This window comes from Hermetia illucens, chromosome 2 (assembly GCF_905115235.1).
Source record: "Hermetia illucens chromosome 2, iHerIll2.2.curated.20191125, whole genome shotgun sequence".
NCBI classification, from domain to species: Eukaryota; Metazoa; Arthropoda; class Insecta; order Diptera; family Stratiomyidae; genus Hermetia; species Hermetia illucens.
This window is the reverse complement of record NC_051850.1, coordinates 152358109-152502287: the sequence shown is the minus strand read 5'-3', so window position 1 is coordinate 152502287 and position 144179 is coordinate 152358109. Positions and strand designations below refer to the sequence as shown.

Below are 144179 nucleotides of genomic sequence, written 5' to 3'. Positions count from 1 at the left end.
TGCCTCTACATTTTGATTTTTTTCCTTTAGTTGATCTTATGACTGCAAACGTAGGGTGCCCCCTACGTTCCTGGGACCGAGAAGAAGCGAAGTATTATAATTGACGCTGCTTGATTGAGTGGCTTAAAATTAACCAAATCTGGTGGCTCTTGAGTTTCTTTTCCAAGCAGCTATACCCCGCACTACAGAACTACAGCATATACGATCGTAAGTTGTTAGCTTCGTATCCCGGAGATAAATACTTCCGATATTCCCTCGAAGGGAGGTCGTTCGTGGTGCTCACAGACCATAAGCCACTCACCGCTACTTTGAAGCAGAAACCCGACAAAGCACCCCTAACGCCAACTTCGGCAACCGAGCTTTATTAGCCAGTTTACTTTCAACATGTAAAATGTGTCTGAGAAAGATAACGTAGTTGCTGACGCGTTGTCATGTGTTGCAAAGTTCATGATTTCTCCACCATTGAATTTCCGGCAATTGCGGAGGCACAGAAGGACGGCGCAATTCTTCTGAACCTAAGGACCAATTCCAAGTAAACATTTAGGGAGTTCCCATCTTTGGCACAAAGTCCAGAATATACTGCCAAACCTCAGACACGGGACGACCGACTTCTGCAAGGAAGTATTTCACGTCATTTACTATCTAGCGCAATTAGCAATCGAGTCAACGAATCGGTTCGTCACCGCAAAGTGCATGAACAAGAACATTAATTCTTGCGCCCAACAGTGCATCACATGCCAGAGGTGCAGGGCTACGAGATATGCGAGGAAAGGGGTAGGTGTATTCCCTCAGTCTACTAAGCGTTTCCCCACAATCCATCTCGATTTAATGGGCACTTTGGGAGATTCACGCCAATCACAACCATCGATAGTTGACACACGGTGACATGAGACGGTAAATTCGGAAGATATTTCTACATAATTTTGTGCTGAGGCTCTCTGTCGAGAGTGATTCCACGCTGCGTTGTGTCTGCAGTTATAATCACCGACTAGGGAATGCAGGTCGACTCCTATTTTTTCTTGGAGTAGGCAAGCTCTTCGGCTTCAATCGGCACCAGACAACCATGTACCACCCAATGGGATGCTTGAAAGGTGGTAGAGGACACTGGAGGCTATTATATTGGCCCAAGGAGACTTTTTTGGTTGCAAGTCATGCCACTCGTTCTACTTGCGCCCGCGATCCTGGCAACCTGGCAAAACTTGAGCTACCTTGTATTAGACATTAAATCGGGCCTAATACTACCTCATACTATCGGATTATTTGGTGTGCTCAAAGACATAGTGCGAAAGCTGAGGCCGCCACAAATGCCAACCACGCGAAAAACGTGGTAGACTAATTAGAACGGATGCCCCCCGGAGGCGCTAGAACCACCAGAAGAGGACCCTTCAAAGTTTTTAAGTAAGGCCTACTCCATTTTAGTGTAGATGTCTAATTTTGCTTTCCGAAAGAAAGCGCAGCCAGAAAGGTAGGCTTCAGACGCGTTCATTTTGAATTGCGGCAGACGAGCAGAGGGAGCATGGGTTCAGCTGAGGATGGGGTGTTGTGGCGGAGAGAGCAACTTCACAAACGCACGCAATTGTAAGTGAGTCGCTCATGAGTGCTAAAAACAACTTATGACAGCATAAACCGTTTTTCGAAGTTAGCGAAGATGGGAGTAAGAGAAAAAGTTCATTGTTAAATTTAACAATACCACCAACAAAATTATTATGAACAAGATACATATAAAAACTTGGAGAACTATGATAAATAATTCCACAGTGAGATTGTCAAGATTAGTGGCTTTCCCCCGTTTGATTGCGTTCGTGATAAAGACAATTTCGCTTCTGTTTGGAGGATCAATCCGTAATCACATGCTACGGTTGCAAAAGAGGCGAAACTTCATCGGATGCCTACGATTAATAATCATGGTGGAATGTTCGTTCCGCTTCTTGAGTTCATCATTGTGAATGAGAATCTAACCATAAGCGTCCTTGACCGGACCATTTAAAGGCTTGAGACCATCTACAGGTACTTTCCTGTTTTGGTATACGGAGGTGATCCGATTGTTACTTGCCCCAGTTTCTGACCCCCTGAGCAGCGCTATAAAAAATCCCCTCTTATCATGGCCCATTTTACCTTACAATCATTCAAATGGTCGTAGTTTCAAAGTTCGAAGCAATGGGGAGCTGTGGTTGAAGTTGTGAAGCTCAGTGAAGTACAAATCATGGTTACGAAAGGTTTATCTGGAGCTGAGGGAGGAAAGGGGGAAACGTTTCGAAGGCTGGAAGAGCTACATTATCAACACAGGGCTGATGATGGATACATCGTTGAACAAGGGTTAGGACAACGGGAATGTGGTTACAGGCTGTTTGTAACCGGTCGGTACCATTCATCCAGGTATAGGCATCTATTATCAAGGCGAGGGCGCTGGCCAAAGCCATGCACCAGAGAACATTGGGTTGGAGTGTATGTAGTGCATTATCCAAGGGAGAAGCCGCTGGGATCGGAAACTTAGTATTCACAATTTGATTGAATGAAAGCGTGGATGGTTGAGATCGGTGGTTATAGGAAGTATTTGAAGCGCTTTTGATTAAACGAATTTCCCGATTCTGAATGCAACGCCACATCCGAGGATTCAAAACAAGTAATATTCCATTGTCTCCGTACTATTGAAAGAAGAAGGAGAAGTTTTAGAAATACCCAAAAAGCGAAGCAAGTAGTTGGGGAAATACTGTTGTAAATATCACTGTAGTTTTATACATATAGCTATAACCTGGCGAAGTAGTGTCTCTTTGAGATTTTCTCATGCAAAAAAGACCACGCCACCTCATCATTCAATTTATTCCCCCGTTGGTTTTTAAGGTTTTGGCATGGCTGACAGAATCCTAACTGCTTATGATTCTTCGAAATCGCTGATCATAGGTCCAGACATACCTTGATCAAAAACTTTCTGAAATTTATCCTCAAAATTTAGGTTATTCACCAAAAGCCGGATTGTCCACGTTTGAGGTTCGATGCTTAAGGTTTCGTGTATATCTAAATCTTAGCGTTCTTCAAAAGATCAAATTAATTTTGTTTCGAAATCTTTACACAAACCCATCAACCTTAAAATCCCCCGCAAACCTTAATCTTATTTAATAATAATTATTCAGTTGTATACAAATTTCGAAACAAAACGATCGTTGACCTTGCTTTTTCTTATAATTCATTACAATTGTATGTACATTTTTATGCTAACAGACAATTAAATGTACTTTATTTAGCGCATCGGTACAAGTAACAAGATTTATTTATGCAATGAGGTGAAAATGTCGAATATGCATGCCAGCGAGTGAAGCCTGAGGCATTTTGCAGTTACTTGTGGTGTGGTACGGCCAATTGGAATATTAAATGATAAGGCAAAATTAATACCATTCAGCCTTAACTCAGCCTGAGCCAGTCCATTAGACAATTCCAGACTTTGAAAAGGGTACACACATCAAGGAAGATGCGGAAGATGCATGGAAGGGAGATTAAGTGAGCGGAGCCGTGATAGTCTACACGTGGAAAACTTTTTCAAAAAAGAGGGCCTGGGTGAATTTACGTTGTAGAGTTTCAAGACCGCGATAGTCACGGTAGTGGAAGGAGGACTAGACAAGACAGCATTATTCAGGGATATTTTTGATAAGGAAGTTTAAAACCTTAAGGAGGGGTTGATTGAGGTAAAGCCGGAGAAAAGTAGGATAAAATTAGACAATTTGTCGGTTTATAAATGGAGTTTCTTTGTTTTCTATAGTTCGTTTGAAGTAAAAATAATTGAAAGAAAAAGTTTGTGGTTTTACTATAGACTTATTGTGGTTGTTTAAAAGATGCGGACACATGTATCCTTCTTCAATACTTGTTTTGTCCTAGGCGCAAGATCTTTACTTATGTTCTCAAACCAACTAGCATAGCGGCATGCAAGCATATGTCGACGGACGGTGCTCGCACCATTTGCCACTTTCACATGTAATGAATAGATATCGCCTTGGGGTTAAAAAGTTAAAAGTCGACTCAAAGTAGTTCTCTGGTCACTTCACGTCCTGCAATTTATAACATCTCTAAATGCCTAGTTAACTTTTATATGTTATATAATCTTATGAAAAGGATACTTTTCACCCTGAATCTTTCAGACTAATTTGCCTAAAATCGTTGGTACTCAAAACGGTGGAGAAGGTTATAGGCAATTATATTAGAACTAACGTTCTAAAGCGTAATCCCTCGTAATCCCCTATATCAGCGTAACCACGCTTACCAGGCAGGACGGTCAACTGATACTGCTCTCTATCAGCGGACGGATGTACTACGGGATGCCATAGCAACAAAAGAAATAGCACAGTGTGCGTTTTTGGATATCGAACGAACATTCGACAACACATCGCACACAGAGATACAAGGTGCCCTGGCCCTGGATGGGCAAAATACTAGAACGTAGGCAAATAGAAGTACCAACAGGTACAAACTCCATTTTCATGAATACTACTCAAGGTTGTCCACAGGGCGGGGTATAATCGCCGCTTATGTGAACTATAGTAGGGGATGAACTCCGGGACGTGCTAACAAATATTGGAATACAGGTATAGGGTTACGCGGCCGACACTGTTTTAATCTGTAGGGGTAAATATGAGGATACCATATGTGATGAATCCATACTTGACTAAGGGCTACCAGTGCCTGGTGCAGGAAGGTGGGACTGCGGATCAATCCAGCCAAAACCAGTACCATTCACTAGTAGACGTAAGCTTGATCACCTGAGAATCATAAGGTTACATGACATGAATGTGAAACGAAAAACATTGGTCGATTATTTGGGAATTACGCTAGACCAAAAATTACTCTGGAAGACGCATGCGGAAAAACTTGTCGGAGAGCAAAAGAATGGGGTTGCAGCCCGAAGATACTACTTTGGATATACACTGCAATAGTAAGGCCAATGATTACCTATGGAATGGTAATCTGGGCAGAAAGAAATGAACTCAGCACACAAGTCAGGGAATTATACAAGCTCCAAAGACTGGCTTGTGTGTGTATCAGTGGGACAATGAGAACATGCTCAACCGCATCCCTGGAGGTCCTTCTGGGTTTAAACCCTCTCCATCTGCACATACAGATGCAGGCAAGGATGGCAATATTCAGGATGGCCGGGAGTATCAGTACGGCGAACCGAACCGAAGGACGATTAATATTCTTCCTAGGGGGTATCCCGAATTACTGACACCAAGGGATAACATGACAGCGTGGTACGACTTTGATAAGAAGGTTGAAACAAGTTGGAGTGACAACATACAACATACGGCTTAAACCAGCAACTGATTACTTGGTACACTCACAGCAGGAGGAGCGGGTGCCGGTGTCATCGGTCCAAGGAAAATGTACTTGGAGCCAATGGGTAAGCACACTAGCATATTCCAGGCGGAAATACATGCCATAGACAGATGTGCCTCCTTTAATCTCCAAGGGAACTGCAAAACATTGCTATTCTCGCCGACATCCAAGCAGCGATCAATGCTCTTAGGTCCAACCAGGTGAACTCTAAATTCGTATGGGAATGCCTTGAGAGACTGAATACACTCGACTCGTCCAACAAATTCTGGATACTCTGGCTTGCAGGTCATGTTGGGTTGGAAGGCAATGAGGGAGCGGACGAACTAGCCAAGAAGGGAGCAGGGACGCCTTTGTATTGGTCAGAACCCTTCCGTGGAATCGGAAACGGGTTCATGACTATAACATTAAAAATTGAAGGGGAACGGTTAAGGGAACTATACGGGGCGGGCCTACAAGGAATGGAGCAGTTCAGGGTGCTTATAGGGGGATACGAACCCAAGCGCATAAAGGATTGCTTAAACCTCACCATAAAGAACCTTTGAATCATAGTGAATCTAGAGATATCTATGGACACTGCCTGCAAGTTCTGTGCGGAGTATGATGAAACCTCTATACACGTTCTGGGATAGTGTCTGGCACTTGTCCAAGGTAGGTCGAGGCATCTCGAAGAACACTTAATACCAGATACAAAGTTGAAAGATCTGGAAGTAGGGAATATACTAAGATTCCTAAACGTTATAGATTTGCTTGCAATACTATGATTAATAGGTATACTATTACCAGTAAAGGGGGCACAATAATTCTTTATGGACACGATGCGACTTCCTCTTAACAGAATTTCGCGGAACATAATTATTTATTATATTCAATAAATAATTATTCAAGAATATCTGATATCATATGCTTCTATCTTCTTCAAGACAAAACTTATTTGTTTGGCACCTTAATTAACCATCTAATCAAAGCTTTTAATTCAGTCGGTCAAAGCTATCTTTACTCGGTCGACCTTCAGCTGATTCAAAAACTTACCCTAAAACAATACAAATATTTCTATCAAGGTTTACCTGAAAAATACACAAAAGTTCTAATATTCGTGATTATCTAAATTATATTGTAATATGCAATAATTCTAGGCTCACCCTGGACCAAATATTCCAAGGTCAGTGTCACATGATTATATGTATTAATTACTTAAACAATATTCAAAAGAGAAAGCTCGAGTTTCCAGAACAGTTTTTGGATGAATGCTAAATGATTTGTGTCATGATTCTGCCGCAATTACAAACGTTATCGTAGATCTATTTTCATAGGAAACTTCCATGGTAAATCCCTCAGAAACTACTATCAGATTTGGTAGTACAAAAAGAGAGTTCGCAGCAAAATGTGTACTGACCTCAATGGGATTAGCGAAATCGTCCGCATGTTGATTACCTAAAACTTGTAGTGATAACAAGCCAAAGATACTTTTCCAGGGAGTACTTTTGGATATATGGACGTATACATGCTTGGTATGGGTTTGTGTATGAAAAAATGTGTAAAAACCACTTAATCAAGTACTCATCGTTTACGGGTAAGATCGTATCATTTGCTTTTAGGGGAGCAGTACCAGATTTGGGTGCAGTACGCTGGCGATTTTACAATTTGGAATCAAAAATTTGTCGCCTTACTGAGGGAAGCGTGCGTTTTAGGGATTTCTTACTTCTCCAAGTTATTCAACGTTATAGTTTAATTCTAAAGTTGTGGCATAAGCACATAGGCATAGACAATGGTCGTATTTCGGGAATCAGTTGTTCCCTTTTTCAACGAAGAAGATTGCTTTCACTGCAGGAGGAAACCACTGATTCCTCAAATATGCAACTTGTTTGAATAAATTGAATTGTAGTCAAAGAAGGCAGAACCTTTGTTTTTCATTTGAAAATTTCGTTACCAAACCACTCAAAAAATGGCAAGTTTGGGGGTTTGGATGTTTGTTTTCATTTGTCCATTAGAATGGTTTTGAAGGTACACTAGTGACAATAGTCACAAAGGTTACAAATTATTTTTGCAGGAGCCAAAAAAGAGCGTTGAACTGAAATAACTTTTTTCAATGTTAAGAACTTCACAGATTTCAAGAATGGTTCGGGTAAAGATATAATAACTAAAAAGAAGGAAGATTTATTTCATCCTACAATTCTTACTAACTCCTCATTCTACCGTCCCCCACCAAGGCAGAAACTGAAGGATAAAGTTGCTGCCTTTCGATGGAGTTAAAGTGTTGCAATACCAAGGTGCAAGGAGGCACATGAGAATAGGTCCAGGGGAATGACTTAGAGCCAATGGATGATCAAAGAATTTTCAGATAAATTATAACGGAGGAAATGTAAGCAACCCTATCTGCCAATTGGGGTCGCACCTGATGGGAAATCTAGGAACTCCTCACAGGTCTATCTGTCTGTGTGTCACACGCATTCTTCTCGGAAGCGGTCATAGCAATTGACGCCAAAATTGGTGGAAAGGTAGAAACTGTGAACGCTCACGCATACAGTGAGCTATATCTTTCTACGTCGAATTTAAGGGGGGAGGGGATCCCCATACATGCGTACATTTTTTTTCACCAAATATAGTCATGTCAAACGAAAGGACCCGGTTAGTACTTTCCGAGCCGGTGTTAATTGGAAGGTTCGAAAGGAGGGGATTGCGAGTGGTCGAAATTTATTATTTCTTTCACGAACCCAATCTCATAGACTACCCAACCGGAGAATCATCATCAACGACGCAACAACCGGTATTCGGTCTAGGTCTGCCTTAATAAGGAACTCCAGACATCCCGGTTTCGCGCCGAGGTTCACCAATTCGATATCCCTAAAAGCTCGTCTTCTTTTTCTACCGTAAATATTGCCCTTATTGACTTTCCGGGCTAGATCATCCTCATCCATACGGATTAAGTGACCCGCCCGCCGTAACCGATTCAGCCGGATTTTATCCATAGCCTGACGATCATGGTATCGCTCATAGATTTCGCCGTTATGCAGGCTACGGAATCGTCCATTCTCATGTAAGGGGCCAAAAATTCTTCGGAGGATTCTCCTCTCGACCGGCCAATCGATGAATGTGCAAAAAAAAATCGAGAAGCTGCCACTATATGGTGCCTAGACTCCGAAATACCCTCCATATCGTTTTAATAAAGCTAATAATAGTATTTTACTGTAATTTTTCGTAATTGACTTCAAAACCCCCCTTAAATTCATCATCATCATCATCAACGGCGCAACAACCGGTATCCAGTCTAGGCCTGCCTTAATAAGGAACTCCAGACATCCCGGTTTTGCGCCGAGGTCCACCAATTCGATATCCCTAAAAGCTGTCTGGCGTCCTGGCCCACGCCATCGCTCCATCTTAGGCAGGGTCTGCCTCGTCTTCTTTTCCTACTATAGATATTGCCCTTATAGACTTTCCGGGTGGGATCATCTTCATCCATACGGATTAAGTGACCCGCCCACCGTAACCTATTGAGCCGGATTTTATCCACAACCGGACGGTCATGGTATCGCTCATAGATTTCGTCATTGTGTAGGCTACGGAGTCGTCCATCCTCATGTAGGGGGCCAAAAATTCTTCGGAGGATTCTTCTCTCGAACGCGGCCAAGAGTTCGCAATTTTTCTTGCTAAGAACCCAAGTTTCCGAGGAATACATGAGGACTGGCAAGATCATAGTCTTGTACAGTAAGAGCCTTGACCCTATGGTGAGACGTTTCGAGCGGAACAGTCTTTGTAAGCTGAAGTAGGCTCTGTTGGCTGACAACAACCGTGCGCGGATTTCATCATCGTAGTTGTTATCGGTTGTGATTTTCGACCCTAGATAGGAGAAATTGTCAACGGTCTCAAAGTTGTATTCCCCTATCCTTATTCTTGTTCGTGTTTGTGTTTGACCAGTGCGGTTTGATGTTGTTGCTTGATTCGTCTTCGGTGCTGACGTTGCCACCATGCATTTTGTCTTGCCTTCATTGATGTGCAGCCCAAGATCTCGCGCCGCCTGCTCGATCTGGATGAAGGCAGTTTGAACGTTTCGGGTGGTTCTTCCCATGATGTCGATATCGTCAGCATAGGCCAGTAGTTGGGTGGACTTGAAGAGGATCGTACCTCTTGCATTCACCTCAGCATCACGGATCACTTTCTCGAGGGCCAGGTTAAAGAGGACGCATGATAGCACATCCCCTTGTCGTAGACCGTTGTTGATGTCGAATGGTCTTGAGAGTGATCCTGCTGCTTTTATCTGGCCTCGCACATTGGTCAGGGTCAGCCTAGTCAGTCTTATTAATTTTGTCGGGATACCGAATTCTCTCATGGCCATGTACAGTTTTACCCTGGCTATACTATCATAGGCGGCTTTCAAGTCGATAAATAGATGGCGCAACTGTTGTCCATATTCCAACAGTTTTTCCATCGCCTGCCGCAGAGAGAAAATCTGATCTGTTGCTGATTTGCCTGGAGTGAAGCCTCTTTGATATGGGCCAATGATGTTCTGGGCGTATGGGGCTATCCGGCCTAGCAAGATAGTGGAGAATATCTTATAGATGGTACTCTGCAAAGTGATACCTCTATAATTGCTGCACTGTGTGATATCTCCCTTTTTATGTATGAGACAGATTATGCCTCGTTGCCAATCGTCAGGCATTGATTCGCTGTCCCATACCTTGAGCACAAGTTGATGAACCACTTGGTGTAACTGGTCGCCTCCATATTTAACTAATTCGGCTGTAATTCCATCGGCTCCTGGCGACTTATGGTTTTTTAGCCGATGAATTGCACGGACTGTTTCTCCTAAACTTGGTGGTGGCAGTATTTGTCCGTCGTCTTCAGTTGGCGGGACCTCCAACTCGCCGATGTTCTGGTTGTTCAGTAGCTCATCAAAGTACTCAACCCATCGCTCTAATATGCCCATTCTGTCGGAAATCAGATTTCCCTCTTTGTCTCGGCAGGATGAGTATCGAGGTGTATAAGGCTTCATCCTGCTGACTTGTTGGTAAAACTTCCGCGCCTGGTGCGGTTGCTCCCTGTACTTTTCTAGTTCACAGACTTGTTGGTTCTCCCAGGCTTTCTTTTTCTTGAAATAATAAAACTTGTTCTTTCTTTTTCGTTGGTGTGTGTATTTATTCTTGCAAATACCGATATTTCGGGAACCACTTGTTCCCTTCATCAGTGCAAACAAGTTGCAAAGAAACAACAAGTTTTATTATTTCAATTAATTAATCGTTGGAAACACCGCATAATTTCACTCTGATTCCTTTTTCTGTCTGTGAAGTCGCTTCTCCGCTCGACGAAGTTCGTGATAAGTCTCTGCGCGTGCCCGCGTTCTTTGAGAATGCAACATTACTCGGTATGCGGCATTCTTCCGTTCCGTTGCTAGCTTACATTCATCGTCAAACCAGCCGTTCCGACTCCTTTTGCGGCTGGGGCCAAGTATATTTGTGGCCGTATCCATGATAACGTTCTTCAGGTGGTTGTGAAGCTCATTAGTTGATGCTTCATCTCCAGGTCCTCTATTGACTGCGGTTATTGCGGCATCCATTTCCCTCTTATAGGTGTCGCGGAAAGTTGTGTTGTGGATGGCTTCAGTGTCCACTCTCACCTGATTGTCAGAAGGGATTCTAGGTGGTATTGTTATTCGAGCTCGGAGCACCATGCCAACGAGATAGTGATCCGAGTCTATATTGGCCCCCCTATATGTTCTGACATTCATCAAGGCTGAGAGGTGGCGGCGTTCGATCAACACGTGGTCAATTTGGTTGAAAGTGGTCCCGTCTGGAGAGGCCCACGTATGCTTGTGGACCGCTTTCCGCGCAAACCAGGTACTTCCAACAACCATTTCGTGTGACCCTGCTAATTGAATAGTCCGCAGTCCGTTATCATTTGTTTTTTCGTGTAAGCTATGGGAGCCAACGTATCGCCTGAATACGGGCTCCTTCCCTACTTGGTTGTTAAAATCCCCAAGTATGATTTTGATATCATATCTGGGACAGGCTTCGAGGGTTCTTTCTACTGCCTCGTAGAAGGTATCCTTCTCCGACTCTGCAGTCTCCTCTGTAGGGGCGTGAACGTTTATGAGGCTTATATTTCTAAACTTGCCTCGCAAACGCAGAGTGCATAGCCGTTCGCTTATACTTTCAAAGCCGATAACAGCAGGTTTCATTTTTTGGCTGACTAAGAAACCTACTCCGAGCACATGGTTCACTGGATGGCCGCTATAATATATGGTGTAGTGGCTCTTCTCCAGGAAACCGGTCCCTGTCCATCGCATCTCTTGCAACGCTGTTACATCAGCCCTATATTGGGACAGGGTATCGGCTAGCTGCTTATCAGCTTCATCTCTGTACAGGGAGCGCACGTTCCATGAGAAAATGCGCAAATCGTTGTTCCTTTGTCGTTGCCGGGTCCGTCGTTTTAATATCCGTCCTATCCGAGGCTCCTGTTGTGGCTTCGTAACAGGTTGTTTTCCGTGTAGGGTTGTCAGCCCTACCCAACCCCCAACCTGGAGGACCAGTTGGTACAATTTGTCCCGTTTTTAGGCGCGGGAGACTCGCCTTCATCCTTCTCCGTCTGCAGCTTTTCGTCAAGAAAGAGCTCCCAGCGGTCACCACGTGGAGGTGGAGATAGGGTTTGGTAGTAGAGCTTGTTGGTTCAGCAGGCATTTCCCAGGTTTTATGCTCCATCGTGGGTACCAATCCACGTTTCGCCCCGGGACCTATACTACCCTTTGACCACCAATTCATCATAGAATCATTAAATTTTTAGCATATAACATGATCCTACCAAGTTTGGGGGTTACTAACAAAGTTATGACAGGTCCAAGTTGCCGCTTGTGTTCAAGTTCAAGACTTCGAATGTCAGTATCACGTGAAAATGGATATTCTCACACTACTTGGTACTAATGGAACCAAATCACACTCAAATGGCTTTATAAAAGGAATGCACGTACCTGAAGCATTCCCCGACTTGTTTAATATCGACCTCGTCCCTACTACACATAATTAGGGTTTGTGGCAACGTACTTTGTACTATCCTCAGTAAAACAAAAATAAAATGCTGAGATCAGGGAAAGAGATAAGTAGAATATAGTTGGAGTTATTCCACTATGCTAAATCTTACCTGATCTCTCTTGATGACAGGTCCCGCGACAGGTCGATCAAGAAAATGGATACAATGTCGTTAGAAGCAAGATGAGTGGATTGAATCACAAGCCTCGAAAAATGCTAGTCGACGTGGCAGGACGTGTCTGTACGCTACATGTTGGCATCCTAACTGGATAGACCGAGAACTCGCAAGAGCCCTTCGGAAAAGGCGCACTGATAACTGCGCTCTGCAAAAAACCCGAAGGTCTGGTGCCGAAAGCTGCGACATAGAAAGCTAACGCGGTAAAAATGGCTTCATTTGATGGTTGGCTGATGAAACCTACCGTTATATCAGCTGATCGCACTATTCACTTCTTCATCGCGTACGGACAATGCAGGTCGACCTGGGGCCGAGAAAGATGCCTTCTGGCAACTTATCGATGAAAAGATTGGTAAGATTGGTTAATGGTCGTGTGGGTGAAAAAGCAGACGGTAGCAGGTGCTATGGGGAAAGGGGTTTGGAGCGCGCAATGAGGGTCGCGAGCGTATAATCGATTTTGCGTACACTCATGACCTTGTACTTATGAATACATGGTTCATCTAACGATTGTCTCATCTTCCTACATTTTATAGTGGGAACAGTAAAACGCAAATCGACTATATTCTCATAAGACGCCGACATTTTACCACCATCACTGATTGCATAGCCGTTCCCAATGAGATCATCACACCGCAACATCGGCCGTTGATTGTGTGAATTAAGCCACCAATAAGAGAGCGTGAGAAACGCACTAGCTTGCCACGAATTAAATGGGGGCGATTTCGTCACAAGAAAGAAGAAATGATCTCTGATATCTGATCTGATCTGATCTGATCTGATAATCGTATAGATTATCCACCATTACCAATGTGGAAGAATCGTGGAACCATATGGAAGACACGATCCACAAAGCGACCTCTGCAACCCTCGGAGTCACCAAACCGAGTAAGCGGAACATCAACCGTGATACTTGAGTTTGGAATGACGATGTTGAAATGAAAGTCCGTGAAAAGAAACGCCTTTATCGCAAATTTCTCGACGATAAAACACTGGCCAATTGGCAGATTTATAACAATGCCAACCGGGAAGCAAAGAAAGCAATCGCTGTCACCCGAGCGGACCATTACAAAAATCTTTACGATAAACTGGACACTCGGGATGGCGAGAGAAATTTGTATCGACTTGCCAAAAGCCGTAATGAACGCACGCAGGATATCGAACACTTCTGTTGCGTTAATGACAAGAACGGTACTTTACTTACCAACCGTCGAGCCGCAACGAATTGATCGCGAGAATACTTCGAGCTGATTTCAACTGAAGAATTTGCTCATCCTCCACTTCCACAATCATTGCGGCCATTTGGAGCAGTTCCACCTGTCAGCGCAAATGAAGTTGAGGAGGCAATAAAACGAATAAAATCGGGGAAAGCCACAGGACTAACGACATTGTATCTGAGCTCTGGAAAGTGAAGAGCTGGGACCCAACACTGTTGCTGGACGCACTGTCGAACAGGCGCAAAGCAGACTCGGCATATTGATGCGAGGGGTAAGGGTATGGATGACTACTCATGGTTTCAACCTTGCACTGGAAAAAACCGAAATAGTCACCCTGACTAAAAAGATAATTCGGACCCTGCGTTCCATATCGTTCGGCGAGTCGATAATCGAGTCAAAACCAGCGGTAAAGTACCTTGGGCTGACTCTTGACTCAAAGATGAGCTTTTTTAAGCAAATCAATGCAGCAGCAAACAAGGCTGCAGCTGGAGTTTCGGCGTTAAGTAGGCTAATGGCAAACATCGGGGGTCCTACGTCTAGCAGGCGACATCTCCTGATGAGTTCAAATCAGTCTGTCCTGCTCAACGGCAACGCACTCTAGACGAGCGGCAGCTCTCGTGGCAAAATGAAACTAGAGGCAGATGGACTACGCGGCAACTTAGGTGCGTGGCCGAATCGGAAGCATGGTGAGACTGACTATTTCCTTACCTAATTTTTAAGTGGGCATGGAAATTTTCATGTTTACTTGCACAAGATTGGAAAGACGCGATCTCCGGATTGTGTGTTATGTAATGGAGTTGTGGACGACGCTCACTACACCTTTTTTTTTGTGGAAAGTGGGATGGGGTGCGTCAGCAGCTCTATTTAAACACAGGAGATTTACAACATTGTCAAAGAGATACTGAGGAGTGCTGACAGGTGGAGCCATGTTGCCCATTATGTTCGGCCCTTGTCATTGCTAAGACGAAAGAGCTCGACCGGTGGAGGAGCCGGATGGCAGGGGGTTACTTGAACTGACAATTCCCTTCCTCTTCTCCCCTTCTGTTGGTCAAAGGAATTCCCTGACTTGAAGGCTCCGCAAGTCGGAAGAGTTCGAGGACTAGCCCGAAGTAATATGACAAACGGTTCCAGGCTAGCTCTCTGATGATGGCGTGGTGTTTAGTTGGTAGTCCGACGATGTACCGAGCCAGGAGTCCAACACTGTGTGCGTAAATGGATTCACCTACCCTACCTCAAAAAAAAGGGTGGAAAAGAGAAAATTTGCGCCTGGAGTAAAACTTTTGCGGGTTTCCCTGGAATTGATATAAATAACTTAACTTGATTTAAGTTTCTGCTGCAGGCTTCAAGATAAAACTTGGGGGGCAGGTGAAATCTCTTTCTTCCCGACGGGCTTGACTGTTAGTAGGGAAGAAAACGTGACGACCTCCTTCGTATTTAGTCACAGGAGAAAGCGTAAGGAAGTAGGAAGGGAGGTAGAGACCCTATTGGGAGGCCAAAAGTAAGTTGTAATTAATTAACGTTATTATGCAAACTAAGCGGTACCAACACTGAAGACCATTATTCGTTTCAATATTTTTATGTGATTGTTCCACTGCTTTTGACTTCAAAGTAGGAATTCAGTAGCTCCCAAAAATCTTGCAAAGGCATTCAGAGAAATCAAGCCTGAGCAGCAGCAATAAATTTCTAATATTTAAAGCTGAGTGGTTTCTCACCGTCTTCAATACTGAGTTATTAAAATTTTTCTAAAATTGGAACAGTAACAACGTAATTTTGCTTCAGTAGCCACACCTTCAATGAAAACTTATAGTGAAACGAATTCACTAATTTTTCGGTGCTGAAAATCATTGGGCATCTTCATTCGGAAGTTTTTGCCACACAATCTTGCAGATGGTTTGTTTGTGTCAAAAATTAGATGTTCTCAGTGCTTACTAAAATTCAAAAAATACCACAAACGCCTTGAAATTGTAACCATGGAAATTTTTTCACTCATTGGAATTCGTTGTCGAAAATAGGCCACTTTCATCTACCGCACTGGACATTCATAAACTCAGTCTGCAAACATTTATCAGATAAGATCAGGTAATGGTAGCTTCACTTCAAGCGGATACTCATCTGTGATCTTGTACCCAAAATAACTCGGATCATAGTTGTGCATGAAAAGCTACCGGCGACCAGTTGTCACGTTTTGTTGTTCTTTAGTAACCATAACAAGTGCACGTCCTCCGCTTAGTGAAGAATAGTCAGTTCAGTTTCCGTAATATTTGTTTTGAACTATATCAATGCTCCCATTGTGTTTACCGTCAAACACCATAGAAAGATCATTGCCTCCAGCTCTTAAGGCAATTTAATCTGGATCAAGCACTGCCTTCTATTGTGGACTGTGTGTTTCTTCTTAACGCGCTGCACTCAATCAAACCCTAATCAGTTATTTACTCAACGTCAACAGAGCAACAAGGAAATGGTTCTGGCTTCAAGTTTATGTTCGTCAGTAATGTGCATTCTCATCCCGTCAGTTTTCAATTCCAAAACATCAACAATACCAAATGTTCAGAGACCTCCGCTAGAATTCAATAAAAACGATCAACCTATCAGTACTGCCGCTAGCGTTGCAACGCCGGTGGAGGTTCTCCTAAAACAACTTGCTGCCACCAGCCAGAAAGTTAACGCTTTGCCTAATGGCGCCGCTTTAGATAATATCAGCGCTATATTGCAGCAGAGGCCGTCATGGTTTGTCGGATCAAGTCAACCATCAATTAAAATCTTTGGAGCAGGAACTGAATCAAGATTTCCGCCATTCTTGGAGTTCTTGGTGCAGCGCATTCAGTCGTTTTTCTCCGTTTATAGATATCAGGACACAAGCCGTCCCGGACCTGGTTCGTATATTCAAGATGTGGAATTTATTGAACCAACAAAAGTGACTGTGAATGAAGCGACATTCCCAAAGGAAGGTGGAGATGGTGCTATATTCTCAGAAAATGCTGGAGCAACTATTAATGATGATTACGATGACATATTTGAAAACGGTACTGGTGTTATTTCAATAGGTTCCGAACCTTAGTGTAAGTGAAGTTTTGTAATTGTGATAATTCAATAGTTCTGTACTAAATAAATCTAACGTTTATTGAACATTACATCGATTTTTGGGTTCTTGTTAGCTCCGAAATTTATCTGACGAAACTCTGGTATTTCTCGGATTTGCTTTACTGGTGCATGCAAATAAACGATTGACTGAAGACTTCTTCCATCAAAAAAAAAAGTTTTAATTGTGAAAAATTACTATGTATATGCAAGCTGATTCGGTTTGTCTATTCGTTACCAAATAGAATGCTATTAAAATCAAATTCTAAAATTTTCAAAGGTCGCAATTCTAATACATAAAACATTCTAATAAAATCACCTATAAATAACTTAATCGAATATCTGTTTGATACCTCTGACAACAAATCCTAATAAAATACTTATTAGACCTCCCAAACTAGGTTACTCGCTTAAGTCTTTCGTTTTCGCCTTCACGTCATTTGCATTTATAGTGTTTGTCAACGTTTGGCCATCTCTCCAGAGAAGGTGAAGATACATAACTGTTGCTTTTAACTTCTTATTTCATTTCTTGTTGATATTGTTTGTTTCGTTTTATTTTCCATTCTTTTCCAGGTGGTAATTTCCCCTAGCACTATGCAAAAGATGGCAATATTTCAGATATTTCTTGAGATGTATGGCAGAATTTAAAGCTTTTTTAATTGTATATCTTTTTTGACGTAAGTTTTGAATATACAATGTATAATACGTCAAAGTAAAAAGTCGGGTAAAATACATACAAGGTATGAAATTTCTTTGTGAAATTAAAATTTTTGGATTGGATGTACGCTTGAAATGAATGAAATGGTTTCCGTGTCTGCTTTCCACTTACTTTGTGCATTTAAATGCCCTGTGAGTTGGAGCTTAATAATACACTCAAAGTCTTCCCTATTTGTCGTAGGAGGCGACTAAAAGGGACAGAAATTTGTGAGCTAGCAATCTGCAAATTTTGAAACCGAAACGTCAGCAACAAATTGGATAGGGACTGACCTCACGGCAAAGACCTTCGGCTATAGAAAACGGACTTAGATTTCAAAAAAGTGAAGCGATGGCGGCTTTACGGTTTCTTACCAGGGCAGAGGCAAATCGTCAGCTGCTTCACCTCTGCCCTGGGAGCAGCGTGACCGTAGCGGCTCGCAGATGTTGAGTGCTCCTTGATATAATTCGTAGAACACGACATGACTACGAATTATATTGAGCGCAAATCCGCCTTATTGACCAGAGCTTGGCCAGAGCTGAAATATTCGTTTTAGGACTTAGATTTGTTTCTGGAATGAGCACACGCTCCTCGACAACGGACGCGAAGGTCCTCAGAATGCTCGTTGTCTCCAACTTGAGCGGGAATTCCAACGATTCTAGGCCTAAGCGAATTAAGATAGTGGGGCTCTGGAGAGAACTGCTCTCCCTTTTGTTACACTAATGGCAATATGCTTTTGAATTCTGGAAAGTCAAGTTGTAGTAGCTACTGCAAGGTTCTGTTCTGTTCTGATAAACATCTAACTGCAAGATTCCGGTCCAGGTTACGGGCCATTGCAATTGTGAAACGTTACGCACCAATGGAGAGTTCTGATATAGTAGAAGGACGTTTTCTATGAGCAACTAAATGCTGTTCAGGGGAGGCTTCCGAAAGGTGACATTTCGGTCGGGATGGGTGATCTCAATGACAAGGTGGGATTTGACAACACCTTACCCGGACATATGCTGGGGAAACACGGTTTTGGCGACCGTAACGATAATGGTGTAAGGTTCATGGATTTTTGCAACATCCTCCCTCTCGTTATTCGTGGCATATTATTTAAGTACAGAGCCCGGCATAAGGTCACTTGGCTGTTAACTGATCGGCATCATATAAACAATCAGACTGACCACTTCACGACCAGCAGTAAAAGTTTTCTGTTGAACGTGCGTAACAAGAGAGGTGCTGACATCGGATTCGAAAGGGATCACCATTTGATGGTCGCTTATGTTTGCGTGTTGCGTCCACCACTTCTAGCAGGTTTGGTGAGCTGCGAATCCCCCAAGCTGAACATCGACCCCTTGAATGATCCAGTTGACACTTGACAGTGAGAGATCTATCTTGTTAATTAGATGGAGTCAAACATGGACGAAGTTCTGAGTTCTAAGCCTGTACTCACGATTTGACAGGGCATTATCAATTTAGTCAATGGGATTGCTTTACTACGTTGAGGAGGAAGTGACATTCAAAGAATTTTTTCACACGTAGGTGCTCCCTAACAGATAAGAACCTTGTATAGGGTCAGTCTGCCTTTGATGCTCAAAATTACGTCCTTGATATGTTCCAACGCTATCAATCAATGTTTAATCTGCGACTCCTGAAAAACTCTGTTGCCACCTTCAAGGTTTCGAGAAAATACACTTTTTTTTTACTATAATGAAAATCAATAAGTGAAAATGCTACAACTAAAGGCTAACATTACTCGAAATGAATATTCTAGGTAAGTACATTTTCAGGCCCATTAAAAGCACCAGATCTGCCTTTGTCTCCCGGTTTTTCTTATAAGTGTCCCCTTTCCATGGTTTTACCGAGTGCACTTGAAATATGGGAGCTGGCGTTCCCCAATCAAAGGAAAAACTATCGTAATTCAGCCTGGTAGTGCTTTCAAGTGACGTTAGTCGATTTGGTTCTATAAAGTGATCATAATTATCAGATTGTGCTTAGTCTTCCGAAAGCAAACGTAACTCCAGTGTCAAATTATGACGTGACTTGCCTTCAACATAGATTGATATTTCTAATATAATAGGAATATGAGGAATAATTACCTCATGGCTAGAGCAATAGCGACATAAAGCCCATCTACACAATGGAAACAAGCTCCACTGTTACAATTACAAAAGTATCTCATCATTGGGTACTATCTACAAATTTGTGACAGAAATGGTTTATCTGATGCCGAGCCGACTCGCTTCTTCTGAAGAAGATACAATTGTCGATGCGGAAAAAATAATCCATGACTTGGAGTTAGCAGACAAAGAGGACCGTTTGAGAACTAATGGAACCTATGGTTTAAACTCGGCGCAATAAACCACTGAGAACACATTTGACTAGGGAAAAGCCTCCTTATTCACTTTTCTAGCCCTGAAATTGAAATACTTGGAGCTGAAAGGTAGATTTTTTATAAAAAAAATATGAATAAAGCCTGCGTACCTGTTTGGGTTCGGAAAGTGGGAGGCACTGTAAGGCAAAGTCAACGGTATTGTAAATGGTTGCTATTTACTCCTTGGTTGAATATAGCGCGTCAGCTACACACATGCGCCATCGGTCGTGGTTGCTTGAAATGCGGTTCAGCTCCCCCACGATCTCCAGAGATGCATGCACTCTTCCTCCATTGTTCTGCACCAAGTGCAATTGCGGCGCCCCACTCTTTGGCCATCTTGGGAGTGTGGCTTCCGTTGCATGGTATAGTCAGCAATACAATTGTCGCCTTTCTTTCACATGTGACCCAACCACTGCGACTTTCGGTCACATCGCCCACGGGTGACAGACCAGCGCGCTGACCAAGTTTATCATTTGTAATTGCATCTGGCCAGCGTACTGCGATGTTACGCCGAAGGTTCGAAGCCTCCGAATGACTTTTCATGTGCTACTCCTATATAGCAATACAAAAAAACACTAGCATAGAACAACCTCAAATTGATCTTGGTATTCAGATAACAGCGTTTCCGGAATTCAGACAAGGCAGCGAAAGCCGATCTAGCGCTGCTAGTGCGTCAGGCAGCATCGAGTTCAGTCCACCTTTGGCAGAAAGCACACCTCCTATAGAAACAAATACAAAGGGAGAGTTCAATGTCCCGGCAGATTGTGAACCTCGGGTTTGTTGGTGTTTATCTTTGGTCTAACTCTACTTGCTTTTCTTCTCAAATCCAAAGGTATTTGGTCACAGTCCACGTCATGATCACGGTCACGGTTACTGAAATGCTGTCCTGGGCCAAGTGCCCTTGGGACAACCGAATCGTCGGCCATTTTGGCAGAGTGGATTCCACTGCATGGTATAGCCTGCAATGCAATTGTCGCCCCTCCTTGATGTGTGTCCTATCCACTGCCACTTCAGTCCTCCTATCACATCGGATACTAGTGCCAAGCCTGTACACCGACCAAGTTCTTTGTTTGAGATATGTCAGGACAGCGTAATCCGATGATACGTCGCAGACAGGTATGGATGAAAGCTGGGAGCTTTTAAGTAACAGTGAAGTTCACTTTCCACGTGTTATTTCCAGATAGCAACACAGTAAGAAAACTAGCATAGAGCAATTCCAACTTAATCTTAGTGTTGAGACAACTGCATTTCCAGATTTTAGACAGGGCAGCGAAAGCTGATCTAGCGCGGTTAATGCGTCGAGCAACATCTAGTTAATGCCGATAGTGAGGTGCGTGTCAGATTGAGAACCTTGATTTTATTGGTGTCCAACTCTACTTGCTTCTCTTTCCAAATCCAGAGCCATTCGGTATCATCCGCGTAGTTGAGGTGTTTGAGGGAAGATGTCATCGTCCATTGAATTCCTGCAGGTCCTCCAAACAGGGCAGCATGAGGAATGTCACCGATAATATAAAGAAATAATATCGGTGATAGTATGCAACCCTGGTGCACTCTGCTTTGGCCCTCTCTGGTGAGACGGTTAAGCCCTGCGGGTTTACCCCGTTTCTTCTGATTGGAGGAACAATCCGTATCCGCATGTTACGGTGACTAGCCATTTCATCAACAAAAGAAGAAACCTCACCGGATGTAATACGGTTAAGGACTCTCATGTAGCGTTCTTTCCATCTCTTCAGTGGGTAAGAAGTCGACCGTTAACGTCCTTTATAGGAGGATCGAAAGATTTGCGACCACATGCAAGCTCTTTCGTGATGCGGTATACAGTTCTGATCTGCGATCTGGGGCATCTTCTGCTTTCATGACCAGCGCAATAGCCAATTCTTCTTTGCCACGATGTACACTACGCTGAACTTTTCGGGATTTCGCGCAGTATCGGAGTTCGAGCGCGTCACGCCCACCACCACACGCAGTGGTCAGTAGAGCCTCCAATCCCTTCCGTTCATCGATCTGCTTCCACGACTCTGCGGTAAGCCATATCTTGCCCTTTCAGGACGTGGCCAACGGCCTGTACGGCACCCGAGATAAGAAAATTTTTGATGGCGACGCAATGCTCATCGATATTCCCAGGCCCAGTAGATCTGCCGTTCGGTCAGCAAGATAGCTCTCCCACTGTCTAGCGACAGCTGGTTATATAATATAAGTGGTCTATATTGAACTTACGCATATCCAACAGATAACTCCTAAATCTACTGCTGACCTTAGAACATTACCATTATGATTGCCAAAATCGTGTTTCCCCATCACATGTCCGAGTAAAGTGATTGTCAGAGTCCATTTTTTAATTCCGATCACCAATTTTGATCACAATGTTAACTTTAGGAAGTCTCTTTTCAAATAAGTGTAATTACTCGTAGGAAACATAGTTCTCTACTATATTGTAAATTTTCGCTGGTGCATGGCCTTGTAAAATTGTGATCCTCCTTAACCTGGATCGGAATCTTGCTGTTACAAGTCTGTCAGAAATTGGTTCCTAGGTCAAGAGAGCGCACTTTGCAGTAACCATCAGTTGCAATCCGACACCGGTTTCGCGTCTGCTAACACTTGGTAAGAGGGAGTGAAGTATTTTCCAGAGTTGCACTATCTTACTTCGTTTGAGCCCAGAATATCCACTTTATATCGTTGGAATTCTCGTTCGAGTTGTAGAAAGTGAGCACTCTGCGGAGTCTCACTACCGTTGTCGAGAAGCATGCGTACAGTCCAGAAACTAATAATAATTCGTTTTCGATAGCCAATGATCTTTGGCGTGACATTAGCTCCAATCCGAGGCGCAGTTTGATGGCTGATGCAGGATTTCCCTACGAGGCCAAAGCTTTGTTTTTACATATCCTATCCTGATTACGGTGGATAGTACTTCCTTAGTCTCTCATAGTAGTCAGGATTTCTCCCCTCTTTTGCTTCTATATCTTTGTCTCCTGTCTTTTCGGCATAACTCACTTCCTGTTGCATCTCATTCGCCATCCATTTTCGCTGACCCTAAAATTCTCCCGGAGGCATGATTTTTAAAGGCATTAGCTTTTTACTTTCGGGCAGGGTACATCGTCTGCGTCTGTTTTGTCATGTTTTGAATACTGTGAACTGCTAACTTATTCGAAGTTGTAATCGTTTATTGTCGTTTTTGGTCTTCTCCTCATTTATTTGTAGGTCAGCTTCCTTCGCTATATCGCCAAACTTCACCGGAGTCTCCTTCACGCTTTCTTTCGATCGTGGCAGGATTTTCATATCATCCGCTTAGGGTGTGATTGGTAGTATGATTTGAACCATTTAGAATCAGTGGCATTATTGGTCGCCGGAGTTCCATGTTGCCATTTTACCAGTCTAATCTGGTGACTTGATAGGCAATAAACCCACTTTCTTCAACGTGGTCAGGGGAGAAGTCATCGACATCACGGTGGCATCCTCTGATATTACGGCTATTGTCAGAGAGTGCAGAGTATCAAACGATATCACATCCTCGGATCACAGGCGCATTAATTTCGTAATGGGCATGGATCTTCCTTCAACCACTCCTGAAGGGATTCAGAATCCGCGAAAGGCAGATTAGGCAACGTATAAAATAGAACTGAACGCCCCAATTGGTGAGAAAATAACCCAAATGGTCGCAACTAACATGAGAACTCAAGACGTCAAAGAAGAGTGAAAGACCATAGTGGAACGCGGGCTTGTCAAAACAGGGGAGAAAGACAAGAGTGTTCCTTAAACGTATCCTGAAGTATGACTTAAAGAGACCTGGAAAGCTCTATAGAAAAGTATAAGATTGGCTAAACGATGATTAGGGAGAAGCGAAGAGACTAACTTTTTTGAGGCAACCTCAAGGCTGAATCGGATCTTTCTCAAAGAAAATAGCCAGGAGCTGGATTAATGCACATCGAAGGTGCCTTCAGTTATGCCTCATTCACGGCAATTTGTGACGAGCTCTGACAACATGAAATCGAGCCATTGTTAATCAGTTGGATCCTTTACATGCCAAAGTGGAGAACAATCCACACACTTGTCGACAAGAAGTCTATTGACGCAAGATGTCTAAAGAGCTGGCAACAGGGAAGGCTTTTCTCTCCTCTGTCATAGCTCCAGGTAATGGACACCTGGCTATGGCTCCGGGAGGACACAAATGTCTTCGCATCAGCATTTGAGGATGATCTAATATGTGACCATTGGAATGCAACTCTGCATGTAATTTGCAGTTGGCACCTCCGCAACAGACACACGGTGAACGCTAGGAAAACAGAACTAGTTACGTTCTCTAGGAATGTCCGGTGGAGCAGCTAGACACTACCCGTGTTAGCTGGGGTGGAAATCTAGGTGGTACAAACAAACAAAATCAAGTATTTAGGAATACATCTCGATTCCTCTCGAAGCTATCCTAAATCTGCTCCCCATTCATGTAGAGGTTAAACGGAAGGCAGCGCACGGCGCATGTAGACTCGATACTATTGGTGCTTGGAAAGGCGTTCGTCTGGAAACTCCTTGACAAACATCAGTTTGCATTGATGCGGGCCGATCATATGCTTTCCAGACTCGTCTTAGAAAAGACATACTCTGTCATAATCACCAAGATAGATGAATGGCCGATAAAAGGCCACGAGTCTTTTGGGATTGCAGACCTAATAATCTTCACCGATAGGTCAGTCATGGAAGACGGATCGGGCGCAGGGGCATTCTTGGGTAATCCGATTTTTAAAATGCTCCGACATCTTGGAAAATTGACGACCATATTCCAGGCGCAGATATATCCGATTTCATTGGCACCATTCGAATTTGTTCCGACAGTTTGACAGTGTTCTCAGTACGAAACAGCAACAGCATATGAATCTAGTTGGTGTGGAGTTGCCAGAACAAGCTTTTAGCATCCAGCCATCTACTGCTAAGTCTACTTTGAAGGGTGTAATAGCAAGGATTCACGCAGTCGAGTAGAAAAGCTTGACTTCTTCCCGCCAGGCGAAAATGCTTGCGAAGGAACTCGGAGCCGCTGGAGAGTTATTTTTCTTCTCCCTTAGGAAGTGGGACATGAAAACCCTAATAAACTACCATATGGAAAAAGTTGGGGTGGTGGTTTCGGCTATATGCAGCCAATGTGAGGAGAAGAAAGAAACGGCTTTGCACTTTATATGCAGCTGTAACTCCGCCATGCTATTAACATAGTATGCTGGTCCCAAGCCCAGGTAAAGGAGGAGGGTTCGAGGCAACGTACTCTGTACTATCCTCAGTAAAACAAAAATGAAATGCTGAGATCAGGGAAAGGGATAAATAGAGTATAGTTGAAGTTATTCTACTATGCTAAATCCTACCTGATCTCTCTTGGTGACAGGCCCCGCGACAGGTCGACCAAGAAAATGCATACAATGTCGTTACAAACATGATGATCGGATTGAGTCACAAGCCTCGGAGAAATGCTAGGGCGTCCACCTCAGTCGACGTGGCAGGACGGGCCCCGGTCCTGTCGAGGAATGGGCAAGGGTTCTTGACGCATAGACGGCGTCAGGACGTAAGCAAGTTAGTCCGCACACAACGAACAAAACAAATACGTGTCTGCACGCTAAATGTTGGTACCCTAACTGGAAAGACGGAGGAACTCGCAAGAGCCCTTCGGAAAAGGTGCATTGATATCTGCGCTCTGCAAGAAACCCGATGGTCTGATGCCAAAAGCTGAGACATTGAATATCAGCTGATCGCACTATTCACTTCTTCACCGTGTATGCACCACAGACAGGTCGATCTGATGCCGAGAAAGATTCCTTCTGGCAACTTCTCGATGAAAAGACTTGTCACGTGCCTGCTGACGACTATATAATTGCCAACAACCTTAATGGTCATGTAGGTGAAAAGGCAGACGGTAACGGGTGCCATGGCGAAAGGGGTTCGGAGCGCGCAATGAGGGTGGCGAGCGTATAATCGATTTTGCGGACACCCATGACCTTGTACTTATGAATACATGGTTCATCAAACGATTGTCTTATCTTCCCACATTTTATAGTGGGAACAGTAAAACGCAAATCGATTATATTCTCATAAGACGCCAACATTTTATCACTGCCACTGATTGCAGAGTCGTTCCCTATGAGACCATCGCACCTCAACATCGGCCGTTGATTGCCGTCCTGCGAATTAAGCCACCGATTAAACAGCGTGAGGAACGCACTGGCCCGCGGCGCATTAAATGGTGCCGATTCGGTGAGAAGAAAGAAGAAACGATCTCACTCATACGATTGCCAACCATTACGAATGTGGAAGAATCGTGGAACAAAATGAAAGACACGATCCACAAAGCGGCCTCTGCAACCCTCGGGGTCACCAAGCCGGGTAAGCGGTACATCAACCGAGATACTTGGCTTTGGAATGACGATGTTGAAATGAAGGTCCGTGAAAAGAAACGCCTCTACCACAAATTTCTCGACGATAAAACGCCTGCTAATTGGAAAATTTATAAGAATGCCAACCGGGAAGCAAAGAAAGCGGTTGCTGTCACCCGAGCGAACCATTTCAAAAATCTTTACGATAAACTGGATACTCGGGATATCGGATATCGGATATCGAGCACTTCTGTTGCGTTAATGACAAGAACGGTACTTTGCTTGCCAACCGTCGAGCCGCAACGGATAGATGGCGAGAATACTTCGAGCAGATTTCAACTCAAGAATTTGCTCATCCTCCACTTCCACAATCATTGCCGACATTTGGAGCAGTTCCACCAGTCAGCGCGTTGGTGTTCATCAAGGAAGCGCCCTCTCACCACTCCTCTTTGTTCTTGTTATGGACACCGTCACGCGGGATATCCAACGTCCAGCGGCCTACACACTGCTTTATACAGATGATGTTTTCCTAGCATCTGATAGCAAAAATGATCTCGAGCAACTTGTCCAAAAACGGAATGATCGCCTCATGCAACACGGTCTCAGATTGAATATAAACAAAACTGAATTTTTGACAACCGATCCCCATGAAACAGGCACAATCACTGTCACTGGCAGTGATCTGCTCAGAACTGCGCGATTTAAATACCTCGGGTCGACGCTATCAGCCAATGGAGAACTGCATTATGAAATTGCTTGACGCATTAACGCAACCTGGATGAAGTGGCGTTCCACAACTGGTGTTCTTTGTGATCGACGTATCAACGAACGTTTCAAATCTAAAATCTACCGCAATGTCGTCAGTCCAGTCGCTCTCTATGGTTCTGAGTGTTGGCCGACCATAAAAGACAATGAACGGCGTCTTGCGGTAATGGAGACGAAGATGCTACGTTGGACTAGTGGCGTCACACGTTTAGATCACATCCGAAATGAGGATATCCGCGATTGTTATGGAGTTGTACCGATTGTGGAAAAGTTGCGAGAGAGGCGTCTTCGATGGTATGGTCACACAATTCGTGCAAACGACAATTCACTTGCCAAGATTGGTCTGAACATCGAAGTCGATGGTAAACCAAAACCAAAAGGCAGACCTAAGCAACGGTGGCTTGATACGCCAGATGGGGATTTGAAAGCCTCGAGATTGCACCCAGATCAGGCATTCGATGGAGCCAAATGGCGAAACCGATCACGACGAGCCGACCACGCTTGTGATTTTGGCTGAAGAAGAAAAAAAAAAAAATTCAGCTGTAAGGTTTCCTCAAATTTCAGATGAAGACACCTCGGCAAAGTTGTCTTCAACGAAGAATTTGAGCACTTTCAGCCTCTGGAGAATGTTCTCAAATTCGCAAAAGGCTGCGAACGCTGGAGGCGGGGAGCTTTACGGGAATAGTACTATGGCGCTAAGAATGGCGGCCTCACTAAACTCCCCCTCACTAAACTAAACTAGGGCCCCAGGGAGAAACCCGGATCGAGGGTCAATCCGCCGATATCATTGAAATATGTATCCAATTTCGGTAAAGTCCATATTTTGGACTCCCGGGAGGCCTCCCTGTCGTCCGACCTGGGTTTCACCTTAGTACCTAGTAATTTGAACTTGCCTCACTTTGACCATAAATAAATAAACAGGGAAGAGAGGAATCCAACAAGGAAATACTAACCTGAAATTGCGAACTATCTCAATAGATACCTGGAGAAGTTATTTGTTCAGCTCTCCAAAGGAAGACATTGGAGTGGGACAAATTTAAAGAACGATGTCCATTTTCAACTTTATTTTCATTTTCGTTAGTTACATATTTTGTGTTTTACATTTTATTTTTGAGTTGTTATCTTTTTATGATGAGGATGAGTTTGATTAAACTGTAAACCATACTAATTACCTTTAAGCATCATTTTATCTCTACGCCTTAATTCAGTGGGTTATTCCGTTGTTAAAATCAAATGCACATAAGCTTACATAAAATTATCTAAAATTAAAATAAATCTTAGTTGAATTTGGAAGAGCGTACATAGCAGCTGGATTGATCAATCTAGAGCCTTTCCATTGTTCAAGAGACAAAATATGGAAGTAGTTAATATGGTTTAACGCGATGATGAATGATGATGAAGATGAGTATTGTATACCTTGTGTTGTTTTTGTGTTTTTTTTTTTGAGTTTTTCATTTTCTTCACTCGTTCTTAAGTGTTGAGGTTAGTACATAATTTTGAAACTATTTGGTTAGTTGGCATAATCTCGCCGTTTTTTATTCACAGAAAGGATGTTTATAACTTCCATTGGATGCCCTAATTTTATTCCCATTCAAACTAAGTGGTAAATTCCCGAAACCGATAGTAGAAAAATCACAAAATTTCAGTCCATTGCGAAGTCGCCGAATTGAAGATTGAGCTCTTCTATTTTTCGGCGACTTGCTCCTTCTCCTTTTCAACGAGAGTTTTAGGTTGCTGTTGTTCCGAGTCGGGATCCTTGGCGTTTAATTCAGGCTCAGCCATTTTATCTTTAGCCATCTGTGATGCTTCGTCATTTTGAGGACTGTCTACTGATTTGGCTGCGGCTTGCGATGGGGTCTCATTATTTGAGGCAATTGCTTGTGAATCTGGGAATGATTGAAATGTTAATCTAGTGCTTAAAACTGAGAGGTCAAGTTTTGATGTCTTCCAATATTGAGACTACAATAATTTGAGGCTGTATTTGGACCTTTTTGTAAGATTATTTCTCAGCTACCTCACCTTCTTTAATCACTTTTTGCACCTGATTGCTATCAAAGCGGCTTGCAAATTCCAGAGCAACAGCGTCTGCCGCGAGTTTGGCTTGCTCAGACTGGGGCCGAATATCCTCAAGATCCTGTAAAGCCTTGGCGAAATTACGAGCGGCGTTGTCAGCTAGTAATTGTTGCTCTTGGCTAATTTGCTCGTTACTTTGAAGTGGCAATGGCAATGGCAGCGCTTCCGAGCTTTGTTCCATTTTAATTGGGCTCCTATCATTTTGGATGTTACTATCTGGGAGATCTGTAATGCTTCTGGCCTTGATTGCTTGGAGTGGTTGCAGGCTGAAAAGTGGATGGAGTGGATTTTGAAGTATGTCCACGTTACCGAAGAATTGTGGCCGTCCAGCTATGGTATAGAAACGACGTTCAGGCAAGGGGTATGTGGAAGCAGGTGTTTGTGGAATGATGCCCTGGGGGATTGTCTCAGCATCAGTGTTAATTTCTGGCATTTGTTGTTGGGCTTGCTGTTGAAGTCTAAATTTGCCTTCCTTTTCCTCATTCTGGTCGCTACTATCGCTATCGCCTTAAACGCAGAGTGTAATTGATAAATGAAAATTATTTTTTACGGTAAATAGCTTACCCCAAGGAAGTGGGAAAGGGATAATTTCTTGGAAAGTGCCTGCACCGGAAATAATTTGGTTGCAAATGGTGTCGAATTGCCGAGTAGCTGGTGATCCTATATAAAAGATAATTTCTAGTTTTATTAGTTGTTTATTATCGGCTATAATTTTCCAACTTCTGAATGCCCTTAACCTTCAGAAGTAGGTGAAACTATCCAAACAATCTAAACATCTAAACTAAAGTCTATGTGGATAAAACCAGATACTTCAGCTCAAGTTCATACCATGTGGTATAAGTGGTTGAATAACCGGTTGCTGCAATTTAAGTGCCGGCTGTAGTTGCAGTTGAGCTTCAGGAGTTAAAATTAAAAATTCGCTGAATGGTCGCAACTGTTTCATTTCAACTTGTTTAATGTTTGTTGAAGACATTTCTGCCGATGCTGCGGCTCCTTGTTCCGTAGGAGCACTGCAAGCCAGAGCGATACATCCGAATAAAATTATCGCCAACATCTGCAATGAACAATATAAAAAGAATAAAATTGGCAACGAAATATTACAAACGAAGAAATACCATATGTATGTAGTGAACAAATCGGTATAATAAAGTACCATGGTCTCTGCAAGCAGAGGGTAATGTATATGCAACACAGGAAACAATAACAAGAACAATTTCCTTTTACCTTGTGAACAAGGCGAATCAAAGAAAGAAGTAAACAATATTACAAAAAATAGTAGTAAGACTACCATAAGGTCCAGCAGACATCTCGAACCCTTTTACTCAGATTACATTCGATTGCATGCAATGAAAAAATTGCATCTAAAAAACTGGTTGTGGCCAACATAGTTGCATTCGTTGATTAGATGATGGCAGTGCAACGTCTCGGAAATGCACCCAAGCGAACTTCTTTTATATCTTGAGGGAAAAAGGAAAATGACAAATAAAGATACAATGATAGTGTTGGGTTCAGTGTAACTATATTCCATGACCGACGTAAAAGGTTTGCATTGAGATAGGTCAAGAGCGGACATAACTTCTTTTTTGTCTTCACTGTCAGGGTCGTTGAGCCTTGGTATGAGAACTGCATTCGAGCTGGAAGCTGTTTTAACGTTTAAATCGTCATGGAGGTAGCAATTTTTATGGTTTCGTGCATTCTGATCATTTGTTGGTTATATGAATTTAATTAAACGGAGACACGATTCAAAGACGGACAAGCCATTCTGTTGAACTGTGTAATCTTGTGTCAGAAAATTTGCATCATCTTTTTAATTCTTGCCTTTCAAAGTCTAATCTGACTTATTGCATCTTGGGTTGCTGATAAGTTTGAACCCTTCACTGATAACAAAAGAAAACCCTGGAGGGAGCTATTCTTAAGAGTTGAGTTGGTGGGTGGAAAAGGCGGTTGAAATGGGTTAGATTAATTTACAATGTAATGCTTGGCAGGCAAAATCGAATTGTCACCTACTCGTAACTGTCGAATAGTGCAAACAATGCTATATTCTCAGTTACCAACGGCGGAACGGTAAACCTCTCTTGCATTACCCTATTGTTGCAAAACCCTAAGACAAGCCTCATATTAATCACTTAAATTTTGGAATATACGATACTTGCACAGACCTCGAACACTAGATAGCCTCCTTAAGCAAGTCGTAGACTACATGCTCAATATTGTAGCAATACAGGAAACTATATTACTAAGGAGTGAGAACGTGGCCATGCAATCGTATACAATTTTTAAAAGTGGAAATTCTTCGAGAATAAGAGAGAGAAAGATCTGAAACCACTTGTTACCGATTTCAGATTTTATTTGGATCTCAAGCCATTTCTTGTCGACCTCAAACCCATCAAGGAAAGACTAGACGATCTGAATAGGGAGGAAGTTTTTGGAATGATGTTAAACATGGCTAGAAGATATCAACACTCAAACTGAAATGAGGAGGTGCACCGAGAACCTTGACAAGGCCGATAATGGCAATAGACAACGCCTCGTTGACTTCGTTTCTAAAGGATCTTCGCGCTTACTACATAGGCGCATACACAAAAGAACTATCAAATCTCCAAGTGGTCCATCTTACATTTTTTACTTATAAATGCGCCCCTAGAATCCTCGATGCGTGTGTATATCGTCCCTCGCGACTATCATCACTATCTAGTAAAAGCTAAGTCTCGGTGTCGTGTTGGGGATATCATGCTTCATAATATAGTTTATATTATCAAGAACGTGGTCAAAGGGTAGTATAGGTCCCAGGGCGAAACGTCGATTGGTACCGACGATGGAGCATAAAACCTGGGAAATGCCTGCTGAACCAACACCAGCAGCTCTACTACAAAACCCTATCTCCACCTCCACGTGGTAACCGCTGGGAGCTCTTTCTTAACGAAAAATTGCAGACGGAGAAGGATGAAAGCGGGTCTCCCGCGCCTAAAAACGGAACAAATGTACCAACTGGTCCTCCAGGTTGGGGGGTGGGTAGGGCTGACAACCCTACACGGAAAACAACTTGTTACGAAGCCAGAACAAGAGCCTCGGATTGGACGGATAACGCAACGACGAACCCGGCAACTGCAAAGGAATAACGACTTGCCCATTTTCTCATGGAACGTGCGCTCCCTGTACAGAGACGAAGTTCCTGAGCAGCTAGCCAATACCCTGTCCCAATATAGGTGTGATGTAAGAGCGTTACAGGAGATGCGTTGGACAGGGACCGGTTTCCTGGAGAAGAGACATTACACCATATATTATAGTGGCCATCCAGTAAACCATGTGCTTGGAGTAGGTTTCCTCGTCAGCCAAAAAATGAAACCCGCTTTTATCGGCTTTGAAAAAATAAACGAACGGCAATGCACTCTGCGTTTGCGAGACAAATTTAAATATATAAGCCTCATTAACGTTCCCGCCCCTACAAAGGAGACTGCAGAGGCGGAGAAGGATACCTTCTAAGAGGCAGTAGAACGAACCCTCGAAGCCTGTCCAAGATATAATATCAAAATCATACTAGGTACAGCTAAGTAGGGACAGAGCCCGTATTCAGGCGATACGTTGGTTCCCATAGTTTACATCAAAATACAAATGATAATGGACTGCGGATTATTCAATTAGCAGTGTCACACAAAATGGTTGTTGGGAGTACGTCGTTTGGGCGGAAAGCGGTCCACAAACAAATGTGGGCCTCTTCAGACGGCAACACGTTGAACCAAATTGACCACGTATTGATCGATCGCCGCCACCTCTCAGCCTTAATAAATGTCAGAACATATGGGGGGCCAATATATACTGGGATCACTATCTTGTTAGCATGGTGCTCCGAGCTCGAATAACAACATGGCTCAGGATCCCCTCTGAAAGTTCACACTGAAGCCATGCGCAACATAGCCCAGGTCCCGCGAACTGAAGACGACGGACAAATTCTGCTACCACCGAATATAGAAAGGAACAGTCATAAGTCGCCAGGAGCCGATGGAATTACAGCCGAATTGGTGAAATATGGAGGGGACCAATTACACATATTACACACTACACAATTACTATGCTCAAGCTCTGGGACAGGAAATCAAAGCTTGACGACTGACCGAGAGGCATTATCTGTCTCGTACATAAAAAGGGAGATATCACACAATGCAGCAATTATAGAGGTATCACGTTTCTGAGTACCATTTATAAGATATTCTCCGCTATCTTGCTAGCTCGGATAGCCCCATACGCCCAGAACATCATTTCCCCATAACAAAGAGGCTCCACTCCAGGTAAATCACCAACAGATCAGATTTTCTCTCTACGGCAAGCGATGGAAAAACTGTTGGAATATGGACATCAGTTGCACCATATTTTCATCGAATTTAAAGCCGCCTATGATTGCATAGCCAGGGTAAAACTGTATACGGCCATGAGAGAATTCAGTATCCCGACGAAATTGATAAGACTGACTAGGCTGACCCTGACCAATGTACGAGGCCAGATAAAAGCACCAGGATCACTCTCAAGATCATTCGACATCAACAACGGTTTACGACAAGGGGATGCTCTATTATGCGTCCTCTTTAACCTGGCCCTTGACGATATTGATATAATGGGAAGAACGACTCGAGACGTACAAACTGCCTTCATTCAGATCGAGCAGGCGGTGATCGGCGCGAGATCTTAGGCTGCACATCAATGAATGCAAGACAAAATATATGGTGGCAATGTCAGCACCGAACCAACAACCAACAACATCAAACCGCATCAACTCACAACTGATAACAGCTACGATGATGAAATCCATGCATGGTTGCTGGCAGTCAACCTCGGCGCAAAACCGGAATGTCTGGAGTTCCTTACTAAAGCAGGCCTAGACCGGATACCGGTTGCTGCGCCGTTGATGATGATGATGACTGTTCAGAATGATCTGAGGAAGTTGCGATTAACCCTTAAACAAGTAACTATGATCGAATCAATTCAACTGGAAATCTTTGCAAAAGGAAGAATTATGCTACCAGTTTCACCGACTGGACCCCGACATAATGGAAGAATATGCTATTTATCAACGAATCGGGTTTCGACCTTCATCTTCGTAGAAGTCAAGTTCGTTCTCTACGTGACAGTCGTGCTGTCCTAACTGTGCCAACAGTTCGAGGGAGAAATGTGACCCTCAAAATAGCCTTGAATAACCAAAAAAAAGTCCATTTCCAGGAAATTATAATGCGGTCCGTTTTAAAGAATTTCTGACGGAACTGCAAAAGAAAATGCAAAACAACAACGGCGCTGTGCTGATAATGGATAATGCAGCTATTAACAGAGCGTCAAGAGTTACGGCGAAAATGGATGAACTCGGGTTTACTGTCAAGTACTTCCCTCCATACTCCCCTCAACTAGCATTTTCTAAAATCAAGACGTTTGTGAGGAACACTCTTTCCAACTCGGATAAATAGCATATCCTCTCCACCAACTGCGCTAACTGGGTGATGGATTTGATGAGCTCCCAAATGCAACGGCAAGCAATCCTCTCCACTAAGCTAAACTAAATTCACACGAATGTGAAATTTTAATTATTTAAAGCACATACTTGGATTTAAATTTGCCTTCAAGTTTACATTTTATAATACATATATATTTCAAATAAAAATTTTACTTGAATAACTTAATTTATTTCTTGTTAATTTACTTACAAAAAAAGAATAAAATAAAAATTATGAAAAATTTGTGTACAGACCTCCCTAATAGAATCTCATCCTCATCTGTCGAGTTTTCCCTTACTTCGGGTAAGTGTTTGAAAGTAATTAGCAACCCCACAATTTGAAACTTGTTCATACTTGGTAAGACTTTTCGGGGCCATGATAGAAAATTTACAGGCAGCCAAGATTTTTCTCCCTGCATAAACTGCATTCTTATCCAGTGGTAAAATGTTGGTATACAACTTTATAGTGGAACATTGAAAAAAACGGAATTTTAAATGGAAAATTCTGATTTTAGAATGGAAAATTTCGAATTTGAAATGAAAAATTCTGAAAGTCACTTGGAAAAATCTGAAACTGTTTGAAAAATCCGGGATTTGACTTGGAAAATTCTGAATTAGAATTGCAAAACCTATATATAAGAGGACGGAGGTAATTTTTTCAGATTAGGATATCTGAAGTACCCTTTTATGATTTCCATTTCTAATGTCGAGAAGAAATGAAAAATGCAAGATTTAAATTCACTTTTGAAATAGTGCTGGACGGAATTAAATGGATAGAGAAAGTTCTAGATGTAACAGATCAATTCTCAATAAAACGAGGTGATAAACAGAGACAAGAATGAAATTGATTTTGATTTTTTTATATTTCTACCATGTCTACATCCGTGAAGCATATCGTTTCTAGCATAAAAGACTACGAGGTCCATTATTTATTAGTTAGTTCATACAAGATTGCCATTGGAAAGGAATGGAAATGGTGGAAAGGGTTGAATTTGAATTACTTAAAACTGTTTAGTTATACTAAATTAGCTGAAGCTGAAGTTGAACTATTGTTTTTCTGGCGCACCCATTGCTCTATCCAACCTCAACTAAAAAAATCAGCAAGTGCACGAGGGAATCGATGCCTGGTCAGGTTCTGTAACCCATATGCCGGCAAACCTTCCACACATCAGGAACAAAGGTTTTGCAAAAGTTTTACATTGTCTTTCGCTAGCGGGGCCGTGCTAATGTGGAGGGTTACATGAGTAGATAAAATTTGGTTTTAATTTCCAGCTGCTCTTTACCGCAGGCATGTAAAAGTGGAAATCTAGTGCACAATGTCTCCTCTCGAACAATTATTTCGAAATGGGAACTTCCATAGGCAAAGCAACTATCTAGCAGTAGAGTGCATCTGCCAAGCGGAAACTCTTGCACGTTCTTCATTAACCATGCACATATGCTCTTCCGCCAAAAGGCAACAAACTTTTACTGGAGACATTATCGATTTATTGACAGCTTAGGTCGGGTTACCTTCGAGTGCTTAACCTCTACAGATCTGGCGCCGGATATTGTTCTCTAAGACTTTTTTCTGAGAAGATAAAAAATCTTTCAGAGAAGTTTGAGGAGTTTTAAGGGGCTTATTTTCAAATTCAAATAAGCTGTATCGCAGTTCTCGGCAGCTATCGTCCATGATTTGTGGCAACTAATGCCCAGGCAGGAAACTTTGCAAGTGAAATTGTTGGCAACACGTAGCGTCTTTTCTAGAATTGCTCAGTAGGTAATATGCTGGATTCCTCAATGGGGTGGTGGCAAACAATTAGCATTGGCGGCAGTTGGAATTGTACAATCCCTTTGTTTATACCATATATTAATATGTAAAGAATGGAGTGTGACAAAATAAGGGCAAAATCTTATTACTGAGTTGAGGCTATTGTTGCCTGTGGTATTTGATATTAACTTGCATTCATTAATTCAAAGTATTGGAGATAGAAATAATTTGCAGCTGGAATACCGAGTATATCACTTTTAGTATAAAACAATACTTTTCTAATTTAATTTCAGAAAAAAATGAAAACTACGAAGATAAAACTAAAACCTTGTATAATTTATGATGGTTAGAACATTTTAGAAAAATATCAGAAATAGAAAAATCCCAGCCGATATCATTAATATTGAGATTCTGGTCGCCGAAATTCCTGAAATGGTACTCAAATCGGGCACATAGTATATGAAAATGAGGAAGTAATTACGTCCCCATCACTCCATTCAGCCAACCTTTAAACGAAATAAAAACTCTCACCGCACATTTGCAAATGTTCGGAATATCCATTATGAACAAAGAGCTTAAAAGTTTTGTTTTTGCTGGAAGCATATTTCGAAGGGTTGATGCTTACCCAAAGGTTATTCAATAGTTATTAAAAGGAATTTAAAACATTTAAAAACAAAAGATTTAAGCGAGCAACTTGAATTTAGTTCAAGGTAAGTAAATACTTTTTTTAAGTTTTGAAAAGTTGGTGTTAGTTTATCGAATATATATTCTCATCTTTAAAGGCCAAAATGGAACAATGCTCTTGAAAATTGTATTAATTGATGTTGCAACGCACTATTGAGAAATCTATCACATTCATGAATCCACCCTATTGGATATGGAAATGTAAATATTGTGCGAATATGCAAAATCAAGAAGTGTACACCAATCAATTACCTTAAAACCAATTCTTTTTCACTACATTTTACTACACAAATAATTAAAACTTAACATTTACCTGTTTAATATTTTAAAATTTTCAACCACTCTCACACTGTTAACTAAAAAACTAAAAATTTTTCTAAAATTGCACTTGATCGAATGGTCCCAGTCAACAAAATGCAAGCTAGAACTGAAATAGTTCGCCCTTTATATAAACTTGATAATGCCACTGAACATGACCGACAATATATGTATACGCCGCTTGTAGTATAATTGAGACTAATAAAACTACAGTAAACTGTCTAGTTGGGTTCTAGATGCCATGATACATTCGTGAACACTGCACGAAAGTACATACTTACATACATAGGTCTGTGAAGATAACCCTCTCTGAATGTAAAAAAAAGTCTTACTACCGACAGAACGGCTAGGCTGCAAGCCGGTAAGTGCAATCTGAAAAACTTGGAAAAGTAAGAAAAATAACAATTGCATTGCGCACATAACATGGTCGACTTATTGCACCGTAGAATGGTGATTGCACTGAACCCAGGCAATTCATTGCACTGTACAATGTGCAATGGTCTGTCTTCTGTCCAACAGAAAGCACCCTTGTCTTCTTACCTGGTTATGTCTGTAATGTCGGTCTTTAGTTATTCTTTAAACTTGTTATCATCTGGAGTCTTCTTATTTGTAGTGTCTTGTCTTTGGTTTCTTCTTAACGATGCTCACCTAGAAGAATTTTTTTTCAGGTGGTATTTCAGCCGGTCAATAGATGATGATCCCAATAAAAGACAATTAGCACATTTTAGAATACAAATAGGTAGATTTGAGAAAGGTAGAAGCCTGAAGTACAACTCTGATGGCTTCATAAATACTAAGTTTGAAGAACCGCAGTTAGGAGGTAAGTCGACAGTTTTAACGCATGAAACCGGGTGGATTATCGGCAGTGCAGAAAAATATCTCAAATAAACATCTTCTAAAGTTTAGTATAAAGACATCTGCGAGTATTGTTATTATATTTAAATTCTGAACAACTGAGTAGTAATTTCTTAATGGCTACAAATCAAATGCTTTTATGATCGATATAGAAGGTATCATGAAATACAGGATCTACGGTAACTATGCTGTTAAAAATGTAAACTAGTTCTTTAAGCAGACAAGCATAACAAAATTTCAAACTATTAATCTTAGCATAAAAAGTTGTGAAGTGTGCAGTTGGGCAAAATTCCTCTTTTCTACTATACGAGTAATATAACTATTTCGCTTTGTACTTGAAAGGAAATCGTTTGGTAAAGTTAACATAAAATGGTTCCCTGCGATGGTTGTTTGTTCGGAATATCAACATTACTTAGCTATATATGTACATAAGCATATAAAAGATTCACTTTTAATAGCAATTTTATATCATTATCGGTGGCATCGTTAAGCTCGTTATTTTTATCGTCTGGATTATAGTACATTCCTTGTATTGCGTTAAAATTCAAGTATTTCGGAACAAAGCCTCTCATTGTGCTCGCTTCTTTGCTTCTTGTGCTGCTGCATCCTTGAAAAGGTAAACATGACCGCTGTACTTCTTTTCTTTGAGCTAATTTTAAATTCAACCTGTTTTCATTATATCTAAAGATATTTATAGCATTTTATGTATGTATGTACATACGAACAACTTGTCAATGTGGATCGAACGTTAAGGTGGACTTTTGAGTCATTGTCCCAGAGTCGTGAAAACAATGCTTTAGTGCTTATGTAGTCCGAATAAAAATGAGCCAAGGTGTGTTTAATTTCGAGTTTTATGTTTACAAGAATTTAATATGACGCAGTGTAAGTAATTGGGTATTTTTCATTGAAAGTATTTATTTGAGTTTAGTCTGAAATTTAGTTTACTGTGTATTACCATTACCAAGTTTAAATACGCGCCCCGGATGGTAAATATGTATTTTATTTCACTCAATATTTATTATTTCAATCTTTATAAGTTGATAGAGTATACATCTAAATAACCCTCCGTTATTCCTTTTCGAAGATGCTGAGCGACTCTGTATAGGTGCTAGAACTTTCCAAAGACAAAGCTATTATACATGAACTTGAATATAATAGAAACAAAAGATTTAAGCGAGTATCTCGTTTCAAATGTATTTATTAAAATTTTTTTTCAAATGCGTCCAGTACATATCGTTATTGGGGGTTGCAAAACAACAGCAATTATAAGCTTTAAATCAACATATAGATTTGATTTCAATAAACTTACTTTGCTTAATTCGGTTAAGCGCTCACTTGTTAAACAATTCATTCAAAAAGGAACCACGTACTTGCATTAGAAAAAATGAATTTTATCTTATAGAACTTGGTTAATTTTTATACGTTGGGATTTGGGATTTGGATGGTAACCTACCTGGCAGCAAAAGGGTAGTATACGTCCCAAGGCGAAACGTGGATTGGTATCCACGATGGAGCATAAAACCTCGGAAACGCCTGCTGAACCGACACCAACGGCTCTACTACCAAACCCTAGCCCTGGGAGCTCTTTCTTAACGAAAAGCTGCAGACGGAGAAGGATGAAGGTGAGTCTCCCGCGTCTAAAAACGGGACAAATTGTATCAACTGATCCTCCAGGTTGGGGGTTGGGTAGGGCTGACAACCTTACATGCAAAACAACTTGTTACAAAGCCACAACAGGAGCCTCGGACTGGACGGATAACACAACGACGAACCCGGCAACGACAAAGGAATAACGATTTGTGCATTTTCTCATGGAATATGCGCTGCCTGTACAGAGATGTAGCTGCTGAGCAGCTAGCCGATACCCTATCTAAATGTAGAACTGATGTGACAGCGTTACAGGAGATGCATTGGACAGGGAACAGTTTCCTGGAGAAGAGTCGTAAACCATGTGCTCGGAGTAGGTTTTTTGGTCAGCGAAAAAATGAAACCTGCTGTTATCGGCTTTAAAAACATAAGGGAACGGCTGTGCGCTCTGCGCTTGCGAGGCAAGTTTAGAAACATAAACCTCATAAACGTTCACGCCCCTACAGAGGAGACTGCAGAGTCGAAGAAGGATGCCTTCTACGAGGCAGTAGAACGAACCTTCGAAGCCTGTCCCAGATATGATATCAAAACTATACTTGAGGATTTTAACAGCCAAGTAGCTTACACCAAAATACAAATGATAACGAATTGCGGATTATTCAATTAGCAGGGTCACACGAAATGGTTGTTGGAAGGACCTGATTTGCGCGGAAAGCGGTCCACAAATATACGTATACCTCTCCAGACGGGACCACTTTCAACCAAATTGACCACGTGTCGATTGAACGCCGCCACCTCTTAGCCTTGATGAATGTCAGAACACATAAGGGGGCCAACATAGACTCTCATCATTATCTCGTTAGCATGGTGCTCCGAGCTCGAATAACAACACCACCCAGAATCCCCTCTGACAATCAGGTGAGAGTGAACACTGAAGCCATCCACAACACAGCTCTCTGTGACACCTATAAAAGCAAAATGGATGCCGCAATAACCGCAGTCAACAGAAATCCTGGAGATGAAGCATCAATAAATGATCTTCACAATCACCTGAAGAACGTTATCATTGATACGGCCACAAACAAACTTGGCCCCAGCCGCAAAAAGAGTCGGACGCCTGGTTTGACGATGAATGTAAGCTAGCTACGGAATGGAAGAATGCCGCCTACCGAGTAATGTTGCATTCTCAAAGAACGCGGGCACGCGCAGAGACTTATCATGAACTCCTTCGAGCGGAGAAGCGAATTCATAGACGGAAAAAGGAAGCCTGGGAGAACCAACAAGTGTGTGAACTCGAAAAGTGCAGGGAGCAACCACACCAGGTGCGGAAGTTTTACCAACAAGTCAGCAGGATGAAGCCATGCTCATCCTGCTAAGAGAAAGAGGGAAGTCTGATTTCCGACAGAATGGGCATATTGAAGCGATGGGTCGAGTACATTGATGAGCTACTGAACAACCAGAACATTGGTGAGTTGGAAGTCCCGCCAACTGAATACTACCATCACCAAGTATAGGAGAAACAGTCCGTGTAATTCATCGGCTAAAAAATCATAAGTCGCCAGGAGCCGATGGAATTATAGCCGAATTGGTTAAATATGGAGGTGACCAATTACACCAACAACTTATGCTCAAGGTATGGGATAGCGAATCAATGCCTGACGATTGGCAAAGATACATTACCTGTCTCATACATAAAAAGGTAGATATCACACAGTGAAGCAATTATAGAGGTATCATGTTTCTGAGTACCATCTATAAGATATTTTCCGCAATCTTGTTAGGCCGGATAGCTTCATACGCCCAGAACATCATTGGCCCTTACCAAAGAGGCTTCACTCCAGGCAAATCGGCAACAGATCAGACTTTTTCTCTGCGGCAAGCGATGGAAAAACTGTTGGAATATGGACACCAGTTGCACCATCTATTCATCGACTTTAAAGCCGCCTATGATAGCATAGCCAGGGTAAAACAGTACACGGCGATGAGCGAATTCGGTATCCCGACGAAACTTCTAAGACTGACTAGGGTAACCCTGGCCAATGTGCGAGGCCAGATAAAAGCAGCAGGATCACTCTCAAGACCATTCGACATCAACAACGGTCTACGACAAGGGGATGCCCTATCATGCGTCCTCTTTAACCTGGCCCTCGAGAAAGTGATCCGTGATGCTGAGGTAAATGCAAGAGGTACGATCCTCTTCAAGTCCACCCAACTACTGGCCTATGCTGACGATATCGACATCATGGGAAGAACCACCCGAGACGTTCAAACTGCCTTCATCCAGATCGAGCAGGCGGCGATTGGCGCGAGTTCTTGGGCTGCACATCAATGAAGGCAAAACAGAATATATGGTGGCAGCGTCAGCACCGAAAACCAATCCACCTAGAGCATCAAACCGCACTGGTCAAACGGGAAGAATAAAGATAGGAGAATATGATTTTGAGAGCGTTGAAAATTTCTCCTATCTAGGGTCGAAAATCATAACCGATAACAGCTACGACAAGGAAATCCGTGTATGGTTGTTGGCACCCGACAGAGCCTATTTCAGCTTACAAAAGCTGTTCCGCTCGAAACGTCTCACCGTAGGGTCAAAGCTCTTACTGTACAAGATAATGATCTTGCCAGTCCTCATCTATTCGTCGGAGACTTGGGTTCTTAGCAAGAAAAATTGCGAACTCTTGGCCACGTTCGAGAGAAGAATCCTCCGAAGAATTTTTGGCCCCCTACATGAGGATGTGAATGTTCTTATAGCTGAGTGGTTAGAGCACAAGGCTGTCATGCGGAAGGTCGTGGTTCAAATCTCACTGGTGGTAGTGGGATTTGCATCGTGATTTGACGTCGGATACCAAACGACTCAGCTGTGAATGGGTACCTGAGTCAAATCAGGGTAATAATCTCGGGCGAGCGCAGTGATGACCACATCGCCTCCTACAGTGTATTGTAGCGTACCGTTACGGTCTTGAATGAAGTGTTCTGATACACTTCAAGGCCCTGATCCAATATGGACTGTTGCGCGCACGATTATTATTATTATTACGTGAGGATGAACGATTCCGTAGCCTACATAATGACGAAATCTTTGAGCGATACCATGACCGTCCCACCTCGGCCCAAAACCGGGATGTCTGCTCCTTATTAAGGCAGGCCTAGACCAAGCCTGTTTCGCCGTTGATAATGATATTTGTTGATGATGATATTTGTATTAGAAAAGAAAATTTTATCTTATAGAAATCCGTTGGGGTTTTATGGTAACCGTATACCTACCTACCTATAGTACATTTGTCAGGAACAGAATTATTTCTGAGGGATTTTAAAAGAATGTTAGATATTGCCTTCTGTTTGTAGTTAAGTCTAAAATTGATAAACCAGTAGCTTACTCCAAACTACAATTTTATTTTATTATGTATATATATATTTCGGGAGCAACTTACTCCCTTCATCAGTACAAAGCTTTGTACTGAAGGGAAGTAAGTTGCTCCCGAAATATATATATACATAATAAAATAAAATTGCAGTTTGGAGTAAGCTACTGGTCTATCAATTTTGGATTTTAAAAGGTTATACACTGTTGCAATGGCAGAAAAAATGACATTTTCTGGATTTTTTCGCGACGACATAGTAAATACTATTTATTAAAAAACTATTAAGAACTTCGACTAAATCATACTGAACCCTTGTAAAAGTTCAACAAATAAGAAAAGGAAAAATACAAGATGGGGCAAAAGTAATCACTCTATTGGGAAAGGCTGTAACTATCACAAATGGCGGCAATTGTCAGTTTGGTTTTGACCTTTGTAAAGAAAACAAGAATACAAATCGACAAGTCATGAATTGGTTTACTCCCCAAGAACGCGGAATAGTTGTTTCCATTCCGGCCCGGAGCAGCCGTTCCGCTAAGAATATCGCTGCTGTTACCCAATATGTCGAAAACGAGCCCGCAACATCAATCAAATGACGTCCCATTATCCGGCGGTCCCTACGCAAAATTTTGGTGGAAGATTTGAAGATGATCCCTTTCAAAGTGCAGGCAGTGCATCAGCTATTAGCTGTTGACCAACAAACGCATCTAACCTACTCACAAGCCATCCTGAATCTCAATGAAGAGGAGGACGATTTTTCATCGAAAATGAGGCTCATTTCCATCTTAGCGGTTACGTGAATAAACAAAATAATCGCTTCTGGGCACTGAAAATCCGTGCATCACTCACGAAAAGCCATTACTCAAAGTTCAAGGTTGCTGCGTGGCGTGCTGTTTACGCTGGAGGAATCATCGTGCCACTTTTCTTTGAGAACGCAGCGGGCCAAGCGACTAGCGTTACTGAACCATGCTTACTGATTTTTTTTTCTTTCTCAATTAGATGAATTAGGACTGAAGAAGGTGTGGTTCCAACAGAACAGTGCAACGGCGCACACTGCTTTAGGCACAACTGAGAACAAAGCATCTCCGAATCGTGTAATCTCTCGTTTCGGTGATTCGCATTGGCCGCCAGATCACCCGATTTAACCGTTTCAGACTTCTTTTTTGTGGGGTTTTTTTGAAGTCGCGGCTCCACGTCAACAAGCCTCCGATCCTTGAAGCCCTTAAGGAGAATATTTGCCAAGAATGCCAGAATCTGTTGCCCGAAGGCAAGAGTGATGGAAAATGCCGTAAAACGGGCCCTTATGGACATCAACTCTGGCGACGGTCACTTGGCCGATATCATTTTCTCGACTTGATGGAATAAATTCTATTGAAATTTCACAAGCGGAACCAAAGTTTTTCATTAAAAAATAAAAGAAATTTACAGCAAAATAACATTGGGTGATTACTGTTGCCCCACCTTGTACTTAAAAATGGCGCACCTACCGCCTTTTTTTCAGAGGGTCACTTTTATGGAAAAACTTGCCGTGGACAAGATAATAAGAAACAATTCATCTGAAATCAGAATTTCAAAACGGAATTTCGCTGGTATGGTGGTGCGGACCCACGTATTGGAAAGCACACGTGAAATTTTATGAAATTTGGTTAGCACAGAGGCGTGCAAGCACGTGTCGACGGAGTGCTTCACTGGTGCTTGAAAGTTTGCAGGTGGACCACCACGGTCGATTACGCCATTTTTTTTAGGTTTTTGGGATAGCTCTTCCTTCTTGGTCGTCTCAAGTCTCAAAATGATCTTTTGACCATCGCAATCTCAAATGGTCTTTACAGAGAACAACCCATTTTACATATTACTTCGGGCAAGCCCTCCGGATCTGCTGGATTGGGAAGCCTTGAGGTCAGGGAATTCTTTTCACCAGCAAGGAGAGAGAGGAGGAAGGTATCGGTTAATTCAAGGAACCCCATTTAAAAAAACACAGTTAAGAAATCGGGCCTTCGGAATCTTGTGCAAGTAGGACTGGAAATTTTCGTACCCATTCAGAAACTGGGTCAGAAAATAGTTAATCATACCACTCAGCCACGTACCTAGGTTACCAATGAGCCGCGCAGTCCATGTGCCTCTTATCTCATTTTACCAAGAGAGTTACACTCATTCAGTGTAGGTTGTGTAGGATGACTACTTCGCTTTTTTCCAACGCAAGGCCCGTCATATCAATATGCCAAGTTTGCTTTGCGTCTGTTCAACACTAGACTATGACTAGACTTTAATCAGCCTTAAGGCGATTATAATAGAGGTAGACCTAACATAAATAATTAGTGATAGCTACGATATTTGGTGGAATAGAGGAATATTTTAAAAATATAATAATAATAAACTTATTTTTTTTTCCTTCGAATTGTATAATCTAAAATTAAATTGCATGATGGTCCGCTTCTAACAATCAAGATTTTGTGTTTCTAGGGAGCATGAGGGTTCTAGGTAAGAAGCCAGAACCTTCCTAAAAGAACCTCTTGGCCGCTTCGCGGAGTGTAATTTTGTTTGCTGTCTTCCGACCTAATGCAACGAGGACACTACCACCCTTCGTTTTCCGATAAGAAGACATTTCTGTTCCGCTATCTTCGAATTTGACCCTATAACAGATTTTGCTGAGGACTTTCACAAAGGTCTTGCCTGCCGTCGGTTTAATAAGTAGAGCCGATGATCTAATCCTCGTTGGTCTATTCCCCTTTTGTTGGGACTCCACCCTTAATGTCGACCTTACCTTTAAGCAGAGGGTTTTTAACGACGGGGCGTGTTGTTGCCTTTAATTCCTGTTGGGTTTCTTCTTTTGAGCCCTGGGGACTACCTGGGTAAAGTTTCCTCCTGCGCCTTCCTCTTTCGCTTCTATCTGCGAACTGCTTGACGTTTACTCTGTTCTCAGCGGGAGCGCGGTTGTTTCTGCTTTTCCCATCCACTATTGTACCAGGTAAAGCATAGACGTTGAAAATATTCATACATGTCCTTTATAATCGCCTTTTTTACGGTTCACAAAACGTCACCACATCTATATTCGCCTCTGGAATTCCAGCTAAATTCTTTCTTGCCACCCCTCTCCCTTCCCCGTGGATAAAAATTCGCTAAAAGAAAGATACCCAGAAGCAAAACCAAACATGAATGAGCAGAAGCGAAATAAAGTGCAGGGTCTCCGAAATACAGTACGCAGTTTTTGGCAATAGGCAAGCGGGATCCCGCCCGTCAATATTCAATGACCGTAGTGCCTGTGTAGTGGGAAACCTGGCTACTGTGCCATCTTATATTACTACCTTGATGAAGGGACCAGAACTGGTTCCATCGATGGACCCAATCAGAACAAGCTAGATTCGTTGTAGATTCCCACCGATATGGGTAGAGGCTCGTGATTGAAAAGGCTACGCCTAATAGGGAAGGTGTAGAGGGATGTGTATGTGTGTAAGAGGTAGCGACTAGTCAGGACCCGCCTTTGTCGCACTGGCTAACGAGCTTAAGGAAATCCGAAAATTCAGCTAGGGGCATCCGGTTGGTGCACGGCAATGCCCAGGATGAAAGAGGAGTGGCGAATGTCGACCGAAAAATGAGCCAGGATGCACAAGTGATGCCCTTCCATAACACTAGGGAGGAGAAACCGGGGAAGAGGCTGGCGAATGATTAAACGAATCAATAGGTCGGCAAACCCATTAGACAAAAAATTGGCAGGCGAGAAGAATGGCTGGGGTCCCCGGCGAAACCCACGTAGCCGCATTTCTGCAGAAAGGGAGTGGATCTGTCACAGAGGGTGTGGAAGCATGAAGATAGGTTACACCTCGGAAATGGAGGGACGGGAGGTTATTATCATTTCCAACCTTGGTGATGGGTCATACACTAACGTGCGCAGCACTTAAACTGTTGGAATCAAAGGGAAGAACAATATGGTAGGTTATGTGTTGCTTCAAGGAGCAGCGATACTTTATATACTTTACCTGCGGTCACATTGCGAGGGCACACATCAGTTCGATTGAAAGGTCAAAACAATGCAATAGGTTGGGAGCAAGAGGCTATATCACCAAGGGCTCCGGGGTTGACCCAAATTGCTTAGTCTGCAAAGAGAAGGAGGGCACATTTCAGGTAGCAATAATGCCGGGATTATAGGAGAGCCCTCAACGGAAACTGCAGATAAGGTAGACACAAATCAACCCGCAAACAATCCGCGAAAAAGACATTGCCATAATTAGTGATACATATTGGAATCAAGGTGGTTACATTTAGGCCAAGGATGCAACGGGCCAAACAGACCTGTGGGCTTGTATAGAATACGCCTTCCGGGAAATAATGGAGAATCTGGGAGATGATTTCGTCAGGGCAAAAGTGAAAGAAATATACACATGTAGCTCCTACGCTGCCCCCAGCGCTACACCTGCCGAATATGAGCGATGATGCTGTGCGTTCTCGTTTTGAATGCGAGAGGGCGTTGGCTGAAAATATTTGCGAGGGGCTATGAAATGGGGCAGCCGGGCAACGAATGTAAGTGAGCATGTTTTGCTCGAAATATTCACTGAGCTAGACGTGGTGCTCGTAAATGTCGAGCCCCATGTTTTCGGGCACGGAGGCTTTGCCAGGGATTGAGGAAAGAGCCTGGCAGCGATCTTCGAGAGGAGATATACAAAGAACTGTACGCCCGAATGAAAGACGCCTTTTTGAGGAGCGACATGAACTGCTTTAAATAGTGCTGATTTGAACGCTGTGAATACCCCTTCAGGTGACCTCCCATCTCTTCTGCAAATGATTGTTGCCACTGTGTTTACTCAACAACAAAACAGTGGAAAGCAAGCATTGGTTCAACTTAATGAGTACGTGATACTTTCAGTAGCTAAGACTAGGCCTGACCTTTTCGCTAACACTTTCGAAGGCGCTTAAAGGAAGGAATATTTTTTGCTCAGTGCAAAAAGCGAAAGTTGGTTGCTTCCCAAACCCAATAAGCCATCTGGAGATGGCTGCTGTACGTTGGCATTGGATATCGAAATTGCATTCAACTCCGCCAATTGCAATCGAATTAAAGAGGCATTAGCGGACATAAGTATTCCTGGCTATTTTGCGAGTCTGGTCGAGAATTACCTCCCATAGAAGACTCTTTGGTACAAACAGCTCCTCGTCACTGCGGACTGCGGGAGTACCACAAGGCTTGGTGTTGGGTCTGCTGCCTCGCGGATGATCTGACTGTAGTTATTACAGCAAAGCACCCAGACGATGAGGAGTTCTGGCTAGAAAGACCCTAGCTGACCTTGACGGATGAGAAAACGAAAGCAATCTTAATATTGAACCAAAGAAAGAAGAATACTGTGAAAGTGGAAGTCGGCAGAGGATCACCTCTGAAGCAGGTTTCAAATGCGTGGGGGAGGCGATTTATGCCAGACTGAGCCTTAGGGATCACATATGCTTGTCACAAGGCAGCTAGTGCCACCGCACCACTCGCAAAATGTTGTCGAGTGTTAGCAAGCCACTGTGGGAGATTGCTTCTAGCACGAGTGGTGCAATCAGTTTTGATTTACGCGTCACCTGTGCGGACGGAGGTGCCTGAAAACTCTCAGAGAAAGAAACAGGTGGATTTTGCATCAAATGAGATCAGAGTTGTATAATTTCTGGAAACGTAGATGGAATGAGTCTCCGAAGGGTTACTGGACGTACAGGCTCATTCCTAACGTTAGAGTATGGTTTGAGCGAATACTCGGGGGAACCAACTACTACATCTATCAGTTTCATACAGGGCAAGGTTGTTGTTATAGGCAGTATCTGCATCGTTTTGTGATTGGATGACACGCCGAATTAGCCTAGTTCCGGTGACATACGGCAAGATGCCGGGATTACAGAAGAGCCCTCAATGTAAGCCGCAGATAAAGTTGACACAAATCAACCTGCAAACCATCCGCGAGAAAGACATCGATATGGCCATAATTAATGATCCATATCGAAATCACGGCGGTGGCATTTATGCCAAGGAACTGACCGGCCAAACGGCACAGTGGGCTTATGCAGAACAAGCCCGCCAGGAAATAATTGGACATCTAGGAGATAAATTAGTCAGCGCAAAATTGAAAGGAATCCACGTATATAGCTGCTATGCTGTACCCAGCGCAACATCTGCTGAATTTGAGCAAATACTGAATGATCACATTTTGAACGCGAGGGCACGTTAACCGAAAATAATAGCAGGGGCTCATGAATGGGGCAGTCGGACAATGAATCTGAGTGGGTGTGTTCTGCTCAAAATATTCACTGAGCTAGACGTGGTACTCTTGAGGGTCGGGACCTAATACACTTTCGGGGCAAGGACTGTAGGGGATCTATAGAGGACCTGACTTGCACGAGTGTGAAAGCTTTTGAAAGGGACATATGGTGGATGGTACCGACAGCGAATAAGTCATCAAAATTATCCAGTGGGTGATGAAAGCATGCGGTGCTTATACGCCCAGAAGGCGATTGACTCCCAGTAGGCACCCCAGCTACTGGTGGAACAACAAAATTTCAATATTGCGAGCCACGTGTTTCCGGGCAAGGGGGCTTTACCAGAGATTGAGGGAAAAGCTCAGCAGCGACCATCGAGAGGAGATACTCAAACAACTGTAAGGCCGCTCGAAAGAGGCCTTTTAGAGGATCGACATGAACTGCTTTAAGTCCTTATATAAAGACTTGATTCTTACCTAAAAAGACGTTTCGGTCTTGAATGTAGTGCTCTAACACACTTCAAAGCCCTGATTCAATATGGATTGTGGCACCAACGATTATCATTATTATTAAAGGAGACTAGCCAGAAGACTTTAAAGCAGCCTATGATAGCATAGCCCGGGTAAAACTGTACACGGCTATGAAAGAATTTGGTATCCCGACGAAATTGATAAGATTGACTAGGCTGACCCTGACCAATGTGCGAGGCCAGATAAAAGCACCAGGATCTCTCTCAAGACCATTCGACATCAACAACGATCTACGACAAGGGGATGCCCTATCATGCGTCCTCTTTAACCTGGCCCTCGAGAAAGTGATGCTGAGGTAAATGCAAGAGGTACGATCCTCTTTAAGTCTACCCAACTACTTTGAGACCGTTGATAATTTCTCCTATCTAGGGTCGAAAATCACAACCGATCAGCTTCGCGAATCACCTGGCTGTAGTTGTTACAGCAAAGCACCCAGAGGATATGGAGGCCTAAGCAATGGGGACAGAAAGAGTGATAACGTCCTGGCTAGGAAGAGTCCGCTTGACCTTTAGGGAACACATATGCTTGTCAAAAGGCAGCTATTGCCAGCGCGCTACTTGTAAAATCTTGTTGAATGTTAGCAGGACACTGTCAAAGATTGTTTCTTGCCCGAGTGATGCAATGTGTTTTGGTTTACGCGTCACCTGTCCGGCCGGAGGTGGTTGAAAACTCTCAGAGAAGGAAACAGGTGGATTCGGTTTAGCGGCTGATGGCTTTGAAGGTTTGCAGCGTGTTTAGAACCGCATCAAATGAGTGCAGAGTTGTATAATCTTTGGCAACGCAGATAAAACGAGTCTCCAAAGAGTTGCTGAGCGTATAAGCTCATTCCTAACGTTGGAGTATAGTTTGAGAGAATACACGGGGAAACCAACTACCACATCAATCAGTTTCATACGGGACACGGTTGTTGTTATAGGCAGTATCTGCACCGCTTTGGGGATGACACTCCGAATTAGCCTTGATGCGGTGGCATACGGTAAGATCCAGAATATATAATGTTTCACTGCTTAACATTCACAATGGAGAGGAGGAATTTGAACCAAGAGTTGACCAGAAGCGTGAGGTCAGCGAATATAATTGCTGAAGTAGAGGGCGACCTGCCAAATTAAGAACCTTAGTTTTGTTTCCGTTTAGTTCAATGATTATATCGTAATCCAGACTCATTTAATTAAGTTCCAAGGTTCGGTCATTGGGCAAAGATATGTTTGCTACCAGGCTAGCCAAGGTATTTGAGGAAAGTTCCCTTCCAAGGCTCCACGGCGAATTCCACTGATAATAAAAAGGCTCAGCTTCGAACTTCAAACTCCATCAAGATTTTGCTTCTTCCTGCATAGAACACTCTAGATAAGCAACCCATTCACGTATTCCAAAGCCTTGTTAGACTTGATGATAAGCATCTGAAACGGATTTTATCATATCAATAAGATTAGCTCCAAATTATGGTTGATTGTGGTGGATCAAAATTTCAAATTCTCTACCGTTCTCCTCATACCATTTCCTATAAAAAAATGGAGGGAATCAGAAGACTGGGATTCCCCTCAAATTAAACAAACCTTGTCTTGATAATTTTCTATTTATTGGCAATCCTTAGGCACATGTAATAAACCAAGACACCAACTTAGATTAAAGTTTCAATGAAAAATTCCCAAAAATTTCATATTAAAAAAGAACAATCATTATTACAAGGATTTATAATATTGAATTCACATGGAAAAATTCGGGAATTTTCCAATAATTATTTTTCATTCTATTAAGAAACATTCTATCTTTATGCATCATTAACCCATACATATCGGCCGCGATTTTGTTGTGGTCTTGGCTTAACGACTTTGTCCTTCTTAACAAATGCAATGTCAAACTCTAAGTCATCCAATGGTCCTGGGAATAAAGACAGTCCACCTCCAATACTGTCAAATTCACCACCAAGTCCTCCGAATCCACCGCCTAATCCACCACCAAATCCACCGCCTAGTCCACCTCCTAATCCACCACCCAGTCCATTACCCAATCCGCCTCCCAAACCAAGACCTGGTTGACGACGTCGGTTTCCTCCTCCCAAATTGTTGAATTGGTTAGATGGGATTGGTGGAATTGGGAACTGTTTGAGGTTGGGGTTTCCATTGACAGCGCGGTTGGATTCAATTGCTTCGACGGTAATGGATTGTTTATCATTTGAAGTCTTAATTGGACCTACGAGGCGACCATCTTTTGATAGGCGGTATCTGGATAGAACAGCATTCTGAGCGACTTTGTCGTAGGTTGGACTTGATCTGAAGCGATTTGGAATGGGAATGCCAAGGGATGACACTTCAGCAGGCGAGACTCCGGCAATAGCGGTTCCTACAGGGCGCGCTACTGCTAGACCTTCAGGACCGGCGATAGATGTTGCGATTGGCTTAGATGAAGCGACACCTCCTTCACCGGCAATCGAGAGACCTGCAAATGAAGTAAGAATAGTTTGTACTTGAGAAAATGTATGATACGTTTTCGCTCTACACGTTATGTCACTGAATTATGTAACCTCGTGTGTTTTGAGCTTTTCTTCAATTTTTATGCTAGCACTTTCAAATTTTTGAAAATGTACAGCAAGGAGTACTTGAATGTTTAAATCACGGATTGCGTGCTAGCTCGTATGCCAATTTTTAAGGAAAAGGATACGTATGTATATAAATGTGAAATATGAAGAACAATCCTTGGAAATTATACTCACCAATTGGTTTTGATTCAGCAACAGCAGCTTCCTTAGCTGGGGCATTGACTTGCACCGTATCATCATTGCTGATGGGAAAGCCGCCTTCTTCACCTATAATTTCATCAGGGTATTTGGTCATATCTAATTTGTCCCCAGCCGACTCAATACCGTGTTTCTCACCACTGTATGGGGCATCAAACAACTTCCTGAAATCATCAGCATGTCCTCCTTCTTGCAGTTTAGCTAGCTCTTGAGCTGCAACGCCCAATTGCAATAGATTATCAGCGTAAAGTTTGTTGTCAACATCAGTGAAGGTTCCTCGTTTTTTGGCTGATTGCTGAATGGCGACAAGCCTGGAGGCCGCTTCTTGAATGTTTCTCAAATTTGATTCAAACTTATTGTGAGTGTCCAGTTTTTTGAGGTCTTCTTCTTTGACGATGGAGCTGGTCACGGTGCCATCATCATTGTGGACTAGTTGTAATACATTACCTTTGGCACCACCATAGTAGGAGAGGTTAACTACTTTATCGGTTTCTGCTTGTCGAGATCTAAAATCATTTAAAGATGAATAAGTATCTTGTGGAGCTTTTCAATACCGCACCGACTTCAGAGTAAAGTATAGAAAGTTTAATGAAAACTAGTCATTAATTCAATTTCTTTGTGAGAAGCCGAGGATTAATAGATGGTACACGAGCTACACGTTGCTTGCTCAGAGATTTGGCTAAAACTTCCTATTACTTTACTCCGAACTCATAAAACCTACGATGAATGAAATAAGAGTGTATGCTAGTATCTATTCTACGTGATTTAGACAATAATTACCTAATTAGAATAGTTTCAATAGGAAAACATTGGCACGTTTGAGGTATTGGATAGATGCCAAGAAAACTTACAGCGTGATTGGAAAGCTGAAAAGGGAGAGAAGCTTGCTTCGAGCTAAGAAAAGATGTTCGTATCTACAATAGCGTTAAAAATAGAGGAAGTTATGTGACCGCTGGAGATGAAACTGAAAATAAAGTCGTTTCTGTACAAGAAAATATATTACAAAAAAAGATTAAGTTAATTTTTAAAATGTATTTACATATAGTTTTCATATATACAGAATCAGCCTCAATACAAAAGGACAAGTAAGACTGTACAAAAGATCTTACAGTAGTTTTTCTTCACACACTCAACGCATATTCAGGACCTTATTCGACGTAGTCAATAATCAAATCAGCAGCTGCATGGGCTCTACCGCCAACACCCGCAATCGCGACAGATTGCGGACGAAAGAGGACTTGTGTTGGGTTTCCTTTTTTCAGGATAGCTCGTGACACTGGAGCGGAGACAGCTGTTCCTCCATTGCCAGCGATTGCACGGGCTGATGGTTCCAAAATCAAAGTTGTTAACTTTTTAGAACTCGTTTGTAAAGCACCCTGGTAAGGGGTGAAAAAAGTTCCGATCGGTATATCTGAGATTGGTTTCCCAGCGGAGGTGTGTCCTGTTGCAGTGACGACTACATCTGTTCCGTCGGCGGCTTTCAGCTTCTCCCCCACAGGTTTATTTACTTGCTCGAATCGCGACTCATCTTTCTGAGATATCCTTGAAACTATGGAACTTTTTTGCTCAGCAGCCTTCTTCTGCTGAAGTGGTTCGTAACTTATGCCTCCAAAAATGCGTCGTCCAGGCACTGGGACGATTTCCTCGACAACAAACTTCGCATTGGGTTTCTGCACCGCTTTGACCATATGGAAATCAACAATGGATTTTTCGGTCGTGGTGGTACTGGGCTGATTGATAAGCTTCTCTGGAACAGCGAGAAGTGATATCTGTTTTGGCGCTTCGGCGGTTGGTTCTGCGTTATTCTTCCGTTTCCGGCTTTGGGGTTTATACTTATAGACAGGCGTGTCACTGCGGAGTATCTGGTAGGCTGGTTGATGGTATGGTGCGAAAGTGTACGGCAACAGGCCACCGTGGAAGTAGTTGGCAGAGGCAATCCGGGGCTGAAAGACGAATGGTGCCACTGTGTACGGAAGGACATGAGCAGCAGTTGTTGTAGAGGCCAATAGCGGCCAGCTTTGAAGACTTGACGTATGCCATCTGTATCAAACATGTATTTTTCAAGTTTTCACATTATTTACACACAAATTTCATCTAATTTTGTTTCTAAGGGCAGACAGGCAGACAGATAGTAACGAACTTGACACTTTGTGCTTCCTCTATTAGTTACATTAGCGTTAGCCCAGACTATGCATTCTTAGGCACCTCAGTGCATATTAATGGGAATCAGCTTGTTACACTACAATGCGGTGGGTGATGTGATGTGTCAGTGTTGGATATTTTTATTTTTCGTGGATTTGAGAATGAATAATGCACTACAATGAGGAAGAGGTGTTGTGTGCTGTGTATTGTGATTTATTATTATTATTTTCTGAGTTTTCTGAATTGTGACCCCGTTTTGTATGAGCGGAATGTTATTGAGTGTTCGATTGTGGTGTTTAATTTTTATAGATTTATTTTCTATTCATCATGTTTGAAGAGTGCTGTGTGTCATTGTTGGGTGTAATTATGTATTCTGTTGGGGTGCTGTGAAGTTTTGTAAATATTTAAGGAAATAAGAAGAAAAGGTACGGAATAGCGGTCAGTAGACAATGGAATTTCCAGAATAAATCAGTGCATGCAATGAACAGTTGTATTGAACCCCACTAGGTAGTAGTAATTACGAACACTATGGAATGGATGTTTATGCGTGATCTCTAAATAATATAGTAAAAGCCTTAGCAAAAAATAAGAATCGTCATGAAAGCAAGCAAATTGTGTTACTATAAACCGCAGTTTTGTATGAATCTGACCAAAAAGCAATTCATCAATTCTTGCTGAATTCCTGGAAACTTCGTGATAGTTGTTGTATTGAAATAGTTCGTTGGAAACTGATAAGTTATGGCGCCCCACATTAGTGCTATTATCATGCCAAAATGGTAGAGTTTAACTTGGAACCCCATCCACGCAGGTGGAAAAGAGGGTATGAAGGGAGAAGCGCGAGATCTTCTCTCTCAAACCCCGTTGGAAAAACCTTTGCCCACAAAACTAGTCTGTTTTTACGACATATTCCCCAAATTTTGAAACTTCTCCTATTAGGACTTGCAAGTTGAGAGTTGAGGCAAGTTTCCTGATTATTTAGTTATTGAGGCGATCAGCCTTTCCATGCTAACTTTGAATAAATTTTCCTTTTTTACTGGCTGATGAGCCTAAAAGGCAATTTATTGAACAGATTAACGAAATCCGCCCGAGATAATGGAGGGCTAGGTCTTGTTGTACTTATTGGTTCGAAAAGTCAGAATGGCTCTTGCCACTCACATTGGTAGTATTCGTCTGCGCAATTTTGTTATTCACATCTTATTTTTCAGCGACAGAATAGCATTTCCCGAGTCTCATAGTCCCGGTTCTTCAACACCACTTGTCCTCTTCTTCAATTACTGAAAATTTTCAGCATTGTGTTACAAAATAAAGTCTAAAAAATGTATTTCCTTCTATAACTTCAGTTAAAGTTTAGGTCGCTTTAAATAAAAATATTTATATACTTTTTGTTGTTGTTATGCTATGTATTGTTAATCTCACGGTCAATTAGATAGACAGACGACATTTATGGTAGGTTATTGAAACAGTGGGTTGACGATAGTTGGTTGATAAGAACCACTATCAAAAATTAACATTGAAGAAGAACAGAGAGTTAGCATTAAAAGAAAAGTAAATTCGGATTCGCATGCCATCAACTCTTTGCAATTTTTTTTCAGCGCCTTTATTTACTATACAGCAATCTTGGCGGGCATTGGAGTTGTCGAAAATAATCATCCAAACACTTCGTCGGATTTCAAAATAGAATAAACTATTCGAAAGGATATGTATTAGTATAAATGCAGTTTAGGTGGATCTTGAACGAAACCTAGAAAACCTGGAATTCAAGTAAAACCTTAACCTATGAAAATAATTTATGTCGAGCATTTAAGTCGGCATAAGTTCATTGTGCAATGTTTTGTCGACGAAGTCAGTTGCCACTGTACAAAATTACATAATTTAGTTTTAAATATACAACATTCTACTATAGACTGTCGGGAGTTTAATTAGGTTGAAGGCTCCTGAAAGTCTTCTTGTTGCAATAATTTCTATTAGCTCCACTGCACGTCTCGCGTATGATATAGACGGTTACAAGCACCGTATATATCAAATTAAAAACTTCAATTTGACGTGGCATAATGGTTAACGTTTATCTCAATAAACTAATAGTATCGACAAAAGAATCGATCCTTAACATTTGACGACGTTAGCCTTCGTCGAAATGGAGCCAATCGGGAAATAGTTGGCAAAGACATACATCAACTTATCTCCAGCTTCAATATCAAAGGAAAACGCTCGAGTGTGTTCAAGAGCACGACTCGAGCTATCTTGGTGAATATTCGAAGAGACGGACACTGCAATCAAACAGTTGCTGGATATCGAGTCTCAACACGAGTACTCTACCAATGGCTACTAAAACTCAATAGCCAAGTTATACCAAGCCTGTCACGAAATAAATAAATAAATTTGAGCCTGCTTTCCCCATTAGAGGCAGTAGAGGAACCAGCAATGAAACCGAGTCAAGAAGGTAACCCAATAGTAATATCACTGAGGGAATTCAACGCTTTCCAAGGGCAATTGAACCAGATCTTCCAAGGTCTCCCCCCTGTTAATCAAGAGCGTTCTACTAAATCAAGCGCGAAACATTAACGGACTACTGGAAGCAGAAAGAAGAAATTCATCGGAATGTGCATAAGACAGTGGACGATCCCGAGGAGTTTGGCTACGAGAAGAATAGGTTCTTTGAACTATAAGAACAAGTTCTAAACTGGAATATTTGGCTATCTGAGCAGTTGGAGCGATGCGAGCCAAATCACTCTTCACAAATGAAGCAGATGCCAGCAGTTACCAACAACATCAATGAATGAATGAATGAAACTACCTAAAATAGAACTTCCCAAGTTTGACAGGAACTATCTCAAATGGCGCTAATTTCATGATTTTTTATGGAAATCATCCATAAGCAAGACATTCCCGCTTGCGAAAAACTATGGTATTTATGAACGAATTTATCTGGGTAAGCCAAAGCCCTCGTGAAGCACTTATCATTGGCAGAGGAGAATTATTATTCAACATGGCAACTGTTGAAGGACCGATACGAAAATCCCAGATTGCTGGTGATCGCACTAATTTCAAGGCGTCGCTCACAACCTGCGCATAATGGACAAACTGCAGCCGCCATGAAGGCTCTTCATGGTACAACCTGAGAATGTTTGAAGGGACTGGAAAATGTGGGCGTATCAACAACAAGTTGGGATCCTCCGGTGTTACACTTGCTGATACGAAAGCTGGACAGAAACATGCACATATTATATGCGTAATCGTTAGCTCATCCTCGAACACTGCAGTCGCTTACTGGGTTTCTAATATTCTTGGAGAATCGTTTTCAGTCATTGGAGGCTCTTGGTACCAACACAAGAGGCAATGCAGAGTAGCAACAGTTACCAGTAAGATGTCTAACATCAACAGTTACTGAGAGATCCAAGTGCATAACGCCCGATGCCCTGCATCCAATTTATAATTGCAAGTGATTTCCAAAGCTTATACCTGTGGATTGACTGAATCTCATTCGAAAACATTCCAGATGCATCGATTGTCTTCAATCTAGACACACTACGACGGATTGTTCAAGAGCAACTTGTTGTGTTTGATGCATCAGTCAAAACTAGCTCGAACGTCGCACTCAACGACTCCTATTCAAGGGTCCAACCATTCAAAACGAACTATTCTCTATTCTTCTTGTTTCAGGCAACCGAGGTATGTAATGACAGCAGACATTGAGCAGATGTATCATCAGATTGAACTTTGCCCAGAAGACAGAAACTTTCAACTAATTTTCTGGAGGCGTAGCCTTGACGAGCCCATACGACAATATCAACTGAATACGGTCACATATGGGACAAGATCAGCACCACACCTTGCGACAACATGGTTGGAAAAACTCGCAAAGGAGGGACAATTCAAATATCCTTACGCATCAAAAGCAATACCCCAAAAGTGTTATGTCGATGGCATAATGACCAGATGCAACAGTATTCCGGAGTTACTGAAGACTCAATGGGAGCTCAGCATACTACCCGCTCAAGCGAGATTTAGACTCAGAAAATGATGTGCAAATGAGGAGCGGTTGTTAAAACAAATACAATCACAAGATATCCAGCTATAATTAGACCTCAACGAGGAAGCAGACGATTACATCAAAACCTTGGGACTGACACAAATACCAAGATCGGATGATTTCAAAATGACGATCGCATCAACATATGCAAAGGCAGTCACAAAACGCACCAGTAGTTCTGACATTTTCCACATCTTTAATCCACTTGGACTCGTTGCTCCTGTCGTCACGACAGCAAAAATATTCTTTCAGAAGGTATGGGAACTTAAACTCAATTGGGATGCGGCTTTACCGATAAAATTGCGTACTAGGTGGCTAAGGGTTTTAAAACAACTGAAGGCCGTGGAAGACATAATAATACCATGACACGTATACGATCACAATATTCCGAATATGACTCAACTACAGGTATTCCCCGACGTATCCACAGAAACTTACGGCACAGTTGCATACATACGTTCGATCCAGCGAGATAACACAGTTATTGTCAGATTATTGTGCGCAAAATCACATGTAGTCCCATTTAAAAGGATCACCTTGCCTCGCTTGGAACTCTATGCTGCTAAATTGGCTACTGAATTAGCAGATCGAGTCAAGGAAATACTTAACATGATAGACTTACCAACCTATTATTGGACAGATTCTCAGATAGTGTTATCATGGATTCAATTGCAGTCTTCAGCTTTTCACATATTTGTCGCTAATAGAATCAGTGTAATTCGTCAATTTTTCCAGCCAGCACAATGGCCACACATAGGAACAAAATTGAATCCTGCTGATATTCTCACCAGGCCGATGCTTCCAAGTAAATTAAATGCTTGTAATTTGTGGTTTTCCGGACCTGTGTTTTTGGGGAGGGCATGACTTCAAGGACATTTGTTACCTACGTAAGTACCCGCATCTTCATTCCTCCAACGCGCTAAGCTATCTCACTCCATTTCTGGATGCACACGGCGTTTTAAGAGTTGGAAGCAGCAGCACTGTCCTTTGATGCTAAACACCTCATGTTACTTCCATCTTCAGATGGTATAACCAAACTGATATTGGAAGACATTCACAAAAGTCATGCGCACATGGGTCCCCAAAGTCTCCTCGCAACAACAAGACAGACCATTTGGCCGCTGAAAGGCAAGACCCTGACAAGATTAGTTGTTCATAAAGGTATTAAATGCACAAGAGCCAATCCTAGACTGCTTACTCAACAAATGGGTAATCTACCTGCATCAAGACCGCAATCAGCGAGGCCGTTCGTAAATATCGGAGTGGATTTTTGTGGTCCAGTTTATTAAAACTCCAACATCAGGGGGAAGCGACCTCAAAAAACGTATATAGCAGTGTTCTGCCCTTTTGCATCAAAGGCAGTGCTCTTGGAGCTTGTCTCCAATTTGTCAACAAAAGCATTCTTGGCCTCACTCGAAACATTTATTGGGCGACGGGGACATTGCAAGAAAATCTTCTGTGACAACACGACAAACTTCGTAGATGCAAGAAATCAACTGCAGGTGCTAAAGGAGTCACTTCATCCTGAGTTGGCTCAAAATAGCATCATTTCACAATATAGCTAAAAACATATTGACTTCCAGTTCATACCCCTCAGAACACCGTATTTCGGATGACTCTGGGAAGCTGCAGTTAAAACTGCTGAAGAAAGCTATATAACCAGCCAAATTGACTCATGAAGTGCTAGAAATGGTTCTAGTTGAAATTGCAACAATACTTAATTCGAAAAATACCCTCAAATCCAAACGACCTAGCAGCTTTAACACCCGGTTACCACACTTAGCCATGCGCAAGAGATAAGCCAACAGCAACGGAGCAGGCACACAAACGATCCGATCCAGGAGCATCTGTAGGCTGACTCTCATTGACCTCACTCAATCAGAACGACAATCAATCACAAAATGTTTGAAAATGGAATTCCAGAAACTTGCGATTGGCTAAAAAAAATTTTGTTCATTTCTTAAAGGGAACTGCCATGCATCTTCCCGACTAAAATACGAATCCGTTTGTCATCAATAAAATTTGAACTACGACATTGTATTTAAAATTTACCGTCTAGCCGCGCTCTAACTGCCATAGGTGCGTCTGAAATATAATAATAATAATAATCGTTGGCACAACAATCCATATTGGATCAGGGCCTTGAAGTGTGTTAGAGCACTTCATTCAAGACCGTAACGGTACACTACAGAACACTGTAGGAGGCAATGTGGTCAGCATTACGCTCGCCCGAGATTATTACCCTGATTTGACTCAGGTACTCATTCACAGCTGAGTCGACTGGTATCCGACGTCAAATCACGATACAAACCCCACTGCCGCCAGCGAGATTTGAACCGCGACCTTCCGTACGACAGCCTTGTTCTCTAACCACTCAGCTATCCGGACACGTCTGAAATAGCAGCATCAATTGGCAAAGGTGCTATCCTGACCTTTACATCCGGTCTAAAATCTCTCTCCCCCTTAGATAATGACATGAGACTAAAGAATGGTGCAACTTTACTAGCAAGTCAAAGAACCCTTCCCTCCGGACATCAATAGCAGTCAGCCAGCATGAAACCCAAACAAGGAGTGCAATGTCAAAAGGAGAGTTCGTTGAAGTTTCTTTCCAAAGTGATGTCCTGATACTTATGCTATTATCATCATCAGCAGTTGGTGCTTAACTCTCGCTAGCATATTTTTATAGAGACAACTCATTAAACGCTAGCCAATCTCGCCCTGAGCGCAGCGTGACCCAAGTGGCCACAAGGTGATATTTGCTTCCTTATTAAAAATCCATAAAGTCATCGTGGGTATGAAATATATTCAGGGCAAAAACAGCCTAGTAAAATTCGGCCCTATGCCGGCCAAAACTAATCTTAGGTTGGTTTAGGAACTAAGGGAGTCCTTGGCCTGCTTGATGTCGCACCAGTGGGGAAGGAACATTCTTCTAAAAATTGTGGTCCTCGAATACCACTATCTTTTATTTTATCATTTCCTTTCGATGGATCTAGACATTTTCATTTTCGTTTTTCCCTTAAGACTTCAATCCGAATGTGACCAAAATATGAGCATTAAAGTCGGAGGTCATTGTTTGTACAATATTTATAGTTTTACCGACAAGTCAGCAGGATGAAGCTTTACACACCTCGATACCCATCCTGCCGAGACAAAGAGGGAAATCTGATTTCCGACAGAATGGACATATAGGGGCGATGGGTTGAGTATTTTGATGAACTGCTGAACAACCAGAACATCCGTTGGAGGTCCCGCCAATTGAAGACAACGGGCAAATACTGCCACCACCAAGTATACAAGAAACAGTCCGTGCAATTCATAGGCTTAAAAATCATAAGTCGCCAGGAGCCGATGGAATTACAGCCGAATCGGTTAAATATGAAAGCGACCAATTACACCATGTGGTTCCTCACCTTACGTTCAAGGTGTCGGACAGCGAATCAATGCATATTCTGTACTATTCATTAAAAGGATATATGGCGCAGGACAACAATTATATGGGTATCTGTTGCTGAGTACCATCTATAAGATATTCTCCGCTATCTTACAAGGTTGGGTAGCCCCATATATCATCGCCCATACCAGAGAGGCTTCACTCCAAGCAAATCAGGAACAAATCAGACTTTCTCTGTGCGGCAAGCGATGGAAAAACTGTTGGTATATGGACATCAGTTGCATCATCTTTTCATCTACTTTAAGTAGCCTATCATAGCATAAGCAGGGTAAAACTGTTCGCGGCCATGAGAGAATTCGGTATCTCGACGAAATTGATAGACTGACTAGGCTGGCTCTGACCAATGTACGAGGCCAGATAAAAGCAGGGGGATCATTCTCGAGACCATTCGACATCAACAACGATTTAAGGCAAAGGGATGCCCTATCATGCGTCCTCTTTAACCTGGTCCTCGAGAAAGTGATCCACGATGTTAATACACGTGACACCATCCTCTTTGGCTCTACCCAACTACTGGCCTATGCAGAAAATATTGATATCCTGAGAAGAACGACCCGAGACGTACAAACTGTCTTCATCCAGATCAAGCAGGTGGTGATTGGCGCGAGATCTTGGGCTGCACATCAATGGAGGCAAGATGATATGGACGCAACGCCAGCACCAAAAACTAAACAACCAACAACATCAAATCGCACTGGGGAAACGAGAAGAAGGAAGACAGGAGATCACAACTTTAAGACCGTTGAAAATTCCGATAACAGCCATGACTATGAAATTCGCGCACGGTTGTTGTCAGCCAGCCGTTCGAACCGTCTCACCATAGAGTCAAAGCTCTTACTGTACAAGACTATGATCTTGCTAGTCCTTATGTATTCCTCGGAGACTTGGGTTCTTAGCAAGAGAAATTGCGAACTCTTAGTCGCGTTCGGGGAAGAATCCTCCGAAGAATTTTTGGCTTCCTACATGAGGATGGACCATTCCGTAGCCTGCACAATGACGAAATCTAGGAGCGATACCATGACCACCAGGATGTGGATAAAATCCGGCCCAATAGGTTAAGGTGGGCGGGTCACTTAATCCGTATGGATGAGGATGATCCAGCCCGGAAAGTCTATAAGGACAATATCTATGGTAGAAAAAGAAGACGAGGCAGGCCTAGACTAGAAATTAGTTGTTGCGCCGTTGATGATGATCATGATATATATATATATATATATTTGATAGAGAACTTGTAAGGAATATCATGAGAAGAAAGCAGGTGTGTATAATCCAATTGGTCATTGGGTGTCTGAGCTGACGTTATTCCGTTAACGGAAGGTATTCGTATTGAAGTGTACCCTGCATGAACTTTATTTCGAATGTTGCGAATGCGAGCGGTTAGATGACGCCACCGGCGCTGTCCACTCAGTTTGGAGCTCGCCACAGGAGTGGGAAGCAGGCGGTGGAAAAAGTGCCTTTGGTTGGCGGCAGAGGAATTACTCTCCTCTGTCTCCAGGCTTAACCAAGGACGCGCGCGTGTTTTAAGACGATTAAGATATTTACATTATTCTTGAGTGCAGTGAAATAAGAAATTATGTTTAGTTATTTTTAAGTGATGAAAGGTTTTTCATATGTTTTGAGCAGTTTCTGCAGTTTTTCATGTTCATTGTTCCACACTAGCCAATGCCGCGGGTATTGCCTCTCGATTTTGGCAACGAACAATATCATTTTCGATTTGCTGACGATGTCATTCGATTTCTCTGGAAAATGATGCTTTTCTAAACAACTGTACCATTATGGCAACAATAGTTAACTGCATGGATCTATGAGAGCATATCCCGAATTATCCCTATTCCTTGTTATTATTGAGTTACGTTTGAAAAATGAAATTAGAAAAATATAGTCAATGTCTCGGCCTTTCTAGCGAAAAAGTTGACGAATTAAAACGCAATATCGTCAAATTGTTCCCGAAATATGGTTATTTGCGAAATAAAAACTACTACTAGCGACGGAAACTGTGTTTCGTTTCAATTCTTTGAAATATATTCGTTCTACCTCCCAACAAAGAAAAATTATGTTATTATTCTGTTAAGGGAAAGTCGCACCGCGTCCTTGAAGAACTATTGTGCTCAAAAATTATGTTAGAAGTGAAAAACTCACTTATTTCCTGCTAAGCTTATTTAGATTAGCAGCATTATCCAGTTTACACTGAGTTCCCTCCAAAAATCATTAAATATTCCACAAATCGTTTATTATTACTAAACATTCTCCAAAATATTACGTACAAAATAAAATTACTAACAAAACAGTCATGATCATTACTTAAATCTAGTTTATCTAGCCAACTACACAGTAGAAATATACGATCTAAAAAAAGCTTCTCCGAATCTATATAAAATCAGGTAGGCAAGAAGACAACAATGCATAACATTGTCCTCTTCTCATTTTACGGACTATAATAAATTGTAGGTCCAGTTGCCACTACAACACCTTCAGGTGGTAAAGTCCTTGCCGATGTTTCCCAGACAGCCTTCTCTAGATCGTATGTTTCCGGTAGAGCAACAATTTTAGCACCAGGTCCAGCTATTGTCAGACTTCTTGGATGTGTCAGGGCAACACCTCCAGGGCCAATAATTGCAGTTCCTCCACTACCCGCCGTGGCCACACCGCCTGGTCCAGCAATTGCAATACCACCTTTGCGAACACGTAGTTTTTGAATTAGAACTCCACCACTTTTTAGGACCTCCTTTTGATTGTCCAATGCTTGTTGAAAGATTCCCTTTTCTGCAGATGGGAAGTCATTTGAGTAAGCATCATCGTTTTCGTAATCAGGGTCGTCATTGTATAAATTCTGAGTAGGTTCTGGTAGTGGTTCTGGGGTAGTTGGGCGCTTGAAGAATTGCGGGAATGGTCTGACCAGGACGCTTAAGGGATTTTTCACTTGAATTGTTTTCTCAGTATTCTGTGGCAGAGGTTGGTTTTGAGTGAACTGGTGGATTGGACTCAATGTTTGTTTTTGGGGCGTCTGACCATTTTGAATGGTTTGTTTGTTCTGGGTGAGTCGATGTTTCTGGAAAAGTCGTTGATTTTGTGCTGCTAATGATTGTCTTTGGATTGTTGGTTTTGATTGGACTTCTGCTGGTTTATATTGTGCAGTCGGTTTCTGAGTGCTAGTTGGTACAGTTGATGATGGTTTACGGGCAACAATTATTCCTGGATATGTTTGACCTTTTGCTGGGATTGCTACAAACTTGATATTGGTCCCGAGCTTTTTTTCTGTTGCCTTCTCCGATTTGTTTATGTTTTCGGCTTTTGGCTTCTTTTCTTTGGCTTCATTGATAATCTTATGCACATTATTCAATAGTTTCTTCTCAAATTCTTCATTATTCGCTGCAGTAATATCTACAGATTCGGTTTCTAGCTTCCGTGCGTATTCAACAATGCTTGTTATATCATTGCTTACAGCAATCATGTTAGATCCAAATGTATCAGCACTTGAATCGTTGGATTTGAGAAACTTAGGTGCCTCTCGGAATGGAGCTCTTAGGTATGGTTGTGGGTAATAGTAAGGCTGGGCACTGAATGGTTGCGGGATCATCACAGAGTGTTGATGAATAATTTTTCGGGCGATCGGAAGCTGTTGTTGAATTTGTTGACTATGTGACTGTTGGAATGGGCTTTGCCATAGCGGGTATGATTGTGCTGCTCGGAATTGTTGTGGCTGATGCTCCGGTAATTCTTGATCATAGGAAAATTGCCGAAAAGCCCCAGGAAACTGTCCACCATTATGGAATTTCCATTCTATGGGGGTTGACGGTGGTTTCGGAAATAGATACTTGTCAGAGTCTAAGAGTACTGGTTTGTTACGTGATTCATCTTCCTTTTTTACATAGCCAAGTGCAGCGTTTATCTTATTTATTTCATCTAATATTCGACGTGTTTCATCTGCTTGCTCACTGGTTTGGCTCTGCGATGGATCTTCAGGGAACCGGATCAAACGTTGTTTGACGATCCTAAAATATGTAATTGTTTAGATAGTTGTTCGACTTGAATATAGTATTTTTGCTTCTAATCGCATGTAAAGAGCTATGATATGTGAAATAATAAAAATCCATTGCAGGAAATGGGAAAACCGATTTGAATAAATTGTGAACCCTTTTTGTGTGGTTGTTGAAATTTTAAAAAATTAACTACAATTTTTGTATAATATGTTTTTTTGCTTGGTATTTCCTGCTTGTGCTCGGGATAGTCCTGTAGCATTTCCACTTTGTTTGAAAATATGTGGAAACTATTGAATGTGTATATATACAGACGTATATAGCCCATAAACATTTCTATGTTAGACTATCACTTTTCTAACTAAAGGAACTCTTACTGATTCTATTACTCCACAAAACCATAGCTTGAAAACAATAAACACACAAATAGCCAATAATGAACAAAAAATGGTTTTACACAAAAAAATGAAAGAAAAAAAAATATTTTATAACAATGAAAGAAACAAAATAATAATAAAACATTTTTGGGGTGATTTTCCCGCAAACCTACCTAAGCGTTAATGGTGCAATTTTCAAAAACAATTCACACTATCACTGCAACTCTGTTTTTACAATTTACATTACACCGTCAAGTCGTGGAAGCACTTAGTCGTGACACCAACACATAGTATCTTGCTTTCAGCTCCATGTTCATCTGAAGGCACTTAACGAACTTTTGATTGCAAACATCGAATTGCGATCAACCGCAACCTCCATTGGTATCTTACCGAAACTTAAGATTCTTCGACGAAGCTCAAGCTTTGCTAACTAAGCTGTGTAGTTTGCACGAATCTTACCGTTGTGTCTTGGATATTAATATCTAGTTTTTCAATTAAGATTAACCGAAAGCCGCTATGAAGGCACGGTACATATACAACTTACGAAGTTAAGTTTCTATTTACATTGCAATCTATTTACACCCCCGCACTGGTTCTATACGGGGACTGCTAGTCGATCTATGCTTGAAACTAAAAGATGGCTCGAAACCACCCCAAAAATTTGTTATTCCCAGTGTTAGGCGAAAATGCTACAATAAAATTAGAGGAAGCAATTTTACATGCGAATTTTACCAACCCATTTTCATACTTATACATAGCAAGGAGTGAAAATTATAATAAAAAGCCGCTACCAGACCAACTAAGCTACTAGAAATACAGAAAAGATTGTTGAACAAAAGTTAGGGATAATAATGAGAAAATGATGCGAGGTTAGTACAAAACCCATTACATGCGAGATTTGAATTTCTAATGAAAATTTTCGGGAAGACTTACTCAACATCTGATGGCGCTGCCCAAGCCAGGCCCAGGAACAATGTTATCTGCAATGAAAAGAATTCCAAGAATTAAAATCAAATGAGCGAGTTGGTCAGTGGATAATTAGAGACGAATTAATCATTCCATGTGTGTCGATAAAAGCATAACAGAATTTTAATTTTTAATACACGTGTAACAAAGGATATTCATAAGAAGATTTGATTCAAACTTAATGGTTAGAAATCATCTTTTTAGTGCCGTCCATTGCGCCACATTTTTACTCAAACAAAGGTTCAATTGCCGTAGTCGATATTTGATATGCGTGAAAGAATGTTAACGTTTAAAGTATCTTTTATATAAATGTCAATTTTGGGATAAATTAACTATGAGTCTCAGACACTGACTTACTAGATAAAATCATCATCTACAACATATGGGTAGATTGTTACAGAGATTGATATTATATAGTTAGTTAGTCAAACATTTTCACTATCGTAAAATTCCAAATGTACCAATAACAGTAGCAGTTGACAATGCCATTTTCGCGCATTCTACTTGTAAATGATAACTAGAATCTACAGGAAACTCATCTAAACGGGCTTTTGTAACGAAGCCTCACCAGAGGTTATCTGGTACTATGGGGACCGGGATAACCCTCTAAGAGAAATCGGATTCGCTTATCTGCGTTGGTCCGGTTAATTTCGGCAAAGGTAATAAGTAGGCCTCGGGTTCACCAAATGCTGAGCCAACATCACCTACAGACCACTGTGTGAGTAATAATGGTGGGATTTAGTTTTGATTAAAATAGTTGGTTGGTTTCTACGGCAGGTACTCACGAAAAGCCCTTTGGACTTTGCGATATACTAACAACAACAAAAATACACCCTTTTCATTGGGAGTGTGACTGATGGGTAGTTTCTCATTCCACAATTGGAGTCCCATAAAAACGTGAGCTCTAGGCTGAGCTATGAGGCGCATCCAGAAGAAAGTATACTCAACAGTTTCATGCACGTTTCCCACCAGCCCTTTCCCTTTCATCTCCTGGTCTGTTGAAAACCCTTTTCCTCCCATATTCACCTTCAAGTGACTGAACAGGTTGTAATCTGAAAGCACCAGATCAAGGGAATACGGGAGTGGTTCCAAACGTTCCATCCAAATGTATCCTGGAACTGTTTAGTGACATTAGCCATCCATGGCCTGACATTGTTTCGCAGCAGAATGACCCTCCTTCTTTTTTGAATCGCCATTTCTAATTTTTTTATGATCTTTCAGTACCTTGTCGCGTTGATGGTCTACCCCGGAGACGGACGAACTAGATTCCAATCCGTTTCCCTCAGCAGCCGCGGTTAGAAGAAGGCAGACTTATGGTTAGATCTAGCGGCACAGCCTAATCACTATATCCAATTTTTCGTCGGCGGACCGGGCGCTTTAAGTGTGCGTCGCTCTAGTATTCCGCTGCAGGTAATTTCGCACAGCGGCAGATTACAGCGGTCTCCACAGTAGAATATGGAAATGCCTCTCACGTTCTTCTAACTGAGTTGCACAAAAATTTCTGATTTTCTTTATCTTCGCAAACATATTGCATTTCAAAATACATCGAGCTGATATTTTTTGGGGCAGTTACAAAAAATGTCAGAGTAATCTTCAACCATAACATGTGTAGGTGGATTTATTTCTATTGTTGTTTTGGGAACCCTTTTCTTTGATCCATTCAGCAACTTCACGCAGCAAAAGAAATAAATTTGAAACGCAAATTAAGGTGCACAGCATAGACGATTTATCGCAGAGGAGTGGATGATAAATCCAACAGAATCGACCTCAATTGAATAGAAACATTTCCTTTCAGAACTCTCCAATCTGGCCAGTAAGGTAGCAATTTCCGAATACGCTTGATAGAGCAGCCCTCTAAGGGTTATTCACTCTCCTCTCATTTATGGGATTTCGATGAACCGAATTAATTTTGTGATTATAATTAGAGGCTCATCTTAAGACGCAGATTGATATTGTCTACCTAAAGTCAATGCTACAAATAAAGAGTCACCAGCCATCACCAAGGACCATCAGTTGTTATGTCAGTTAAGAGAGCATAGCCAGGGGATAACTACACGCGGCCATACGAGAATTCAGTATCCCTACGAAATTAATAAAACTTACTAGGCTAATCTTGACCTGTGTGAGGCCAGATAAAAGCATCCGGATCAATCTCGAAACCATTAAACATCAACAACGGTCTAAGACAAGGGCGAGCTGACCCCGCTTGTGAACGGGACAAAGGCTGAAGAAAAAGAAGAACAGTCTAAGGCAACGGGATGCCTTATCATGCGTCCTCTTTACCCTGGCCCTGGAGAAAGTGATTCGCGATGCAGATGTCAATGCAAGAGGCACCATCCTCTTCAAGTCCACCCAACCACTGGCTTATGCTGACGATATTGACATTATGGGAAAAACAACCCGAGATGTACCATCTACCTTCATCCAAATCGAGCAGGCGGCGATTGGTGCAAGATCTCGGGCTGCACACTAATAAAGGCAAAACGAAATTCATGGCATTGCACTGGTCAAACGAAAACAATAAAGATAGGAAACTTTCACTTTGAGACCGTTGATAATTTCTCCTATATAAGATTAAAAATCACAGCCGATAACAGCTACGATGATGAAATCCGCGTACAGTTGTTGGCAGTTCGAAACATCTCACCATAGGGTCAAAGCTCTTACTGTACAACACAATGATCTTGCCAGTCTTCATGTATTCCTCGGAAACTTGGGTTCTTAGCAAGAAAAATTGCGAACTCTTGGCCGCGTTCGAGAGAAGAATCCTCCGAAGAATTTTTGGGCCCCTACATGAGGATGGACGATTCCGTAGCCTACACAATGACGAAATCTATGAGCGATACCATGACCGTCTGGTTGTGGATAAAATCTGGTTCAATAGGTTACGGTGGTCGGGTCACTTAATCCGTACGTATGTAGAGGATCCAGCCCGGAAAGACTATAAGGGCAATATCTATGGTAGAAAAAGAAAACGAGGCAGATCATGCCTGAGATGGAGCGATGGCGTAGGTCAGGACGCCAGGCAACTTTTAGGATATCGAATTGGTGGTCCTCGGCACAAAACGGGCGTGTCTGGAGTTCCTTACTAAGGCAGGCCTAAACCGGATACTGGTCGAGGCACCGTTAATGATGATGATGAAACTCTCACAAAACGGGGCTTCAGCGATGGTGCGCCTTCGTGTCGCGGTTCCCATGGTTACTCGGATTTTATTTTTCACTGGGGTATAGCACTGGGAAACTCCGTGACTTCCGTAATCGGATTCTTACATAACTAATTCAAAACACTCGTTCGAATTGGACACAATCTCCCTGGAGATCCGTGTCACTGGATTACGTAGCACTAGACAAAAACCCGTTCTTTAACTTTAACAGAAATGATTACTTCAGACTTAATTATACCACATTATGCACAATTAATTATAGAATAACTCGTACAGTTCGAGGTGTATTTATACCAGACGCGCTATGTTCTTACTCAGACTGAACTTGACTGACCTCGTTAGCGAAATGCAACAACAGTGAATCTTCTTCTTTTCTTTTTCTTCAGCCTTTGTCCCGTTCATACACGGGGTTGGCTTGTCGTAATCGGTTTCGCCACTTGGCTCCATCAAATTCCTGATCTACATGCAATCTCGAGGCTTTTAAATTCCCATTTAGCGTATCAAGCCACCGTTGTTTCGGCCGACCCTTTGGTCGATTGACATCGACTTCGATGTTTAGACCAACCTTGACAAGTGAATTCTCGTTAGCGCGAATCGAAGACGCCTCCCCCGCAATTTTTCCACGATCGGTGCAACCCCATAACGATCGCGGATATCCTCATTCCGGATGTGATCAAAACGTGTCACGCCACTAGTCCAACGCAACATCGTCGTCTCCATTACCGAAAGGCGCCGTTTATTGTCCTTTATAGTCGGCCAATACTCAGAGCCATAGAGAGGGACAGGACGGACGACATTGCGGTAAATTTTAGATTTGAGACGTTCGTTGATATGTCGATCACAAAGAACACCAGTTGTGGAACGCCACATCATCCAGGTTGCGTTAATGCGTGAAGTAATTTCATAACGCAGTTCTCCATTGGTTGATAGCATTGACCCGAGGTATTTAAATTGGTCAGTTCTGGGCATTTAATTTTTGCTATTAGATTCTAAGAAAACATCATCTGCATAAAGCAGTTTATAGGGCACTGGACCTTGGATGTCCCGTGTGACGGTGTGCATAACAAGAACAAAGAGGAGTGGTGAGAGGGCGCTTCCTTGATGAACACCAACAGAGAAACGAAGCGGTTTTGATACACCCACCACACTTCGAACTTTACTTTTCGGATCGTGGTAGGGCACCAAGCATAATACCTGCGTCCTAAGTAGTAGCCTCCAGAAAGTTTCTCGGTGAAGAGCGAACTGCTAATGTCCGATACACGCTGAGACACTTTGGGAGTCCCCGGAGCCGTCGACAACTCCTTGTCGTCGTCGATGGGATGATGTGAGCCTAGCTCTACGAAGGTAGTTATCAGACGTGTATCAGCCTCTTCGGAACCCTGGTCTGGTAGTGTGCACTGGACCGGTATTAGTAGACGCGTTGCACCGCGCTGATCGGTCTGTGAGTTCCGGGATCAGCTAATCGTAGGTCAGGTCTCGGGGAATTGGGGTAGTACCCAATTATTAAGTGTGGTGTTGGGTGACAATTGATTAAAAAATTCTGCTTCCTGTTTTTTTTCAGTGAAATATATAACAAAGGACAAGCACTTATTTCCTGCCGCTCTTATACTTCAAAAAGTCACAACGAAATTTTACGAATTTCCACGAATTCGGACCTGTTTAGACTTATCAGGAGAAGCTCATATCATCGTAAGAAATGTCGGAAATTTCCTTGGACGATTCCTTAGCCTTAGACAATGAAATGTGCTGGTTAATCTGTTGCACAGGGAATTAGTCAGAAGCTCCTTCTGTTTTTTGACTTGTTCTTTGTGTAATGACTCAGGGTATGCGGGTCAATGCTGACAAATGGCCATAGATACAATACAGCATAGACGTGTTTTGGAGACCTCCAAAGAAAAAACGGTTGAAGACGAAGTAATGAGAGATACCCATTTTATTGACAGATAGATTTTTATCAATCGTTCAAATTTTGCGATTTGGCACATCAGTTTGGTGCCAAAGTGCATTTACATACATGGACATGATATCCCAACATAAACATTGGAATTGCAAAATTTAGAGACTTACAATGTACAATTTACAGATTACAATGTCCAATGCTACGTACGATCATGGGTTGCTTACTGACTGACTCCGCTTTCAAACATTGTTCTTTTCTTACAGTTTGTTTTAAAACTATTTTATTGAGACCTCTCATTTAGTGTATCTACACTTAGCAGAAAAACTCTGGGAAAACTCCATGCCATTTAGTTTCCCATATTAAAAAAAACGAAACGAATCAAACTTTTTCCAGATTTTGTTCCGACTATCGATTTGTTAATCACTCGGCATGCTGATTAATTTCGACCGATTGTAGTTCTAGTCTGACTTTTTTTCCTTTCTTTTCTTTCTCATCGGCCAACAGCCTTTCTTCTTACCAAGGAATGTTGTCTTCGTAAGAAAATTAATAATTATCGTTAGGAACAATATAATGCAGCAACCACATAGGTCAATAATTCCAATTCCTATGACTCTTTTGTGGTTTTTAAAGCTAAGCAATATCAATGTCCATAAACACGCATAACGAAAACGCAATTTATGTCTATATATTCCGCGAAAGCGTAAAGTGTAGACAGTGAAGGGTTAAACACATGAATGTAGTAATTACTTATCTCATTTTTATGATAGAATCAGTCAGTTCATGATAATTTAGAATGATATCCCATCTTGCAAGATTTTGTTGCACTTGAAATCAAGACAACCTGACTGAGTTGTTGATGACCTCTACCTCTCTAAATTGGACTTGATCCTTCCCTTTTTCAAGAAGTATTTACGAGCATAAAACCTGTTCTCTTCTGCTTATGCATAATCTTGAAGCCACGCATACCGATTGTGGAATAATACGATAATAGCACCAAAAGGGCCATCTTCACTTAGGTCCATTGCATACTGGGCAGTTGTGTTCTTTTAAGTTTTTAAATGCGATCAAGTTACTACCTCATGGAATACTACAGGATACATCTTTAAATTTTTTAGATCTCTTTTTTGCAACTTCCGAGGCTATCGTCTGCAAGTTACATTAAACCTTCAACCATCTGAACAAATATTTGACCCATTGACTTTCGGAAGTTCTTTTGCAGTATACATTTTATAAAAAAGTCCTATCAATATCTTTCTCAATGTTGCAAATACCCCCACGTTAACGAAAATAAATTTCATGATATTAAATGGAAATAATCACTAACTTGCTCATCTTCCAAATCATCTGGACCTTATAAATCATAAATTTTCATTGTATCTTTTAGAAAAATCAGTTTCAACAAAAAAGAATTGATTAGATCGAATCTTAACTAGAGGTCCACTGAGGTTAATGTGAATGAACATATGTACACCATCGTTGGCGTTTGTGCTTCTTACACTTTTTTTACAATCTTACGACTACAGAAGGTATACGTAGCTGCAAGCCCAATTAGAAACGGCACGTTCAAATATTTTGATAAAAACGCCGGGGTCTGTCTAACCCCAAATTATAAAGTCATCTTCACGTCAAAGTCCGGACTTTTGTGTACATTGTTTTAGGCGTGTTAAGATAGTCTTCTGCTGTTAACCAGATCATATCATGATCAAGAGAAATAAAGACCATCAAAATATCGTGATCTTAAAACCGACAACTTTGAAAGATTTATACCATCGGGGATGAATGCTTTTTACATGAAAGAATTTCATAGTCATGAAAACTTTTTGTTTCAATACAGAAATTTTGCTCATTGCCCTGTTGGGGTCTGTGGCATCGCTTACTCACATGCTTTATTTAAGCAGTAAACGCAAATATTTCTGATATATGTGTCTACATTCCTTTGTTGCTAGTTTCTGTTAAAAGTCACCTTATTTAACTTTAAGACTTTAAAAATATTTTGCAGTAATTGGCCGTACAAATAACTCCATATCAGAGTCATTTTAGATAACAAGAACGGCAACTGGTGTAATGAAAGAAAGATTAATATCGTAGAAGAATGATTGAAAGTAATAAAATCTACAGCAAAGATAGTTTTTGAGGCAAAACTTTCATATGGGGGGGAGGGCATTGATCACCTACCATCAGATAATCTTACAGAATAATATTCGACCGTTATCTTGCTAAAACAAAATCGTCAACCTGATGATTATTCTGTTAAGGGAGAGTCGCACCGCGTCCTTGAAGAACTATTGTGCCTAATGATGGTCCAAGAAATAATTAGGTACACTAGATTGATCAGTAGTGATCGTTATCTGAGTTTGAAACCGTGGGAAAGTTAAATTATAATATTCTAACTGGAACAGCTACAAAGAAAGAACTCTTCAAAGGAATTTGGGTTTTTTGTTGGTTTCAACAGTGTCCAGCTACTCATAAACATTGAAGTGATCAGAGAATGAATCTCCCATAATAACGAAATGTCGCTCTTGGGCCAGAATCAATATATATTAGAAAAGTTGGCGACATTCGCCAAACATCCAAAGAAAAATTGCGCACAAAGTTATCTGTCAATAGCAAAAATACATAATTCAATACGTAAAATATCAACAAAAGAAATCGTCTTAAACTATACTGCAACCAACTTCATGACGAAGCGTCATCATCAGATCTCAGCATATGCCATTTTGTTGAAATGCAGACAACATATTTTTTGTGCTTAAAACACGTCAAATTGTATACCAACAAAACGCCATTTGTGAGAAACTTTACTTTTCTGTTTTAATTGGAAGAAAAAAAAAACAGGAACGTCTTGGACAACCGAAAAGTTTGAAGACAATTGGAAAGACTATCAAATAAAGATTCGTACCAAACTCAAAAAGAACTTGAAGAATCATTAATAGTGACATTTCCGTACTTTTGAAATACGAACTGAAGTCGAGATACGTGAAAATGCATTCTTTTACATGTGAGTGGGAGCTCCATGCACCATCACTAGCGATGAAAAGTAGATTCGCTACGATACCCCCAAGTAAAAGTAATCATATTGTTGCCCTGAACACGCATTGACATCGACGCAAATACGAATATCCACGGGCCAAAGCTTATGCTCTGCATTTGGTGAGATTAAAAGGACGTCGTGTAATATCAGCTGCTCCATCCGAACGAAACGATCACGAGGGGGCACACTAACTTACTAACAACAACTAATGAATTTAATTTAATGAATCAAATGGTCAGAATATGCCAAAAGACACCACAAGGATATTCTTGAACATGATAATGCTCGGCCTGTCAAACACCTTTATCTCTTGAAAGGTCCTCCACGGTGGCTTCATCTACCGCAAGAGTTTTGACGGATATCTCACTGTTCATTTTTGCGACGTTTCAAGTGCAAGGGAGCGCCTGGCTGCCACACGTTGATAGATAGCGTCCACCATTTTGAGCCCGATATATTGACGGTCGCTTACCGAGCAGTCTTCCAAAACATGCCTTCTCATCATAGCGACCGTGAAATTGGTGTTAATTTGGTTTTTAAAATTTGGAGCACCTTTTTTGCCGGAATTTCTACAATTCGTTGTCATCAAAAGTCTGGGGGAGGTTCGTCTCATTTAAATACCCTAGTACTAGAGACCCCCCCCCCCCCCCCCCCCCCCACGCAATGTCCATCCATCTGTATGCATCTATTAGCTGATTTCCACTAGATTAGCTTCTACCTTCACAGACACATCATTTGCCATTTGTCTAAACACTTTTTACGCTTAGCAGAGGTTACTCATATTGGTATCCTACATGTTATCCAGTTAATTTAGACTTTATGCTGTAAACAAGTTTCGCGAACTGTTCGGAAACTTCTCCCATAGCGAGTTTTCGGCCTCGAAAATTCGAATAGGTGATGCTCATGTGGTAATTCATTACTTCATTCACCTTTGCCAGCCACTTCGGCTCTGTCCGTAAGACAAGGAAGATATTGGGTTTTCAAAGAGAATTCGTTTTCTTGACTTGAAAGTAGACCCTTTTCCTCCTAACAGCCCATCGATTGCTGATAGAAAGTACCATTGTCATATGTTTTCGGACCAAATTTAACGAGGATTGCGCCACCATATGTGCTCCGTATAGAAAATATTTCTCTTTCCTTTTTTTCATGCTTGATCTTGTGTAAATCTCATCGAGGACTTACGCAAAGGCTTACTGAGTAGGACTGAGGTCTACACCTTCTTCATTTCTTCGACTTTTCCCTCGTCGCTTTATGTATGAATTTGAGAAAACAGCTTTCTATCGGCCCGGTGGGTTGTTTCTTTTTGTCCTTCTCCGCCCTCATTTTTTGTGTCCTCGAAACTACCTAGATGCTCCTGTTCCAGAAGCGTCTTCATCTTTTCCGTTTTTGAATCATTTTTTAAACCCTGAAAACCCGTCAAAGAAACGCTGGAAGTGTTAGATTAGGATGTTCTACTCCACTCGTCATGCAATCCAGACATTGCGTATAGCATGGCTGGCTAACACCTTCACTCTTACAAAGAAGCTTAAAAATGGGTTAATTTGTGGATTACATCAAAAACCGAGAAGTTTTTTCACGGGAAGTCCGAATGAAACAGATGGGGAAAAGTAGTGGCTAATGATTTACAGTATTTTGAACACTATTTTTTCTCAAAATGAAAATTCAATTTCACAATAAAAAACCTCTAAAATTGATTTGCAAATAGGTTAGTAACAAAGTTTCAGAAATTTCGCATTGCGGTCAATTGTTTTGACTTCAACTCCAAATTATGGAAATGAAAAAACTAGAACCGTCTTGTGGGAATTGCAAGTTTGAACTGAATCACAGCCCAAAATAACCGTCAATGTTATATGACTGAGCGAAGTGTGATGGAACCCTCAAAAATTGGCAGCTTAAAGGCCGAGCCTTAGGAAGATTATTCGAGCCCGGAAACATGGGGCCCGAAGTGAAAATTACCGTCATTCCCTTTGGCATTGAAATTTCCATTCCCGATATCTGAGAAAATTTCGACAATTCGGGGAAAGCCCCTTTTTTATCATTAGTCTGCGCTCCCTCCTAAAAGAACTATTGTGAGCCTCTCACTGTTTATAGTGCGCCTATTAACTGTAGTATTTCAAGCAAGCCTATAACCGACAGGAATTATATTAACACAGCAAGTATTTTTACTGGGTATCTGGTATTAAGTACCCTCCAAAGGTGCCTCAACTTACTTTACACAAGTGCGGGACACTGTCCCAGAATGTGTATGCAAGCAGCCAGTGTCGGTAGATATCGTTAGCTTTCCCAGGTGATAGTTTAGTCAACAGTAGCTCGTGAGTATTCCCACTACAATCCAGAGGTTTTTCTTCGAGTAGTTTAAACAGTGCTCTGAGCGTTTAGGTTTGATTCCCGATGAGCAACCTGGGCTGATCCATTCTTGATAAGTTTGTCATCTCAAACTTCTTTTCGAAGTTGAACCTCGTCGTCATGTTCTCACTTGATATCAGTAATTCCCAAAATGCCTTTTTAGAGACAAGCTTAAAAATAGTCCTCCAAGTTTCAATGCAGTTGAAATTAGAAACGAAACCAAGTGTGAGTGCTTTCGGGAAATTAACCGAGTTGCTGTAGTCAACTCCATGGAAGGCTCCAGCATGTTGGTCAACGATTTTGATTGCAGTCACATTCTAAGCAGTCCAGATATCCCTTTCAAAGGTCTTCAAAAGCTGTAAGAAAGATCCAATGAAAAAAGATTTGAAATTGGTACATTGTTGTTGCGTAGGCACTGCACTGGTTTGTCGAATCTTTCGTGATTTGCATCGAAAAAGGGAGCGCTCTTATCAATAGAGGATACCATGGCAGATAGAAACCATCAGGATAGATAATCAAAAAGGACTTTACAATGAATGTCGATATTATGTCTCGAAGAGTAAAACGCAGGCTGCTTCAACTCGTGAAACGATATAAGCGCCATTGTCATCCTGTGTGAAAAGTCTATCACAAGTCACGGAATCTTTCTTTACAGCTTTGAGTTACTGTCAAATGTCGTGATGCGCAAGAGAATCAAACTCAAAAGAACTGGGGTGACACCGGAGGGAAACGAGAGGAATGCGACGTCGGTTTACAAGGAGTGTCTTGAATGAGGTTCCGAGGCATGTACTTGATGGGAAAGTATAACTCCAAGTATAGAAGATGAAGTCAAGTGCTACTGGAGCCTATCCGGGAGCAACATCGATTGTAAAATTTGAAAATTGATGTATCAGACGCACAAAAAAATGGAATTGGAAGCGGAAGTAAACTATTTTCCAAAGATACAGTATATTAAACTTCGACCCTGAATCTAACGAATGTTTCACCACACGTGGGATACTATTTTGTAATGGAAAGAAATGTAGAGGAGAACCAAGATAACCAACCAGGTATCTGTGATCAAAAGGTCTTGCGATCCTAAAGAAACTGATGGTGGTTGGCTGCATTCGTCCCGTTAGCACTTAGTTGCGGTTACACTGAAGTCTACACAGTCGTCAAACACTTGCACCCCCCTGTGTTAGTGAGGCTCCAAAATGTAAGGGGAGCTCCTTTTGGTTACTTCAGCACCTCAAGCGTCATTTACAAAAGTGTTATATGGTGCCCTGGATCCAAAAACCAAAATGAAAAGGAAAAACTAGGCGACCTAAAATTGAGAATAATAACACTACCAAAGCTTGACCATAAGCGTAGAGCGGATACTTCAAATGCCAGGAGCCGTCCATGACAAATGGCATCCTCGAACTCAGCCATATTCAGTACGAAAAGTATCGGCAGAGTAAATCACAAGATCGTTGGGGGGAGTTAGCTGAGAAGCCAGAGAATTTAATGGACGGAAGGGATAACTGGGCGGGGCAGCGGAAGTTGCGAATGTGGGACCAGAAAGGTTTCAGATTTCCGCGCTTTAGTGAGTCTTCCACGCTGGACAAATATTCGTGTCTGGACTTACGTATTAAAGATTTAACCGAGAAACGAAGGGATTTGAAAAAAACTAAGTCAGCAACGTTTCTAGAAGACAGGAACTTCTTTCTCGCAGTCTGTTTTTGACGTAGTTTATTGTGAATTTCAGCGGTGAACCAGACGGGGTAAGAACGTAAGCACTTAGGAGAGGAGGGAACGTAACAAGTAAGAAGATCAGATAAAATAGTATAGAAAGTGTTGAGTGCTTGGTCACATGTAAATGGAGAGAGCAGGGGAACCCAGTTGATTGACGCCAGGGCTGAGTTCAGACCTTCGAAGTTCGCCTTACGAAAGTTGAACTTGGTAGGCTTGTGAGCGACAGGAGAGTGGAGTCGGGATATCTGAACATCGAACTCGAGAGCAGCATGATGGGCGTCAGGAGCAACGTAAGACGGAGCATGAAGGGATTGGGAAAGATAACGTACAGGAAAGTTGGAGAGGACAAGGTCAAGAGTGCGATCTAAGTGGTTTCTGGAAAGGTTAAATTGGCGGGCCCCACAGGTGTACATGAAAGTGGATAGAGGAAGGGAAGGGTGGGTCGAGTTATCAGGGAGGGAGGGAAGGCCAGGTGTAACGGGCCAGGAGAGCATAGGAAGATTAAAGTCACCACAGAGGATGAAAGGAAGTGAGGGAAACAAAACGGTTAGGGCCTCTGATAATCTGTCGAAGAAATCCTCGTACAGAGAAGGCGGGCTTAGGCAGGGAAAATATACACACGATATGATAAAGGGACATACGTTTGGCGGAAGGACACGTATGGTAACAGAATCGTAGGAGGAGGAGGAGGAGGAGGAAAAGATGATTTCGGCACGGAGAGGGGACTTAACAGCTATTAGGGCAACTCCGCCAGTTGTCTTGCCAAGCGCAACGCAGTCTCTGTCACAACGAAAGACAGAGTAACCTTCGAGGAGCTCAGAATCTAAAATCCTGTCATCCAGCCAGGTTTCAGAAATGCAGATGACATGATGTTGGAATGCTAAGGCAGGCAGTTTGAAATGCGACAGCTTGGTCCTTAGACCCCTTACATTTTGATAAAATAGCGTGTAGTTATTGGAATCATTCAAGTTCGGCGAGACAGGCGGGCGGGCCGGAAATTTTCACGAATCTTAGACCTCTGATTAGGCTTAACGAAGACCCTCTGTGGCCAAAAGGAGGATTGGACGATAGCATCGAAGTCATGGGGATATGTCACTTTGAAGGAAGCTATCACTCGGTCAGGAGAGCCATCCTTCGTCAGCTTCACACAGGAAAGAGGTGACAAAGTTGAGTTGCTTTTGCTTCTGATATAGGCCAGAATTTCGTCGGGCGTAGTGGAGTACGCTAGCCTTGACACGAACAGCTGTTTCGGTGGCGAGGCGACGTTCAATTGGGGGCCGCTCGGACGACATGAGGTCGGAAGGGCCTGCGGTTCAGCGGTGGCGGGCGTCGATGATACACAGGAGGAAGCGTGCGGTGGTGCTAATGTAGCGACTGTAGCATAAACGCCAGAGCTTCGTAGCCCACCCGATGTTGCGTAGGGAACATGTTCCACGGATGGTGGATTTTTCAGTAGGCTAGCGGACGTCATCGGGTTGATATAATCTTTTATGGACACACTGGAATTAAGTGAGGCAGATAGAGGCAGAGAATTAGAATTAGTCGACCGGGGCGACTTAGGTATGGCGCCAGTTTTGTTGACTGCAGTCGCCGGCAAGGTATAAGCAGAGCCAGTCAGCCAGTCTACCATACAGCCAAAAACTTTCCTTTAAGCGGCTAATATCTTTTCTCTAGTTATACGGAGGAAAGTTCAGAGCGAAGTGAGAAGCATACAATATTCTTGAATATATTCTAAGGACCAGGATTGGTATCGCACTAGAATTATCCGATCTAAGCAAAGTGAATAATTCATAATTTCCACACAATTTGTTCAAAGATCGACTTGAGAACGTCTAGGAAATATAGTCAAACATCTAAAAACGAGGTCGAGGCTTTGATTCGTTGAAATAATACATAATATCAAACAAATCCATAAAATCGTTTCGTAAATAAAATCTGCTCTTGAAAGCTGAAAGTTTTTCATAGCTATATTTCTAATTATCCCGCAGAACCAGGGCTTTCCGAGAAGCGACGAGATGGCCAAGAGACCAGCCAATCGCATCTGGTTGCCGAAGATCTGCATGGATAAGGAAGAGTATGTCAAATTCCTCCGCCTTCAAAAACTCAGGGTTCCGATGGACGACCTTATAAATCCTTTTCTGCTCCTCATAAATGGAGAGTATCTTGAGGCACCAGAAAAGGCAGATTACAAAGTGCAGTTCGGAGTCGGGAACGTAAAAGTGAAAGTGTTCCGTTCCGCGAAACCAGACAACAATACAGTGTCAACCGGCACCGCCAACGAGCTGTTGGAGGAGATGAAAATTGACGATCTGACGGGGACTGACGAAACTCGAACGCAAGCAAACTATGTTGAAGGTTGCGCGGCTAAATCTCCAGCACTCGAAGTGCCTCTCAGCTGATCTGCTGGTCTTCCTCCTAGCGTCACACTAATTCAAAAGCCCGTGATCGGAGCCGGCCAAACTATCAAAAAGCTTCAAAGGAAATATTATAGAAGTAACGCTGATTGGACAGATCAATAGCATGTATCCTCACGAGGAAGAGTCTGCACGATTTTTTGTGCCCGGAGCCGAGTTTCAGTGACCTAGTTGTGGTGAAACTAGGGCAGGTGAGAGCGGAGGACATGCATATTTCCTCGACTGACATGGCTCAAAAGCAAAGGCTTGCCACCTGTGCCAAGTCAAGGAAAGTTTAGCCAGCCCTATAACAAAACCCAATCCCGAGAGCTCTCGTGCAAGACGCCTGCTAATGCAGATTACGGCGGTCTACTCGGTGCACTGGCCTAGGGGATCATGCAACCAGACTCGACATACCCTACTATTCGCATTGCCGAAGCCCCGTAGAAGGAGAAGAAGCCCTCAGGTACTTCTTTTGCAATTGTCCAGCCCTGATACTGGGTAAACCATGCGACCACTGATACCTACCTAATTACTCTTACAAGAAGCTTGCACTTCTCAAATACTATTTTGAGCGGTGTTGCTATAGTGTGGCCTATTCTCGAGCCACCTTGGGCTAGTAGAGTCAGCAGCAAATGTCCTTCTTGGGAATCTTATCTATCATTCCCTTCTTGCATTCACTGCGAAATATCTCAGATTCTCAGGATTTACGTATAAGTGGTACTCTGCAGAAATTTCAGGAGTTGGAAGCAACATTTCCCCAGGGAGTTCATCAACGTCTGCGACTTTCCTTTTCACAGATGACAAACATGAGTTTTTTTCTGTTTGAAGGGCCATACCGTATTCACATGTTATGGTGGCTTGTTTTATTGTCCACAATCGGTGGAACTTTTGAATTGAACTGGATTTTAAACGGTTCAAAATTGTAGTGAAATGCTTCCTTTTTTTAAAAAAAACGTGTTTAGCTCATGGACCCCAACCACAAAAGTGGGAGAAAAATTCTATTCAAGTAGTCAAGATTCCGCCATACCTAAAAAAAAGTGTGCCGGCCAAGTTTTGACCTGATCAGGATGATTTTCGCACCAGATGTAAATATATATAAGGGGGTGACCAATACTTCCAACCGCTTTCAGTCACACTGCTCTCAGGGTAGAGGTGAGACAACGTCTTATGAGCTGTCTTTTCCCTGAACAAAGCCATTAGTCGTCCAATCAGAAATCGTTTTCGATTGCCAAAGGTCGCAGCCGTGAAGTCTCTCTTAACCGCGGGCTTGTTTACATTTCGCTAGCATAAAAGCATACAACTTTCTATCCCTTTCAATCGCCTTTTAAGGAATTTAGTCGCCTCCCGGCTCAATTCTCCAAAAACAGATTCTCATTAAACCATGAGAACTTTACATCTGGGGATCATCATATACGAGCAGGAATATTTACTTCTCCCCTGGCTACATCTTGCTTTCATCCTTTCATCTGCTGCCAACTTTGTTATTCAATTGGGGTGAAATACTCTCCCGTTTTTTTGTGAGTCTGAAATATGAAATATTCTCTCATATTTTTTTATCTATAGACTCCTTTTCAAAAAGACCACTTATGGGTTCGTGTGGACTTAGAATCTTCCAATCCCTAAACAAGAAAACTTGTTTCGGTCATGCTTAGATGTGTGATTTTCGTCTTCGTTGGTTCAATGCCTGCCTCTGCCGAAACCACATATCGTCTTTTACAATGACACAACTGGGCCAATAGAAACATTTCAGCACTATTGTCTCGTCACACTTTTAATGAGGAGTTCGTAATAAGAAAGGTTTCCAACTAGGTCAACTATGAAGAATGGAGTAAGCTAGTTAAAACCTCGTCAATTCTAATGAAAAGTCTACTCTACAGAACGACTTTGACTTTCCCTGGATCTTTAAAGATTTTTACTGAGAGTTTGAAACTACCTCGTTGACTTAGGAAAAGCGTCATCCCATGTTGTACTGTCAACATTTATACTGTCGAGGAAACATGTCCATAATTATAGGAGCTCAAATGTCTGATTTCTATGGATTCGGAAATCACAATACATATTGTATGGTCTCCCCAAAGCTTATAAACAATGTACGCCCGGAAGCACAAATTTGACGTAATCACTGTTCAGGCTTGCCTCAGAAAATTGACAGCAGAACCACAGGACCTTTTTGTGAGATTGGCCCCCATTTGATTTAAGATTCCGTAGTTTCTACCTAGAGATGAAGGCGAAAATCCCCAATGAACTCTTTTGAAGTAGCCTACCTCGAAAAGAGAGCGGCATTGTGTTTCAGGGTTACAACCCGAATACCAGTTCATACCACCAGAGCGCCGAAGACAACAGTAGCTAATAGTATATCCAACGGAGATCCCGAATTGGGGCCACGGGGGTACGGACATTTTATTTGAAGTAAGGATGTGTGGGGACATAAACCGAATAAACTCACTGCTCCGACAAAATTATATATTCAAAATCAGAATTGAAAATGATGTTCCTTTTAATGTATGTGACGTGGCAAGTAATTCCTTCATAAGTTAGGAGATACCTTAGAAGAAACTATAATCGAATAACAAACACCACGTGAACATAATGCTTTCCTGTCAGTCTTTCCACAAAGGTCAAGAAACTGCTGCAGAAACCAACTACGGAAAAATCAACTTTCTGAAATCATCTAAAGATAAACATGTATTTGTACCTTAAATTTTTATGAAGCAGCAATTTGTCATTGGGTTGACAATTTAGTACTACATAAATTTCTAGAAGTACATTTTCGCAGTTCTCCCTACTGAGTTCAAAAATTTTAATTGGGTGAACTTTGAGACCAAATATTTATTTATGGCCAGAGGCCATTATATGCACGTTTTGTCACTTAAACTGCATTTAATGATGGGCATAAATCTTGATTGAGGTGAGGCTCTTTTCGATAAAGCGAAGTTATGCAGAAATGCTAGTAAGTGTTCATCTTTTAAATTGATGTTAAAAAAGTTTGAACGTGCAATTATTTCCCAACAAAACTGCTCGAAATATGCATAAAAACATGCGATAAGAATCATGTTAACAAAGTTGATAATAATTTTGAATTATTTTGTATTAAACATAAATTCAGGGTAATGCACTAGGTCAACGAACTCTATGTATCAGCTGACTTTGATATAAAGCCTTATGATATGCGAGCTATTAATATCAATAATGGACAATGATGCTGTTTATCCAAAAGGAATTGTTATAAATCAGAATGTTTTTATCTCACGAGCAAGAAAGATATTCTTTTTCTGTTTATTATGCAAATTTCAACGTAGAAAAATACCCAGATAAATCTGCTCCTTTTATTTCATTTATCTTCAATGTGTCATTTGCTGCCTAATGAATAACAAAAATAAAGCCATCCAGTGTTTTTTCCTTTTTATGCATTTTAATCGTTTATCAAGTTTAGAAAAAGATACGACAAATTCATAAAGAAGGCTACTGGTTCACAATCAAAACTATCTGGCACAAGGAATACGGTATCTTCTCCTATAAAACAAAATTCAAATTTTTATTTCTCTATTTATCATTCCAATCTGGTTCTGAAAATCTGTATGTCAGTGGAAATTGAGTCCCATTTATAAAAAGATTGCAAATTGAAACGACTCGACGAATCGCTCCCCAAATATTTAAATTCCTGTTAATTTACCTTAATATCAATGATATGGTTTTTTTTTCAATTAGCACAGGTTCATGGTAGATTAGGAATCATTTTAAAGCAATAACATAGAAACGATGAAAGCTATAGAATAATTTTGAAACTAATTAGAATGTAAAACTGGTTAGAGAGCAATAAATATAAGATTTAAGTCACTTTCTCTGCCATTTGTGGAGGATTCACGAGACTATTGGTCTACTATATTTAGATGAAGTGGAATTAGATCAAGGTGAATGCACGAGAGGCGCTTGATATTGACATCACCGCCTTGATATTGAGTTTGAAGAGTTTATTTAAAAATGCACGAATAAAAGAGGTGAATGGAACTTACAAAAGTATATTGCCAAATGTGTAGTAAGTAACATAATTGCTGTACGATAAAATAAAATATCAAAGAGATAATAGTGAGTAGAACAAGCAAATCGAAATTAATTTGGCATAGTCTATGCGATAAGCCAGTTTCAAATCGTTGATACCTTGAATGGTTTTAGGACTCCAATTAAAAGGAAAACTAAGAACAAACTAAAGCTAAAGATTTCAGATAGTTCCACAACACAACACAAACACGCAGGCATTCACATGCTGACTCCGACGATCGGTTGACTGGTAGACACTTGCTAGAAGCCACGCCTCCATTTTTGATTTCGAGAGTACATTTGAAAAACTATCAGGAATGCGGCCAAACTATGACTGTAATGAACTCTCTCAACGCCTGTTTGAATTAGTTAAATAGAGGTGTTTATTTCACTTCCTGGAAGGACCCTAGGCACCGTTCCACCATCGATCGCCTAAGTTACAAACTTCATCTTAAAAAAGAACTTTTGTTTGAATGCCACTCGCCCATCAACCCATTATTCGCCTTCCTCGTTCGTAGTGAAATGGCGACAATAAGTAGGAGTCAGATAGACCGAGATTTTGAATCATGGGAGGGAATGATGTTTTTCAAAAAAGTCATTGACAGGGCTGGGGTATTATTCTGCTGTGAAAAATCCTTGTCGTGCCTCCGTGCCCATACTGGCATTTCTTCAATGAACGTATGGTTAAAGTTGACGAGCTACCAAATGGTCAGGCGTGAAAGTCTGATCGCGTCTCAGAAGGGCTTGGTACACAACTCTCACTTTTCGTAGCAGATGAACACCATCGCTTTCTGAACGAAGCGACTGAATCTTGGCGCCACTGTAAAGGACTCGCCGGTGACAACATAACTTTTTGGGTTAAAACCTATTTGAAGTGGACTTATTTCTCGTTTCCGGTCACGATCCGATACGAAAACGACTTTCTCTCGAAGCAACAACTCATAGATGCTTCCACTCCATCTGCAATTCGTCATTGATAGGCGTCCTACGTGGATTTCGTCCATGGAGATGGTTTGCTGGGTAACGTCGAGCCTGTTTGCCAGTTTTCATTGATTTTGTGTATACAAGGTTGAATTTTCAAACTTTTTCGGTTGATCTGGGCACTCTTTGTCCTACAATTCGAAATTACCCTCTCGGAAGCGTCAACACCGTTGCCGAGTGGCAATAAAACAGAGCACTTAAGTATACAACAATGGAGCGTCATCGCCGTAGTTTGCCACGAGCATCCGATGGCTTCTATTATCATTCGTCCCTTCATTGAATAAGAACAACAGCCTCAACAGTTGACACTTTCGGTGGGCCGAAATAATATGTTGCTCTCAACAAAACGTCCAAATATATACTATATTTTGTTAGACTGAGCTAAATTTTAAATTATTAACGGATGCACGTGGTAAAAGCATATAATGGGATCAATTCACACCGATTAGCTACACAGCTGAAAACTAGCTACTATAAGAGTTCATTGGATGCAGTTTCCTCCTCCCTAAATGCTGGGGATGAGGCAATAAACGCTTGATCGCTAGAAACCAACATTTTGGAACGCTGTATGGAATTTAGAGCTGGTCTTGATCGATTTACAAGAAGGCGTTCGATAAGGTCAACAGGGGCTGCTTCTGGAATACTCCACGCAGGGGAGGCATTGCGGAGAAACTAATGCCTAATATCAGGGTGATATATGTATGATGACGCAAAATATCACGTGCTGCATCGAGATAAAATTTCGGAGGATGTTGCATTAATAATGCTAAATCCCTCTTCGATGAAATAATAAAAAAATTGTTTTTTCTTATTCGCTAGTGTTGATATTTTTACACTTGTCAGCACTGATGAAGGGAACAAGTGGTTCCCGAAATATCGGTATTTGCAAAAATAAAAATATCAACACTAGCGAATAAGGAAAAACAAGTTGTTTATTATTTCAAACAATTAATCGTTTCCACCACATAACACCCCTTCGATGGTTTGTCTAAAGTCCGAAAGGTTGTTGCGCGCCAATGTTCCCCATGTGTTATATGGGAGCCGCACATGAGAAGACTTCAAGCTTTCATGACCACCTGCCTCCACCGCTTCGTCAGTGTCACGTAGCCGAGAGAATTTCGGAAGAAGAATTGAGTTGGTGTGTTAATTAGAAGGCAGAAGTGGTAGTGAATAGCTCACATTTTAACAGAAGGCGACAACTGCATTGCAGCTTATACCATGCAGACATTTCCATTGCAAGGTCTATCAGATAGAAGATTACAGTATCGTAGCTAGGAGAGCTATAGATATTTCGTGAACCCCCATTGAGCGCCATGATCACTTTTATTGTTCAGAAGGCAATCACGGCAATGTCTATGCTCACAAAAGGTAGCAGCATAGAAAGCTACGGCCTTCTTAAGTTAAAATGGCTGGAAATTTGTTGCGGTTAGAATTTGTGGTAATAGGCAAGTAATGAAGAGGAGGGGGGATAAAAAGGGTAGGAAACTACGCCAATGAGCATTGACCACTATCGCAGAATTTGTCCGGTTAGCGTTGGTACTCAGTAATTATCTTATGTCCTAAGCGCGTAATATGTAATGACTTAATCGGATGAAGCGATGGTGAAGGACCATCTTTGTTGTTCAAAGTTTGCCCAGAACGCAGAGCTATCCCAATAACTTACAAAGACGGTGAAGTTGACTGCGAAGGTCGCACACACCGCACCAGCACACATGATGACAATATTCAGCAATTTTTGGTCTCCCTTTTTCATTTACGTTTTACACATGACTGCGGGCGACGGTAATAGCAAATCAGTTGCTGGAATACACATTCTGGTCAACAATACGAGAACTTTGTCACCATGGACTACGAGTGGCAGTCATTACCGATTCTCCGCGCTCCAAACTTTCCGAGAATTGGCTTTACGCATACCGACAACCAAAAACCAAAAATGCTCGCAGCAATACTTGCATATATAAAGTCACTGCAGTTGCGCGAGACAAACGCTAAAAATGCATTTGCTAATATATGGCATGGCAGGTATATAACCGAACCACCCAATGTATGGAGAATACAACAAAAAAGGTTAATGATCATTTATGAAGATTGGAAAATTTCAATATTAAAATTGAAAAGTTTTCAGAGTTTCCAGAAATTTAAAAGGTATCTTTTTTGTGATTAAACATTTCGAAACAAAAATTAAAATAATCGTTTATCAATTAATATTTAAAGTGTTTTGGTGTGATATGATGGGATGGATGAGTCGAAATTTGAAAGGAGGATAATAAAGGTATTAAATTATGCTGAATACAAGGTAAAAGACTGCCTAGAAGCAAATGGATTTTACCAATAACTGGTTAGCACTGTGCGATTCATATTGGTTTGTAAACTGTTAAAAAATGACGAACCATATAGAATAAGAGATGGTCATTCTCCACACCACCATGGTTAATATTAAAAATGGTGCCCAATCCTAAACTTCCAAGCTTCACTAAGGTGGAGCTGGATCCAGAATTCGAATTGTCGAAAAAGATCAAATCAGCTTTTCAACTTTTTTCGCGGCTAGGCCTTTCCTGGCATTTATTTACATAAATCAATCATTTACATAATATCAACAGTTCTACGTTTCATCGCTATGAAGTAAATATTCCTCCATACCATTCTTATCCTGCCTAGTGGAGTAGAGTTTTCAATTCTGTTTTTCTTGTTCTCGAGAAAGCTGAAAGACATTTCGGTAACCCATATTCATTGGGTTGCCTTGTCTCGTCAGTTTGCCTGGTATTCTTCGTAAGGTCTAAGCCTCCTAAGAAAACCTAAGGGCTGAAAGGTTTTTGCATCGATGCTGTAAGAGCTACCTTTCCTTCGTCATTGTTGATTAGAGTTTTCAACCTTTAGATCACATAAGGTTCACTTCTTCTTTTTTCCTCATCTTTGATTATATTTGTTTCGACAACATAGATGAGTGAAAAGGATGAAGGCAAATGATGCAGGACACCAATTTAATTGACCTGATTTGTTCTTAAGAATAACCTTTCTTCTTCGTTGTGAAACATAGAGTGATTGGTGGGAAATACACGCAGCATAAGTCTATATTTGACAAATCCAATGCAACACTACTGATCTATTTACGGCATCCAAACAGATAAGCCCAGATTTGCACGAATTTAATTATTGTTTCGGTAAATGACCCGAGAGGAAGTACCTAGAATCCAATGTAGCTTCCTGAGTTGCTAAGTAAAGCGACAAAAGGAAAGTATAATAGGCAGGAAGTAAATGGTTGATCAAAAGAGGATCCAGCGTTGAATTGTACCAACGACGAAGAAAGAGCAAAGACTCCTCTTTCAACTTAGTGCAACTGCACAGAAATATCCATTAAAACGTGTTTACATTGCATTTTCCTATTCCATTTGTAAAGGAATATAAAGCTTTTCATACGTTTGCCCTATTACTGGATGTTACAGAAAATTATATATTTGAGCCTTGAATACCGAGAATGCTGAAAAATGTCTGCACGAAGAAAAACCGGTTCGACCGAGCGCAACTGTTCCGGAAAGTTGATAGAGAGTTAAAGGCAAGGCCGCGTCCTTCAAAAGCCGCGTTTTATGAATACAAGCCTGAAAGTGTATCGAGTGAGGAGCAATTCGACGCCGGTATTTACGCCGGTATGCAGTCAGAAATCAGCTCCGCTCGCTCAAAGATGGCAATGAAGTTTTAAAAATTTGCCTTAAACCTTATATCAAGCAGTTCCATTTGCTTCTTGGAATTTGGTTGCTCTTCCGAAAGTCACGATAATGAATTCGGATTTAATTTGAAGCTGCTCAATTTGAGCTTTGCTGCACTAGTAACCTACGTAGGATTTCTAGAAATTTTAACCTTAATTAAGTGATGAAAACTAGCTATTATCTAAAGTTTATCATGCTGCTATAGCAGTTTAATATTGGTTGCTTACACTTTCCCTCTGCGGCAAGCGGTGAAAAAACTGTTGGAATATGGACATCAGTTGCACTATCTTTTCATCAACTTTAAAGCCGCCTATGATAGCATAGGGTAAAACGGCCATGAAAGAATTTGGTATTCCGATGAAATTAATAAGACTGACTAGGTTGACCCTGATCAATGTGCGAGGCCAGATAAAATCAGCAAGACCATCAAGACCATTCGACATCAACAACAGTCTACGACAAGGGGATATCCTATCATGCGTTCTCTTCAACCTGATGCTGGAGAAAGTGATCCGTGATGCTGAGGTAAACGCAAGGGGTACGATCCTCTTTAAGTCCACCTAACTACTGGCCTATGCTGACGATATCCACATCAAGGGAAGTACCACCCAAGACGTACAAACTGCCTTCATTCAGATCGAGCAGGCGGCGCGAGATTCTGGGCTGCACATCAATGAAGAGAAAACGAAGGCAATGGCAGCACCAAAAACCAACCAACCAGCAACATCAGACTGCATTGGTGAAACAGGAAGAATAAATATAGGAGACTACAACTTTAAGACCATTGATAATTTCTCCTATCTAGGGTCGAAAATCACAACCGATAACAGCTATGACGATGAAATCCGTGCACGGTTGTTGGCAGCCAACAGAGCCTATTTCAGCTTATAAAAACTGATTCGCTTGAAACGTCCCACCACAGGGTCAAAGCTCTTATTGTCAAGACTATGATCTTGCCAATCCTTATGTAGTCCTCGGAGACTTGGGTTCTTGACAAAAAAAATTGCGAATTCTTGGTAGCCTACAAAACGATAAAATCTGTGGGCGATACCACGACGGTTTGGTTGTGGATAATATCCGGCTCAATAGGTTATGGTGGGCGGGTCACTTAATCCGTATGAGAATGATCCAGCCCGAAAAGTCTATAAGGGTAATATCTATGGTAGAAAAAAAAAAGAACCTGCCTGAGATGGAGCGATGGCTTGGGCCAGGACGTCAAGCAGCTATTAGAGATATCGATTTGGTGGACCTCGGCGTAAAACCGGGATATGTGGAGTTCCTTATTAAGGCAGGCCTAGACCGGATACCGGTTGTTGGGCCGGTGATGATGATGATATACAGTCTCTGTATGATATACAGTCTCCATGCAATATTGAAAAATAAATAATAATGAATTAGTCCTTAATAATTTTGGTAACTCAATATTTTCGCTTATTCTGATATGATTCCATTTTCTACAATGCTAAAAGCCATATCAAGAAGTAGTGAGTCCCCTATTGACAAGTATCCCCGACCTAGATTTAGGTTGTCTATTCAGACAATAATTTCCTTGAAGGAACTCACCATACCTAAGCAGTTCCTACCAAAAGTGCAGATATTGCAGATGAAATAAACATCCCGTTGGATTACATCTTAAAAGTCAAATGCGTAGAAGCAGTATCTAAGATGCATAAGAATTTTCAAAGTAGTTTTTTTTTTAAACATAGGAGAAACGTAGATTAAAACGATATATTTGGCCGCGAGCTGTCATTTCAAGGAGCCACCGCATAAAGATATATCGATGCAAATTAATTGGAATCCCAAAAAGTATATCTAAAATAAACACCTTTGAAACAAAAAACTGAAATTTATTATTAGAGCTAACATATATTAGATTTCAGATCCCTTTTACAGTAGTCTAGAATCGTATTTTCTTGTTAACCTCTCACGCAATTAGAAGCTTATAAGGAAAATGGAGCAAGTTTCCAAATTCATCTAATGAATTGTCCATTCATTAATTGTTGCATCCACTATGTCGCTTTTATTCTAGTTTTAATTAGATCTATTCCTTAAGAAAACAAATCGGTGAATTTATTTGAAATCAAAAAGAAAATATTCGTAAGAAAACCAACTCAAGTCTCGAGACAAATATGTACACACATAAAGTCCATTATAGTTCGAAAATCATATAAATTGCGATTCTCCCAAAGATCCCAGAAACATATAAATACAGGTGTTAACATATACCAGAATCTCACAATATTAAGCATAAGAAACTAAGCTTTAATTTTACTCGACCCAACATAGGTAAACAATTCCCATGCAACAAAAGATTTAAGCCAGTAACTTTTTTTTTATTTCCAATTAAAATTGACTAAATTTATTGCACTTTTTTCACAATTCGAAAGGTAGGGTTCAATGTGCAATGCACATCGTACACATCCTAAGTATTATGTAGAAAGTTTAGTATCATGTCAATAAAATTCCATTGGCAAGGAGCAATAAAAACCACCAAAATACTCGTTACCGGAGCCAGAAAACCCAGAAATAAACGAAAATTGCCGAATTTTGGCAAATGACTACTAATACGAATAATATGCAAATTTCCTTCGTCTTACATATTGCAAGATTCTACGGTCGGTAGTCTGCCGGCTCGTCGCTTGTTCAGTCAATGAACTCTCTCCAAAATTCTCGATGATATCAGACTTTCTTGGTGGTAGACCCAAAAAGTATTTTGGAGAAGATTCTACAGAGAAAAAGCGTATCATTATCGAGAAGTCCATTTACGGTTAATTTCAATATGTCGTCTTTAGGAAAGATTCATTATAATACAATATTCGACGATGTGTAAAGTGGCAGCTATATGTCTTGGCAATCACCATCGCGGCAGTTTATATATTATATGAAGCAAATTATAGAGATCTCAATCCCACTATCCGATATGATACCATGCGCTGTTTTATAGTATTGGGAATATATAGGCCATTGGGAATGAGCCGGATAGCTGCGAGCTGTTTATGAACGCAGAATTCATTTTTATAGTTTATGACTGGCAGCGAACAGACAATCGGATTAGATAATATAACTGCCTAAAATTTGAATATTAAATGACCTGTGGCGATAGAATAAGGAAGCGTTTGCTATTTATTGGCCGTGACTCGTTGTAAGGTGTTTGAATATAATGGAGTCCTGACGATAATAGCTTTTTTGTGAAATTTGAGTAGATCAATCCATCTTTATGTTATTTTGGCAAATGGATACATCTATGGAGTTCTTTTTTAGAAGCGCAAAGCCAACGTTTCACTGTAGTAGAGAGCAACACAGCTCGCTCTTAACAAGAAGTTATAAACCACTGATTAGAACCTACGCTAGATACTAGATATCTGACTCCAAGACGAAAACAGTAATTGGGCATGATAGTATGCAATTAAGCCTGCATATTACTCAGCTTCAAATATCGTTCATGCACATTCGATCAATTTCAACTTCATGCGGTAAACACACATCATAACTGTAAACGATTACATATGATATGTGCAAATGATCGTAGAATCGTGCCAATCGCCAGGGCTTATGAGACGAATACATGAACTTGATCTTAACTGTTTTGATGGATGCATGCTATCAAATAAATGCCGTACCAAAGTGCTCGTATGCCGACATACCAAGTAGCTTTGTGGCGATCGCGTCACAAAAATCTTCACGCATCACTAAACCCCGAATGGTTGATGTCTGATTTATATTCAGAGGAGGATACACTCCAATGGTTTGGTGAAGATGAGTCAAAAAAAAAATTGTTGGCTTTTTTTTCTTATCAATTGGCTTCATATGCGTAAATGGAAGTTGGATAGATTTCAATCAGTCATGCCTAGAACAGAGAGAAGCGCTGAATCTATTTCTTCCAGAACATTTCATATGGGATGGATGGAAAGGTGAATAATTATGAAGTTTAAGCAGGTCGTTTTCGGCACCTTACAAAAGAAGGAATCTGCATAGCGATTTTAATTTCATTGTTAAAATTAAATGAGTAAACAGATTTATTTGCATAAATATCTTTTCATTCCGTTTTGTATCCGAAGAGTATGACTACTGGAAAACTTAAAGCAATTATTTATATAAAACAACATGTTGAAATATACAAAAGTCTTCCAAGAAATGTCAAAGAAATTACGAAATATTAACAAGTAACTTCTATCTACATAGTTACATACATTTATTTTCATGCCCACCTTCAATGAACATAATCAAAACTTAGGAAAAAGCTATAGATGTCCATTAAACTGTGTCGAAATTTCAATCTATTGTATTGATACGCGTTGTCATATTATAACCCAGGTTGTATGCAATTGTTCAGTGGCTCATTTATATGCTGTACTTACATTTGAGTGAATTGGCTTAAAAGTATGGCGAAAAGTTTGGATAGAAAAAACTAAGAGCTAGCCTTGAAATGCACTTTCCAAATTTAGTTTTCCGTTAGGAAACCGTTTAATGATTTGATGAAAAGTTTTAAATGCGTAATTATATTATATTCATACTGTAAGGATTCTTCATAATAAGAACAAAAAGTATATTTTGTTGGAAATGATTAGCTGTGAAATCCTTAAAAAGAGTTTATTCTTTCTCACTGGGGATAACAATTTTATCATCACAGCAATATTAATAGAACATGCCAATACGAAAGTAACCTTCATAGAATTGACACCAGTAAGGTTGGAATAAACCAAAGGATTTAAGCGGGCAACCTGTGTTTCGAAGACATGATATTAACGCTGGCGATGGACGTGGCTGGAACTTCGAATCGTAGTTTGATTACGGATGTTTTTGTTTGGATTCCCGCTTTACCTGCTGTTGTAGGTTTATCACCAGAAAGCAATAATGTGAAGATATTAAGACCAAAGTTTCATGACAATTGAAATATGAGGAAACACAACAATAAGAAGAGAATACGTGGATGCCGTATATAGAATCGAGTTAACAGGAGAAATTAAACGGATGAGTTAAGGGGTTATGAAGTTTTTGTTTAACATCCAAGTAGAGACGGAGCCCCTATTCTGGCGATACGTTGGCTCGCATAGCTTACATCCAAATACAAATGATAACGGACTGCGGATTATTAAATTAGCAGTGTCACACGAAATGGTTTTCGGATGTACCTGGTTTGCGCGGAAAAAGATCAACAAACATACGTGGGCCTCTCCAGACGGGACCACTTTCAACCAAATCGACCACGTGTTGATCGAACGTCGCCACCTTTCAGTCTTGAGGAAGATTTGAACATATAGGGGAGCCAATATAGACTCGGATCACTATCTCGTTGGCATGGTGCTCCGAGCTCGAATAACAACACCACCCAGAATCCCCTCTGACAATCAGGTGTTAGTTAACACTGAAGCCATCCACAACACAGCCCTCTGCAGCACCTATAAGAGGGAAATGGATGCCGCAATAACCGCAGTCAACAGAGATCTTCAAGATGGTTTGGCGATGAATGTAAGCTAGCAACGGAACGGAAGAATGCTGCATACCGAGTGGTGTTGGATTCTCAAAGAACGCGGGCACGTGCAGAGACTTATCATGAACTCCCCCGACCGGAGAAGCGACTTCACAGACGGAAAAAGGAAGCCTGGGAGAACCAACAAGTCTGTGAACTCAAAAAGTACAGGGAGAAACCGCACTAGGCGTGGAAGTTTTGCCAACTAGTCAGCAGGATGAAGCTTTATACACCTCGATGCTCATCCAGCCGAGACAAAAAGTGAAATCTGATTTCCGACGGAATGGGCATATTGGAGCGATGGGTTGAGTACTTTGATGAACTACTGAACAAACAGAACATCGACGAGTTGGAGATCTCGCCATCTCAAAGCGACGGACAAATACTGCCACCACCAAATACAGAAGAAACAGTCCGTGTAATTCATCGGCTTAAAAATCATAAGTCGCTAGGAGCCGATGGAATCGCAGCCGAATTGATCAAATATGGAGGCGACCAATTACACCAAGGGGTTCATCAACTTGTGCTCAAGGTGTGGGACGGCGAATCAATGCCTGACGACTGGCAAAGAGGCATTATCTGTCTCATACATAAAAAGGGAGATATCACGCAATGCAGCAATTATAGAGTTATCACGTTGCTGAGTACCATCTATAAGATATTCTCCCTATCTTGCTAGGCCGGATAGCCCCATACGTCCACGCCATCATTGCCCCATACGAAAGAGGCTTCACTCCAGGAAAATCACCAACAGATCAGATTTTCCCTCTACGGCAGGCGATGGAAAGACTGTTGGAATATGGATATCAGTTTCACCGTCTTTTCATCGACTTTAAAGCCGCCTATGATAGCATAGCCAGGGTAAAAGTGTACACGGCTATGAGAGAATTCGGTATCCCGACCAAATTGATAAGACTTACTAGGCTGAACCTGATCAATGTGCGAGGCTGGATAAAAGCAACAGGATCACTTTCAAGACCATTCGATATCAACAACGGTCTACGACAAGGAGAGGCCCTATCATGCGTCCTCTTTAACTTGGCACTGGAGAAAGTGACCCCTGATGCTGACGTAAATGCGACGGGTACGATTCTCTTTATGTCTACCTAACTACTGGCCTATGTTGACGATATCCACAACATAGGAAGAACCGCCCTAGTCAAACGGGAAGAATAAATATAGGAAACTACAACTTTGAGACCGTTGATAATTTCTCCTATCAAGGGTCGAAAATCACAACCGATAACAGTTACGACGATGAAGTCCGCGCACGGTTGTTGTCAGCCAACAGAGCCTATTTCAGCTTACAAACATTGTTTCGCTCGAAACGTCTCACCATGGGGTTAAAGCTCTTACTGTACAAGACTATGATCTTGCCAGTCCTTATGTATTTCTCAGGTTCTTAGGAAAAAAAATTGCGAACTCTTGGCTGCGTTTGGGAGAAGAAGAACTTTTCGGCCCGCTACATGATGATGGGCAATTTCGCAGCCTACATAACGACGAAATCTATGAGCGATCGTCTGGTGGTGGATAAAATCCGGCTCAACAGGCTGCGGTGGGCGGGACACTTAATCCGTATGGATGAGGATGATCCAGCCCGGAAAGTCTGTAAAGGCAATATTTATGGTATAAAAAGTAGACGAGGCAGACCCTGCCTAAGGTAGAGCGATGGCGTAGGTCAGGACGCCAGACAGCTTTTAGGGATATCGAATTGGTGGACCCCGGCACAAAATCGGGATATCTGGAGTTCCTTATTAAGACATGCCTAGACCGGATACCGGTTGTTGCGCCGGTGACGATGGTAAAGTTTTTGATAACGCTAGAGAATTTAAGAAGACCTAAGTCCAAAAACAAAATCAATGCCAGCAAATGGGAAGACTGTGTTATATTTCGTAATTTCATGATCTTTGTATGCCGTTGCGTTTCTATTTTAAAATATGTAGTAGAAATTATTACGATTATCTCCAACATTCCAAAAAATTGGTCCCTTTTAAAAAACATAACATAAACCATAACAAAGGAAAGTTTGGTACAAACGTCGCTATTGTCAACTTGCACTAAGTAAAGGGTATTTTCCATGGAGTGTTTTTGATTCAGCAATGACACGTTGCATCCTTGAACTGCCCAGAACGTCCGCTTTCTTTCTGTGCTGTCTCCCGTGCTTTCCTCTGATGTCCCCTGCTATTTATCCACTACCATAAATTTAACTCGTCCAAAGTTTCTGTAGCCAAACCAGATTTCGTCCTAATGAAAAAACGGTCTGGATAGAATTTCCTTGGAAATATAGACATCTGTTAACACTTTGATGCAAAAGGTGCACAGACTAGCTCCATTAAACATAGTTGTCGTAAGTGATATTATGAATGCCTCTTGTTTGTTGCCTATTTATTCCATTTTTGCATGGAAACACCGATAAAATGTTCTTTCATAGAATAGTAGGGATGTTGTTTTCGTAAATTACATAGATAAGACCATAGGACCAAACGACGGTCGATAGCCACTCAACATATAAATCCATGTGTGAGGAATATATAATGGAAGAACTCTGCCAGGGGTCATTCAAAAGCATTATGAGTTTGGGCACTATAAGCTGGGACGAGACTACATATGTATTTTAGAATATGTAGATAGAATTATTCGTATACAGATTTTCAGTGTTGTAAAGATAGAGGGAGATAGGGCAGAGATGAAGCAGCGTCTAATGAGTTGTATCAAGCTCTGCCCTGGATGAAATTGTAAATCGTCTGCATTTGTTTTGAGATACTTGGACGCTAGGTTCATGACCGGAAAAACTGGAAGTAAGTTGCTCTCCAATAGGTCCATACCGATACCGTGACTATGCGCACTTAGACAAAACAGTCCTCAGACAAAACTATGAAGATAATACGGTTTTTCAACTAAAGAGAGTGACTGATCTTTCATTGAACTGAGTGGAATGAAAGACAATTACTACCATTGCCATTGGTCCAAATTACAGTAACATGTCCCAGAATATTATGGACTATTAAATCATAAATAATGACTATATAATTTAAGAGATAGAAAGCATTGAGAAAACGGTTGGATAATCTGGAACCTCGGCTGATAGTATCGATCGACATAGATTAAATCAAAGTTACTCCAAGATGAGGTAATCGGAGTCAATATTTGACCATCGAGATTTTTCTTTTTATTCTTATTCATTTTCATTACCAGAAAAGCTGGCTATAGAACCACTCTAAAAATGCAAATATGCTAGTTAGGGTAATTTCATAGACTAGAATAAGAGAGGACAGCACAAACTCCCAAGGAGATTCCCTAGACTGAAAAAATACAAACAAAACCTGGTTTCATTGCAGGACCCATTTTCACTCAGTAGACGAAAGAAAACTATTCAAAACCTTTCGTGACGCATTTCAACGTGGTTAAAATTTTCCACAAGAAAATTCTAAGTTCAGAAAAGGATAATAAGCTTCACGTTTGAGATATACCGCGTCATTGCGCAGTGAAATTATCCAATTAATGCAGATCGTAAGAACTAAAGAAGAGGGTATGATCTGTTTAGAGTGAATGATTAGACCAAGACCACTAGGAATCAAATGGTTCCTGCTTACGACAGGGTGAATATTCGAACGTACATTGAAAAGTGTTTAACCTTCATCCGTCCCTCATTTCCCCACACATTAAAGTTCCTCGCGTATCAAATTGATACCCCATAGAAAGTAGACGTGTTTCATGCATTTTTATTTATTTTTATTTGGAAAAATAAAATAAATAATAAAATATTTCGAAAATATTTTATTTAAAAAAAATTGAATTCAGTTCATAAGTATTTATTAAAAAAAAGTCGATTTTCGCAAAAAACTTTCAATCCCGAAATGTAAAAAATGAAAAAATGAATTAAATGATAGTTTATCAATGCAGTTTGTGCATAGTTTGAAATGATGTGCATTGCAAACATAAGTTATACACTTATCACAGCGATTGCCGTATAAATTTTTGTTGTTTTTATATTCGCAATGTGCACAACGACTTCGTTTTCCTGCTGACGGAGCATGCGTGAGTTTTTGAGAATTTGGTAAATTCGATTTTTGCGATGCGTTTGTCGTTGATGTTGGCGCTGCTGATGTTGATGTCGTTGGTGATGATGATCTTGATGAAATATTCTGAATTTCATCTATAACAGCATTTGCATTTGGTGTTCGAGGACGAGTTTTTCTGTTCGCAATATATGGTGTAACTAATTGCTTTCCGAGCTCCACTAAGTACAAGCGACGGCGATACTTTTTTTTCTCATATTTCCAATCTGCGTTGAGATGAATAAATATTACGAAACTGTTGTATGCTGAAGTATCAAGGATGTTACAGAAAAGGGCTAATGGCCAACGATTCACCTTGCGTTTGCAGCGATAAGTGCCTACGAGTTTATCTAGAGAATCAACACCACCTTTCGTCGCATTATAGAATCGAATAATTTCCGGCTTTTTTTGTTCGTCGTTAGCCACACTTTTCTGGTCATGAAGTGTACTAAATAGAGTGACAAAACGATTCTTTTTTGGTACGTAAGAGACCATTGTGCTGCGCAAATCATGATCGAACACAAATTCGGAATGATATACTGGTTTGTTTTTCATTTGCAGCAGCAATGGTGGAATTTCTTTTCGATTTTTTCTGATCGTTCCAATCAACTTGTTTTGTTTCTTTTTCAATTCTAGGGCCAACTACCGTGAAGTAAAAAAATTATCTGTTGTGATGTTACGACAACTCAGTTGATTGCTTAGAGTCAGAACAACTCTTTGGCCTTGATTTACTTCTGCTTTACAATTTCGATCGCGACCCGTATATACTTGAAGATTCCAAGCATAATATGTACTTGCATCGCACAAACACCATATTTTGATACCGTATTTATGCGGTTTTGATGGTATATATTGTGTAAATGGGCAGCGACCGCGAAATGGTACAAGTTGTTCATCTACTGTAACGTTTTTTCCAACAGTGTAACTCATTTTCAATCGATTCACCCATTTGTCGTAAACGTTTCGTATTGGTGCCAATTTATCTCTTGATCGAATTCCCTTTCTCTGTTCTTTGTCATCGCAACGAATGCATTCATTTATTAGTTTGAATTTTTTCAAAGTCATTGTGGCGCGGAAGATTGGTGGTCCTGTTTGGTCATCCCACAATTCATTTATACATTGCCCATGCGATCTGTACACGCCAGCTAATATTAGCAAACCAAGCAAGCAAAGAAGCAATATCAACTGGTAACCAAAGTTCCTTGTATTTTCGAGATCCATATAAATTTGTCATTTCAACTATTGTCTTTTCGATTGGTTCCATGAATAATAGAAAAGACGACAAAATATCAGTACATCGTGACGACGCAAACAAAGTTGGACCTGTTCAAGCACACAAGCATAACAAGAAGAAGTAGAATATGAAGAAAAATTTACCAGGTGTTTCATGTAGAGCAAATGAAGCATTAGATCTATTCGGCAATTGTGGCGGCGGCTCGAAATAATAACAATATTTTCCATCTTTCGATAACACAAACTCCTTCGGTTCAGAACAAGTAGTTTCATGTTGCTGTGGTTCATTATCTACAACATCGTCGTCTGACTCATATTCACTACTTTCATCATTTTCACCCGGTTCTGGTAAATATTCTTCGTCGTCACTACTAGTTTCAAATGGATCAAAATCACTTTCTTCCTCGTCGTCTTCACGAGGATCGAAATCAAATAATTTCGACATTTCGACAATAAAACGCGAAAGTGAACACAAAATTTTCAAAACGCATAACCGCTATGGCGCTGCTTACGCTTGGCAAGCAGACAGAACTGTGTTCGTTTGATAGCTACAAGAAAACAAATGTCGGTACTGTACCTCTGTTCCGAACACATAACATTACGTAGTATCAATTTGATACGCGAGGAGCTTTTACGTGACTTTTTTTATTGTGCCAATTGGGTGAAAAATAGAAAAGAAGGAAATATATTATCTAATGAATTTCATAAAAATATTCCTTGGGCCAAAAAAGCAGGTCAAAATATTAATATTACTACAAAATGCAGAACGTGAAAGTAGCGATTCGTATCAAATTGATACGAGGGACGGATGAAGGTTAATTAGAACAGAACAGGGAACGTAAAAATGTGCTTTTGTCGTGGAGTATTCGAGGAAAATGTTACAGCATTACAGAGTCACAGGGTTATCCTGACGGATAGTGGCACCCCCACCCCTATTGATAATATAGGTTTCATTCAAATTATTCCGTTATAGCTAATTCTTAAATTCAGAATTGCTAGAATCCAGTTAAATATTGAGCTCAGCATTCTGAAGGGAACGAAAGTAGAAAGGTTAGTCCACCCTCTACTATAGTAGGAGGAACGGTCGTTATAGCACCGACATAACTTCGCAATCCCAGATTGGAAATAAACTTTTGTGTTCCGCGAAAGCACATCCTGTTTCCAATAAGCTAGGGCTATTTCAGAAAATGTCGTGGAGGCCGCACTCAATCAAATAAGCGATAATCGATAACGATAACGGTAAGCACTTTAAACGGAGGACTTTAAACAGGTGAGGATAAGATCGCAGTTGATAGTTGCCAGGGCTGAATGCAGACTTTCGATATTGGTTTTCCAAAAGTTGACCTTAGGAGGCTTCCTGACAACTTGAGAGTTAAGATATTCTCCGCTCCCATATTCTCCTAATATAGTCAAGATGGCTCAACTTGGGTTGAGCGGAGAGAGTCGTAGGGTAATAATAATAGTAATAATAATAGAGAGATTTGGTCTGTTCAAAATGGCTCTATCATAGCAAAAGACAATGTAGCTTTTAAGGAGCTCAGAATCCAAACCCTTAGCGTTCATCCACATTTCAGAGAGGCGAATAATGTGGTATTGGTAACCCAGGGCAAATATATTAAAAGGAAACAGCATGGTTCTTACATTTCTCACAGTATGGTAGAAACGTCTTATGCGGATAAACTTCAACTGGTCAACTATTATACGTCAACTTCACAAAAGGGGAAAACGTCAGTATTAACCAAAATTTTCCCCGGGACTAAAAATTAGGAATTTAGGCGCCCCAACACTAACGCCGTGGTCAGCGGTCACAATGGCAGATGAGGCAACCAAGAAGAGTTGTTGTATGAACGAATGAAACATATTAAGCACTAATATATTGACGGGTCTCACTGTTGTATCCAGTTAATCTGGGGAAGAACATTTTAATTCCAGAAAACTCGCCCTCATTAATCAATCAATATTGTCATTATCTACTTGTCCACTTATTGATATTATTTTTTCCATAATAGATGATGAGCCCTTAGAGTGGGTATCAGATATAACTAAGAGATGCGTGCTTTTCATTTTAACAATGCAACTCTTTTCAGTATTTCAAAGGAATAAGTTAAATAGAAAATTTTGAAAGGGTAAAAAGTATTTCACAAGCTATAAAATTATCTTGGGGTGATAAAAGCGTTTTTGATTTTTTCATAATTTTAAATGGAGAAATGTTTCTTTCTATAGTAAATGCAGATTAAAACTATCATAACTGGATAACTGTTAACACTGTTAACATTGTTCTACAAATCCACTAGCACTTCTAAAATGTTCTTCTTTCAAGTATAATAGTTAAAATAATATTCTAGTAATTTGATAATTCTATTTGATAAAATTCATTGTCTACGATTAATTTTCAAAAAAAAAATAATGACAGTAATTAAACAAGAAATTTTTACAACTGACAAAGAGAAAAGTTCTATCGAAATATGATTAAATATTCCCAAGCCATTCCAAAAAGTATGCATTGCGTCTTTGAAAAAAAGATGGAAATGGTCCATTATTTTGTATAAAAATACAAATAGAAATCAGGCGTGTCCACCTTAATGGCATTTAGATCAGATATTTTGACAAATGCTAACCATCTAATGGTTAGAAAATCCCCGGATTATTTTGGTGTCCACTTTTGTCTTGAAAAGTATTTGCGAAATTGGCGGATTATTACCCACTCTAGTCATGTAAGCTGGTGCAAAGACATCACTAATAGTAGTGCAATTATCCGCTTAAGAATTTCAAAAAGAACTATTGAATGAACTTCTAACAGAGATCACATAGTAAACTTATCTATAGATTTATTAGCTTAATTTAGTTTTGCCTTAAGGTATCAATAGAAAAAATAAGCTTCTTACTAGTTGGCAAAAATAAATAAATAATCTGAATATACTAGGCATTTCGACGGCGTGGATTTTTTTCTTTTTTTTTGTTTATCATAAAAAATTGAACGGAAATAAATGCATTTACTTTTGCAATACGGTCACAATGCAATTGTAATTCAATATGTGCGAAATTTTGAATACCATCTTGTAAATCAATTCAGTTTCTTGTTTTTAAACTTTTAATTTTACCAAGCCTTTTGAGGAATTACTGCTGAAAAAACTTTAAAGTAATTTTCATCTATTACTTTTGTCTCTTCAATCAAATAAACCGATTTTCCAATTTAAATGAGAGTTCCATATCATCAATTAAAACCCTCATTTACATTTATTTACAGTACCAACAAAATTGATGAGATCATTGACTGTCCTGAATAGCATCTGAAATTCTTAATCATCATCACCGAGAACTACGGTAGCAACCTATTATATTAGTATCCAGAACCAATTGCGAATACTAAAATGTCTTCTCCTAATAGCAGCAGGAAAATAGAACAAATCCAGTGAATGAAAATAAACGTGTAATGAATACTTAAAACGAGGGTTCTTTGAAAGATATTTGCAACTGGAAAGTCCAAAGAAATGTATGTACTCGTATTTTGCATAATTATAGATTTTTTGGTAACTTTATTTTCAGTAGTGAATTGCTTGTATTGGTCAGTAATTTGGCAGTAACTTCTCAAAAAGGTTAAAGAAAATTGAATTCATCTTCATTAGGATGGGGTGCACGAAGGCTTAACGTGAGGACAGAATTATTATTTTCAGATTCAGTGAGCCAGATGCATACTGACATTTAATTCGATTTAATTCAATTTTTATCTATTTGTTCATTAAAATAAGAAATAGATATTGTCGTCCCTCGATTCAGTTTAAATTACATCTGTTACGTGCTGTTATGTGGTTTTATTATATATTATATTTATCATCACGTATCCATCTAGAAATTCACTATAATCACAATAACGTAATATCAGAAATATTTATATTTCCCAGAAATTTAAGGTTAAATAAATATTCGCGTGGAATGTCTTACTCCATTGTGGAGTATATTAAAAATATCGGTAAAATCCAACCAACCGTTTCATAAAATTTATTCTTTATATATGATAGCACCCCATGGTTAAATGGTTTTCGCAAATGAGTATTTACTCTCATCTCTTAATGACACAAAATATTTTTCCTACAGTAATATATGCAAAACTGTATTTTGGAATTAACTACCTGGGAACCAATTTGGGTTACTTTATTTTCGCAGAAGTCAATAAGGAAGTTGTGATTTTGAAGATGCTTGGTGGGCCATCAAAAAAAGATTGAAGGATGGGAAAATTTTCTTATCTTATTTGCTGGACGTTTTGAATTTAGAATGAAAAAATGGACGTTGTCATTACGGCAATATCATTATTTTAGAATGAATGTTAGCTAGAATCTCCTTGGCTTTTAAAGTGACTAAAGACTGTCAATTTCTCATCCGTCCAAATAGGTTCATAACGTAAAACGCTAATCGTTTTAGGGCGAAAATGTAAACATTTGTACATCGACGTTACTTATAAAAATTGGTCGACATTTTGCATTTGTTATTACCTTCAATGTACAATTCTTTCATCCAATATGAGTAAATATTGTAAGAATAATGGTTCCAAATTTTGGTAAGATCTGCTAGTCTCATAGCCAAAATAGGACGCCCGTTATTCCGTCGATCTGCTCCACATATCACATCTCCTTAAGCATTCTATTTATTTTTCTACATTCAACTTCTACATAGTTTCTCAATTCCACACTTGAATCAAACATAAAAGGAACATTGAAATTTTATAATTTTTCCATTCAAAATTCAATTCTAATAAATTCTTTTTCCAATTCATGACTTTCCTGAAGTTATCGATACTAAGCTAACGTAAACAGTATTCATTCACATTTCATTACACTTGTCAGTGGTATTATGCTATTGCTGGTATTATAGGCAACTAGATGGATGGTGAGACATTGAGCAGTGAAGAATATGGTTAAAATTCAACAAGTTCAATTGAGCGTAAATGAAATTATGTTAGAGTATCCTATCCAACGGATCTTATCGAGTAAGTCTTCACATAAAGTAGAATTTCGATTGAAGGATTATACAGAATTGATGTAGAATAGAATTTATAAAAATATCAAACTGGTATTTGGCAAAAGCAGAAATTTAGAATGAATTTGATGAAACGATTTGCCTAAATGATTTAAAACGGTGAAAGTCAACGAAAAAGTGGAGATAAGAATAATAGAATTTTAATGTATCCCGGAAACCACCTCTTTCTGCAGATATGTTAAATCGATCTGTTCGTGATACAAAACAAGGAATATTGTGGGATTCGCATCCGTACTTGCGGATTGGTCATGAGTTCACATTCATACTTCCTTCAGAAAGCTAAGTTTTTGCTTGAAAATCTTCTTGAATAACTGTGATATAAAAGAGATCAAAGTGGCAAGTACTCTGGACATCTTCTCAAATTAACTAGTAAAATGGTCTGGATTTACGTAGCGGTGAGCATTTTGATGGGTTTGCACTTAGATACGACTAGATCTGATCTTTGCTCTAGTGGGGCGTATGTTTTTTTTCCCATCTTCTGTTTATCACAATATACATAGCTCCACTTCATTGAAACTAAGAACCGAAGTCGGAGGTCGACTGAAGCATTGGTGAAAAGAACCACAAATTATTAATTGAAATGGATTGCTATTAAATTTTTGCGACTCCAAAACTACAGTAGTTAGCAAACTTTTAGTCTTCGAACAGCTTACGACATCGAAATATTTTTAAATCCTGCCTTCATAAGATTCCCCGTAAATACGAATAACGTGTGTCGGATCCACTGAATCGATTTTTTTTAGCGTCAATTGTATCTAGATATATTGAAGAATATATGGGCAAAGTGATTTTTTGATATTCGGAGTCTTCCGGAAATTATAGTGTTAAACACGTAATAAGTGACATGCCAGATTTATGTCGATCGCCGTAATAAAGCGCATATTTGTCGGTCAGAATGACGTTCGAATGACTTCACTAAAAAGACAAGAATTGAAGCCAAGGCTGTACATGTGTTTCTTGAAGAAATCTAAGGTTTATGGACTGGGTATAGCAGATTAATGATCAGTTAAGATTTTATGGCTAAAAATCACATTCTACTTTTTAAATGCGTTTTTCTCGAAAGTGCATATTGAAAATCTGTTGCCACCATAGCCCAAAATCTATCCAACGAAATTCTTCGAAATTTTCACGACTTATTCAGAAAATATTTCTACGGTCCGCAAACTAGGATAATTACGATTCATTAAGTAGTTTCTTTTATTCACCAGAATTCACACAAAAAAGATTAACACGGCGCCAAAAATTTAGCTTTTAATATTTTTTAATAATCCTAGTTTGCGGACTGTAGTTAAGTCTGCACATTAAAATGCCTTTTACTTTTTTAAGATGATCACAGCGCCCTCTAGCAGCAGACAAAGACCTTTATTGGAGATGAGTGTATAAATTGGTCTGTATTTCAATAATGAACTATGTTATCGGGCAGAAAAAATATTACGCATGCTCAAGATATTAATAAATATAATATATGGTGAAAAAGCGTATTTGTTTCTCTATCCAGTTTTTCACAAAAAATTTCCAGAAAAAGTGAAAAAACGGCCTTCGCCCGGGATGACCCCCTTAAGTACAAAATTTAACAAATGAAAGTCCATTTCATACATACTTCCATAGATTATTGGCTTCCGACCTCCAATCTTCTCATGTTTTTTTTAACTAGTAGCAGAAAACCAAGCAATTTTGTTCAATTTTCATAACTTTTACCTAAGACGAGTTATGATTTGCGCTACTTTTGAAACAGATGAGTGATGGACAAATTCTTGCCCTGGTTCCATCGGTCTTCTGAAGATCGACTCAAACTTCTAGACTTAAATTTCAAATGGAAAATGTCTCCCGAAGGCGGAGGACCTGCAGATTCTTTTTTCGTGAATAACTTCCCGAAGGATCGATACTTTAAGCCTGAGGAGGCCGTCTGCTTCGAGGGCCATTTGCTCTTTTTCCTCATATTGTTTTGGGGCCCCCTACTTCGATTTTCCGTCAGTACCTTCATTACCAACGATGTTTGTCTGCCCTCGCTGATGTGGGTCGTCAGAGAAGTTTTATTACATAAATACGCAACGTCGCACCACAGTCGACGTTCCAAGCTGTCCATCTTTGTCGCGGAATATGACACGTCTACGTAACAAGTGGGAAATTTTGTTTTAAAGTTTGAAGTTGTTAGGTGTTAGGGAACCAAGGGGCAGATAGAAGTACCTCTAGAATAACCTGCATGAGTGCACAAATTAGCGATGATAGAAGCTCAGATTAGGCTTTTGGAAAGTTTGGATGGAATTGGTGAATCCAGGGTCAGATTAATGATAACCGTTAAGCGAGCCCTCTTATCCTAGGGACTGGTATCAGACAAAACAGCACAACTGCGAGATTCTAGTCCAGTGTTAAAAGTGATCTTCTCTACGGTGGAAATGAGGTTATTGACAACCCGAAGGGACGGTATAAGGTCTTACTAACTATCGGCTTATGAAAGCAAATCACGGAGCGTACGGAACTTAAGAAACTTGTTGGCGCTGTGAGTAGGCATTGCGTTAAATCTTGGCAAGTGGAGCGTAACGCGCTACAACAAAAAAAATATTCATTACTGAGCTAGTTAGGAAACCATAAGCTGCCGCAAACAGTTATGATTTCGCTGCCGCATCACGAAAGAACTAGCAGAAAGACCTGCGACCGTCTTTCGATAGGCCTGTGGAGGACGGTAATAATAAAAAGTGAACACCGTACAACATCTGGTGAAGTTACAACTGCTTTGGCTGAAATAGATAGTCACCACAATAAGCGGGTACTACTTCTGGAAATAAAATCAACTTGACCATTAATGCCCTCAAGAGGGGTTTGACGGTTTCTATGCGACACTGCTCACCGCAGCTCCAGCGACATCTTCAAAACAAGTTCTTGCACTCATCTGAAAATCATGGGAATCTGGGATCTTTCCCTATGAGTGGAAGAAGGGTATGATCATCAAGAATCCTAAGGAGAGGACTCCTCTTAAGTTTGATAGTTAGAGACGTATTTACGTGCTTCCGGCCATCTCAAAGGTAAAAGCTACATCCTGCCGAAAAAAAGCGACACAAAAATCTTTACGATAAACTGGACACTCGGGAAGGCAAGAGAGATTTGTACCGACTTGTCAAAACCCAACACCAACGCACACAGGTTATCGAACACTTCTGTTGCGTTAATGACAACAACGATACTTATGCTTACTGACCGACGGACCATGACGGATAGATGGCGGGAATATTTTGGGTAAATTACAGCGGAAGAATTTGTTCGTCCACCACTCATCTGAAGTGGTAGTAGGTTACGAAACCTTACCAGAGGTATATTGATACCATGAGAACCAAGATAGTCCCTGAATTCGCATGTTTAAGGAGAATCCTTGTGTCATGTACGTTCAGCTCGGTTGTTGCGGTTGGCCTCCACGGGGCTCTGATTGTGTTCACAAAATTAATCCATGTCTTAAGAAGGCCGTGAAGTTATGTCCACGAGACAGGTATTCACGTTAAACCGCAGAGACGTATCTGAAGTCGAGGAAGCAATAGAAAGAATGAAATTGGGGAAAGCAACAGGACCAGACGATATCGCATATGAGCTGGGACGCAACACTGTGGTTCAGTGAATTCTTCAATAGGATTATTAAGGAAGGTAGAACACCATCTGACTGTCAAGAAAGTGCCACAGTTCTAATATAGAAAAAGAAAGGTAGTTCAGCAGAATGTTCAAACCACCGTCCTGTCCGGATGCTGTCTCTCGGAATGAAGATTTTTAAATCGGCCAAATAACCGTGAACCAAGCCGAATTTTTCAAGAACTTCGGAACTATTCAATGCAAGCTGCGCGGTTACTCATGGAGAAATATTTCCCTCTTTAAATAACATTTCTGCATTGTGTGCCACATGACCTCATCTGGTATGCTCTACGACAACACCAAGTACCAGAGGAACTGGGTTAAATTGCTCTACCATGATCCGAGAAGTAAAGTTCGAAGTGTGGCGGATCTATCAAAGCCGCTTCGTGTCTCATAAAAAAAGCGCCCTCTCACCACTTCCTTTTGTTCTTATTGTAGACACTGTCACACGGGACACACAACGTCCTATACAATGCTTTATGCAAATGATGTTTTTTTTAGCGTCTAATAGCAAAAATTATCCCAAGCAACTTGTCCAAAAATGAAATGATTGCCTAATGCAACACGGTTCCAGATTGAATCTGAATAAAACTGCTTTTTTGACGACTGAACCCAATGAAACAGGCACAATCACTGTCAATGGCAGTGACCTGTCCAAAATTGAGTGATTTGAATACCTCGAGTCAATGCTATCAGCCAATGGAGAACTACGTTATCTAATTGCTCACGGATGAATTCGCATTCCACAACTCGTGTTCTCTGTAATCGACTTACCGGTGGACGTTACAAATCTACAGTTTACTGCAATATCGTCCTCTCTCTCGCCTTCTATGGTTCTAAGTGTTGGCCGACTATTAAATACAATGAACGGCATTTTGTGGTAATGAAGTGTGAGAGAGAAGTGGTGAGACACGTTTTGATTATATCCAAAATGTGAAAATGAGGAAAATTGCGAAAGAGACACTAACGGGAATTCTCTTGTCAGGATTGATCTGAACTTCGAAGACAATTATAAGTGACCAAAAGGCCGGCCGAAATAACGGTGGCTTGATACGTTGGATGGTGATTTAAAAGCCTCGCGGCTAAATCCAGATCAGCCTGTGATAATAGGAAATGGCGCAACTAATCACGACGAGCCGACCCCGCTTCTGAAGGAGACAAAGACTAAAGAAGAAGACGACGATCCTGAAACATATTTCAATTTTTCACATCATCTCAATCTCAATTTTTAAGGAAAAAAATTTTTTTAATATTGAGGTATGTTGTTTCCAGCGAAAAATAGGCCAATTTTGGTTAATAATCTTCAAAAGAAGACGAGGCAAACCCTGCCTGAAATGGAGCGATAGCGTAGGTAAGGACGCCAGATAGCTTTTAGCGCAAAACCGGGGTTTCTGGGCAGGGATAGACCGGATCCCGATTCTTGCGCCGTTGATGATCATGAATCTTCGAAAGGGTTTAAAATCCCGAAAACCCTATATTTTTGCCGAAATGAAGATGCAACCTGAAGTTAATTGAAATATTCTGTTATGTTCTGATATTTTTGACTGAACTTTAAGAGGGGCATTTTTTATTCTTCAACAAGTAGTACTGCAGCGCTGGACGATTGTGTTTGCCAATTTGCTCTTTTTATTATGTTTAATGATTAATAAGTCAATAAGCAAAATTCAATAAAAAAGCAGATAAAATTTCATGTTTACATGTATTTTTGTTTTTTAATTTTTTTATTGATGATTTAAAGTGCTTTAACAATAGCTTGCCGCCTTAGAGAACAGAGACCAAACTGTTTTTTTTTATTCTGGATCGCTTGACATGACATGACCACATCAACACTCTTCTGTCCATTTTTGAGCTTTGCGCAGAATTCAGATCTCTGCTTCACCTGTTCTTCATAGATTTCGAAAGGCTATGGATAGTGTCAACAGGTAGTGTCTCTGGAATGCTATACGCAGGAGGGGCATTCCGAAGAACCTAATAGCTATTACTATGGATATATATGATGAAGCAAAATGTTATGTGGTGCATCAAGCTAAAGTCACTGAGGAATTTGAAGTTGAAAGTGGAGTCCAGTGAAATTGCATTCTGTGGTTGATAATATTCCGTCCGGAGGACGTGCAGTACTTCAATAGAGTATAATACCTCGGCACCTCGATTAAACTAATGACTTCAGTCTGTTCTTTCACCGAGTCATGGATCTCGTACAGACGGTTCTGGACTAACGAGCAGGACATCAAAGGGTATTGATCAATTTCTCTGCGTTGGTGGTGTCTGTCCATGGTGGCAACAAACTTTATGTGACCAAAAGCATTAACAGCGCCAGATGCACCTTCGCTATTTTGCCTAAATTTTGGTAATTCAGATATCTCAACATCAACATTGAGTTGAGGGTGTTCCGCGTCAATATCCCCCCCACCCCTCTACTATGGGATCAGCCCTTAGGAAGTGGCCACCAGCGTAACTCGGCTCGGCGGTGTTGTCGGTGTACTGTGGCTTGAGAAAATCCTGAACGCTGACCTGAGTCGGCGATCGGGGTTACTGGTAGATGGCTATGCCATGCACTTTTCCCCGACTGGCACCCTAGAATCATGCATCGCAAAACAGTACAAAAGCAATATATAATTCTCGGAAATTCTTGGGGGGGGGCGGTTAAGCGCATTTCGTTGAACCGGAAACGGTGGTGGGTCGGGGTGATGAACAATGTTATACATTAAATCTACAATTGATGAATTCAAAATTATCACAAAAAGGAAGCTTGAAAACTGCGTCTGGCTCAAGATACTGTAGCATGTATAGTTGAAGTTGAAGAACTCCTTAATAAAGATAAATATATGCTAAACATATTTATGGAGATACTTGCTTACATAGCTATATGTTTAATTAGGTTCTTTTACCTCACTGAACTAACTCACGTAGTATCTTCCTGGCGGCAGAGCCAGACACGTGAAATTGAAATAATAGGCTATGTGGGACATATGGTTGACATAAGCTCCCTTCAATTAGCGAGGTTCTTGGCTTAAAGTCATGCCACTGTAATTGCAGCGACAATACGAGCATCTTACACCGAATTGTAACCACCTTCCTAACTGCATAGTAAGTAACAGAATAATGTTTACGGAGGGGTTATTTGCAGTGACTGCTGGTGACCGCTATGTGAAACGTAGGACGTCAGCAAAACCTTTCTTTTGTTCATTATGCCGAGTTAATTTATTAATGAGATTTTAATTGAATTCCACTCTCTACTCATATAATTCAGATACGATACAAAAAAAGCTCCAAGATTCTTATGCTAGAGGGTTAACGTAAGTATATGTATTTTAAACTAGGGGCAAAACCAATTACACATGACAATAAGGAAGAAGAAATTGAGTAAACATTCCGTAGACCTAATGCATTCATGTGAAAAAATATCGGATGCACTGCTAAATGTAACGGAAACTTGAAAAAAGTGCATTGACGAAAACAAGGCAGATAAGTGGCTTTTCATGTCGAGTATCCATGTTATTGTGAAAGAATGGGCTTATCTTGAACCAGACCTGCCTTTTCCTTCTTTTAGAATAAATAACCGAAGAAAAAGTATTTCAATTTATAATTCCAGATTCTCCTTTAAAAATATAGTTTTAAATAAAAAAAGAAATTCGAAACATGCACTTTAATCCTCCGCATTAAAAAAATAATATTTCCGAGGATCTAATGTAAGCTACAGAGTTATGGTAAAACAAAGAAAATTCCCTAACACCCTCCATTTTCCCTTCTTCCTGAGGCCAATAAAGGTTTAATTAATTTTTACCAAGCGCATTGTACCGCGTAATCAACGTATATTTTGATTTGAAATTCTTTGAAAATTTGAAGGACAGTCAACAGAGTTGATCTCTGTTGGGGAAAATTCCATCACACAAACTTTTTAAACTAAATTTAAAATAATTTATTCAATCACGCGTTTTAGTACGTATTGTACTCCTTTTTAGGTTCACTCAAAAAGCTACTTAAAAATTTTCATTTAAAATTTCACCGAATCCATTACTCAAAGAATCGCCTACATTTTTCTCTTCAAAAAACTGCACTGAATTCCATTATCAACTGTCAGTCTTTTCCCTCAAATTCCATAATATTTACCATTTCTAATGACCAGAACGCCCAACAATGGCCTTTAACAAATTTATAGATAAGCTGCTAATGTTCTCGTCAAATATTGACTCGGATGAGAACGAACTTAACAGAAAAAGGAAATCGGAAAAGCTATCACCACTGGTATGTACGTGTATCTAAGTTCGTTGATTATCTGCAAATATACAAATATTTGCATAGCACACTTAATTCTCAGCCTGAAGACGGTCAACTTTGAATTCAACATTTCCAGAATATTTAGCACCACTTTTCTCTTCGCTATTATTTGCCCGGGTAAATAAACTTGGATTCTTGCTTGACTATAAATTTCACCTTCTGCGGTGAATAGTAATTAGGTAACTGTTATTTGTAGAAGTTCTGTTAAGGTAAACTTCTTTCCTATCTCGTCGAATCGATGCACTTTGATTCTCAGATTTATTCGTTAATAGAAACAGAGAAAAGATATTGGAACAGTCTTGTTGGCCACTTACCACCAAAAACAACTTCATAATGTTACTTGTACACAAAACTTGCAGGAATTATATCACTGAGATGGATAAAGCACTCAAATTGCACTTGCTGCGATCAAGTCGAACGAACACTTCCTCGTAAAAAAGATGTTGAGACCCTTGGCTTGAAGAACTGGATGAACTTAAAATTCCGTCTTAGGGCCTATGCTATTCTAGCCGATTTGATCTCGTCAGTGATGTGAAATGAACTGTGCCATCAAGCGTTGCGACCATCGGTTTTTAACAATTGAAGAAGAACTTCTTGAGCTTACAACCTTTGGAAGCTACGTCATGGAGGAGAAGAAAACAGCATGCATACATTCCAAGCATGTAGGAGACATCGAGACATAAGTGCTATCGTTGAGGTGACCACAGTAGCCACTAGCGTGAGGCTTTCTTGCCGGACAGTACACTGGGAAGACGATGTTTCATTGCACTATACGTTTTGGAAATTATCTAAAATTGTTTCGGTTATGATAGGGTAGATAGTAATGGATTCACAACAATTATTGTAAATGCCATTACAACTGATATTTCTTTGTTCCTGGACAGGAACTCCAGGTTAAGCTTCCGGTATGGTAGGGAAGCTGGTAGTATGGATATGGCAAATTCAAAGTAGAACGAAAATAGTTGAATTGATGCCAAAGTACAATTCGGCCTCTGAAAAAAGGACTCATTTTTGGTTCAATTGGGAGTACAATTTTTTTACGACTGTAGAGAACCTCGTTTCAATGGGGCGAATTAGTAAGTTAAACATATCGGAAAATCGGAAGCTGATTGCTTTAGGTATGGAACGTTTTGTGTATTTCATATATAAGAATATTTGAGTGAACATTTGTACTATCTACACCTAGTTAGTTAGTTTAGTTTACTGGGGGAGCCTCAGCTCCGAGCACTCAGGCCATTTTTACGCCCATTGTATTATCCCCGTGAATCGCCTATTCAATGGCTTCCCGCCTACGGTGTTCGCAGGCTTTAGCGAATCAGAGAACATTCTCCAGAAGCAGACAGTGTGCGGATTCTTCATTGAAGAAAACATTGCCAAGGTTCTTCGTCTGAAATCTGAGAATGCCGGGCAGCTGCATAAAAAGTGCAGGGCCGTCTCCTCCTCTTCCTCACATTAGCTAAACATAGCCGAAACCACTACCCCAATCTTTTCCATATGGTAGTTTAAGGAGCAGTGTCCCGTTAAAAGCCCTATTAGGGTTTTCATGTCCCACTTCTTAAGGGATAACAAAAATGCCGTTCTATTGGCTCTAGGCTCTTTCACAAGGTTTTTCGCCTCCCGGCAAGAGTCCAACTTTCTCCACTCGGCTGCGTGAATTCTTGCAATTTCACCCTTCAGAGTAGACTTGACAGTAGATTGTCGAATTCTAAGAGTTGGTTCTGGCCCCATCATTGTGGAACTAGACCGCCGGCGAGCCAGTCTGTCAGCCTCCTCATTACCAGCGATGTTAGAGTGCCCCGGCACCCACATCAGGAATGTTTCGTTCAGTCGGCCAAGTTTCAGCAGCACCTGATGACAACTCCACACCAACTGGCTTGATATGTCGTTTCTATTTAGTGCTGATAATGCCGCCCGACTGTCGGAACAGATTCGAATGGTGCGACCCCTCCATTTTTGAAGCAGACATTCTTCTGTTACCAATGAAATGGCATATATCTCCGCCTCATTCTTCCGAGGGGTCGGACCAGTTCTTAAATCGGATTCTCCGAGAACACCCTTGCGCCCGATCCATCCTCCATGACTGACCCGTCGGTGAAGATTGTTAAGTCTATAATCTGAAAAACTCATGGCCATTTATAGTCCATTCTTCTCTTTCGGTGATTATGACATGCTTGCGCGAAGACTTTTTTGTCCTCCAGGAACCACAGCAGGGTATCCATTACCAACAGCCATAAAAATGGAGAGAGAACCCCTCCCTGTGGGCAGCCCCCGAGACATCCTGTTTAATTAGACTTCTAGTCGACCGATATGAGGATTTTTCTCCACTCTAGCATGTGAAGGATCCAACTGATTAACCGCGGTTCGAGTCCATGCTGTCTTGCCGCGTCACAAATTGCCACGAATGAGGGATAATTAAAGGCACCTTCGATGTCCATGAATGCGCCTAAGGCGTATTCTTTTTCGAACATCGCCTTTTCAATTTTTGCCGTAAGTTTATGGAGTGCTGTCTCCATGGATTCTCCTTTCTGGTAGGCGTATTGCCTATGGTGAATTGGCCACTTAGGAATGTGTGTATCCCTTATGCACCGATCTACTAGTCTTTCTAGTCCTTTTAGTAGAAAGGACGTTAGACTGATCGGTTGGAAGCTTTTTGCGTCTGTGTAGATGGGTTTCCCTGGTTTGAGAATGAAAAACACCTTCACATCACGCCATTTAATTGGAATATACGCATGTGCTAGGCATGCGCGATATATATTCCGAATATGTAGACCCAGGGCATCCATTTCCTCTATGACTAGCACAGGAATGATGCTATCCGGACCTGCAGACTTGTATCTATGGCTCTGTTGTTAGTCTGATGGTAAGTATGCCTTCATATGCCTTTCTGAGGTTTATAATGGATGTCTCCTGCAGGTCGGCATACTTTAACTGCTCTGCTACGGCAGTGCAGATTTCTGTATTGGAAGTGACCATCGTCTAGGTACTTCCACAATATAGTGATATTATGCTTTTGATCACGCACACAGCACTTCCTCCAAGTAAATTTTTAACTTGACTGCAGAAGTCTTCGGCTTTGCTCTCTTCGGGCTCTTTCAGCCCCATTATTAGATTCCTATTTTGGTTCCTTCGAATCCTGCTTACCTTATGCCTTCCTTAGTATATCTGCCTAAGGCATACTACCCGTGCTTGATATGATTATCGCCTCAGGACGGATCCACATTTTCTCTTTCTTCTTTTTAGCCTTTTTGGCTCAACTTCAGTCCAATCGCCGCTCATTTTTTGATTGAACTTCGGTTCCGTCGACAGCGTTAGTGTTTTAGGCACAATTTTTTCGCCTACCGCGGTTTTAGGTCCCTTCCTCACGGTGGGTGACATGCCTTTTTGCTTTTTTTTTGGGAACAAACAAGTTCCCTGGCTGTTCGGCTTCCCTTTCCCAAAACCTTTTGTTTCTTTGATTATCCACGAGTATACGGTTGACTGCGTTACCACCTAAGGAGTAATTTAAGGGCTCTCTGAATGCTTGGTGCGTGATGTGCTTGTTTTTGATAAATTCCGACAGTTGAACAATTTTCGATTCAAGCAAAATGAAGAGTGACGCTTTCAGGTTGCACTTCGGCTGCATAGTCTCCATAGTCCCAGAGCGACCTTGATTCTTGTTTTCGCACATTTCAGGGCATTTACAGAACTCTTTTGTCCCCCCTCCTCCCTGGTTATTGGAGAAGATCTGATAATCAATGAACGGATCCGGATCTCGATCCTGCGGAGCGTCCTCTGACCCCTTACGCTCGGACACGGTTGGACACGGTTGGTTTCCCTACGCCTACCATTCTCCCCAGGGCACATGTTTCTGCAATTTTCTTGTTAAGGGTATTCTAGAGAGCAAAGTATTCGGTTTAAACACTTCCTCGTTTGTTTAAGCTGATTGTAGCATTAGATGCTACGATGGAAAAGTTATCCACTGAGGCACTGTTGTCGAGGGATATCAGCGACCGGGAGGCTGCTTGCCCACTCCTAAAATCTGCCGACACTGGAATTTCGAGATTCCAGGAGGAAAACTTAAGTTCCATTATAAACATTAATTGCACCCAACCAAACAGAAAAGGACTTTTTTATAATCTATTTATATCAAAGGGTTTGCTTCCATCCTTATGAACTACTGTATGTTATAATTCATATTATTTTGTTAAAAGTGGGAGCAGAATAAGAGACTACATAGTAATCTCGTCATCTTCTATCTCTCAGATCCTTAAGAGTTTTCGGAAGAGAGTAGCTCGAAATCGCTTGCACCTTGACTGGGTCCGGTTGGATGTTTTCAGGGGTACTCAGGTGCAATGCACTCGATGTGTTCTAAATGCTCGGACTTAAAGGACAACGTGACTAGAACATCATTCAAATCTACGAAACAGAAGTGGAGGTTCCACAGCACAGAGTGGATGAATCTTCGAAAGGTTTGCGCCGCGATGTACAGTCTAAAAGTCATCCTTGTGAATTCGAACAGTCCGAAAGGTGTGCATATTGCAGCTTTCGGAATGCCTTCGATAGCTACAGGGATCTGATGGTATGCCTTGACTGAGTTCAAGATTGAGAAACCACGCCAGTTAGGGAGGTTGTGCGCAAAGTCGTGAATGAGGTAGTGATCTGGCGTGGACTCAGCATTCAGACGTCTGCTGTCGCCACAAGGTCTCCATTCGCCATATGATTTAGAAACCATGTGAAGTGGCAAAGACCAACATTTGTGTGAAGGTGTGTAAATACCATGCTTAAGAAGTTCTTCGAACTCTTTCCGCACAACTACGAGCTTCTGCGGTGGTAATGGACGCATCTTAGAGAAAAATGAAGAGCCAGTAGCGTTGAAGTGGTGCTGAACATCATACTTAACGGGCTCAGAGAGACTACGTTTGGTAGTGATGTTGCGGAATTTTCGAAGAAGTGCGTGAATATGTGAGTCAGCAACGTCTTTAAAAACGATCGAAACAGTACTGGGTGAGCAAGATGAGATTTTTTCTGATGACTTAAGGGAAGTAATTAGGTTAATCAGGGACCTGCTATGTATATCCGCTAGCAATCCGCGTCTAAGATGGGTGTGTTAATGCCCGCGATAGTGAAATGCCAAGAAAACACTCGTCGAAGTCCTAAACTCAAGTTTATCTGTCTGTGCCCATAAGCAACATACGATTAACTGCCGCGAGTTTTAATGATTACGGTGTTAAATGATGGTGCCGGGATACGGAAAAACCCGAAAGTTTAGCACCTGTCTCGATCAGGTAGTTCGGCCGGCTCAAGGGGTCATAGATCGTTAGGCGACGTGATGCTGCATTTTGGGTAGCACTCACCAGAACTCCCGGTAAGTCTAATCTGTTCGGTGAGGAATTGTAGGGGCTGGTAAATTTTTGTCTTTTCAGCAAACCATGGTACCAGCACGGCTCGGTACTTGCGGAGGTCCCAACGACCTACTAACCAACTAGGGGAACCATGCTGCCGGGGTCCTATGCCAAAATGGCGGCACCCGTACGGCCACGGTAGTTTTTCCGGCATTTGCCTCTATTCCGAAAGACATCGTTTAGCGGAAGCGAACAACCCAAGAGAAACGACGCACAAGTGAAACGAGCGGAGAAACAAGCAAAAGGAGCAGAGGAGAAGAAGACGGTCCTGCGCTTTCTCTTGCGGGGTTCTCTTTTTTTATGATAAGAGATAGAGGCAGTGCCGACTTTTGCGGCCTGACGTTTTTTACTTTACAAAGGATAATTTAACTAATTGAATAATAGAAAACGTAATACATTGCGGGAGTTGTGAAAACTTCTTCGAAATGTACTTGCTTTTCTTCAAAAGTCTCCCCTTTTACTGTCACAGATTCCGTAAGTTTAGATAGTTGCACCTGGGCAGTTGACTCTGAACTTCCGAAATTCGACTGGAATGAAATGGAGTTCTCGCATCCGTGCTTTAAACGTGGATATCTCTATCTTTGTGAACATATCAAACGCAAGATCACAACAGCAAAAAAAACTTCTGAGTGTAATTTTGCGGTGTTTCCAGCGATTAATTATTGAAATAATATTTGTTTGTAAAACAAAACCTTATTAAAATCGGTTCAATGTCTGCCTGTCTGTTTGTCTGCCACAGGCACTTTTCTCAGAAACGGCTATAACGATTGACACGAAATTTTGTGAGACCTGTGGACCCCCAGACATACAGTGAGTGATATCCTCCTACGTTGAGATTTTGGGGGGCTCCCCATACATGTAAAAGGGGGGTTGAACATTTATTTCACCCAATATAGTCATGTGGGGTATCAAATGAAAGGTCTCGATTAGTACTTTTCGAAGCCGGGCTTAGTTTTGAGATTTCTTAAAAAGGCGAGGAGTGGGAGTGGTGCAAAGTGATGATTTCTTTAACGGACCCATTCTCAGAAACTACGCAACCGAAAAATCTGAAAAAAATCATGAAGCTGCCTCTATACGGTGCCCAGGCCTCAAAATACTCTTCATATCGATATTAAGTTAATAATAGTATATTACCTAATTTTTGGAAAAATTGAGTAAAACCCCCCTGAAGTTTATCCCGGAGTTATAAAAGTTGGTAATAGTATAAAATATAATATGAAGCATATTATCTTCAAGTTTGATCAAAATCATACTATTAGTAACAAAGTTACAGTAGCTCAAAGTTGTCTTTGCCGTGTAAATTTACAACCCGAAGTACTAAATCTGACATGCCAAATACATATTCTTGACGGGCTACGTACAAATAGGATAGTTCTACACTCAAATATACTCACAGAAGAAGCAAACAAAACCTTTCATACCTGAAGCGCCCAGCTTCCGGTTTCCCGACTTGTTATTGTTTGCAAAACAAAACCTTATTAAAATCGGTTGTCTGTCTGTCTGTCTGTCACAAGCACTTTTGTCAGAAACGACTATACAGATTGACATGTAATTTGGTGAGAAGGTGGAAACTGTGGACTTCCAGACATGCAATGAGTGATGCTTCTACGTAGAATTTGGGGGGAGGGGGGGAGGTGGTCTCAATACATGTAAAAGGCCGCTGTAAAAATGATTTTCACCGAAATGAGTCATGTGGGGTATCAAATGAAAGGTCTCGATTAGTACTTTTCGAAGCCGGTCTTAATTTTGAGATTTATTAGAAAAGCGGGAAGTCGGAGGGGTGAAAATGGATGATTTCTTTAACGGACCCATTCTCAGAAACTACCCAACCGAAAAATCTGAAAAAATTCATGAAGCTGCCTCTATATGGTGCCCAGGCCTCAAAATACTCTTCATATCGATATCTGTTCAAATTAAGTTAATAATAGTATATTACAATATTTTTGGGAAAATTGAGTAAAACTCCCCTTAGGTTTATCCCAAAGTTATAGAACTTGGTAGTGGTATGAAAAATAATATGAAGCATATTATCCCCAAGTTTGATCAAAATGATTCTATTACTAACAAAGTTACAGTAGCTCAAATTTACTTTACCGTGTAAATTTACAACTAAATATCAATATCACACTAAAGTGAGTAGTGTAACATGCTAAATGCATATACATAACGGGCTACGTACAAATGGGATAGTTCCACACTCAAATGTACTTACAGAAGAAGCAAACAAAACCTTTCATACCTGAAGCGCAAAGCTTCCAGTTTCCCGATTTCTCTTATTTGCTAGTGTTGATATTTTTTTTGCATATGCCGATATTTCGGGAACCACTTGTTCCCCTCATCAGTACTAACAAGTCCTTGTCCTAACAAGGCACTGATTCCCGAAATATCGAAGAAAAAATAAGTTTTATCATTCCAGAAAAAAAACTTGACGAAAAATCTCTCTTAAGAAGACCGTGGAGTTAAGCTTCTATAACAGGAACTCACGTTAAACAACCAGGGCTGAGCTCCCTCCACTCCATTTGGGCAGATCGCAAAGGATTTTCACTCACTAGACTTCTGTCCAATCAAAGTAGGAATCTTCCACCACTCAGAAGATACCGCCTGAAGCTGCGAATGGCGCATAGTTGCAGGCATCTGCGTCCAGGATGTTTCTACTTGTTTTCGGATATTTTTGCTGTAGGTTCTTGAAGTGTTATCTCCATTGATTTACCTTTTTGATATGCATATTGCATGTCATGGGGCGGCCATTTGCGGATAGGCATATCCCTTATAAAAGAGGCAGAGTATGCTGATCGGTTAGAAACTTTTTGCGGTATTGAAATATAAGAGCATTCAAATATAAGTGCATGCCGAGTTCATTTTTATGACAATAAATTCCAGGTGCGTCTACACATTTACCTTCCAATGTATAAGCTCTGAAGCCACACTTGCGACCACGACTCTCCTCAAGGTGGGGAGATTCCTGACCATCTGATGCACAGAATATCCAGAGTATTCAACATTCTCTGCAAGAACTTGCAAAAGCTCAGCATTCACGTGTGTTCGGCTATAATGATATGCGAAAAGGCCGCAATAAGACAAGGTAAAACCCATTACTTAAACGGTAAACAGATAGTTCCTCAACCAGTGTCCACCCCCATTCATTTTTAAATGCTGCTGATAATTCTCACATCAAAAAGTTGCCATTACGATCGTGCAACCCACTCTAGGCTACCTGGCGAACTTGTTAGATTTCAGCAATTAGTACAGAATAACTAGCTTCGAGCTGGCAATCAATATCTTATTATGGACCTTCCAATTTTGCACTCTTGCACCATTAACTGAAATTACATTTCCTGCAGCCACAATGCATAATGATGACATTGAACTTGATCATGCAGAGGCGTTAAGTCATAACAGCTATCGATATTGGACGCCACAACCCCACCAGCTATAAAACGCTTATGTACGTCTGCAAATGTACGCGCTGATTCTCGTTGGCGGTTTCGATATTTTTCTTGGACTTTATGCTGAAGACGCTGAGAGAAATAAGAAGTGGTAATTCCACTCCTTTTCTGGGTATATTACGGAACTTTGATTGTATGCAGTTTGTTGAATTGGTCAATTTTGTCCGAAATAACAGCATGCGAATGTCTTGTAAGTTTTTTAAATGGTATAAATTTCGGCTTTAGTATTGTTATATCGAAAACAGGATAAATTCTTGTGTGCGTCGTCGTTTCGGGAATCATAAATTATCAATGTTCGTTTTTTGGCCAACGTTTGTCTGCAGGGAACCGTGATAATCAGGAGAGGTCATTGTTATTAATTTTGTGTGCAAGATGAAATGATTAAAACATATGTATGTCGTTATGGTCAGATACATGATAGTATTCACTTGAAAACATTAAAAAGATACATCCTTCCTAAATTAGTCATCGGCCTGTGGCCAGAGTTGATGGGGCGTGCAGATTTTCCAAGTTTGATACCAAAAAGTTTATATATTCCATTAACGGCATCCAACGTCGTTAAGATAAGGTGAAATGGGATCGTCGTAATTAAAAGATTATCCGAATACTGGTGACATTGTAACTGGATTTTGGAGTTGGATTAAATAAAATATGTGTTTTTCGTTAAACTTAGCGTAGAAATAAATCTTTCGTATTTGTCGCACATTTAATGCTTTCATTCGAAAATTTAGAACAATCCTTGCCAAATTTGGTGCGTCAGTTGCAGGGGCGAAATATTGCTTACTACTTTTGTATTCTTTTCGTATACAAACGTCGACTTATCAGGAACACATGGATTATCTGCGATGCAAAGAACCATTTTGGATACCACAAACATGCGTACTACAAACTCATCCGAAATCTTGAAAAACTTGATCGACGAAGTAAATTCGAGAACTGGGATTTCCGTCACTAATTTGTTTTGTTTCAAAAGTGTAGGCATCTGGTCTCCCCAGCAAAGTCAACTAATATTCGATGGCGGCTCAACTAGTCTCAGTCTGTTCTTTAATGTGACAGAAATGGCAACTATCCCTTTAAGTATGTTGTTATACCTGATTCATCTGAATTAATCCTTTTTCGGTGATAAGGCTGGTCAGAAAGTAAAGATACTGTTTTCAGATGTAAATGACGTGATCATCATCATCAACGGCGCAACAACTTAATTTAGGATAAGGAACTCCAGATATCCCGGTTTGGGGCGAGGTCCACAAATTTGATCCCCCTGTCTTCTTTTTCTACCATAGATATTACCCTTATATACTGTCCGGGCTGGATCATCCTCATCCATTCGGATTAAGTGACCCGCCCATAGCAACCTGTTGAGTCGCATTTTATCCACAACCAGACAGTCGTCGTATCCTTCACAGATTTCGTCGTTATGTAGGCTACGGAATCGTCCATCCTCATGTAGGGGGCCAAAAATTCTTCGGAGGATTCTCCTCTCGAACGTTGCCAAGAGTTCGCAATTTTTCTTGCTAAGAACCCAGGTTTCCGAGGCATACATAAGCACTGGCGTGAGCAGCATAAGCACTGGTGAGACGTTTCGATCGAAACAGTTCTTGTAAACTGAAATAAGCTCTGTTGGCTGCCAGCAACCGGTCAGGGTCAGCCTAGTCAATCTTATTAATTTCGTCGGGGTACCAAATTCTCTCATGCCCGTGTACGCCGCTTTAACGTCAATGAAAAGATGGTGCAACTGATGTCCATATCCCAGCAGTTTTCTCATCGCTTGCCGCAGAGCGAAAATCTGATCTGTTGCTGATTTGCCTGGAGTGAAGCCTCTTTGGTATGAACCAATGATGTTGTGGGCGTATCGGGCTACCCGGCTTAGCAAGATAGCGGACAATATTTTGTAGATGGTACTCAGCAACGTTGCTGCACTGCACTGTATGGGACAGATAATGCCCCGTTCCCAGTTGTCAGGCGTTGATTCGGTCTCCCACACCTTGCGCATAAGTTGATGAACCATTTGAAACACGCCTCCATATTTAACCATTTCGGCTGTAACTCTATCGGCTCCTGGCGACTTATGGTTTTTGTGCCAGTAGATTGCTTGGACTGTTTCTCTTATGTTTAGTGGCGGCAGTATTTTCCCGTTGCTCCCTGTACTTTTCGAGTTCACAGACTTGTTGGTAGTCCTAGGCTTCCTTTCCCCGTTTGTGAAGTCGCTTCTCCGCTCGACGGAGTTCGTGATAAGTCTCTGCGCGTACTTGCGTTCTTTGAGATGACTCGGTATGCAGCATTCTTCCGTTCCGTTGCTAGCTTACATTAATCGTCGAACCAGCCGTTCCAACTTTTCCGGTGGCTGGGGCCAAGTATGTTTGTGGCCGTATCAATGATAACGTTCTTCAGGTGGTTGTGAAGATCATTTTTTGATGCTTCATCTCCAGGACATCTGTTAGCTGCAGTTATTACGGCATCCATTTCTCCCTTATAAGTGTTACGGAGGGCTGTGTTGAGAATGGCTTCAGTATTCACTCTCACCTGATTGCCAGAGGGGATTCCAGGTGGTGTTGTAATTCGAGCTCTGAGCACTATGCAATGAGATAGTGATCCGGGTCTATATTGCCCCCCCCCCCCTATATGTTCAATCATCACGTGGTGAATTTGGTTAGAAGTGGTCCCATCTGTAGAGGCCCACGTATGTTTGTGGACCAATTTCCGCGCAAACCAGTTACTTTCAACAACCATTTCGTGTAACACTCGTTCGTTATCATCAGTATCCCCTTGTAAGCTATGGAAGCCAACGTATCGCCTGAATACGGGCTTCCCTACTTGACTGTTGGAATCTCCAAGTATGATTTTGATATCATATTTGGGACAGGCTTTGAGAGTCCTCTCAACTGCCTCGTAGCTGGTATCCTTCTCTGTCTCTGCAGTCTCCTCGGTTGGTGGCATGAACGTTTATCAGGGTTATATTTTTAAATTTGCCTCGCAAGCGCAGGGTTCATTCCCTTTCACTTATATTTTCAAAGCCGATAACAACAACTTTCGCTTTTTGGCTGACTAAGAAACCTACAACAGTTGCACCATCTGTTCATCGACTTTAAAGCCGCCTATGATAGCATAGCCAGGGTAAAACTGTACACGGCCATGAGGGAATTCGGTATCCCGACGAAATTAATAAGACTGACTAGGCTGACCCTGACCAATGTGCGAGGCCAGATAAAAGCAGCAGGATCACTCTCAAGACCATTCGACATCAACAACGGTCTACGACAAGGGGATGCGCTATCATGCGTCCTCTTTAACCTGGCCCTCGAGAAGGTGATCCGTGATGCTGAGGTGAATGCAAGAGGTACGATCCTCTTCAAGTCCACCCAACTACTGGCCTATGCTGACGATATCGACATCATGGGAAGAACCACCCGAGACGTTCAAACTGCCTTCATCCAGATCGAGCAGGCGGCGCGAGATCTTGGGCTGCACATCAATGAAGGCAAGACAAAATACATGGTGGCAACGTCAGCACCGAAGACGAATCAACCAACAACATCAAACCGCACTGGTCAAACACAAGCACGAACAAGAATAAGGATAGGGGAATACAACTTTGAGACCGTTGACAATTTCTCCTATCTAGGGTCGAAAATCACAACCGATAACAACTACGATGATGAAATCCGCGCACGGTTGCTGTCAGCCAACAGAGCCTACTTCAGCTTACAAAGACTGTTCCGCTCGAAACGTCTCACCATAGGGTCAAAGCTCTTACTGTACAAGACTATGATCTTGCCAGTCCTCATGTATTCCTCGGAAACTTGGGTTCTTAGCAAGAAAAATTGCGAACTCTTGGCCGCGTTCGAGAGAAGAATCCTCCGAAGAATTTTTGGCCCCCTACATGAGGATGGACGATTCCGTAGCCTACACAATGACGAAATCTATGAGCGATACCATGACCGTCCGATTGTGGATAAAATCCGGCTCAATAGGTTACGGTGGGCGGGTCACTTAATCCGTATGGATGAAGATGATCCCACCCGGAAAGTCTATAAGGGCAATATCTATGGTAGGAAAAGAAGACGAGGCAGACCCTGCCTAAGATGGAGCGATGGCGTGGGCCAGGACGCCAGACAGCTTTTAGGGATATCGAATTGGTGGACCTCGGCGCAAAACCGGGATGTCTGGAGTTCCTTATTAGGGCAGGCCTAGACCGGATACCGGTTGTTGCGCCGTTGATGATGATGATGAAGAAACCTACTCCGAGCACATGGTTTACTGGATGGCCGCTATAATATACGGTGTAGAAGCCCTTCTACAGGAAACCAGTCCCTGTCCAGCGTATCTTTTGCGAAGCTGCTTCATCAGCCTTATATTGGAACAGGGTATCGCCTAGCTGCTCAGCATCATTCGGTCGGTAGAGGAAGCGCGCGTTCCATGAGAAAATGCACAAATCATTATTCCGTTGTCGGGTTCGTTGTTGTAAAATCCATCTTGTCCGAGGCTCCTTCCATGGCTTCGTAACTTGTGTTTTCCGTGTGAAGCTGTAAGCCTTATGTAACCTCAAACCTTGAGGACCAATTGATATAATTTGCCCCGTTTTTAGGGACGGAAGAATCGACTTTATCCTTCTCCGTCTGCAGTTTTTCATTAAGAAAGAACTCCCAGCGAGCACCACGCGGAGGTGTAGATAGGGATTGTTAGTCGAGCTGTTGTTGTTGGTTTAGCAGGCGCTGTCGGTGGACCTCAACGATTATAATTTGCACGTTTTCCATTTGGAATGTTAATACTACACTTGTGTAGGACAATGCTGAACCGATCTAACTCACTCGATTATGACAAGAAGATTACTGGAAAACTCGAGATAATATAGATGCGGTTGGCTTTTTAAGGGGGTTATCCCAGTTGAGGCTTTTTTCGGTTTTTAAAGTTTATAATCTAGTCCTTATACATATAGGATAAACGCGCCAAACACACTTACGTATCATCGCTGTCCGGACTGTGTACGATTCCGAGAAACGTGCGCACCTCCTCAACCATTCTACGAAGCATATTTTTAGGACGACCCATCCCCCGGCCATTCTGGGATAGTTGGCCCAATTGCAATAAAAATCATGAATGCGCTTTAGATTTCAGCGACTTTCACCTCAAAATTGTCAATATGCTCTTGGTCAACTGACTGATTAAAAAGACTTAATTACATTCAGTATATTTCGAAAAATAAAAGTTTTAGCAGATGCATACTCGCATTTTCTTACTTTCAACAGAATAGTTATATTTAAGCGCTAGGTTGAGTATTTTGATAAACTGCTCAACAAACAGAATATCTACGAGGTGCGGATACCGCCAACTGAAGAGGATGGGCGAATAGTGCAACCACCAAGTATCGAAGAAACACTCCGTGCAATTCATCGGCTTGTAAATCATAAGTCGCCAGGAGCCGATGGAATTACAGCCGAACTGATTAAATGTGGAGGCGAACAATTACACCAAGCGATGGAAAAACTTTTGGAATATGGCCTTCAATTGCACCATCTTTTCATCGATTTCAAGAACGCGTATGATAGCATAGCCAAGGTAAAATTGTACACGGCCATGATAGAATTCGGTGTCCCGACGAAATGGGTAAGACTACGCTGACCAATGATCAATGTGCGAAACCAGATAAAAGCAGCAACAACACTCTTGAGATCGTTGATAATTTGTCCTATCTAGGGTCGAAAATCACAACCGGTAAAAGCTACAACGATGAAATCCACGCACGATTGTTGGCAGCCAACAGGACCTATTTCAGTTAACAAAAAGTGCTTCACTCGAAATGCCCCAGTATAGGATCAAAGTTCTTACTGTACAAACAAAGATTTTGCCAGTCCTGGTGTGTTCCTCGGAGACTTGGGTTTTTAGCAAGAAAAAATGCGAACTCTTGGTCGCGTTGGAGAGAAGAGTTCTTAGAAGAATTTTTGACTTCCTAACTGAGAATGGATAATTCTATAAAAATGAAACTTATGGGCGACACCAGGACCATTCGGTTGTGGGGGCTCTATAGGTTACGATGGATGGTTCATTTAATCCGTATTGATAAGGATGATCCAACCCGGAAAATCTATAAGGGCAATATCTATGGTAGACAAAAGAAGACTAGGCAGACCCTGCCTGAGATGGAGTGATGGCAGAGGCCAGGACGCTCGGATAAAGATTGTTGCGCCGTTGATGATTATGAAGATACTCGCGTTTTAAAGAAAACTTGATATAAATCGGAATGCTACGTCTCTATAAATTCATTCATTCATTCATTTATACTCCCTGCAATCGAAAAAATGCATTGCGTCTATTGGGTTGCTCCAGAGGCACCCACCCCAAATCCTAATTTAATCGTTGTTCCCTAAAGCAAGGAATTTCCATGATTCCCTCTGTCCTGAATTCCACTTATTTTATTATTAAAAGCAGAATTATCCAAATTTCCTTCCTATTCAACATTTTTTTCCTGAAAATTAATTAGCAACTTTCTTTTTTCAACATTTTATGTACTTCAAAATTAATTCTTAAAATGTCCTTCCCGTCTGCTCCTACAAAAGGCGAAACCTCACAACACTGGTTCAACTTTGCCGTGGATGAACGTCACGGAAAAGGATGTGGTTTGTGTGAGATTTGAATCGCGTTCGTTCGAGAGCCTAGCGCTGAGCCATCCGGATATCCGGATATTTGGAGACAAAAATATTGCTCCTCCTCCTCCTTTCCCCATACAAACGAAGGGAAGGAGGAACATTTTTTTCTTTAAATATTGCAAAGCTCTCCCTTAAACTCCAGACAAACTAGTGCCTTTTATATCATCAACATTGAATATTACCACTCCGCTGCCAATAGAACCTAATTCTACTTATTACTAGAATAATTTGCGTGCATTTATTACATTCATAACGTGTAGTATACGACAGTGTCAATGAACGGCGTCTTGCGGTAGTGGAGATGAAGGTGTTGTGTTGGACTAGTGGCGTGACACGGTTTGATCACATCCGAAATGAAGATATCCGCGATCGTTATGGGGTTGGACCGATCGTGGAAAAATTGCGAGAGAGGCATCTTCGGTGGTATGGTCACGCAATTCGTGCTAATGAGAATACACTTGCCAAGATTAGTCTGAACATCAAGGTTGATGGTAAACGACCAAAAGGTAGGGCGAAACAACGGTGACTTACGCTGAATGGGAATTTAAAAGCCTCGAGATTGCACCCAGATCAGGCATTCGATAGAGCTAAATGGCAAAACCGATCACGACGAGACGACCCTGCTTGTGAACGAGACAAAGGCTGAAGAAAAAGAAGAAGTGCCAAATAGGTATCAATGAAGAATGAATGAATCTTTCATGCACGAGAAAAAACAACAGATCCTATTAGGATAGAACATAGTAGATAGTACAATATTTTTGCATATAAAGAACAGGGAATCATGATTTTTTCGAAGGAGCATTAATTCACTTAGAAGTTATCTTTGCTTGGCATAATTGAAAGTTTGTCTATCACACACAAAATCGAAATCATCTTTTCACATCAAACCCAGGCAAGATAACAGGTTCGCGACCGATAATGGGAATTAGCACTCAAAGTCGTCTCAGCTGCTTGTACTAGGAAATGTTACGTAGGCCACCGCGATACAAACATCAACCAGCGACCGACTTTCATTCCAATTCATAACATTACAAATTAATTACTTAATGCAAGAATCTGCATCCCCATATTCACATACAATCGGAATCAATTTCTCGCTCAAAGTCTGGCCAAATCCAGCCCAATATTCGGCGTCGACATGGGTACCTGCCACCGCAACTTGTACTAAGAAGAGCGGTAATGTTAGATGATATTTTGAAATATGATATCATATTACAAAATCACTGCGGTGATGTTTGGTAATGCAGTAATGTTAGGTGATGCGGTATTGTTAAGTGATGCTGTAATGTTTGGTGATGTTGTAATGTTCGAATTGCGCTCGATGTGATATTATATTTTAAAGCCATATCGCTTTTGTAAAAGTACATGCATCACCTACCCAACTCTACCTTCTAGAAGAGGAACTGATAGGATATCATCTTCGATGACACTTATATTAATCTAGGAGTTGAATACCACGGAATGGAATGGTGAACTTCTAAAGCTTGGTGGCATAGACAAAAGGAAACTCAAGTTTGACGGCATATGAATAATCACAGGCTAATAGAGCAATAGGTACAGATCCTCCTTCCTCCGTTTTCATTATAAGACACACTGTACGGTCACCAGTAAGTTCATCATTACCACTGTATAATGTAAACATAAACAACCTACTGTTGGAGGCCTTGCCCGTTTAAAAACTTGGAAAGTTGGACAAGCTAAAAACAGAACAAATAATTGATACTGACTGCAGTGCTCAGTGCCAACGCCTACCAAGTAGAAGAGGTGCAGAAAGATTTCTACGACAACCCATCAAGATGCGTTTTAAATTGTAACAGTTTATTGTAAGGCACCAAATATCTCAATCTACATCCGCAATAAGGGGAAGGCCGTTTTCTTACTTTTCAGAGATTTTGATCTTGTTCTCAAGGCTATGCATCACTGCACTGGGCTGAAATCAATAATACCACAATTGTGCATGGCGGGTATTCTTGCATGAGGGCTTATTGGATTTTATCGCCGTTAATAATAATTCGTGACTCACTCACTCATAAGCACATTAACGCCGGCCGAGACGATTCCGTCTCAATGAACTATGGCAGAAGCAAGCTGGAATTTCTTCAACTTGTGTGAGAATTCCTTACTTGGACAGTTCCGACGTTGATTACTGCGAAAATTTAGTTCGCGGATGCTCTTTGGATATATTAACAGTATCTTAAAAATGTGAGATATTTTAGATATGATAATGAAACAAAAGTCAAAATATCAATTGCAGGCTTTAGAAAATATGCAACTATTTTTGGCACAAATTTTAGTGATTGTGCATCCCCGCGTTCTCTATGCGGCATTCCTTCCTATTAATTCCAGGCACGTAATTAAATTTAGAATGAATCGCGGATATATAATAATTCCGAACGCTCAACAAAAACGTTGTTGTCTAGTTCATAGGGTAGATTTCACTTGTGATAAGCTTCGTCATATTTCCATTGGTCACTTCCCAACAGCAGAGACCAGGGAACGTCTTCAGGATTGGGTTTTATCTTCAAAGTGAACCGTTTAGATATGTATCTTCAGCAGCATCTGATACTCCAAGCACAGCAGCAAGCCTGCGGATTTATATCAAAATTTAGAACACGATCGAACCTCTAAATCGTATCTAGATGCTGCCTTAGAATACGAAACAAGGAATACCTTAATTAGCAAGCCCGTTGCGTCAGCGGAACTTCTTAACCAGAGCGGACTAGCGAGGCGTAGGTGAACTTTTGACTTGATGCGTATTTAGGAAGGTTAGCGCACTTGGCATTCGTATGCTTTTCTGCAAAAAAGATACTGCCCTCGAATAAGATGTAAAGAGAAAGAAAATTAGAAATAAGTTAGACCTGAATAATTGGCTGAAAATTCACCTGAATTTCCAGAGCAAACATGTGAATGATAAAATGTGGAAAGCTACAGGGGTACTTCAAAATTACCACCTGTAAGCTTTTCGTGCCCATTAGACCCATGACAGTGATACGTATATCATATCTTGCAACGATTACCAAATTCCATTCGTGCTATTTAAAACACTCGTACTATTCCCAAATCTTAAGAATGTCGTGCGGCCAACGAACTCTCCAATCATCTGATAACCTTGCTCCGGTTCGGCTTTAAGATTTGAGACATATTGCTTGGAGTATTCCCAAAAGACATGCGTATCATCATCAATTACAAGGCCCCTTCATGCTGTATCAACAATGTTTGCATTAACATAGGTATAAACGGTACAAACGACGTGTGGTAGTTGGGGCGGGTGTTGAGGCGCAGTCGTGAGGTTACCCACGAGAGAGATTGGCGTTGGAGTGCTTTTAAGCCAACAATAAACAGAAATTAACTTGTAAAGTACTTCAATTACCAAAACTTAGGTGTTATTTTTATAAAGAAGCTATCAAGATGCTGATGCTGCAAATTTGCATAATTCTTCTTCTAATGATCATACACAAATGCCGCTTTGAATTGTTGTTGGTACGTTGGGGACCAGAAATGCCTTGCGCCGATTAATTTGTTTTCTTTTTCGGTGAAGATGTTTAATTGCTTATTCACAAAATTTGGCAAATTTAAGTTTTTAAGATTAAAACGTTACTCGGCAAAGAGTCTTTGACCTTCGAGTGGGTGTGTACGAGCCGAAACTTTATGTTAAAGAAAACAGTCCTCAATTAAGTTCATTTGATGCATACTTTCGAGTATTTATTTTTGCGAATCAACAACACTTATGTTAACATTGTTGACTTTTAAATCATTTAATTCTGGATAAGCATGTAAAGAAATTTTCAAAGGGTTAGTCCCGCTTAGAATTCTGAAAACCTCAAGTGATCCACTTAATGCCATCAAAAGTTCCCTCCGACCGGTCGTTGTCATTTGGAAGAAATTCACTGCATGATTTGCAATCTATTTAGAACTGAACAAATAAAAAATTACAATCAAAACAAGATGGTTAATTACATGAATATAACAATTACGGATCGCTATGAATCCAACTTTTGGCAAAACGATCCTGAAAAACCTATGCATTGTGAGCTTATGCATTGCCATAAAGCAAAAGCCACCAGTTGTGTTGGCCAACTCCACCACTCAAACGCAGCGTTTCACTCAGAAAAACTGACATATGGTTGCAATGACATAGCCAACAATGGAATTGTCGCCCTTTCTTAGAACGTGACCTACTCGCTGCAACGGCCCGCTATTCCCACTACGATCCGGAACCTCTTTTTGGTGTGGTTTAAACATTCTTTCGAGCGCTTGGGTTCGTAACCTCCCATGAGCACCATGACTGTTCCATTCCTGGTAAATTCGCCTAGTAAAGTTTCCTCAGCCGTTTCACATCATTTTTCAATAACGTTGCTATGCACAGAATGGCCGTATAGCGGTATCGTTGCTCGTTTCCTGACCAACTCGTGTGTTGCCTCATTGCGTTCTAACCCAATGTTGCCCGGAACCTCGAGTATTCAGACCTTATTTAGCGAATATGCTTAAAATTTACCTGGTGGTACTTTTTTTTTTATGGATGGAGGTGGAAATCTTAGAAAGACGCTGCTGCGCCAGGTTGCAGCAGTGTGTGGGATTCACACCCACTAAAACCACCCCCACTCTTCCGCCGCTCCCCGCGGGACCACCGTGAAGTATTACTTCGCGGGGGAGGCTCTGGTTCGCTATACCAGCTCGTCCATGTCACGTCTCCGTCGCGCCGCCTTCCGAGCTCGATCCAACTCCAGGAGTTTTGTCTGCACCACGGCTACTGCCTCACTTATCGCCATCCAGTTTTCCTCCGACTTCAACATCTCTTCCACCAGGTTGGAGGGCTGGTGGTACTTAAGTACTCTAATAGTCGCTTGGCTGTCAGTTAGAATAGCCCCCTATAGCTACTTTCGAGGTTTAAGGAGGTACATCCGTTTATGCCATATATTTGCGCCTGAAATATACTGGTACGCTTACCCATTGGTTTAAAGTGAATTTTCCTTGGACCAATAACCCCAACGCCGGGTCCTTGCGCCGTGAGGGTGTTGGCTGTTGTCCCGAGTTCAGTTCTGTCTGCCCAGATTACCGCCCCATAAATAACCATTGGCCTTACCATTGCAGTATATATCCAGTCCAACATCTTCAGGGTGTATCCCCATTTTTTCGTTGCTGGACCTATAAGTCATCAGAGCCTTTTTTCTGTTTTCAACATGTGTTTTCCAGAGTAGTTTTCGGTCCAGTGTGGTTCCCAAATATTTGAACTCTCTTACTCGTTTCACCTCGATGCCATGTAATCTAAGGGTTCTCAGGTGATCAAGTTTGCGCTCCTAGTGAATGGTACTATATTGGCTATGGCTGCATTTACCATTTACTAGTGAGAAGGCGTGAGATGAAGGCGAGTCTCCCGCACCTAAAAACGGGACAAAACTCCTCCTCCTCCAGGTTGAGGGTTGGGTAGGGCTGACAACCCTACATGGAAAACCGATGTTACGAAGCCACGAAAGGAGCCTCGGACAGAATAGATTTTAAAACGACGAACCCGGCAACGACAACAGATTAACGATTTGCGCATTTTCTCATGGAAGTTCCGCTCCCTGTATAGACCGAATGCTACTGAGCAGCTAGCCGATAACCTGTCCCAATATAGGGCTGATGTAACAGCGCTACAGGAGATGCATTGGACAGGGACCGGTTTCTTGGAGAAGAGTCACTACACCATATATTATAGTGGTCATTCAATAAACCATGTGCTCGGAGTAGGTTTCTCAGTCAGCCAAAAATGAAACCTGCTTTTATCGGCTTTGAAAACAAAAGCTAACGGCTATGTACTCTTCGCTTGCGAGGCAAGTTTAGAAATATAAGCATCATTAACGTTCACGCCCCTACAGAGGAGTCTGCAGAGTCGGAGAAGGATACATTCTACGAGGCAATTGAGAGGACCCTCCAAGCCTGTCCCCGATATCTAAATCATACTTGGGGATTTTAACAGCCAAGTAGGGAAAGAGCCCGAATTTAGGCGATACGTTGGCTTCCATAGCTTACATAGGGATACCAATGATAACGGACTGCGGATCATTCAATTAGCAGTGTCACATGAAACGGTTGTTGGAAGTATCTGGTTTGCGCGGAAAACGGTCCACAAACATACGTGGGCCTCTCCAGATGGAACCACTTTCAACAAAATTGACCATGTTCCAATTGAACGCCGCCACCTCTCAGCCTTGATAGATGTCAGAACATATAGGGGGGGCAATATAGACCCGGATCACTATCTCGTTGGCATGGTGCTCCGAACTCGAATAACAACACTACTCAGAATCTCCTCTGACAATCAGGTGAGAATTAACACTGCCATTCCTTCGTGAATGCTACGGGCTGGCTCTGAAGATCCGAGCCAGCTGGACTCCGCTTCCCTGTTCCTATAACAACAGACACGGTCTTAGGAGTTTGTGGCATCAAAACGGCGCACCAAAGCGCTAATTGGGCTCCTCGGAGCGGCCACTGATACCTACCTACCTAACACTGCCATCCACAACACAGTCCTCCGTAAAACCTATAAGAGGGAAATGGATGCCGCAATGACCGCAGCTAACGGATGTCCTGGAGATGAAGCATTAAGAAATGATCTTCACAACGCGTTGTCATTGATATGGCGACAAACATACTTGCCCCTAGTCGCAGGAAAAGTCGGAACGACTGGCTCGACGATACTAGCTTACAAGCAACGGAACGGAAGAATGCCGCATACCGAGTAATGTTGCAAACGCAGGCACGCGCAGAGGCTTACCACCAACTCCGTCGAGCGGAGAAATGACTTCGCAGACGGAAGAAGGAAGCCTGGAAGAACCAACAGGTCTGTGAACTCGAAAAGTACAGGGAGCAACCGCAACCGCCCCAACCAGACTGCCGAGACAAGGAAGGAAATCTGAGTTCTGACGGAATGAGCATATTAGAGTGATGGATTGAGTATTTTGATGAACTACCCAACAACCAAAATATCGGCGAGTTGGAGGTCCCGCCAACTGAAGACGACGAACAAATACTGCCACCACCACGTATAGAAGAAACAATCCGTGCAATCCAAAATCATAAGTCGCCTGGAGCCGATGGAATTTCAGCCGAATTGGTTAAATATGGAGGTGACCAACTTCACCAAGTGATTCAACAACTGATGCTCAAGGTGCGAGACAGCGAATCAATGCCTGGAGACTGACAAAGGCATACAGTGCAGGAATTATAGAGGAATCACGTTGCTGAGTACCATCTATAAAATATTTTGCTAGGTCGGATAACCCCATATGCCCACAACATCATTACCCCATACCAAAGAGGCTTCACTCCAGGCAAATCAGCAGCAGGTCTGATGTCTTTCTGCGGCAAGCAATGGAGAAACTGCTGGAATATTTTTTCATCGACTTTATAGCCGTCTATGATACCATAGCTATCATAGCTATCATCATCAAGATGTACAGTCTGCCTTCATCTAGATCGAAAAGGCGCTCTTACTGTACAAGACTATGATCTTGCCGGTCCTTATGTATCCCTCGGAGACCTGGGTTCTAACTTTTTGTCGCGTTCGGGAGAAGAATCCCCCGAAGAACTTTTTCGCCCCCTATATGAAGATGGACGATTGCGAAGTCTGCACAACGATGAAATCCCTGTCTGATTGTGGATAAAATCCGACTCAACAGGTTGCGGTGGGCGGATCACTTAATCCGTATGGATGAGGATGATCTAGCCTGGAAAGTCTGTAGGAGCAATATCGATAGTAGAAAAAGAAGACGAGAAAGACCCTGTCTGAGATGGAGCGATGGCGTAGGTTAGGACGCTAGATAGCTTTTAGGGATATCGAATTGGTGGACCTCGGACCAAGTCCACCCAACTACTGGCCTATGCTGACGATATCGACATCTTGGGAAGAACGACCCGAGACGTACAAACTACCTTCATCCAGATTGAGAAGGCGGCGCGAGATCTTGGGCTGCACATCAATGAAGGCAAGACAGAATACATGGTAGCAACCAACCAACAACATCAAACCGTGCTGGTCAAACGAGAACAATAAAGATAGGAGACAACAACTTTGAGGCCGATGATAATTTCTCCTATTTAGCGTCGAAAATCACAACCAATAAATCCGTCGCCAAACCCGCCAGACAGCTTTCAGGGATATCGAATGGACCTCGGCACAAAACCGCGATGTCTGGAGTTCCTTATTACGGCAGGCCTAAACCGGATGCCGATTGTTGTGCCGTTGATGATGATTGTGATAACGTTTCCCAGAAAAATGTGTATGACAGACAGATAGATAGACAGACGGACGGACAGACAGACAGTACGCTCAAATACTTGGGAGTAATTATTGACACAAGACTCAACTTCAAAAGGCACATTGAGTGCGGCGCAACTAAAGCGTCTTCCATTGCTGCAACGATCTCCAGGATACTACCGAACATTGGTGGGACAAGAAAAAGTCCACGTCTTTTGCTTTCTAGGGTAGTCAGTTCCGCGCTACTCTACGCAACTCCAGTTTGGGCAACTGTTTTGGATAACAAAGTGAACTGAGGAAAATTGGGAATGCCATATTGGCTAAGTGCACTCCGGGTATGCAGTACGTATCGGAAACATTAGGAGAAGCAGCATATGTAGCAGGGATGCTCCCTATAAACATCTTGGCGAATGAGGGCCGGCGACTCTATGACAAAACGTATGCAGCTGGCGAGTCTAGCGCATTTCGACGGCAGCTGGCTCGGTGGGAATCTATTGAAGAGTGGCAAATGCGATAGGACGAGTCATAAACTGGTCGTTGGACATACAATATCATTCCGGAGATTCGGAGATGGTTTGAACAAAGCCATGGGGAATTAAGCTATGAGTTAACACAAATCTTAAGTGGACATCGCGGTTATTATGTTCATTTACATCGATTTGGTGACGACGAGTCACCATGCTGCCCAAGATGTGGTAACATAGCTGAGAATACAAAGCATGTCATATTTGATTGCCCCAGGTTCACCGCATACCGAACAAGAATGGAAACGGCCGCAGACAGGCGCTTAACATCCAAAGACATTGTGGAGTTCATGCTGGAGTCAACGGATGCTTGGAGCCAGGTTGTAAAGGAACTGCAAACTATTCACCAACAGCGTAGGCAGGAAGAACTACGACGAAAACAAAGAAGGGAGAAAACCATCATGAGCCGCGATTAAAAGCTGATCCACCTCCGCGACGCGATACTTTATGGGAGTTCCGTGGGGAGAATGGAATGAGAAGGAGATGATAAACTGGGCACTAGGGATGGTGAGAGAAACGTGTCGACTTCTTAAAAGCCGACAACAACGCACATAAGATATCGAGCACGTGTGTTGCGACGGACAAATGGCTTGAAATGTTTCGAGCAGATTTCAACGGAAAAATTTGTTCATCCTCCACTTCCACAAGCGCTCCTGGCATTCGGGCCAATTATACCTGTCAGCATACGTCGAGGGAGCAATAAAACGAATGAAATCAACGAAGACAGAACAGGATTATTGGGGAGGCTAGAAGACTATTTGATTGCCAAGAAGCCAAGACCGTTCCTATATGAAAAAAGAAAGGCAGTATGTTCGAATTACCGTTCGATCGAGGTTTTTGAACGCATTCTTGACAACTATATTCACCAAATCAAGCCGGGTTTGCCAAGAACTGCGGAACTACTGAGGCAATACACACTGCGCGGTTACTCATGGAAAAACACCATGAGAAACATCGCAATCTTAACATTGCATTTCTGGATCAGGAGACCTAGTACCAGAGGAACTCGTGCGCTGGATTTAATTGCTCTTCAACGATCCGAAAAATAAAGTTGGTAGTAAAGTGTAGTAGGTGTATCAAAGTCGCTTCGTATCTCTGTCGGTGTTCAATCAAGGAAGGTATGTAGGCTTACCCCTAGAGTGAAAATTGGGGTCCCATACACGCAAAAGGGAGCTTGGGGTTGATTTTGCGTATCTCAGTTTGTTGTTTTTCGGAAGCAGGAAAACTTTGATGGCAGCGGTCCTTTACGTCTTAGCTGATGTAATTCTTTCGCTACTTCGCAGCCTCTGTAATTGGCTGGGTGTTTGCCTTACAACTTACACATTTTGCTGGGAAGCTCTGTTGTTTGGACATTTTGAAGGTTCATGGTCATCAGCACATTTTACACAGTTTGGATTTTGATTACAATTCCTTTGAGTGTGATTGAAACCCGGGCACCTTTTGTACTGGGGTATTAGATCGCTGAGTTTTCTCAGTGCTTCTATTTGGACCTTCATATTAAGAATAACCATTAAGTTATGAATTTTGTTTGGGACTTCACAATTGTCAAAGGTAAGCATGAACGCTGGAAGTGCTCGCTTACTATTTAATGGAAGACTATGAAAGAAAATGAACAGCGCCTGGTGGTCATAGAAAATGGAATAAAGGCAGAAGAAGGAGAAGAGGAAAGACTAGAGGCATAATATCACAATTTCTATATTCAAAGTAGTTCCTTGCAGACCTAACAAGAGGAGGGAGAGGCAAAAGTGTTAATAACCCCCAGGCTAGGGATATTTGATTGAAAGAAAAGATTATAGGGTAGACCCTGGCTTCTAGTATACCAAATTTAAATTGGGTTAAATTTTGAAATCACCACATCGCGATTACTCTAATTAGATTACTTAGATTTGAGATAACAATATGAAATACTGGCTTAACCTTGGTTGCCTGCAGCCGAACTAGATAATTTTGGCTATTCAGAATATCGTGACACTCCTCTCTTCACTTTGCTTAGCTGCTGATCTTGTGCTATCTCCATCCTCGTTTGGGTCAGTTCCAATTCACTCCCTTCACGTCCATCCACTTGAGTTAAAAAACTTAAGATAAACGCTAATGATTTCCGGAAGAATCAAAATATACCATGTATAGTTTAGCGATTCAAAGTTCTACCGTTGCATAACCTTAACCGTCTCGATTGGAAGTCGAGATAGTCTGGGTTACTTTACATAACAAGCGATAAAATTATCATTAAGCGCTTGCCAACTAGAATGAAGGCGTTGCTAATGCACTTAATATAAATTTGATTAGATAGTTTAAAACCGGTTCACTAACGACTATCTTCCCTTTATTTCCAGTGACCACGATTTTGTCATGATGTTCACAATTTTTTCGGACATTGATGTAGGTGAGCTATTAAAGCTCGAAAGTTTATTAACTCAGGTTAAGTCTGGTGTTACTGGCATGAACTATTGAGACAAAGAATCAAATCAACAAATATATTAGAGTGTCAGCAGATTTAAGAACTTTAAACGTTCGGTTGGGATTGGGAACTGTTGAGATGTTGCTCCTTCCTTTAGAATGGTCACGTATTGTGAATAGTAACTCCTGCATTCGCCCAGAAATTCCAAGCCCCATCAAGATATGTTTCACGTCATTAATTTTGTCAAATCAAAATTTTAATCCAATTCAAATTTGGTGTGAATCACTTAGAAATTTTCATTTTCACAGTCAACCCATCTCAGGACATATGTTTTCTACATGAGCATATCTAGAATGTCCATAAATTTCTAGATGTTGTCAAAGAAACATTTTACAAACATTTATTACACGAAATTTCTACAACACTACTCCATGTTGCTAACCCCAAGAATCCAGCCGACCCATACGCTGAGTATCAATCATCCAGAAGTTTTCTTATTCCACATCCGTGAAGAGTGGAACATTAACGATAAGGAAAACAACTTAGCCACGAAATGTCGCACATTATTGAGGAGTATTGCTTGTTAGAATCCAAATTGCCCGTGGAAGCGTTGGCGCCGAATTGATTTCAAATGAATTGCTGACCAAAAAAATGGGAGTTCGTCACCGGTACCTAGGCCACCGACCGGCTACTTAACGTTAGTGTTTTTATCTAAAGTTTAATGGTTCTAACTTGATTTTTGATTGTAGAACAAATTGGATTTACATTCAGATAAATGCTCTGTTCTCGGGAGTGATGTAGGAAGATGTCGAGCAAGAATCTAATAGATATTTTAACTGTCTTCTTAGCAGGTCAATTACACTGGGGGTCCGAAGAGAGTGACAGTAAGAAAGTGAAGATGATTAACATGGACATGCTTTTTGGTCATCGCCTTATAAGTTTCGGTTTAATATCCTCGGCTAATGTTGGGCATCTTCATGTTATGAGATCCGGGAAAGACGTTTCATGTCTACAGGTGTATATACGATTTTTTGTCGAGCTTCCTTGCCTGAGGGATCTTACTTCTACAAGGCTAGTTTTGTTTATTCCATAAGTTCAAAGACACTAACTAGCTGTCTGAATGTTTTTTTGAAAAATTGAAGCTATTTTTTCTGTAAACAAATGACTTTTTCATATCGAAAAACATAACATGGGTTCATAAAAAATTCTAGAATATTTTTCATTCCAACATATGTGACCTGCTCACAAAGTTTTCACTTCACTCCTCTCCATTTGTCGGCGTTCCATGGCGACTCTTTTCGGGGAAATCTCTTTCATTAGGCGCATTTTCATTACATATAAACTGGTCAGCAATTGATCCCGTGCAATTTTCTTAAGCGTTTTCCTTCTCTTCAGTGGCGCGACAGCCCAAATCGGCCCTTGGCCTCTAGAATGGACTTTCCAGTCATCTCGATCCTTCAATCACATCCTCTACTCGAAGAATTTCAGCAGCTTTTTTCTGGCCTCGTGCACTGAGTCCTCCCACCGTTTGCATGACTTTTCCACTGGGCGACTTCCGTCGGTTGTACCTTTCAATACCCTGTTAGGTATTCGCTTAACGTCCATCCATTGTATGTGACCGGCCCACTGCAATTTTCGTGATTATACCACCACTAATCTAATCGCCAGTCAGCTCCTTTTTTTGTCGGTCCAAGTATTCAACGTAGAACTTTACCTTCGAATGTGTTGATGAATTTCTCTAATGCCCACAAGTTTTGAATAAAACAGGATGTAAACGGGAGCAAACAAAATATCAAAAAGCAAAACGTCTTTATACCAAAAAGAATGATTATCCTCTCCAAATTTTCCAACTGCACAAACTCCAGTAAAAGTTCCTAAGAGAAGACGCACCACCTCACGTCCAAAGTATATACAAGGAAAGAAGGTGTCAAGACGAATTACTCCCCGTTGTGGTATATTGGAAAATATCGGGAAAAACTAAACAAGAAAGTAAAAAATCCATTTTTAATTCCGGCAATGAACTATTCTGGACGAAGTAATACATAATCAACCCACTTTCTCCTTACATATTGCCATAAACCACACCAGCGCCTGAAAACGGGACAAATTGAACCAACTGGTCCTCCAGGTTCGGGGTGGGGTAGGGCTGACAACCCTACACGGAAAACCGATGTTACGAAGCCACAGAAGGAGCCTCTGACAGGATGGACTAAAACAATGAACCCGACAACGACAAAAGGATAACGATTTGTGCAATTTTTTCACGAAACGTGCGCCACCTGTACAGACCAAAAGCTGCTCATCAGCTAACCGATACCCTGTCCCAACATAAGGCTAAAGTAACAGCGTTGCGTTGGGCAGGGACCGAAAACAGTCACTACAGCACATATTATTGCGGCCATCTAGTAAACCATGTGTTCAGAGTAGGTATCTTTGTCAGCCAAAAAATGAAACCTGTTGTTATCGATTTTGAAAATATAAGCGAAAGACGCTTGCGAGGCAAATTTAGAAATTTAAGCCTCATTAATGTTCACGCGCCTACAGAGGAAACTGCAGACTCAGAGGAGGATACCTTCTACGAGGCAGTTGAGCGAACCCTCGAAGTCTTTCAACAGTCAAGCAGGGACGGAGACCGTATTCAGCCGATACGTCGGCTCCCATAGTTTACATAGGGACACCAATGATAAAGGACTACGGACTATTTAGTTAGCAGTATCGCACGAGATGGTTGTTGGAAGTACCTAGTTTGCGCGGAAAGCGGTCAACAAACATACATGGGCCTCGCCAGACGGGACCACTTTCAACCAAATTGACCACGTGCTGATTGAACGCCGCCACCTCTCAGCCTTGATGAATGTCAGAACATATAGGGGGGCCAATATAGACTCGGATCACTATCTCGTTGGCATTGTGCTCCGGACTCGAATTACAACACCACCTGCAATCCCCTCTGGCACACAGGTGTGAGTGAATATTGAAGTCATTCACAACACAGCAGCACTCTGTAACACCTATAAGAGGGAAATGGATGCCGCAATAACCGCAGCTAACAGATGTCCTGGAGATGAAGCATCAAAAAATGATATTCACAACCACCTGGAGAACG

At 41.3% G+C, this 144179-nt stretch overlaps 4 protein-coding genes and 1 long non-coding RNA gene across 7 annotated transcripts; 2 read left to right on the top strand and 3 right to left on the bottom strand.

The window, feature by feature from the left end:
• The first annotated feature begins 15812 nt into the window (after positions 1 to 15812).
• LOC119649068 lies at positions 15813 to 16948 on the top strand. The gene is made up of 2 exons (XM_038051056.1): positions 15813 to 16783; positions 16880 to 16948. Exon 1 carries the CDS (start codon positions 16183 to 16185, stop codon positions 16780 to 16782), a length of 600 nt encoding a protein of 199 aa, XP_037906984.1. The 5' UTR covers positions 15813 to 16182; the 3' UTR covers position 16783; positions 16880 to 16948.
• An 11065-nt stretch (positions 16949 to 28013) lies between these two features.
• LOC119649982 lies at positions 28014 to 37434 on the bottom strand. The gene is made up of 5 exons (XM_038052423.1): positions 37258 to 37434; positions 29866 to 30091; positions 29602 to 29697; positions 28984 to 29544; positions 28014 to 28850 (listed from the first exon to the last, which is right to left on the bottom strand). The coding sequence occupies exons 2-5, from the start codon at positions 30089 to 30091 to the stop codon at positions 28648 to 28650; spliced, it is 1086 nt and encodes a 361-aa protein (XP_037908351.1). The 5' UTR covers positions 37258 to 37434; the 3' UTR covers positions 28014 to 28647.
• Positions 37435 to 51360: 13926 nt separating this feature from the next.
• LOC119648057 (translation initiation factor IF-2-like) lies at positions 51361 to 115011 on the bottom strand. 3 transcript variants are annotated; one of them, XM_038049523.1, is made up of 5 exons: positions 114756 to 115011; positions 67451 to 67497; positions 52667 to 53046; positions 52517 to 52609; positions 51361 to 52242 (listed from the first exon to the last, which is right to left on the bottom strand). In XM_038049523.1, exons 1-5 carry the CDS (start codon positions 114771 to 114773, stop codon positions 51575 to 51577), a joined length of 1206 nt encoding a protein of 401 aa, XP_037905451.1. In that variant the 5' UTR covers positions 114774 to 115011; the 3' UTR covers positions 51361 to 51574. The 3 variants fall into 3 exon arrangements, with proteins under 3 accessions (XP_037905451.1, XP_037905452.1, XP_037905450.1); XM_038049524.1 differs by having other exon boundaries at positions 52679 to 53046; XM_038049522.1 differs by having other exon boundaries at positions 52517 to 53046.
• LOC119648058 lies at positions 53558 to 55279 on the bottom strand. Its single transcript, XM_038049525.1, has one exon. The coding sequence runs from the start codon at positions 54226 to 54228 to the stop codon at positions 53689 to 53691; it is 540 nt and encodes a 179-aa protein (XP_037905453.1). The 5' UTR covers positions 54229 to 55279; the 3' UTR covers positions 53558 to 53688.
• LOC119648059 lies at positions 104754 to 105230 on the top strand. The gene is made up of 3 exons (XR_005249010.1): positions 104754 to 104838; positions 104903 to 105007; positions 105061 to 105230. It is a non-coding gene; the product is annotated as an uncharacterized LOC119648059 (long non-coding RNA).
• Positions 115012 to 144179: the final 29168 nt, after the last annotated feature.

What these genes read in the sequence shown, in the direction of transcription:
- LOC119649068 (XM_038051056.1), top strand. Translation starts at nt 16,183, where the DNA reads ATGGTTCTGGCTTCAAGTTTATGTTCGTCAGTAATGTGCATTCTCATC.
- LOC119649982 (XM_038052423.1), bottom strand. Translation starts at nt 30,091, where the DNA reads ATGTTGGCGATAATTTTATTCGGATGTATCGCTCTGGCTTGCAGTGCT. An exon ending in TCAACCACTTATACCACATG is followed by an intron (nt 29,698 to 29,865) that starts GTATGAACTTGA and finishes TCTTTTATATAG; the next exon opens with GATCACCAGCTACTCGGCAA. An exon ending in GCAAAAAGTGATTAAAGAAG is followed by an intron (nt 28,851 to 28,983) that starts GTGAGGTAGCTG and finishes AATCATTCCCAG; the next exon opens with ATTCACAAGCAATTGCCTCA.
- LOC119648058 (XM_038049525.1), bottom strand. Translation starts at nt 54,228, where the DNA reads ATGGTCAAAGCGGTGCAGAAACCCAATGCGAAGTTTGTTGTCGAGGAA.
- LOC119648057 (XM_038049522.1), bottom strand. An exon ending in GCAGCGCCATCAGATGTTGA is followed by an intron (nt 53,047 to 67,450) that starts GTAAGTCTTCCC and finishes AAATGATTTTAG; the next exon opens with ATCTCGACAAGCAGAAACCG. An exon ending in TGCTGAATCAAAACCAATTG is followed by an intron (nt 52,243 to 52,516) that starts GTGAGTATAATT and finishes CTTCATTTGCAG; the next exon opens with GTCTCTCGATTGCCGGTGAA.